We start from the raw sequence: 134,540 nt of genomic DNA, 5'->3' as shown, positions 1-134,540 counted from the left end.
AGAATCACACAGGTCAATTCGTTTTCGATGGTATCCTGTGAGCAGCTTTATTTTCAAGAGTGCCTTAAATCATGTCTTAGTTCAGTAACCTGTATATCACAATAATCGAAAAAGAATCGAGCCCTCTTCACCTGTTTTAAACCCTGCCAGGGCAAAGAACTGATTTGTTTTTCAGTAAAGGAGATACCAAAATGATGTTCTTATGTGGCTTTATCCTCAAATCTTACTTATTCATATTAAAGTATTTGCAGAAGAAAATATATTTATTTATATAGCCACTGATTAATCAGCAGTTTTGTTTTAGGTAATATGAGGATTCACACTGAATTTCCCCCCTCAATATAATAATCATAATAACCATCTAAACTCCGCCCCCCAGTGCGTTTTGCCGATATGCAGTCACATATGAACTTCTAAAAACAATTCATAGCACTGTCCAGATTCACTTTTCAAATAGGCAATATTGGGCCTATACGGTCAATATAAATGCTGAAACAGTGGTACAGAAATAACATCTAATGTAACTTCCAGTCTCTGCCATGCAAGGTTGACACTGTCAAAATGTCATCTGGGACTTGCCTTTAATTGGATGTTGCCCTGTGACATCACTCACCGCCATTATAGTAATCCCAATAGTCTTTCATGCCTTTGTAAAAAGCTTTGCTGCTTGGGTGAAACAGATATGTTCAGTTGACAGTCAACTTTTTTGTCTGTTTTTTTACCTCGACAAACAAGCCATGTCATGAAATGTCATTGTGTAAAATAATTAAACGAGCCTAGGCTGAACAGACACGCACATACGCACTTCTCAGTCATGATATACCTTGTCGATAACGAATATCGTGCTTTATAACTTTATCCTTATCATGTCTATTTTAAAATATTTGATTTTCCAGATTTTCTTAGAATAAACACAACAATATTCATTCTCCTCGTAATGTGTTATGAGCATCAGTTTTCTTTGTGAGCTTAATGATTGCTTTTGGTCTCTCCTTAAAATAATTCCCCAACAACTTGAAGCCGGTTGCTTATCTTCATCTTGTCAAAAGTTGCTTACATTTCATCTCCATCACTTATTATAATATTTTATTTTAACAACATATGACATTATCGAAGATGTCCAGACCTTATTACATCTAATGTTTAAAGTGTATGTAAATGGATGTCACTTGTAATACCATATGCATTTAAATTGGATATTAAGCTTGCCAATGAAATTAAACTTATCGCTCAGGTGCAAAATAACCCACTTAAACAAAGTTTATGACAGGTCAATGTCGCAATAGTTCCACATCACTGATTTATTCATCCGAAGGAAGACAGTGCACCGATTTTCTAATGTTTATCTTTATGGATGGGTCTCATGAGAGAATACGTGATACTTCAACCTTTTAGTGAGAATATAAAATAAAAGTCTGAACAAGACGAGACAAGTTCTCAACGAAGAAATGCATGTAGCCTGCATCACAATTGTACATTCGGATCTATTGCTGGCTCTTCCAGTTAATTTGATTTACTTTATTGAATGCTTATATATATAAAGAAAGTAAACAGATGTAATAGTTTTGCACAAAAGAAAATATTATAAAAGTTAATTTTGGTTGCCTAATTATCGTGATTAGATAGCGGAACTTCAGTGACTTGAGCATGATATTTGCCAGCTGCAGAGAAACGCATCAGCGGTGCGTCGACTTCATTTCTCTTTGTTTTAAGATGACATTATGCATTTAGGGATGTAGCATGTTCATTGGTGGTTCACGACCATATGGGTCGATGTTCTCATCTGTAAAACCCCAATTCTCAAATTACTACGTTATGAATCTGGTTCTTTTTGTCTGATGGGCGAAAAAAGTCAGAAAGCCTTAGGTCATTTATTTAAACGCGCTTTATGTAATCTGCATGACTGTTGCAATCGTCACAAGAGGTCATGTCACTTAAAAGATTTAAATAATTTCAAAACAGATTATCCGTGCCAACAAGCAACATTAACTTGTTGAAGGTGATTTAATGCAAATATATAGTGTGAGTTCGGGTATGTTTTGAACATTCTTTTGACAGTGAGATTATGCCAACAAAAAACACCTCAACCCCCTGAAAATTCATCCTATATTTCCCAACATCTCAGTTGTACATGTACGGAGGAATATTTAAGTTTTTTTAAGTGGGTTTTTACTCGCGGTAGCGGCATTTGCACAAGGCATGGCTGAAACGTAAGTGGTGCAGAGAGGGACAGGGATGCATCTCACTTATTAAAGGCTCAGCGGAGCCGAACGCTTCTCTTTAAACTGCTCTCTTATGTGAAGGAAGGCCCTTAAGCTCCTTAAAAAGCTTCTCAATTGGGGATTTGGGTAATGGCCCTCTGCAAAACGTTTTACTGACAAAAAGCGTTCCCTGCTGTCCTTATTGTTATCTGTAAACGATTTCTAAAAGTTGTTGGTTTGTGCTGCGTATTTTTTAACCTGTTACACGTATTTGTTGAACTGCAGATAAAATGCTCTTTTTTGAATGGAGTTTGAATGAGTGTGGAAAATGTTTTTCAAATTGACAGTTCCTGTAGGTGACGATCCTCGACCTTGACTTTACAGAAGTCGCTTTTTTAGGTCAAACCACCTTGCACTCTGTATGATAATCTCACTCATCAACTCGAAACAATGTTGTTCTTAGAGATGACTGTCCTAATTAAAAACCTTGCTCCGTTTTTCATTTAACTCTACTTATTAGCTCCCGGTTTAAGTACTACTGTAAATCAACCCAAGGGGCATTTTTTGTAAGAGACACTGCTGAGGAAAGTGTGTTCCAGCAGGTCACTCTTTGGTTTTCAATTAATGTTATATTATTAAAGTATAATAGTCCTAATGATACGATCTCAATTTCTTTGGGGAGTAAGCCCTTAATTTAATTTTCTAAAATTATTGAATTTACAGGCCCTGTATAGTGTTCCCCTGCTAAGTTTGTAATATGATGTTTCATTTCATTTAATTTCATGAGAAATAAATAAATGTGGAATACAAATAAAAAAAAATACTTTCCAGGGCCTCAGTTGACATTATTTTGTTTGTATCTGTGCGCAGAGGTGTAGTTTGGGTGAAAATACGGTGAGAAATTTAATTTCAATGCTTTGACATTTTTTTATGTAAATACAATATCAAGTCTATGAGAAAAAGACTCTTACCCGTTCAGGTCAATTGATATGTTGCTTTATTGTAAGTGATATGCTGTCGATTTATTTAAACAATGTCTTGTCCATGTAAAACAAAATTGGATGCTGAGGCTTAAAATAATGGCTGACATGGCCTCATTGGTTTAGACATGGGCTTATGACATAAAACTCCTTAATGAAATATTCTTGTTCAGTTTAATGGCTTATTATTATTACACTCTTGGAAGAGATTGAACTTTTAGAGTTAGAAAAATAACTTTAAAGTTCAAATAGGAACTTCTAATAATCAAAAAGGTTCAAAGTTGAACTTATAAGTTCGATAAGTAACCCCTGTTCTTTGGTATACTGTTAGAAGTTCTTTTTAGAACGTCTATTGTGGCAAAACGGTTCGAATTAGAACCTGGCCTGTTACCAAGATTGACTAGGACTATATTGACAATTTTCTGATGTTTTGTTGTTGCTGTTATTCTAATTCTTATTAATATAATTTTATTATCATAATTTTAGACTACTTTAGTTTTCATTTACATATATATCAAGATGAATATATACAACATTTGAACTATTTGAGAAAGATTTGAAGAGCCAGTGCTACGGTCAAGCCATCTCGGAATGCTTCTTCCCATGTACTACTTGGAAATACCATCTGAAACTGCGCTCATAGTCGGACATACGACCCATTAACTCAAGGCAGATCGATCAAGCCCGAGCGCAGGGAGACGTCACATCCAAAATGCTTGCAGTCATGCAGTGAGATTAGCGCGAGCTGATTCACGCGAAACGTTAAGAAACTGTAAAGTATTTGACTGGAACGCTGTCAGGTCGGAAGTGGGATATTTCACGTCTTGTATTCAAATGTCTCTCGCAGGAACTGAGAGGAAATACTCGATTATCGGGGTTAAGACTTAGCAAAACTACTAAGACCTTTATTAAACCAATAAAATCAAACAAATTAAATGTAAGATTAAAGTTTAGACGTGGTTACTGTTCGTTAAAAAATTCTATTGTACCAAAGTTATTAAGACTTAAGATGTACAGGGCTACAAAGGCAACATTATGTCAATTATTTCACCCCTTACTTTCTTTTAAGTAGAGAAAACGATAAACATATAGCACTGAAAGATGCTCAAAGAGGCAGGTGACAACGCACCTGCAAAATGGATGAACTGCATTTCTAGCAACACAATATGGACAACAATCAGATAGGTAAGTATGAAAATTAAGATTTATGTGTTTAACGTTAAAAACGTTGTGCTCCTTATTGAACAAACATACATCTGTTCTATCAGAAATAAACAGTGTTTATTTAGGTAAACTATTTGTTGATTTAGTGACTATTATAATTGATTCTGTCCAGTAGGCTACATGAACTAAACTTCACAACATATTAACATGTCAATACATTCTGTGTCTGTCAGCTGCATTAAGTCAGCAGTAGTCTATTGTTTTAAGGGATAACCCAAGAAAATGAAAATTCTGTCATCGTTTAATCCCATTTAGATTATTCCAAATATGTGTACATTTCTTTGTTTTGCTGAACATACAGGAAGATATTTGGAAGAAAGTCAGATTTCATCCCCAATTTACTGCCATTGGGAAAATAAATACTATGGGAGTCACTAGGGGACGAGAACTGACAAAAATTTAAAGTTTGTTTAATCTTAATTAAGATCATTTACATAACAAGACTGAATATTTAACTAAAACAAATCTATTGATTTCAAATTTACTTTTGTATATTACTGTATAGCTTTTTATCCTTCCATGTGTTTTCTGTTGAATTTATGGTTTTACAGATATGTCTCTCTACTGTCACGTTGCCATTAATGTGGAACCCACAACATGTACAAAGAATCAAAAGCCTACACAATTTGAATGAACAGATAATCCTTGATCTTTCTAACCACATCCACAAGGAACACGCTACAGGTAATGTCTGATCTAAATTGATAAATGCATAATCTGTGAATAATAAATTTGATTGAGACAGGATTATGGCCTGAATGAGTACTGCACAGGAGGACACGAACGAGTTTCACTGATCTGTGGTGCTCTGTTTCCAGAGCTGTGTCCACACATGTTATGCATGTGTGCCTTTTCCTGCTCTGCACATTTAAAGCCCACTGTACGGTATGTAAACATCATGTCTATGATAGTGAACTTGTGAAGAGATCTGAGTAAAGTGGTTTGCTATTCTGTATTAGTATAAAGGTATATTTAAATTAAAAAGTCACTAGGGTTTGGCTGTGCTGCAGAATTTGTCTGTGGCAGATGCTGAGCAAGTTTTCCTCAATGATCTGGATTACCATCATAGGTAAATAACATTATTTATATTCAGGTTTCTTGCCTCACTCTCTACACAGCAAAACCCCCAGAGTTAAATTAACTCTGCTGGGAGTTTATTTGAGTCCACACTTTTAGAGAGTTAAAGTAACTGAAGCACAGGTAAAGTTAATGAGCTAATTAAGGTGAGAAATGAAGTGATGATTGATCATCAACGATGATAACAATCGCTGAAGAAACCATGAACAATAAGAAGTCACCCTAATAGTGTTTAGTGTTTCCTTTCGTTATGCTCTTATCCTTGATTTAGATATTTTATTTATATTTGATTAGCTCTGTGTTAATGATGCACATTTATAACAGCAAAACAAAGCTAAATATTATTGTCCACTTGGTATTTGATACAGTTATGACTTTCTTAAGATGAGTGTAGGTGTTTTTTATCAGACTTAATTTTGCATTGCTGACTTTGCTATACAGCACTACAGTGGTATATTCTATAATGTAAGTACACTCTCAATAGTTTAAAAACCTACTGCTTGAATCAATTAGACATGAATCTCAATAATGTTGACAGTCAACAAAAGAACGCTTCATGCTGCAATGCGTGCTAGGTAACATCATAGTAAAAAACTCATTCACGACTCCCAGCATGCATTGCAGCTTAAATAAAAGATAAAACTTTTTTTTACCGTATTCGAGATTCATAAACTAATTCTTGATGTATGATCATTTTAGTTTTTTAAATCTGTGAAAACATGTGCCTTTCTTAAAAGCTAGACAACTGTGAGACATATTAAATTAAGAAAAATACCAACATTAAGTCCAAACATTGTCAAGTCTCATATAAACTTCACAAATTTGAGCCAAGATAATTAGCTTTTGTTCAGCTGTTTGAAATGTGCCTCTAAAACACACTTTTACATTAAACATTCATCTCAAGGTTAAGAGCCTAACAAAAGGAAACACTAAACACTCTTAGGGGGACTTCTCATTGTTCAGGCTTTCTTCTGCGATTGTGTTTGTAATCAGCAGGTGTTCATCATTAATGATCAATCATCACTTCATTAATCGCATTAATTATCTCATTAACTTCAACACTGTTTCAGTGTTACTTTTTGACACTGAGTGATAAATATATAAACACTAAAAGTGTTAATTTAACACTGAAGGATTTGCTGTGTATTCAGTATTTTTGGGATTTACACAGCTCCGCACTGCATACATCGGTTTATGGATGTTCTCGCTGTTTATGGCTGATGTTAAGAAGAATTTTACTGACTGACAAAGTCAAAATTCACTTACATACAAAAACACTAAAAAGCTAAACATTTTCTCTTGTGCTCTGCTAAGGAAAGAAAGTCAGGAGGGTTTGGAATATGATGCTGAGCAAATTATCACATATTACAAATTAAAATAGGCATTTTTGTTTGTTTAAATACATGTATAGGCCTATATGCAGTAAGGTGGGGTTGCTTTATTTCATAATTATTATTATTATGTATAACATTATTATGTTATACATATCACAATCAGATGTTAAAAAATGTAATGTAATTTTTTGTTTTGTCTGAAATCTTTGCATGTACGCAATAAATGTTTTATGGAGAATCATGGTGTTGTGTCCGTGTTATAAATGTTATATAATGTGTAATATAATAATAATAATAATAGTAATAATAATGCTACTGAAATGGTGACTAGAAAAGGGTTCCGAAAGGAACTCTGCTGGTTCTTTAATGCACCTTTAAGAGAGGGCTTTCAAAACCTTTAAGGTTCCCCCACAGTTGCAATCTCCAGGAACCTCAAAGTTTCATTTATGACATTTTCTTCTTAGAGTGTATGAACAGTAATCTTTTAAAATGCTTTCCATGTATTATTTAGTCATTCATGCTATGTTTCTTGTTTGTAGTAAGGCCATTCTAAAAGCATTAGTAACTAGTACAGATTTATCATGCTGTGTATTGTCACTTTGAATTGTGCTTTTTCTAACAATATCACATGATTGTATTTTATCTTTATTTTAATATTTTAACATCTAGCATTGAGCATGTGTTGGTTTTTTCTCATCATTTTCTCATTATATTACATTATGTTCCATTATATTGTATTGTGTTGCACGCAGATTCACATTCACATTCAATGTTAAAATCTTAATCAAATTGTTTGCTATTGCTATCTGCCCAATCTAACTTTTTCTGGCCCCGTAAATCAGTTAGACAGTGCCGGATTTGCACATGAGCGTAATGACGCATCCTGACTTCTGGCATGTCAGTAGAGGCGGCCTGGTCTCCTGGTGAGGTGTCTGTCTCTCTCTCTCTCTGTGATCTGCTGCGCTCCCCGCAGTGACTCGTGAACCCCTACCATCACCCCTGCTGTGCCCATCCTGGCGCTCGCCCCACTTAATTACCAGATTTGGTGAGAGGCACCCATACTGTACCCCAGTCTCCCTGCATCAATCCACCATTGTTCACTTAGTCTTTGGGCTGAACAATAGATCTATCAAGACCAGAGAAGAAATCTTCAGAGATGTTTTATGATGTGCCATGCTGATGTATGACAGGATATTCATTCATGTGTCCTTTACAGATCAATGCTATTGTGCTGATGTTGTGTACAGGGAAAAAAGAAATCCCGCACTTCAGTGTTGAGGTTGCATTTAATGTATTTGTTTGTTATGATAATTCCATTTAGTTGAGTAACTTTTATGCAACTGGTAAATGGTGAATGCTGTACATAACAGCAAAATAGGATGGGAGGTGATCATTGTTTCCAGAATGGTATAGTAGAAGATAGTAGAGTTGCTGTATACACATCTTAAGGCCATGTGATTATTTTGGAAAGTGTTGTCTTCGCAACAAACTCAGGAGGGGGCGGGGTAATCTGGCGAATCTCCCAGAAATCTCTGAGCGAAAGGTTAACTGTCAGTATCCCAGCATGCAGAAAGGGCTGCCTCTCAGGAGGGCCTTGCCTATGAGGTGAAGAGAGGGCCACTTGCTTTTGAGACTGACAGTGTGCAAACAGATAGAACAGTGTCTAGTCTTTGAGGGGTGGGACGGGAGGGATGTGGGTAATGGCAATACAGTGCCATGACATCTAGACCCACATGCCATTTCTAAAAATCACGGACACCTTGACTTATACATTTACCATATTCATATACTTGTATAATATTCTTTATGTTTCTATTATAAATATACTAGTTTTATAAAACATACTAAAGTACATTCTAATATGTGACAAACAAAAAAACACATTTTCACAAATGGCACTTATTCTAATTCTCTGCATTCTAATTCTAATACATTCCTTTAAATAGTTTAATTTAAATATAAATTAATATTACACTTTGCATCCAGTGCTTATTACTATTGGTTAACAAAAAAAAGTGGATTACTGAATATTACCATTTTGCTGACACTATGTACAATACAATATTTCTTGGTCGGAGTTTCTTACTAGGTCGGATCTACATCTGTTCAAAGCAAATCAACAGGCACAAATCTGAACCAGAGGTGATAAGCATCACATGATATTTTCATCAGTTTTTAATTAAAGTAATTTGATGTAATTGTTGTCTGTCAGATCCCCCGAATCCCCTGATTTTATTGCTTTATGTCTAGTTATTCATAGTAATATCACATGAATGCCAAGTAATGAATATTTGATGCACAAATGCTTTAGGGAAGAAAGCGGGTTCGTTCCAAGTCCAATTTTCTTGGACTTGGATAAGCCTTTCTGATTTAAATGATGTCAGAATGTCATAAATCTCTCTTCGGTTGTGCAGTTGGTGGTGCCACAAGCAAAGTAATTAAACAAAACAGAATGTTAGTAAAGATTCCAAAATGTTAATGATGAAAGATGACTCTTTCCTTAATTAAGAATCCTGATGGGGACTTTTATGTCGCCTGTTAGCTTTACAGGGACTAAATCAAACATATTAAATAGACATTTTGTTTTTTATGTAACTCGTTTTTCTCATTTTCAGACATACTCATGTGTCAACATATCATTTATGTTACCACATCAACGGTTTAAATCAACATTCAGTGAGTGTTCTGCTCAGGCCGAGATAATTTCAGTAGAGGAAGTGAAAGGCAGAATATTGAATGTGGCCTCCTGGTGCGAGCGTGCCAATGTCCTCATCCTCAGAGATCGCAGTGCCTCTTTTCTACCCCCTGGTTTTGTTTTCTCTCATAATTGGTTGGTTGTGGGAGGAGGCACAGATGCAAGGGGTACTGGGAGTTCCCATGATGCTGCTGGATGGGCACCTCCGTATTCTGTCTGCAGACAGAGGCGCGGAGTCCGGCCAATGACATCGGAATACATTTCCTTGAAGGTTACATCCCAGCAGCAGTCTGGGCACAATGAGAGAGCTGGATGTGTGCCAACGTTTCTGCCGTGGACTAACAAGATAGAATTGGGAAAGAGAGAGAGAGATATTTGTGTATAAGACAGGAGAGAGAATGTACAAAAGCAATATGTGTATTGATCACACAGTTTATGATTGAAAAGGACAAACTTCAAAAAGCAAGTGACAAGGTGAAATGTAGTCAGACCCTTGTCTACACTGTTTCATCATCTTTAGAGGAACTGTGGAGACAACAATATAGTTTTGATTTGTCAAAAAAGTATACCTGTAACTACAAAAATAAATAAACAAACAAGTTTTAAAGGTCCAGTTTAGGAAATGTAGCGGCATCTAGCGGTAAGGTTGGGAATTGCAACAAATGGTCCACCCCTCTTTTTCGCTCCTTTGCTGAAGGAGTTAACATGCGAAACGCTCTCTGTAGAGCAGTACTGTAGAAACAACATGGTGAATTCCATGCAAGTAGACCCGCTGTGTATTTAGATAGAAATAACTCAAAGTGTTAGGGATGGCACTCGCGATGGGAGGCATAATGAGACCATGGCGACAGGAAATTCCAGTGGAGGTGAATTTATTGTGCGGATAGTGTGGCTCCCACAGCAAAGCAACACAAACAACCTGACCCTCATCCATGCCAAGTGATGAGCACATGTACAACTCTGGCAGCCATTTTAAAGTTTAGGCCACACCCCAGAATGTATGGTGTACATGCATACAGTCTATTTATGATCACGGGGTTGCTCCGTGACGCTAAGGTAATGTAAACATAATACTTCATAATACGTCTTTATACATCTCTGAAGACAAAGTTTTGTATATTAAATTGCATTTCTGTCAATAGATCCTCCAAATTAAATGACACATGGGACCTTTAACAAAGTGTGGATGCAGGACACTGATACCCTCAATATTAAATGAGTTGTACTCAATAAACAAACTCAATGTGAGTAATTGTATGAAGCTGTAAACGGCATAATATGACTTTTATATTTCTTTGACAAAGTGGATTTGTTCTGGGCAAGGGTTTTACTTTACAAACTTAAATGAACAACAATATTTTTTGTTAATAAAGATATATAGTTAAATTAATATAATTCTTACGCCAAAACAGATAGAAAAAGAAAGTGTGAACTACATAGTAGACAAATGCTTTGCGGCAGTAATGAATTCATCATATACCATTAAGCTCAAAATGTCAGAGCTGTAGTACAACACGTCCAATCTCAATCAGAATGAATTCATCATGTCATATTCTGCTGCGCTGCCAAGCGATTTGATCTGTCCTTCATTAGCTGTTAACCTTTAATCATGACTAATCTGGACTGATGGAGGCTCTGGAGTCCATGTATACACTGCAATTTCCCAGGATCGAGTTTTAGTAGAATATGACATCAACCGCTCATTTCGTGATGGAAAACGAAGGATTCGGAGTCTTTCTCAGGATGCTTGCCTATAAATTAATGAAAACCTTCACACCAATTGTTTCATACTGACTATTCAACAGAAATTAAAGCTTGTACACAGATGTGATGGATGCACCTGGAAAGCAAGTGGCAAATGTGACCACATGGGTAAAATTGGTCTTAATCAATCCTTCACGCTGTGTCAGACAGTCAGGTAAAGGGATGTCAAAACCTAATTCTCTCGGGTCACAAGGTCCCATCCCCGCACTGAATCTAGCTGTCAATTCAATGATCCAATTATGCTTCCGATTGGATGCGTTTCAGAGTTTGTCAAGGTCTTTTAATGTTGATGTATTTGACCATGTGTCGTATAGGCCCTAATTGCAGGTTTATAGCTACTAGACTCTTAGTTCTTGTATAAACAAGAACTATTCAAATATACGATGAATGGCTCATGCTTTTCAAGGTTGATGTAAGTCATAAGTGCACTTCTACATCTTTGGCAGGTGTTTAATTTGTGAGATTTTATAGAAGATCTGTGTGTTGTTTTGTTGTCTAGTGTGCCCTCACCAGGACAGAAAGCACACAACAGGTGATTACTACATAGAAACGGGCAACACAGTGTTTGCATCTGCTGGGTACAGAGACAATGTGGCATGTTGATTATTTCAAGTTCACGTTTCAAGCTAAAATAGCAAAATAAAAAAATTGCATCTTATATTTCACACAAACGGAGTCGACTAGCTCAAAACGTCAGATTGCAGGGTCGTAGCCAATGAATACATTTTAATATGAATTTAACTAACTACAGTGAACTGGGACCAATTGTTGGTTTGTGGATATAGATAAACCTAAATTTACCAAAGATTTGAAATGAACACATGTAAACTGTGTAAAAATAAATATTTAATATTAAATAAAGAACCGTCCTTTTTAACTCATATTAATGCTCTGTCTTTATTTTTTTTGACCATTAAAGCAGTTTTTCCCTAAGGCAATGTGCTTCCCGTGTATGTACACCAGGTGGCAGGTTTGCATAACACAACAGCAAAGTTTATAGACCTTCCATAAATAACGTAATTCATGATGCAAAAATGTAATATAATTGGAGAAAATAATAAATAAAATAGTTCATTATACATGAACAATCCACCAGTCAATGTTGTGGGGCTGGAACTAGTGCACTTTATGATATTATAGGGTACATTGTTGGAAGCAATTTTGTGATTGTCATTGTCAATTATATTGCATTTACTTATTGAAGTTCTGTGATGTAGTTAAAAATTCAATCAAGTAATAGTTGAACAAAGGATAGAAGATGGGAGTCAAAAATTATCAATTACAGTCTCTTTAAAAATTAAAAAATGAGAGAATGTTACTCATTAATCAAGCTATATAATATCAGAAATTATTGTGGAAGGATGCTTTGAAAATAATTGAAAAATTAATTGCCTGATATCTTGAGGGAAATAACACTTTGCGATACATTAATGACATTGCAATCAGTGCAAGAGCAAACTTCTTCAGCATTTCTGGATTCCTCTGCCTTGACCCCGTGCTTTTGTGCACTACACAAACTACACACTTTAATCTGGACATTTTCGTTTTGATTATCACATAGATTACTTAAGTATGTAATTATGTTCTTACATTAAATTAATTGCAGTTAATTGAGTTTACTCTTCATCAATGCATTACTTTCTTGATGTTTTAACACATAAGCATGTCTGAATCAAGATGTAAATCATAGATGCCAATCAAAGTTCAGAATCGTTGAACTATATTGTTGTTGCAATAAAGAATGTTGACTTTTAAATGAGACTTTTATAAAGGTGACTTGAATCTTATGTTAAAACAAATCTAATGGACCACAGTGGTGGTCTGTTTAACTTAATGTACCCAACAATCAATTTATTATGTTAGCAAACCAATACAGAAGAATTTATTGACTTTCGCTTAAAAGCTGGATGCTGTAGAACTTTAGCTCCTGGCACCACAGACAAAGCAGTGACCCCGAAATCTTTAGTGAATGAATGTCAGATGTGATATTTCAACAGAATGTATCTGATCCCTGGTATATGTACATCGTTCAAAATAATTTGCTATGGAGCAACGTATATCCCAGGTTAGCGTGCACAATGGCTTTTTATCCTCTTTATTTGTAAAGCTTGAAGATAGACATTATGAAGTTTCAGAAACCCATAGTCCCCTCTCTAATGTGACATCAGGATAAGGATAATACTTTTGTCTTTTTTAAATGACATGTTGTAGGTGCACCAGTGGGAAAGTCTTCATTTGCCATTTAATATTGTCTCGAGGCACTGCTTTATTTATTTACAGCTCCTTTCAATCTCTATTGCCTGTTATTTGTCCTCAGGTACAAAATAAGAATTTGCATATTTGAGCCAGGCACTGAAATCTACAAAACTGTATCTGTTTCGACTTGCACATATCGTATTTCACACACAACATGTAATGTGTGCGAGTATCTGCAAAAGAAAAGATTGTTTTGAGTGTATTTGCTTTTATAAGTGAATCTGATCCTTGTTGTTTTTCTGTCTCGGCTACAGGGGTAGATGCCATTTAGGCAGGTGTCACATCCATTATTCATGTCTCCATTCCAGCAGCAAATTTCTTACCTGACACTTCATGATCCAATTAGTCCTTTAAAAATCTATTTTTGTAACTGTGTGTTGAAAACGCAAAAAACATTCTACAACACTCCGTTTGCAACCAACCGAGCCTTTGGTCTGTCAGTCTTTTGTGTGTATTCAGGTCTTTCAAAAGGGTTTCTTTAATGCCTGAATGCTCACATGCGTGATCGAATAAACAGCTATGTAAAATAAGTTGCAGTTTACAGTTTATTAGGGGCGACATCTTGATTTGACTCCAAGCCTCATGAAGCCTGAAGATCAAAGCATCCTCATTGAAAGAAAATGAGAGCTGAGTGTTATTAAATAGAGATGAATGCTTTCAATTGTTGAACCCCTTTCTTTAAAGCCCCAATATTAGAAAATATGTCTACAGCCCTTAATCAGTTGCAAGCATTTTGCTCAAGATTGCTTCTAATATTAGTGCTATTTCCGCCACTTGATCATATGCCAGTATGAGAGAAACAGAATGAATGGAATTCAATGGCCTCTAAAGATGACAAGCCGCATGATTTAATTTACTATCACATCGGGGAGTTAATGAACACTGCTGATCAATCATTTTAAATGAGATGACTTCAGTCCAAATGAAAATTATATACATTGCATACTTGCAGCTGGAATTTACAGCTCTTTCTGTACAGAAAAAACTATAAACAGCTATAACAGCCTCATGCAAAGCATTCTGGGAACAAAAAAAAAACAGAAAAAGGTTGATGAGGATTTTCTAGTTTTTAGTTATTTGTTGCCAATAAATTTGATAAATAAAAAACAACAGTAAGTTACTGCCAGCTAGCTGCATTATTACAGCAATTTTTTAACCTATTTTGTGCACATTCTCGCGGTCGGTCTCCAAGGTCATCTGACCTGGACATTGTAACCATTCCTAGGACACGTTTTAAGACAAATCATGCTTTTTGTGCCGTGGCTCCCATAGGCTCTCTCCATCTAACACTGAGAACTATGAGTTCTGTCGATTCATTTAAAAGACATCTTAAGACAAACCTTTTCGGGCAAGCTTTCGACGAACAGTACTGCTAGGTGTTTTTTAATCGTTGGGATATTTTTATACTTAATTTGTCCTGATTGTACATTTTATTGTATGTTTGACTGTTTGAGTTGTTTTATGTTTGCCGTGTTCATTGTAAAGCACTTTGTGACTTTTATCTGTGAAAGGTGCTCTATAAATACTGTTTTTTACTTACTCATTTGTGTCTGTCTGCATTTGAATGAGGACCAATCGTGATCATAATGATCGTGCAAATGAATGAAATGATCTGCCGACATGAAACGTATTTTGCATATGCTCCTCAAAATGTCATCACATTCCAAAACAGTGCCACTAGTAAAACATCCTAAACAATATATTGCCAAAAAGCTGTCGTCTAAAATATAGAATGTGCAAGCGACACTGGCTCTTTTTTGGTTTTTTATCTACTAATCAAGATCAAACTTCCACTTAATTTAAAATTTTAAAGAACAATAGGGATAAAGAAAACACACAAAATGTGTATTTATGAGAACTAATTCATACAATAATTTGAAACTTGTGACCTACTCTACCATTTCTAAGCAATTTAAGATTTCATTTTGAAGACCCATTGAAGTGTCTTGATACGTGCAGGTCAATGCGTTACATAATTTCCATCTAAGCAGGAAGTAGCGGCAGGACTTCTGCCCCCTTTTAAAATAACTGGTGTAGCAATTAATTCCCCCACAGACAGACTTACATATTCACACTAAAAGCCAAATAAAACCCTCATAGGGACTATAACATTAACTCCTGTCACCCCTTTCCTTTCTCTCTTTACTTAACTATATCAAATGGTTCATTAATGTAACAGAGGAACATTCTTAAAGTCATTCAGTTAAGACAACCCTCAGATGACAAATATAAAGTGATATAAACTGACCACCTTAATGCAGCGGACAGACTGACATTTTGAAAACTCCGGATCAAATCATCCCTTTGCTTTCCAATGAAATACTCAGACATGGTTTCTTCAATGCCTTTGTATTTTGTCTGTGTGAACCTTTGATTACTGAAGCGTTCAGATAAACACACTTCCCAAATCCTAAGGGTGGTTCGAAATGGCATTTGTGATGAAGCAGAGCTGTCTGCTATCTCTCAAGTGGCAGGGCTTAGCGCTGTCGCGAGAAGAGATTCCTGAACGCGTTATTGTAGTTCTTGTTGAAGGCTGTGTAAATGAGAGGGTTGAAGAATGAGTTGGAGTAACCCAGCCAGAGAAAGACGCTCTTCCATATTGGTGGTATGTTGCAGGAGCACAGCGGCGTGATGAGCTCGGTGAGAAAGAAGGGGATCCAGCAGAGGACGAACACTCCGATGAGGATGCCCACCATCAGAGCCGCTCGTTTCTCTTTCTGTTCTCGCCACGTCTCACTGTCGGTCTGGAAAGTCACCGTGGCATGACGCACTGTGAACACCATCTGAGGCTGTTGTCTAGAGGCCTCTTTTACCTGAGGGGACATAAGAAGCACACCATGAGTCTCGAATGTTACTGCTTTTAAAAACATAAAATCATATAAAAGCATCTTTTAATCAACTTTGTTTAATCTTAAAGCTGCAATTCGTAACGTTCGTGCGCAATTCGTAACTTGGGTTTAAAAATAAAAGTCATTGACCAAGTACATAATAAATCAGTGACGGTAAAAAACTGTAATTTTACAGGATTAATATATTTTTAATGTATTTTTTTAAATACGATAAAAATATGTTTTTTGACAGGATTTTTTATAGCAGGATATATAACGGTAAAAGGCATACTTCAACCAAAAATGACGTAATCATTTACTCATCTTCGAGTTGTTCCGAATCTGTATATATATCTTTGTTCTGTAGATTCACATTTGCATAATTTGCTGGCAACAGATAAATTAACATTAAACATTAACAAGTCTTGTATCTGTACAGAAAAACTATAAACAGCTAAAACAGCCTCATGCAAAGCATTCTGGGAACAAAAAAAACTGAAAAAGGTTAATGAGGATTTTCTAGTTTTTAGTTATTTGTTGCCAATAAATTTGATAAATATAAAGCTACAGTAAGTTACTGGCAACTAGCTGCATTATTACAGCAATTCTTTTACCTATTTTGTGCACATTCTCCCGGTCGGTCTCCAAGGTCATCTGACCTGGACATTGTAACCATTCCTAGGACACGTTTTAAGACAAATCATGCTTTTTGTGCCGTGGCTCCCATAGGCTCTCTCCATCTAACACTGAGAACTATGAGTTCTGTCGATTCATTTAAAAGACATCTTAAGACACACCTTTTTGGGCAAGCTTTCGACTAAATACGGTAAAAATATGTTTTTTGACAGGATTTTTTACAGTTCACATTATTTACAATGGTAGGCTCATAATAACTTATTTAGCTAGTAACTCATTTCAATTTTAAGTGCTCGGGTCTCATTTAGCAGTGTGGTTACCTCGTGCCTGTAAACGGAAAGAAGAGCCAGCTGTCAGACTATTGGCTAGTCTGCGTTTTTAGAGCTACTTTTGAATAACCATAAAGCTGGTTATGGTACACAGATCAGGCAACCCAGCTTCATTCACCCAGATGGGCAGTGCCAAAGCACAACCACTTAATTGAAACTCTGCAAGTTTCAGAAAGGCCAACACAATCCCATTGAAATTGGTAACTATTTTACAAGGTGGCTTGCAAATTCTTATAAACTTGTTTGATCTTATTTGTACATTTTAGTACAATTTTCCTTCATGCAAGTTACGTTGGGTTTAGGGGAGGGGCTTCAGCATTGTGTTTTTCCTAATAACCGTATACGTTTTCATTTGAGTGGTACAAATTAGCCACCTTATAAAATAGTTACGAAATCCCGTGAGATCAGGTAAAACATGGCACATGAGCAAAAGTAACAGACTGCAGCTTTAGGGTAACATTATGGTGACAAAACAAAATGTCAATGTTCATAGAACTTGAGCAGTGATATTATGCGATGATATCTATTGGAATGGCCATGAAAAAGGCTTAAAGCATTAGCTTTGAAACCTTGGAGGTTTTTCCATCAATTCTGTCAGAACCATACTTTGCCAATCACTCCCAAACCCACTGAAGTAGAACAGGGTTGTAAATAAAGTGAAAATAATGTGAAACTAATAAGGACGGTGTCAGGATTACTATTCACTAAAGCATTGTAACTTTTTAAAGCATTAAAAGTTAATGGAGAATGTTAAGTTTCAACTGGCTATCAGTTTGCTGTCTAATAATGTTTGGTGGAAAAATGGCAGAAAAGGAAGAGACGGATGTAAACAGTTTCGTCATTTCAAAGTATTTTGTTGCTCAAGAAATTCTCTGCGCATTCAGAATACGGCTTTATCTAAAGTGCTCTGAAGTTAACGTATAAAATATCAAAACATGACTAGTACCTCTCCAGCCTCTGCAACTGGAGTGATGGAGTTGGTCTTCCTTGATCCAATACGGAACTTGGCAGCTTTGTATATCTTCCAGTAGACAAACAGAACAACACAGAGAGGCAGGTAGAAGGCTCCAAATGTGGAAAAGACGGTGTAAGATGGCTCCTGGCTAACCTGGCACTCCATGTCCTCTTCCGAATACGTCTGACCCCAGCCAAACAGCGGGGAGAGGGAGATAACGGAAGAGAGCATCCACGTCAGGCCCATCATCACATTGGAGATCTTCTTGCGGGTCTTCAGGGTATACTCCAGGTGCCGTGTTATGGACCAGTAACGGTCAAGGGCTATTGCAGTCACGTTCCAAATGCTGGCCGTACAGCACAGGACATCGAAAGATATCCAGACCTGGCACAGAGCCCGGCCCAGCTTCCAGAGCCGACCGTTGAGCTCATGGACCAGACTGAGAGGCATCACCAGAGCGGCCACCATAACATCAGATATGGCCATGGAGGCCACCAGATTGTGGGGCACACGGTGAAATGATCTGACTCTGAGAATGGTGACCAGGACAAGCATGTTCCAAATAAACGTGGCGACCACAAGCATGGCGAGCAGGGTAAACGTCAGGACGCTGAACACAGTCTGAGGCCTGAAGACGTTTTCATGTTCTGAGCTTAGATTGAAGGAGCTGTTCTGGCTGACATCGGCCATGTTATTGAGAGAGCTTTCTTTCTGAGACCGAGACACCTGCTAAAGCTGTAAAAAAATGAGTTACAAAGTTTAAAAACAAAGGATTCATGAATATATATTTAATATAGTTGTAAAACACAATGTTGTCAATGGAAAAAAGAGTGACACTGTATATAATCATGAAAACCTGTGCTGGTTTGTGGATGTACTGTACAATAAAATGTTACAAATTCATACCACCTTGAGAAATTGTTGGTGGTTTTGTCATATGTCGTGCCACATCTAGGGAACAATTTTACAACATTTATCACATTTTTTACATTCGGTAATAAAAACATATCCTAAACTAAACCGACATGAAAGAGAAAATATGTCAATTATCATCTTCTTGAAACGGAAGACTAGAGTGGAAACACGTCTGAGTGTTTTATGTGAGGATGCCTTGACACCATCCTTCATCTTGTTAAAATGTTATATTGGCAAATAAATAATAATTATGAAATAATTACTCTCAAAGATGAAGTATAATTGCCATCTAACCCGCTGACCAAAAAATCCATAGATAAATGAATAATCCAAATGTCATTTACTTTGTAACTTTAAGAAAATGTTTGGGTTGCCGTTTAAGTTTTGGAATTCAAACGTAAAATACAGCATTATAGTCTTCTTCATAAATTGGCTTGTACGTACATGTGGATGCTTAATTGCTCCTAACATCACCTGCTCTATATATATGATCAAAGTGTCTGTATTCTGATGTGCATCTTGCTGCGAGCAGAATGTGATGAAGTCTTTGAAAATCTGAAATCTATAATTTAGACCAGGTATTCCTATATTACCATTAAATTCATTACAGAGTCTCAAAAACATGATGGAATATATTCCATCGTTCTTTGTGACTACATAATGAATCTGCCGTCGAAATCCATTTGGGCTGTGTCTGTTCAAAAACGTAATAGTGTTTCAGAACAATTTCAGTGTGAACACTGGCCAGGCCGATTTAGCATTCGAATATCATTTACTCGAAAAGACCAGGGACGTAGACAGTTACAACACCTCAAACATGAACACACAATATTTTTAGTCTATGGTCAAAATCAAACATCGGTTCCACTTATATGACAGTGTGTGCTCTTCCAGTGTACCAAACCAGCAAAATACTGGTAACTTACATGTATTTAATATGGTGTAATTTCACAGTTATGCGGTATATTCAGTTATAACATCACTGTTCAACTGAAAAGTGCTTCCAATTGTTCAACTAGAGACAGTCTTTTATCAGTTTTATGCATGTGTGGGAGGTTTTGATTTTTATAAATCGTATAATTTCTTTTGATCAAACTTGAGGTTTTTAAAAGACTGTCATCTACTCTGACACAACCCCCAGTCTTGACTCATTACTTTAATGACGGTTAAAAGAGTGCAGCAGCTAAGGGCTCATCCTAATCACACATACATCACTTGTTCTCTCTTCACAGCAGAATCCTTTAAACATGAGGCACCATTAACAATGAAATACTTAAACCCTCCTTAATATTCAGATGATTCCCCCATCACTATGTTTTTTTGCAATGACAGATTTAACTTATGAGATAATTTGATAGCATCCTGGATGACTATTTCACGTCAGTGGCTCAGACATGCTAAAATACATCCTCCATAAGCTCTTAAACCATTTAGAAACCCTTAGTTTAACCACGATATTAGTATTAAAACTATAAAGTTAATAACACGGCAACAATCCACCAAAAACATGGTTATTACACTACACTTACACAACATTACAATGGTTTGAGCCATGATTTGACCACGGTACATTTTTAAAGGGACAGTTCACCCAAAAATGAAAATTCTGTCATCATTGACTCCCCCTCTTGTCACTTCAAGCCTGTGTGACTTCCTTCCTTCCGCCGAACACAAAAGAAGATATTTAGAAAAATGATGTTTGACCGAAAAGCGATGGCAGCCGTTCCCTTGCGTTGGTTTTGTGTCCATACAATGTTTGTCAGCTGTTCGGTTATCAACATTCTTCCAAATATCTTAAAAAAGTCATACAGGTTCGAAATGATAAGAGGGTGAGTAATGACAGAATTTGCATTTTTGGGTGAACTTTCCCTATACAGACCTGTAGGCTGCTTGAAGGAATTGCACTGATTTCCATAACCTGGGCATTGTTTCTTGTCAAGCTCTGCTAGTGAAGTAAAGTGCACGCATGCATTTAAAACTCGTTGCACACCGCGTGTCTATTGTTTACATCAATTTATAGACATCCTCTCTGGCACCGAGACACCAGACACAGAATAACAATCGAGTCGCCCAAAGTAAACGAAAGTGAGGGACGAGAAAATACTAGAGAGCACGACAAAGGTTTTGCACAGTTCCATGCAACATCGATACTGTACAAAATATGTCATAAAACTGTTAACATCTGTTCCAATACAGTATCGTTCACTATGCGCACAACGTTGCTGCGCATCGCAAGACAGAGAATGCATTCACGCACAATCTCATGTCCGTATCTCCACAAACTTACCTTTGAGATGTAAGAAATGTTCGCCTCGGTGAACACAGGTTGAGTCCGCCAGGCTGTTTCTCTCAGGAGGGCAGCAGGAGGAGTGATGATCTACTGCGGCTTTCTCGAGAGCAGATCACACTGTGATAGAAGGAACATGGTGTTTTATTATCAAATCCTGGGAGGTGTTTGCGGTGAACGGTGTGTTGTGTTCCCGTTTTATGTTTTTCTTAATCGTCATGAGTTAAACTAGGATAAGTCCTTTCATTTATATAGATCGTTTCTAGATACGTGCGTTAAATGAACTGTGCAAATAGCCTCCACACATTTACATTTATGCATTTGGCAGACGCTTTAGCGACTTGCATTATACTATACATTTTTATATCTAAGTATGTATATGACAAACAAATACACATTCAATGAAGACACCCGAAGACATGTGTGATGGGGTTTAAACGCATAACTCTTGAGAACTAGGAGGAAGATTCAAAGAGATGCTCTGTGCTTATTGACTCCGCGCATGCAGGATAACTTCACAACAGGATAATGTTGCGCATTTGCTTACCTCGGAATAGAAATAAAGGCAAAATGTGTACAATTAAATCAATTAATTTGTTTGTATAAAAACAAAGATTCATGTTAAGGTTTATTCAGGGTCATGATTCGGGAATATGCTCGGTGGACCGGTGACATTTGCAAACACACGCAAATCGAAAACTGCCGCAAATCAAATCAAAGTGCTGCTAAAAATTACATTTCTGCCTAATAAAACATTTTCATTGTCGAAACTCTCAAAATACAAATTGGCGCTTCATATTTGGCGCGTTTCTTGATGTAAATAAACGCGAAGACGACTTTACTCCGCCCACAAAAGCGGCGTGTTGCGCAAATATAGGGGTATCAGTAAATACGCGGTGCACTTTTAATGTGACAAATCAAAAATCAATTAAACCTGCCAAACTATCTGTGAGATATAACGCATCATGAAAACAAAAATGTATACTTGTTCTTGTACTTTACATATGTGCGACAAATGTTTCTTTATTTCAAGGAATCAGTCTCCCCCCGTGTAAGACATGAACGCGTCCAGAGCGCCGAATCCGCTTTGGCGCTTCGCTTCTGTGCCCCTTTGCTAGCAGCCGATTCTGTGAGGGGCCGGTTGAATGCTAGTGTGACAGCCGCATAATGCTTACTTTTTGCTGTACGTTTATTTAAAGCAGGCAAAACAATGTCGGAGGACGATTTGAAAGTACCGGACGAGCTTTTCAAGGATGTGAAGTTCTACGTGGTGGGAGACATTGATCAGAAGGTAAAACTGACAAAGTGTAAGCTGTTCGTTTAGCCTGTTGGCTAATAGTAGCTGAATGACTTCTGTTAGCATGAAAGCTAAAAGACAGTCCGCGCATTGCCTAAATTTGAGGGTTGTGCACTTTAGGCAAAATACATCTGGGGACAGATCGGAGTATATTTTGCTATATTTGTTCAGGTCGCTCCTCTTGTTGCATATTTTCTGTCTAATTACCAACTGCTAGCAAACGTCCTGCCTTTAGCCTGTTAGCCCAGCTTCTCCCATCACTGACAACAGTGCGTCTGTTATCATCTTTAGCACCTTTTTCTTTTATATACCCCTAACCCTTTGTTGTCTTATCTGGGTTGTCAAATATTTCTTTACATTGTTTAAATTAACAGTATAACCCAGTGATCTTGATATAGACCAAGATCAGGCAACAACACTCTTATAGTAGTTCCATTAAGCTGTGTTTTCTATGAATGAATACTGGTATTGTGACAAGGCGAGGATAACCTGTTGACATTCCCGGTTAGGTTGTGCGACTCCTGAAAGCGGGGAAAGGAAAAGAAGTGTCATACAATGCACTCGCCACCCACATTATAGCAGAAGATGGAGATAATCCTGAGGTTGGAGAGTCCAGAGAGGTCTTTGACTTGCCTGTTGTGAAGGTAAACATATAAAACTGCACTGAAGGGTTTACACATTTATACATGGGCACATGAAAGTGAGTAGCGTGTGAGCACTTAATGTTACTAATAAAAGTTTGGAGTTGTAAATGTGTGTATTGACATTTTCTTCTTCTTCTTCTTCTTAAGCCAAGTTGGGTGATACTGTCCGTAAAATGTGGAGACCTGCTACCGTATCCTCTTATGATTTGGTTGTGTGAAAACATCTACGCTTAGAAAATAAACTCATAATAATTCACAATGAACCCCTGGGAATTGATCCCTAGCAAAAGTATTTAGTGACACGTTTGTTTCATTGTTTTAACCTTGACCAATAGTGAATCAGAGTTACAGGATTTTCCCCAGAGTCTGGACAGGTATTCTTTGGTGTTACAGCTTGTCTTCCACATGTAAGTCTCTACTTCATATTCTAGCTAATCTATATGTTGTTGTGTATTGGGTGACGCAGTTTTGATCTTTTGTTATTCTTTTTATAGCTTTCAGGGGATCTGAATGCATTTTGGGCCTTGATAACATTTCACGGAGGAGACTGTCAGCTTCATTTCAACAAGAAATGCACCCATCTGGTTGTTCCTGAACCAAAAGGGGTAAGTGCATGAAGTCTTTATGTACACAATCAGTGATTGCTATTGGTACTTGTGGTGAAAATGATCTCGGCTGATCCGTGATCCGTACGGATCATGCTCTACGGTTTTAAGTTTACTCATCATAGAGTAAAAGATAGTTTGAGTGCGCCCTCTCTCTATCTGGACGAGTACAAGCGCATTCTTGTGTATATCCTAACTTTAACTGCTGCGTAAAGCATGTGACCTGCAGATGAACTGTAAGTTTATTCATCATAGAGTAAAGTGATGGCCTCTGACCCTGTGTCCAGTTTAAGCGCTTTAGCCAGTATCTGTTCGGGTACAATATTAAAGCGCATTCTTGCAATCATATTTGGCAAGTCAAAGCGCTAATGACGCGATTCACGCGTACAAACACGTACCACTTCACAACCTTGGTTCAGGAACACATTTAAGAAGACAAAAGTCGGTCGAGATACTTCATGATCGCCACCTCATAACACCGGTCACATTTACAATCTGATATCTAGAGATTCAGTTGTGAGCTACTCGAATGGATGTTTATTTTATGTCTTTTTTTAAATGGGAGATTTTCTTTCTACCTTTACACAAATGTAATATAATTCTTAGGGGTCCACAGAATGTGTCTGTGAAGTTTCAGCTGAAAAGAAGGGTCACACAAAACGAATGAGAAGCTCTGTCTCTCATCTTTCACAATGGGCATATTTTCAAACCATACCCACTGCATTCTATATGTGAAAGTACCCGTCACAAATAGGGATGCTCCGATCCACCTTTTTTGCTTCCGATACCGATTCCGATACCTGAGATTCAGTATCGGCCGATACCGAGTACCGATCCGATACTAAGGTAAAAAATGTAAAGTGCACAATTACTTAATAAACTATGTGCATTGCAGTACAAGACATCAGGCTCGACTTAACATAAATTTCCTGATCCCGTAAAACAAAATAACAAACTAATGATTCAAAAATGTAGTAAATAGTTTATTAAACCAGCACCGGTGCAAAACAAATGAAAAATAAAACAAAAGTGTTCACTATCTTTGGACAAAAGACATTCAAAATTAAAGTGCAAATTAAGCAGCTGAATAAAACAACAGCTTCACTAGCTTGATAAACGGGTATAAATAAATGGAAACAAAATCTCTTAATAATTTTTAAGAAAGTGCAAAAATAATTTAAAAATCAATTCGCAATAAAGCAGCTGAAATTGAGCAAAAAAGTAATAGCTTTAATGCTTTAGATATATTTAAAATAACATGAATCAGATCTTTTTAATGCTTTAGTCACTAAAGCAAAGTCCACTTAACTAAACTAAAGTTTTAGTTTAACATCCAACACAGAAACAGATGAATAAAACACTAGCTTCCCTAGCTGAGTAAAACTGCTCATGTTTGTTGCATTTAACGTGGCATTTTGTGGCACAAAATTCTCATCCAACCAGTGTGCGGTTAAACTTAAAAGCGACACGGGGGACACGTCGCAGCTCCAGATATCTGTTGTAAAACTCACCGCATTGACATCTTTAATTTTTTCGGATATGTGTTTGCAGACTTTTCGGTACAGTTCAGGTAGAGATATTTATCAGATAAATATTTACGCTTCGGCGTGTCGTACTGCGGCTCCAGGTGGTTTATAAGGAGTCTGAAGCCATTATTCGCAACGAAGGACAGCGGTTGCCTATCCATAACAATGAAAGCGGTGGAACTTATTGGCGTAGCTGTTGTAAAATAACTCCAAATGACAGATATTTTGGCTCGCTCCATGCTGTTCGCTGCTATATGTTCACGTGCACTACGTACAGAGCACGTTGCTAGCGTATGATGTCGCACGTGCTAGCGTATGATGTCACACGTTGCGCAATGCACAGCCGCCCACGAGAGAGTTTAAGCGCCGCTGTCTCCATGAACTTTTACATCGTCTAGCACAAATTTTATTTCAGATCGGGTATCGGTGACAAATTGCACCGATACCCGATCTAGAATTTTATTACGTATCGACGCCGATACCCGATACGAATATCGGATCGGAGCATCCCTAGTCACAAACCATGCACACTGCTTTCTTTAAGTGAAGGTACTTAAGACAAACGCGGTTTCTCTTGAAAAGTAACGTTAAACAAGTGAAAGTAATGTTACACAGAACAATCCCACGTGTTTACAAGCCATACACATTGCTTTCTATGAGTGAACGGACAAATGTTTCACAATGACATTTTATCTACTTTTAAGTTGCCACAGGCCCCTGGGGTCTTACTTTGTACCTACTGGTACTGCAATATCTTTATCTGCAGCTTTGTGTCGTTCAGTCTGGAGGATTTCCATTGAAAATAAAATAAATATATCGCTCTTTTATCTCCTGTGAGGCTGAGAACAGTGTTCTGTGCAGCCAACAACAGAACAGTTAGCATGCTTACTTTTGCCATATGGTGTTGGAACTAATTCACGGCAGCGCCATGGGTGGACACATGAAGGGGCGGTAATATTATAATAAGAACCACTACTTGCGTCAGAAGGAGAGCGAAGTCTGATCGGCTCGTTTTCTCACTGGCTTGCAGAGAGTAACCCGATTATAGCACTTAAACATGGAAAAAGTGAAATTCTCATGACATGACCCCTTTAAATCATGTTGTTAAATAATCTGTTTAATGAATGTGTTGATATCTTCAGGGTACTTTCACACCTTTATTTTTATAAAATTCTTTAACGCCTTATATAAGCGCCCGTATTTGAGCATTTTATTGACTGCAAAAACAAATTATTATTATGATATATAATAACAAAACTATGATGATCATTTACATTAGCTAATCTGAAAAGTGATCCGTGAAATGATCCGAACCACGAGTTTTGTGGTCAGTTGCACCACTAGTAATTGGATGTCAATTAAGTTATATTAATGGATTGTGTTGTGTCATTCGGAATCAACACATCTGTGTTTACGTGGACACATCGGATTGGATTTATTCAGTGTCGTCTTTGCACATGCGCACAACTTCCTCATTCGTTTATTTATCTGATCAAGTGTTTACATGGCCTGTCAAGCGGATTAAAAACGGCATAAGCCACCTTTTCAATATGACTGAAATTTCAATCGGTTTGCGTATTTTTAATCTCATTGACGTATTTATATGGAGTGTTTTCACTTTTAATCGGATAATATTGGTCCATGTAATCGTAGCTAATGTCTAGTCGTCTCCATTTCTTTCCAAAGTGAAGTGAGGGAGGTGTGTGAGAAGCAACAGCTCAGTTTAAATTTATGGCTAATGGAGTTCCTTTAACAGGTGCTAGCTGTTTGTAGGTTTACGTCTGTGTGTAGTTGCTGTCGGATCAATTGAGGGATCCGGCTGGTATGTTTTATTGGACTTGGTTTTGAGGCCTTTGGTGCTGCGTTAAAAAAAAGGTTCAGTTTAATAGCCCTTAGCTTCACCGTCTCTGTTTTTAAAGCCTGCTGTTATAGGATGCTTAGGCCACTGGTAATCAAACTAATGTAATTGGTAACATCTGGGCACCATGATAAAATGTTTCTGATCAAATAGGGATTGGCATTTTTGATCATATTTCATTTAAGAATACTGGAACAAGTACTTGATTTATTGAGGGCGTGTCAATTACAACACTGATACGAAAATGTATGTTGATAAGTGAGAAGATTGAGTAAATCACTAAATCAACACCGTTAGACCCCTGTCGCATTTCTTTCTGTCAGTGTCTGATGGTTAAGTCTCTTGTGCTCGTCTGACTTGTCTGTCTGACAGTAGTGGTCTCATCTGACATTTTTTCTGACATCTGCTCATCTGTGACAAAATGGATATTAGATTAGATTAGATTAGATTCAACTTTATTGTCTATTACAGGGATACTTCTCCCAAAAATGAACATTCTGTCATCATTTACTCACCCTTTTGTCATTTCAAACCTGTACAACTTTTTTCTGCACGACACAAAAGGAGATATTTAGAAGAATGTTGGTAACTGAACGACAACAGTACCCGTTCAATTATATTGAACAGACACAAAGCCAATGCAAGTCAATGGCTACTGCCGTTGTTCGCTTACCAACATTCTTCAAAATATCTTCTTTTGTGTTCTGCAGAAGAAAGTAAGTCACTAGACGGATGTCTATATATCATGCAGACACAATTGAGAAATAGTCAGTGTCCTTTAATTCAAATCTACATATTGCCTCTGCAGAGATCTTTGTGTTTCTTAATTTTTTTAGTGTAAGCATAAATCTAATATGTCAGATAGAAATTATGGAAGTAGTATTACTCCTTAACGTGTCCTGTGTTTGGGTATTTCTGTCTGTTTTAGGCAAAGTATGAGTGTGCTTTGCGGCATAGCAACATTAAGATTGTAACCCCAGAATGGATTTTGGACTCTGTAAAAGACAAAAACAGGAAGGACGAGGCTCTATATCATCCACGCCTTACAGTATACGAGGCACCTGAAGAAGAGGGTAGCGAATATGAAAATGAGAGGAGTTCTGATGGGAGCTACAGCGACAGACGGTCACCTCGCAGCCGGCGGTCCAGCCCTACATCATCCCGCGACGGTTCCCCAGCAGGCAGGCGTAGCCGTTCACCCTCACCCAAACAGCGGAAACCTGAATTGATGTTTGACGACTCAGACGACTCGTCCCCAGAAAAGGAGGATCGCAACCTGAACTGGACCCCAGCTGAGGTGCCACAGCCTGGTCCCGCCAAGCGCCGTCTTCAGCCCGGCAAAGAAACGGGTTTGATCAATCTCTGTGCCAGTGTTCCACCTGTACCTGGAGGCTTTGGTGTGCCAGATGCTCGGATGGGCGGCCCAGGTGTATCTCTTGGGGTGGAGAGACCGGAGGCAATGGGTGGATGGAATCCAGCTGCCAGGACGCTTAGGAATATTACTAACAACACAGACACACAACAGACCTCACGACCCTCCAATGTGGCACATGTAAGGATATTACATTTCCTATAGCAAGTTTTTTATTAAGCTCACAGGGCTGGGGAGTATGAAAACGTATGTATATATGTTGGGGTCATAATAACCCACCCCTGTTAATATATAAAACAAAGAGTAAATTCTTGAGGGGTTTTTCCCTGTAATTTGAGAGTCTTGCAGTATGAATTTTGTATAAATTTGACTTTTTTCTTGAATTTAGATCCTTCAGAGTCTTTCGGCCTCCTCTAAAGGTGTGGAGCACATCGGAAATCAAGGTCAGCCTGGTGTTCCCAACCAGATTCTGTTTAATCCAGTCAAGACTCCGCATCAACTCCCAGCCGAAGCACAGCAGCAGTTATTGCAACAGCAACAACAGCAGTCACATCAGCTACCACCACAACAACAACAACAGCAGCAACAACAACAACATCCACAACAGATGGCACAACAGCATCCCATGATGCATCTTCAGACGCAGCTGCACCATCAGCAGCAGCAGCAACAGCAGCAGCAACAACAGCAGCAGCAGCAACAGCAGCAACAACAGCAACAACAACAACAACAACAACAACAGCAGCAGCAACAGCAGCAGCAACAACAGCAGCAGCAACAACAACCACCACAACAGCCACAGCAAAGCTTCCCTCAAATGCCTCAGCAATCTCATCAGTTCCTACAGCAGCAGATGCATCAGCAGATGTATACGCAACAGCCCACATTCCAGCAGCAACAAATGCGACCACAGCAGCTCCCTAGGCCGCCCTTGCAGCAGCATGCGTTGCAGCAACACTTGCAGCAGTTACAGCAGCATAGGCTTCAGTTGCAGTTACAACAACAACAGCAGCAACAGCAGCAGCAGCAACAGCAAAACCAGCAACACATGCACCAGCAGCATTTGCAGCAGCAACAGCATTTCCTGCAACAGCAGCTTCAGCAGCAGCAACACATGCAGCAACTGCAGCAGCAGCAACACATGCAGCAGCAACTGCAGAACCAACAAGGTCCTCAGCATCAGACCCAGACCGCACCTCAACCTCCAATGATGACTGCACAGTCACACCAACTGTTTGGCCATGAACCAGGCCAAGAGAGTAAGTGCAATGGCTGCTTCTCGGTGATAATACTTAGATGAGTATGAGTACAATGCATATTGTTTGACAACCTTGGACGCCTTTTTATGAAGATTTTAACAGTGTGTTCTGCTGGAGCACAGATTGCTCTTGACTGAAACAATGCTAGTGGATTATTAATATTATGGCTTTTTCTTCCCATTTAGTTCCTGAGGATGGCTTTCTGGCTGGCTGTGTGTTTGCCATTGCTGACTATCCAGAGCAGATGCCAGATAAACAGTTACTGGCCACGTGGAAAAGAGTAAGTGCATTTAGCACAACTAAGTTGACAGTATGACAGCTGCTGAAATATGACAGTAATTGTACTTTTTTCACAATTCATGTCCTTTTACAAACATTTGTTTGTGGTTTCTAAAAGCTGGGTTAAATGTGTCATTTGTAAAGTGTTTTGGTCTAATAATGCATGTGTTTACATAGTAACTTATCCGTAATAATAGTTTGACTTTAATCACAGTAGGGCTATTAACACTTGAAATGGTTAACCCGTGGTTATTCTAAACCCTGGGTAAACAGAATCCTGGGTTATCTGTTCCACATTTCGCACTGCTTATAATTTACCAGGGGTTCAGAAATAGCCCTGGGTATTCATAACTTGATGTTTCACACTGTACATCACTAAACCCTGGGTTAACATTCATATTTGCATATTTGTGGTGTCAACAGTCATGATTGGATAAATACTGCAGCGTCAAACTGACTGAATAAAATAGTGCGTGGTCCCTTTAAATGACCGAAAACCTAGTTGATTTTCAGCCGTTAAGTAAATTATGCAAATCATTTTTAGCTGTTTTAAGCCTCCTATGATATTACTCATAAATAAACAAACAAATAAAATACTGAAACCATTGTTTCTGTCCCTGTGAACAGCTTGTGATATGAGGTTGAGCTGTTCAATTGTTGATTGGGTGTCCGTTGCTAACTGTTTCAACAGCTGGTCGTATCATTCTACCCCCGCTCAGTTTTACACTGCGTTTGTTGCACTGCTTCCTTTGGGGATGCAATTTCCGTATATAATAGGTTCTATGGTCTTTTGTCACGTCGAATTGTGCCGCTAGTGTGCGGTGTAAACAAGGTTGTTTCGGAAGATATGCTCCAGAGACCCGCGCTTCTTTGATAACGACAGTACAGATGTTTTTAAACATGTCGATCGTGCGCACAACTTTAAACAGGAGTCCATGTTCAAAAATATATGAAAAAGTGCTTTATTTACAGTGCATGCATCTTCCTGCGCACACACACTCATCTGACGTGATATCTGCAGTATGAAAGATGTATTTATATGCTTTTTGTCAAAAGCGACGTTTAAAAGAAGATGAGACATAATAACATCAAAACATTATTTACAATAAAACTGTAACCACTGGCGCATCAGATGTTTAATTGCATATTTTAGTAATCGATTATTTGTTTTATGCATTGAAACCGCAATCGTTCACATCTGCATCGAGATGCATCGTAAAAACAATGATTTTCAACAGCCCTTGTATTGTTTCGGTATTACATTTAGTTATAAAAACTGGTTAAAAACCTCATGATAACAAGTTGAAAAACTTCAACTTTAATATATAAATTAAAAAGTAAAAATATAAACAAACATGTATAAAGTGCACTGCACAAGAACACAACTGTAAAGAACAATAATACAAATCTGATTTGATCTGAAATCCAGAATTAAAATATAATATTAAACTTCTGTTTTACTAGAACAAAATATTTATTTTCACTAAATCAAAAACAAGCTTTTGTTATGGTTTAGTCACTCCCCAAGCATTCACGTTGAAGCGGTTGATGTAAAAGAAGCAAATGTGCAAATTTAAACAATTCAGATTTTAATGTATTACTAGTAATTCACTTTATATTTATAGGTGTGAATGATAACATTATTTTTACTACAAATATTATATTATTGAACACCATGTGCAATTGTAATACTTACTCCTATAAAATGAATCTCTTTGGTATTTTCTCTAGTTTTGCCAATGGTCCTTTTCTTTTGTACACAGATCATTCAGGCATATGGAGGGAGTGTGGACTCCACTCTCAGTCGCTGTACTCATTTACTTTGTGAGAGTCAAGTCAGCAATACGTATGTCCAGGTAAGCCAATAATAAAATCTCATTTAAATAATGGAAACTGAATGATTTACAGCAGTTTTATTTGTTGTAAATTACCACACAGTCTATTTCATGATAAGCAAGTGAATAATTCAATATGAAGTGGCACGTACGCTATCCCCATCGACTCACCGTCCAGTGTACAGCATAGTTGTTTAATTAGTGGAAAAAGGCCTGAATGTAATGTGTCTTTTTTAAGGTTACTCTGTCGTGACATTTACTAATGATCCATCATTAAGCGAACTGTTTTCCTGTGCCAGGCACTGAGAGAGGGAAAGCGCTGTGTGACGGCTCACTGGCTTAACACTGTTCTCAAGAAGAAAAGAATGGTCCCCCCTCACAGGACCCTTCATCTTCCCTTCAATTTCCCTCCGGGGGCAAAGCCCAGCTCGCAGCATGTAAGAACCAACGCTTTCCTGGTGTCTGAGAGTACATCATAACAGTAGAGTATTTATATATGTGCATGGTGACTTATTTAAATAATAGAGACATGTCTGATCGTCGTTTTTTGTTGTACTTTAGATTATTTCTGTGACTGGATTCGTGGAAAGTGACCGTGATGATCTGAAGCTAATGGCCTATCTTACAGGAGCCAGATACACGGGCTATCTGTGTCGAAGCAACACTGTGCTCATCTGTAAAGAGTAAGAACAAGTTTAGTGTCTTTAAGTTTGAGGCTCACTTCTTGAAAAACTGTTGAAATGAAGAATTCAATTGGACAGATTTGGCAGAGCCTTTTTTATTAAACTCAAAATGGCAGTAAAATTGGTGTAATAATAACAATTGTTCCGTGCCGTCAGTACTGCCGTGAGGTTAGATAAAAGGAAAAAAGGTTATTGCAGCCTATAGGAACATTGTAAACCATATTCCACTACTTCAATGAGCTGGAATACGTAAGTGATGGAGACCCATTATTGTTTAAAGCTTTTCTCTGCTGTTGATTGTCAGGACTCTTTGTTACATTCTCTCATTCAAAGACACATTCAACCTAAATTCCCTTCCAAGGATTTTTAACTTGTCAGCTTTGCGAAAGACTTAAAAAATGCTTCACATTAGTTTCACAATGCACTGTAGTTGGTTTTGCATTTCTCTGGAGGGCATGCGTGACTGTTTTTAGTAAGAATTGGTAAAATAGGACTGTGCGGCAGCATTTTTAACCATTGCAAACAACATGCTGTAAATAGAAAAGTTTGATGTAGTTGCAATACTGTAACTGACACCTGTAAGTTATAAATGCCGCTCAAAATTGTAATTGTGATTTGGTATGCACTTCTTGTTTAATGTCCATTTGCTAATATGCTATGCTTTTATCGCACTGTCATCAGACCAAGTGGGCTGAAATATGAAAAGGCGAAGGAGTGGAGGATCCCATGTGTTAACGCCCAATGGCTGTGCGACATTTTACTGGGAAACTTCGAAGCTCTGCGACAAATCCAGCACAGCAGATACTCTCAGTTCAATTTGCCTGAACCGTTGGCACCCAACTCGCATCTTGTGCACAATCTTCTGAGTAAGTTAATACCTCCAAAGTCAACAAAGGAGCTTTGAGACGTATAGTTGAGTTATGATGCTGGCATTTTTCCAAGCTGTTAAGGAGGTAGGTCATAATGTGCTGTTTTTCGCTCAGGTGCTTGGCACGTTCCTGTGAAGATCTCACCGGAAGTGTTGGCGGTGAGTGGGTGCCCACACAGACTCTGATTGCTTTCTGTTATGTGTAATGCTCGAGTGGGGCAGTGGGTTTTTTACATTTAATAGCAGATCTCGGTGAGTGGAGATTTACGCAGTCATTTCTCTCTTGTTGCCTCACGCAGAGCTTACGTCTGCAGCAGAAACAGAAGCAGACGGATGCTAGCCTGCAGCCGCCCAGCAAGAAGCCCAAGTGAGTTTGAGATTGCTGAAGACATTTCCGCACTTTAACAGCCGACAGCTAATATTGTTACTCTCTTCATTTACAGACTTGAAGAGTTGCCAACACCTACTAAAAAGCTTCCCCCCGAGTCCACGCCCTACGTGTTCTTCACAGGCTTTGAACCACTACAGGCTCAGCAGTACATAAAGGTAACCAAACACACACAAACACATTTTTTAATGAAAAGTTGAAGGTAGTACCAGTCACCAAGGAACCGATTCATCTGAAAGCACAAATGGGCTTTTGCTGCACATCTACGTGCACTCTCTGCTCCTGCCCTCGAGGCTGATGGGACATGTTTCGAAATGGTTCATTTCCTCTGAACCATTCGAGAGCGCGGTGAAATATATTGCTCATCTCAGACAAGATTCAGTTTGTAACCCTCACGGTGTTCTGCTCACCCTCCCCTACATGTCTTCATCCTCTGTCTCTTTCTCCGCCGTAGAAATTGTATGATCTTGGAGGTGAAGTGGCCGACAGCACTCAGAAGTGCACTCATCTAGTTGCCAACAAAGTGACAAGAACGGTGAAGTTCCTCACTGCAATATCTGTAGTCAAGCACATAGTCACTCCCGAGTGGCTGGAGGAAAGCTGGAAAAGCCAGAAATTTTTGGGTGAGTCGTGTGTAGTGCGAACGTGAGGTCTGATTTATATTTTAATCAATTTCGACGGATCTGAACAGCCTTGCTTCATATCTAAGAGCAGATGTTTTGTAATAAATTAAATATTTATATTATGTGATGAAACCATGGAATGGAATATAGTTGGTTCCTGAGGAGTCGGGTAGTCTAAAAAAATGATCAAACAATGCTGACAAGACTTGTAGTCATTTGTGCCCACTCGAAATTCACTGATAAAGAAATTGTATTCGATACGATGATTGATTTTCCATGCCGCTGGCTGATTGTAATATCTCGCATGAAAACCTATCATCTTTAACACATAAAATTATAGATTCAAGCGTGCATTTGCAAAGACCGATGCTAATATACATGCATGTCTTCCAGATGAGCAAAGCTATATGCTTCGAGATGCAGAGGCAGAGGTGCTGTTCTGTTTCAATTTGGAGGAGTCACTGAAGAGAGCTCACGCAACACAGCTCTTCAAGGTTAGCATCACAGAGGACATTCAGTCCCTCCACTTCATCACTTCCCCACTTTACTGTGCATGTCGGCGTCCACGTTAGGGCCTGTGATCTCAGAACAATAGGCCACACAACCAGCCTTCAGCGTATCTCAGCCTTGACACGCGGCCTAATTGGATGTCACAGAGAAGAGGCTCACTGATGGGTGTGTGTTCAGTCATATCACTCTTCTTTTAACAGGGGAAGTATTTCTATATAACACCAGGAATCTGTCCGAGCCTCAGCACAATGAAAGTAATAGTGGAGAGCGCCGGTGGGAAAGTGCTCTCGAAGCAGCCCACCTACCGCAAGATCATGGAGCACAAGCAAAACAAGGTACGCTAATCAAATCCCTGATGGGGGTTGCGTGGGGCTGTTACATTGATGAGGATGCTGTGCCAGACTCGGCGCTCTCACCTAATGAACATCTATTTGCAGCCGGCAAACACTGTCGTTTTGTTCTGTGGTTGGGATAATAACAGTCGTGAATGTGAGTTCAGGAAGCATGAGGAATCATCCAAAATAATGGTGCGTTAAAGAAAACAAATGGTGCATTGAAAAAAAATCCTGAAATATTTCTAGAAAACATTTCTAATTCATAAACCCTTAAATAAAATACAAGGGTGATTTTTATCATAAAAATATTGAATTTAATTAAAAATATGATTACTCATTATTATATGTTATATAATTGTTTGCATGTCCAGAGTTTATTAACCTCTCAATTTTATGAAATGTTTTTATTTGAATATAGGCTACATTTTATATTCTATTAATATGACACAAAAGTTTGTAGCACACTAATGTATCAAATAAGAGGTAATGTGCAGTCAGCCAGCCAGTGAAATAAACAGGGTTGAGGTTTATATCTCTTACCAGATGTATTTTAAGATATGTATGAAAATTCCAATGTTATCCATAAACTATTCCTAAACACCTTCAATGCACTCTCACTGCAGTAACTTGCAAAATAGTGATTATTAAATAGAAAAATGTAGCGCTAGTATGAGATCAGACGGGAGCTCAATTATTAAATGTGGCTATTTGCAGTGTTCATTATTCAGAAATATCTGAATCTCAAGGTTTGTTTCTTCATCTGCACTGATCGTATTCGAGTAAAACCGTTTTGCAAAATGTAAACACAGGTCGAGAAGCACATCCGGTCTTGTATATATGGTGAAATCTTTGGTGAAAAGATATTCGTTTTTAGTTTGGTTATAAATGCTGTGTTGCTTGTACTTTGTTCAGAGGTTTGTGTAGTGTTAAAAAACTGAAACAAGAGAGTGCTTTTGGACCAGAACTCTTTACAGTGTATGTCTTCTGAAGTGGTCTATAATTCTTTCTATTGGTTGATGTAAAATTGTACTCCTAACTAATATACTGATGTCATTTATCCATGTTTGTTCTAGAATTTGCCCGAGATCATTCTAATATCCTGTGACAACGACCTGCATTTGTGCAGAGAGTATTTCCTGAAAAACATCGGTAAGAAAACCAATAAAACTGTACATTAAAAAGTATATATAGGTCTGAGTTTTCAGGTATTTCATAACTGATCTTATTAATTCCCTTTATTTATCTTTTTTTATTTTTTAGATGTGCACAACGCTGAGCTGATATTAACAGGAGTGCTGACGCAGTCTTTGGACTACGAATCATATCCTTTTAAAATGCACACAGGTTTTCACAAATAACAATAATTTTTCTGCTTCTGTGCCATGATCGGCGTAATATGCTTTTAGATCTTTAGTGGATTTCTTTAACTGCACAAATGAACAGCTGTACAAATATAATGCCTCAACAACTGAATTCTGTAAATTATGATGTATTTTGCTGGATTGTCCTCCTTAACAATCTCACATATAAATTTACATGATGTCCTTGTAAAGATATCAGTATTTTATGACTATGGCTGGTTCCCTGTTCCAGAAGAATGCTTCTTATTACATTTTAGTGTACAGTAATGTTAAGTTTTAATGTTTGTATTTTAATACCTAAATAATAAATAATTTGTTACCAGTTTTGTAAACAAAGTAACAGTGAGCCTAAATAAAGTGATGTTATTTGTAATGATTGTTCAAATGAAGACAAAGCTACGTTTTTACTGTGATAAATGTTTGCCCCTTTTATGGCTTTCAAATAAAATCTGATTGTGATTTAAATCTAGAGTGTGAACCGCACACTAAGTTACTGAATGAGTATTATTGTATGTCAGGTAAAAGATAATCTCAGTTTCCTAAATGACAAAAATGGAGTAACCAATGTTGAAAATGAATAGCAGCTTTGACAGGTCACGATACATGTTTACGCAATGGCTCCTAATCATCTCTTCTCACTGATGCTTCAGGGAGTACACAGGGTACTCTGTTCTCATTGAAGCATTCTTCTTTAAAAAGCATTATTCCTGATAGACAAAATTCAATTAAATGCTAATGAAGTGTTAGAGTACTTACCGGTGGAAGGCAATTGTGTGCTGTCAGACAGTTCGCCTGGGGCGATCCCCTGGCTCCTGAGCTGGGTGGCAGAGAGGAGCTGCCAGTAATGCCCTCTAAAATTGGATAAATTAAAACTTGCACAGCCAAGGTCATGTGCCAAAAATGCAAGGGGGGAACGAAAGGCTCGTATTCGACCTCAGAGTCTGGACTCGAGTGCGGAAAGGAGTAAATGTGCTCGCTCATGTGTTTTTTGAAGCTTATCTTTCATACCGCTTTAGAGAGAGCTTACAACTATTCCTTTGCATACGCTGCAAAATAGCCCCATATGCAGGTCAGTCAACCTCGCATGCAATACCACAGAAATAAGAATGAGCTGTTATATCTGTTTGCTTTAACATTGCAGCTCAGATTTTCATCCCAACGCTTTTCAGTTGTGGTTATCAAAGCACTGAATATGTTCAGTTGAGCTCGTAGAATTGCTTGACAAGCGTGAACTTGAGTTTGAAGGGTGTGTTTAAAGCTCCTTTTGTTCTAATGGTCAAATAAACAGGATCATTGAAACAAATTGCAGTAGCTTGAATGGATATCGCAGCTTTCCTAATTTCCCATCTAATTGACGCTCTTGTTAATTGCAACGAATTAAAAATGCAAATTAGTGACCAGATCTTTGATTAACTTAAACAAGTTCCTTGTTGGTTTGTTAATGTCCTCAAAGATTTACAATGTTGACGCTTTTGCACCATAAAACATCAGGAGACAATAATTAATCTTAAATGCTAAAAGGACTTGCGATTTAATTACTCTTCTTCTCCTCTGTGTAGCATTGTAGCGTTTGGACTTCTCACTTCTTAATAGTAAATGTATTATATTACACAAATTACATGCTAATTAGATGGTGCAAAGCTTAGGGATTCAGCCTTCTCAAATTTGCATATGAGCTAATTATCTTTCATTAAAGCTAATTATACATTTGAAGGGGACCTAGAATTGAACATGGAGCTGTGCGCCTTTGTCCGGACTCTCATTAATGTAGATTTATCAGGAAACGCTGACGAAATGACTTGGGATTTGAAACAGCGGAGTAAGAGTGCCTGTGCATTTGTAAAAACAGTGATAAAATATTTTTCAGATTGTATCAAAACATTCAAATGAATAAATGACACTGCAAAGTACTTGTTATAGTGGTTGGCAAGTCAATGGTAACAATACAACGTTGTCACAGGAAGATTAAATCTGACTGATGACACCGTGTCTTAACAGGTGCGGTAAATGAATTTTTTAAAACTGAATTGAACTTGGCATTCAAAGTAATACATATCTAAGCACAGAGGAAGAGTCCAAATTAATAGATGTGCCAATCATTCGTCTCCGAGGAGTTTTTGCTGTCCACATAACAGATATGACTTATACATCAATCAGATATTAATTGCTTTCATGTCTCATATGATGAAAAGACCGCTGAGGGCCACAGACACAGTTCTTAAATGGCTTTTGAAACCCATTTTTAAAGACTTATGTTTAAGACACCCAATTCGGTTCATCTCTGATATCTCAATATAACCATTGTTAAATGGTTACTTAAATGATAACACGATGACGGAATGATTTCCCAAAGTGTTTGTTCACAGTGAGAGGAATTGTGTATTATATGCTTTTATTTCAACTCAAATCGAGCGAGAATGTATATAACTAAAACAGCAAAAAACTTGATAATTGGTTTTCTAATTCAAAGTCTAGGCGTTGAAGGGCATTTACTCTTGTCATTTCAAACTTGTATGAAAAGTAAATATATTTTGAAGAATGTTAACTGAACAATAGTGGTAGACATTCACTTCTATTGTACGGACACAACTACACCAATGCAAGTGAATAGGTGTCGCCTCTGTTCAGTTATCAACATTCTTCTTTTGTGTTCTGCAGAAGAAAGAAAGTTTTGAAATGACAAGAGTAAATGATGATTTTTGGATGAAAGATGAAAATGATGTATCATCACTTTATAGTACTTGCTTTCAAACTTGAGAGATGCAATTGTTACGAGGGAATACCTCTGAAAAACCTTTGGTCCTGCTTTTCTGAAATTAAATTGAAAGGGATTCTGCAAAAATGTAAATTATGTTTCTATTTACTCACCTTCGAGCTGTTCCAGATGTGTATACATTTCTTTGTTCTGATGGACATAGAGAAAGATATTTGGAAGAACGCTTAAAACCGAACAGATCTCAACACCCAACGACTCCCATCGTAGGAAAAAACAATGGTAGTCAAACGTGCCCCAGAACCGTTTGCTGTCCTACATTCTTCAAAATGTCTTCTGTGTTCACCAGAACAAAAAAAATTATAAAGCAATTTTTCCTACTATATATGGGTGTCGTGATCAGTTTGGTTACTAGCATTCTTCCAAATATCTTTGTCCATCAGAACAAAGAAATGTATACTTGTATAAATGTTTCACTTTAATTCTGCTCACTCCACACTAGAACGTTGGCCTGGTTTCATGGACAAGGCTTAGCCTAAACCAGGACTATGCCTTAGTTAATTTAGGCTATTTAAGTTTGTTTTAATAAAATGCCATAGAAAAAACATTACTGATGTGCATCTTGAAACAATACAATGGCACTGACATATTTTAATGTCAGGGCAAGATATTTTTCTTAAGCCTTGTCTGTGAAACCCGGCTGAATGTGTTGTTTCTATGGAGAATGCTTAAAGGATCATTGCTTGTCATTGAAGATCATTGAAGATCTGGATGTGTTTCACATTTTTGCGACACATCCAAAAATGGAGGACACCACAAAAAACGCGTTGTTTCAAGAAAAAAAAAAAGAAGCAAGAATCCACTGGCAGCCCTTTATTTCATAAACATCTGGCAAGCTTTCGTTTCACACATTTTTGTACAAGTTATACAAAATCAGAGATCATATTTACAGCAATATAGCTTTGCATTATTCTCTGAATAAATGTATGGGAAGCATGCATAGGAGTCAAGTTTGGCACAAAGTTAAAACACCTTTTACATCCAATATGTAATCAATACTTAATACGTAAACAACTTTTATTTTTGGCATTTTCAAAGGAGTGTAAGAATGGCACAACACAAAGCTACAGAATTACTATGATTGTACGTCATCCACTCACACTATATACACGTTGTTCGTCGCGTAGAGCCTTTAATGAACAATAAGTTCATGTGGTGGTATGGCAAAACAACCAATAAAACAGGTCATAGGCTGCATATTGTTAGTTTAAACTGGCAGTGCACTGGAGTTGAAGAGGAATTAACACAAATTCGGTTAGATCCCTTTCTATTAAATCATTCACCACAGGCTTGTTGAACTGCATGATATATATACAGTGGGCTTCCAAAATGTGAGAACTGTCGTTTCTATTTGAGAAATAATGTTGTATTTATTTTCAGTTTGTGTACAATGTGATCAATGATATCTGAGAGCGCTCCAACACGAGCAATTTCACAAATCTGTTTCGTGTCCTCGTAATTCTACAGAATATCACAATACATATTATATATTATGCCATTATTTCCTTTACTCTTAATTCTAAAACTTGCTCACACTTTTGAACGCACACATTGTATATGGCTAATTAAACCAAAAGTCTTTATTCATCCATTTTTCTATCTCCAAAATAGCATATTTAACATAGTTCATGTAAATAAACAATAATTTTTCGAATGCACTGTAAAATATAAAGCCAACACTGTCATTTATAATCATGCGTATCAATAAAAAAACAAGTGTTTCAGAAGCACTGCCATAAGTGACTAGATCTATTTGGTTGAATTCTTAAGAGTTCCGAAGTAGACCGTAATACCACCTTAAAAACGCAGCATCAAATCAAGACCAACCTGTCGTCATTACAGAAGAACTCAAATCCCCCAACAAGAAATAAAGAGAGCAATTTAAAGCTCACGCCGTGTCTCCGCGTGAGGATGCTGGCGTGCCGATGCCGTCCGTGTGTGCAGTTCGGCGACCGTTAAAAGAGAGGAAGGGGAAGAAGTTGGAGATACAGAGGAAGAAGAGGAGCTAGAGGATGAATAGCAATAAGAGCAGTACTGGATATTTTGAGCGTGTGGACAAAGCGCAAGGTTTTGATCTTTAGATCGACGAGAGCACAGGGGAGTTTGGATAGAGTCCTCTGAGGTCAAGGCGTGTCCGCAGCTGGGCCAGCTCAGACTGAGAGACGGGATAAAGGATTTAGAGGAAGAGGTTCGATTAGTCTTAGAAGCAGGCAAAGCAAGGGAAGCGTGTTTACGATCCCCATCAGCTTTCATAGCGCTGCCGTTAGCCTGCGAACAAAGATGTCGGAAGACACGGAAAGTCAAGGAGGATAACATATACAGTACGAAAAATACAGATTTCTATTTCCATAAAAATACTCGACAGCGAAGCACCGACAAAAATATTGCTCTAGTAACAAAAAGGTGTGATGTGGGGTTTTCTCTTAGTTTGTTTCGCACATGAAACAATAAAGGGGGAAAGGAGGGATAAGAGGATTTTGGATACGCAGGTCTCTTCATAATCCAACCAAAATAAAAGTATTTTACGGTCCTTTTGGTGACGGTGGTTATGACAAGAATGCGTAAGCAGGGGGTTGTGATGAAGTACAAGGGATCCACGTGTGTCCACAATAAAATGACGGATTCACAGTTTACGGAGCATTCTTGCTCATTTGTCTTGACCTCCCTGGTCGCCCTACAGTAAAACTACCTGTCGGAATTGCCTCTGGGGATCCTGGAGCTTCTGGGGCTTTCCGGGTTTTTCCGGGCGAGATTTGGGCGATGAAATCCTACTCGAAGCAGGCGAGTCGCCGGTGTTCTGTAAAGAGTCACAAAAAAACAATGTCAAACAGATGAAGATACCTGGCAGATGCACGGAAACGCAATAAACAACAAAACATTATCATTTTTAGACATGATTGCGGACCGAAAAATTCAAGTGAACCACAGCACCAAGTTCCCGACCACCACTACATGCGTTTTATTGACCCAGTAACAGATGAGAGCATTTAGACGGAGAAAAAGTTCAAGGCTTCAACCTGAATGAAAGTCTGAACAGTGAAAGTAGAGTGAAAGGGAGACGATCCAAAACCAAGTCCATAATCACGTGCACTAAAATCACACACCCCAGCGTTCCCGAGGGTACTTCACAGCTGACAACTACAAAACACATTCGGTGTTGATTATTGGAGTCGGCGGATAGATAGTGAGGCCCTAGAACAAACCCAAGCCACCGGGAGAAGAGGGAAGATGAACTGAGACCTGTTTACTGCTGGAGCTGGAGGAACTGGGGGACCCCGACGTGCTAGTGGAGGAACTGGGGGACCCCGACGTGCTAGTGGAGGAATGTGACTGCGCTTTCGATCTCTTATGTTGAGAGGACTTGTGTGGTTTTGGTTTCAGAGGTGGTGGTTGTTTTTTGGGACTGCCGTCCTCTGTTTCTTTTTGACTTGGGATTCTTTTAAGCTTTGAGTCTTTGTGGGAGACTTCAGTCGACAGTCCAATGTCACTTATGGTGTTTTCCAGCTGTTTGATAGTTTGCTCGAGACTGTTTAACGTTTGGTATGTCGTCTTGCGGATTTCCTCTGTCCTGTCTCTGGCGGTCTGGGGTGAGGCGGTTGAGCTTTGGGATACAGTCTGGGGGATGGGTGAATCAGGGTCTGCGAGGGTTTGGACCTCAAACCTCTTGGCTTCTTTGAGCTCGCTCACGGTTCCATCCGCTTCCTCTTCGTCCTCGTACACGACCACCTGCAGCGTCTTCTTCCCAGTTTTAGTCCCCGTGCGTAGGGCCTGACCGATGGCGGCGAGCTGCTTCTTGGGAAACCTAAACTTGAATTTCTTTTTCACATCTTTAGGCAATCCCGTTTTGTCTCCGTCCTCGACGTCGGGAGAGGAGCTCTCGCAGGAACTCGATCTCTGTGAAGGCAACGCACTACCGACGCTACTACTTCTCTGATTGTTTACCTTGTCTACGATGTTATTTCTGGTCATTATCTGTTCATCGTGACTCTTCGAGGTCATTTCCAATTCTTCTTCGGTCTCTTCGTCGATCCGTTCCTCGGACAGAACTCTCTCCAGCTCTTCTTCACACTCAAAGATGGTGGATAGGCGTTTGTATGCCTGTTGGATATCCATGGGCTCATCGAAAATGATAATCACTGGCTTCTTGTCATATCCGCAGTCCTCAGGGGCAAAAAGAGTCGGTTCCGTGCCCACTCTAAGAGTCTGGACGTCCTCACCTTTGCTGTTTACCAGCTGTTGGTATTCTCCTGTGGACAAAGCCTGTACTTTGGAGTTAGTGATCCTAAAGGCGATGTTATTTGGTGGAGGCGGGGCTTCTTCTCCGGGGAGGTCTGGACTCAAACTGGCATCCTCTGTGTAACGGAACTGACTATTGGATGATCGCATTATTACTTGCTGCTCAATGTCGTTCTGCTGTGATGACCATGTGCCACTGCTTGGTTGACTGACAGGTGAGTGAACCTGAGGATCAGCATTGTGAGAGCTCGTGCTAACAAGGGTAACTTCGACAGTGGTCGTTCTAGGTTTTACTGACCTGTCTTGCTCATTGGATGTATATGCTATCTGCTGCTCTGATGTCTCAACCGGTTTGATTTTCTCTGAGGTCGTTGGGACTTCCTGCTTTAGTGACTTCAGAACTGATTCAGCCTTCATCTCTATGGGGCTTATGAGTGATCGTTCTTTTACAGCCATAGCAAACGAGTTTACAGGACCGGATGACACCTGCTGAGCATCGCTCAGCTTGCTTTGGGTCTCCTTGACTGAAATTTTAGACACATCATCTGATGTTAACAGGTTTGGTAGGTGGAAAAGGTCAGAAGCGTTCTCAGATGCAACCTTGGATGAAGGGAAAGTTGCTTCTGTGGGCTCTTGCAGGTCAGCTGCTCCACTTTCACTCGACGACTTTGCGGTTGTCCCGGTGAAGTAATATAGGACCTGACAAAGAAATTAAGAATTCTTTGGATTTAAAGCAACACATTCAAGGCAAAGTGAATATGATATGTATATGTAAACATACAGCTGCAGAAAAATGAAGAGACCGTTTCTCTAAAAAAATTATTTAATCAGTATTTCTAGATGTATCGTGGTCATTGCATCCAGTGTCTGCTGAATTTCAACAAAATCAAACCTCAGGAGTGACATGACGTAATCCAACAGTAATGTAAAAGACTGACAGCATGACAAGACACATGAAAACTGATAAAAAAAGGTCTTATTTGAGGTATTAAAAAATACGGAGCAATTATTTTAGTTATTTTCACTCGTTTCTCCAGTTTTCATTTTTGCAAACAAATGCAAATAGATTTTTTGCATTAAAAACATAAATTTTTATTAGAAATTCAAAAGAAATATTGCTTGTAGTTCACGGATAATAAAATAATAATTTCACCTATACACGTCGCTAGAAATAGCAAATTCAGAAAAACTGAAAATAGATTTTAATGATCTCTTAATTGTTTCCCGTAGCTGTTTATGTTCTTAACCAAAAGAAAAGATATTTACCCTAGGTGAGCCAGGTGTTATGCTATCTTCTGTCATTTCAGATAGTTTTCCTTCCTGTGCCTGATGAGGGATTTTCTGCTAGGACAGTTTGTTAGCACAGAGTCATTACATTGAAGTGATTGTCTGCTTAGACTTTACCTGAGCTGATTCAAATAAAACTCAACTACACAAAGAAATGCAGACAAACGTCACAAAGTAAAACAGATCAATGGCGCCATCTAGAGTTGTTTAACCATTTGTCATATTAAAGAAACATAAGACTGTTAATGTAACTCATAGGTGGAAACCATGCAACAAACATGCATTTATTCTTATTGAAAATTAGATATTTTAGCATTTTCCATGCAAAGATGTTTCACAGTGAGGAGATGCCTGTGGACAAAACATGCTTTATGGTCAGATCATTTTTAAAACAAAGTATGTTGGTGGAAAAAAGTAAGTTGGATTCAGTAGAGACGCTGAAAAATTGCTCTCGGTTTTAATCTTTAAAGTAGGGTCTGAGGACACCTGGTGGTCTGCAATCCATAGCCAGGGTGTCTGCACAATAATGTTCTATGAATGATCAAATTGTGCTTTATTATAAGAAGACTTAAAATCTTAAACCTGTCATTTCAGTGTTTGGGTTTATTAACACTATGGCTGTCTTGCTGCTGTTGATTTCATAAAGGGTTTTAAGAAAACCTGATAAGTATTAATGTCAAAAGATATTTGAACAAAATGACAACGAAGCACATGTGGTATTAACATAATGTAAGATTAAATGTGCTTTTATTTATCACTGTAAAATGAGTCTGAAGTATTTATATGAAGAAGAAAACCCACATCCAATACAAATAGTTCAACTTGTGGTAAGGACGTGTTTGAACTATGGGGCCCTTGGAAAATGTCTTCTTGGTAAGGGCTTCCTGACCCCCAAAAGTTTGAAAATCCCTGATGTATACACTTGTAATCTGATTATTAGAGTATAATTCTGAAACTCATGTTTAATGTGTATCCGTAAAACAGAAATATAATCTTTAAAAAAGAAAACAATGAGACACGAAACATCAGTCAGTCATTGGTCAAAAATGTCCTTGGAGTCGACATCCGTCCTCGTTTTTAAAAAAGTGAACTCTGACTGTTGAAAAGGAAAAAGGTCAAAAGTCAGATTGAACTGAATGACCCTCCAACCGCCCGGTGACTCGGTCCCACCCCTCTTATCCGGCTGCATCTATTAGCATTCAGAAAGAGAGCTGAGTGACAGACACACATTGGAATGGGTTGTTCCTCTTTTACTGAGGGGTTATGGTCAGACGTCAGCGTGCATCGGTGTGAATGTTACGTATTAGTGTCAGTAGAACAGGAGGTTATGGGACATGACTGCCGTGTGAGACTTATGAATTGGTGGTTAAGTACACGTCACATTCGTTACTTTGTTTGGTAAGCCCCGGTTCCCTCACACTGTCTAAGGGCTCATGGGTTGTGAGATTGACAATGTATCTGGGCTGTAAATCTTTAACTGTGCACTTCTGAAACACCTGGGGGGATGAGGGTTGGACATAAGGTGCTGTTGTATTTAATACATGCGATGAATGCAAAACATGACCTTTTTTGCAGTACTTGGATCAGTGTTTCTCAAGTGGTGGGTCAAAATACCTTTCTAAGTGCGTCCCGAAATGTGTACGGTCTAAGAAACAACATCGACAACAGCAAAACGTTTCGGAACGTATTTTGAAAGACGAGCGTGAAAGCTTTTGGCAGATGCCTGAGCGAGTGTCCCAATTCAAGATGTTGTCAGGCTGAATGTCAGTGTCATTGTTCTATCGGTTTTTAAAATAAAAAGTCTTTCACCTTTTGACTTTGGTGAAATTGCTATACCTTAAGTGAATAAAATGATTTTGATCATTACAAATAAAGTAAGTGGTCTTGAAGAGGATTCTTTTTTCTGTCTTTGTCTTGACCGTCTCATTTAGACTCGGTCTTGACTTGGACTCGCACCTCTTTAGACTCGGTCTTGACTAGTCCTGGTCCTGGACTCGACAAAGGTGGACATGATTATAGCCCTGCGAACTATCCTGTCCTGTCAGACGTTACAGTGCTATACTCACACAAATACGGAGCCACGGGCTGACTTCACTGTACTTTGAGTTCAATGTACTTTTAGTTTGTTACTGAAAATAACAAAGATGAACAACATTTTTTATTAATTAAACATGGAGCAAGTTTTTACAATGGTAGCAGAACATATAAAGAGAACATTGTTAGCTAGGCTACGTTTGGAAACCATAAAGTACCCAAACATTATAGTCATTTTTGAACAATATATTTATTTGTTATAATTAAAACGCGTCTTTATTTTAGTTAAACAATTTGATTGAAGAAATGTTTTATAGATTTTTCCGACCTGTGTTGATTAAAATTCAAAACAGTGTCCTCAGCCAAATCCTATTTCATATAGTAAGCACATGTTCTTTTCTACTTTTTCTCATTTTTAAATCCAAAGTTTAGGTTCACTTGACTGAAATGTTCTTCATGATTAAAAAAACATTTCATCTAAAGGCATATGCTTAAATGTTTTTTGAAAAGGATGACTTCAATAATGACAAGAAACAGCCAAAAGGAGCCAAAAGGAGGAAAATCCTTCAAAACGGTTTAAAAAGTTTCACACCTTAAGATTATAAAATGCCACGGCAACATTTTTGCAAATTCTCTGCAACTTCATTTGTGTCATCCAGACTTTCAATAAGTTTACTGTTGTTCTAAAGCGTGTCCTGTAAATATAGTGTATATTTATTCGTACAAATTATACATTTATGTTTGTAATATGCACTATTGTATTCTATTATTTTCCTTTCTTATGTGTCCAGGTTTTGGGGTGTTGCGTACTGTATGATGTATTTTTATTTTTGTGTAAGCTGGACCTGGATTCATGCTGACGTCACAGTCATAGATGAAGTTACCTATTCTGAACTACAGAGGGCAGCACAAGTTAGACTTCTGGGAAATCCGATATGCCCCGCATTATCCCTTAAAGTGCCATATTTAAAGTGTACATGGTTACATTGATGTGGCTGTTTGATGTTCATATCAGCTCGATGTTTGTCACCTAACCCCTATTTTTCAGCCAACTGCGTTTCCTACTTCCACTTTTTTCTTATTAGCCACAGGTTAACCTCCACATGTGTGAAATAATAAATGTGCAAAAAGGATAATCGTGTTCTGCTGACCTGTAGCTCAGCCAAAATCGTATCTCCTTCATCTTCTTCATCTTGTAAGGTGGAGGTGTTGACAGGGGGAGGGGTGCACGGCTTGGGCTTGACCTTTGGGGGCACACGCAAGGGTTTGGGCTGTGGAGCTTCTTCCTCAGCCTCCTAGAGCCAAAACAATCAGCCAAGTGTGACCGACCCTCACCCTCTATTATTTCTTTCATAACAACAAGAGCAGCTGGAACCCACACTGTGGCTTTCATTATTATTCACAAAAACAGGACACAATATGGCACACCCAGGCCAAAGATAGCACAATACAATTGCAACAAATATCAACCACAACTGCAGGAATCCACTGAGAGAAGATGTCTGGGAATGCAGTTCAGCAAGGCCTGAGTGACTTCTTCTAATGAGGATCACAACAACATTATTTGGAGTTGAAACAGCACAACACACACACCTGAGCGCTAGTTGACTCTTTCCGGGGGGCGTAGAGCACCTCTCCTGACCGACCGGTGGTGAGCCTAGCTCCGGAGGGGTAGAATCTGCGTGGAGGGGGAGGAGGAGGCGATTTGCTGGTGGTCTCAGGGTTGGGCTTTCCTCTGTCAACACTAGCCCTGTGGGGCTTTTCTATGGTGGCCTTCGGGGGTCTCTCTAAACTGGTCTGGACTGGTTTGTCTGCTTTGAGTCCATCTTGTAGTGTAGCTTCTGTTTAAACAAAAAGCCAAATAAAATCAAATATTTGTGCAATGCATATTTTGTAACATAAACAAATGATTTAGTTGTATATGCAGATTAGAGTGGATGGACATGCCAGGAAGTGGAGACACGGGAAGTGAAAATGCCATCATATCTAGCCTGCTGGGTGGTTGGGAGGAGATTTTGTCCGCCCGGTCGCTCAACTCCAGGTCAGGTATGGAGTTCAAAAGGCTGGCCTGGGTCTGCTGAAGGACTCTATCCATTTCTTTCTCCGTTTCTGGTTCAGCAGAGTGAAGCGTGCTGTTTGTGTGCTTTTCCTCCAGGCCTCTTTCTGAAACCTGTGAGGAGTGACACAGATATCTGAAGTTACTCTTTAGTGATATCAGCTCTCCTGCAGCCCAAAACGAAATGCCAAGGTCATGGGTCTATTCCCAGGAAACTCAAAAACGGATACATTTTGGCCGTGTTTAAGATAGGGCTTATGATATCAGCGAATGTATGAATGAATGAAATCGTCTGCCTAATAGTAAATAAATAGTTTTATTGCTTAACATTTTTTGACTTAAAAATCCAAGGCCCAGTTTCACAGACAGGGTTTATTTTAAACCAGGACTAGGCCTTATTTAAATTAGGATATTAAAGTAGCTTTTATAAAAATGCCTCAGTAAAAACTATGCTAGTGTGAATCTTGAGACAACAAAGCAATAGTACTGAAATGTTTTAGGATCTGCCATCGCAAGTGATTTTCATTTAAGACAGATCAAACTTGCATTTTTGTCTGAGACTAGGCTTAAGCCTTGTTTGTGAAACCGGGCACAAGAGTTGTGGTTACATTAATGCAACCATTTTTTTAATAGATTCAGGTTACTTTCAATTAATACGTTTCATAGATTCAGTCTAGAAAAAGTTGAATATTTAGTTATTTTTTCCTGTAAAAATAATCATTTCTTCATTTCCTAAAATAGCTTTAATATAATTCTACACCCTTGCTTCATTTATTATATGCTCTATATGCTAATTATTCCAATTTGGTCAACCGTGTTACGTGTTAACTTTGGTTAACTGCAGTTTAAGGAAAATTACATTTTCACCCCAGGGAAACTACGTAGATAATCACACAACACCATGACGTTTTTGTACTAGTTGCAACTCAATCAAAAGTGAAAGACACGGTTGAGATTCACCTCTTGAAACACGCTCGTGTTTGTATTAAAGGTGATCTCCTCCACGATCTGTGAAGATGTGAAAGATCCAGTTCTCACAGCAGTGCCTGACAGCTGAGCTTCCTGGCCCTGTTGAGCGGCTCTCTGTTTGAGATCAGGACTGTTTTCTCTGCTCCTGGGTATGACCATTGCCACAGTGGGCGAGTCCCGTCCGTGGGAGGGATTGAGCAGGGGGCCGGTGTGGTGTGTGCTGATGGGAGTGTTCCGAATCCGGTGCACTGTGTAGGGGGATGAGGTTGTGGGCTCTGAACTGCTGACTTTTGAGGGTGATCTTGGCTGTGGAGTGGGAGAATCCTGCACAGGTTTTGGAGATCTGCAGCCCTCAGCATAGACAACTGAATAATCAGTAACTGTCTTTGCGGTTTCAGATGCATGATTCTGGCTATCAGTAGCATATCTACAGAAAACAAATGGTTATCTTCAGAGATGATTTATAAAACACAGATTTCTTAAACATTTTAAAGCCATTTCTACTTTAAAAGCATATCCTATCTAATGATCAGGGCTGCGTTTCCCGATAACGTTAGAGTGTCTACGAATGAACACCTTTACTACAGTTATACCTTTTCTAGGCGCGTTTCCCAAAGACGGTCACTTTCTTACATCCCACGTTACCAGGTGCTGTCCAATGGTGGTGGTGCTGAATTAATGGATATCGAGCGTTCGATAATCAATTATTCACCCTATATAGGGACTGCTTCACAGCGTTATGTCAGGTATCGGCGTTCTTTATAAAATAAGGAATTTAGAAATAGTAGGACAGGATAAAAATAAACCAAATTGCAAACAAAATCCAACCTTGGATATAATTTAATTGTGAAATGAGTGTGGGAACCTCGCAATCTCATGCCCAAATGTATCAACCCACTACACTAACCGGCAGTATGATCATCAAAGTTTCTCAAACTTTGGGTCATGAAGAGGGTCATGCAAAGCCACTTGATTTTCTCGTTTAGTTTGTCTCGACAAAGTTAGACCAACAAGATCCAAAAGCAACTGAATTTGCTGCTGATGCAGGTTCAATTTTCTATGATTATAATTGCAGCATAAATTGTAGGTAGGTTTTCACAGATTAAGTACACAAGAACGCTCCGTCTTTGATGAAAGAAAGAAATTTGCTGTATCGCGGCAGTTTGAACATACTTCCTAGCACAATCTTTCTCTTTAAATGTACTCGATATTCTTTGGTTTTCACTTTTACATAATGTCATTAAAAAGCTAAAAATCATCAGTGTAAAGACAATTTATTCTTTGCATGAAAAAACTTGTGTTTTCTAGCCCCCCGTTAAAGTCCATTATATGGAGAAGAACCCTGGACAGCTTTCCTCATAAGCCTCAATTTGGTTTTCGACAAAGGAAATAAACACATGGACTGCATTTAGATGAGTGAATAATCATGACATCATCATTTTTAAGGGGACTACTCCTTTAATGCAGATGCTTCTATCCAGAGCAACATAGAGTACAGTGTACAATTTTTGTTTTTACATGGAAATCATATCCATATTACCATTGTGAAACATGTCTTTACAATTTTTTCAGCAATATTAAAAATGTACCACTGATGGTCAACGGGCTTTAATATTGCTAACAGTACATGGTTTCCTACCTTCTCAATCCACTGAGAGTGTCAGTCAGGGCTTTGACTCTCTTCAGCATGTTGTCCATCTTATGCGGCTCCTCCTTCAAGAAACGCACAGCCTCCACCTCCACCCTCAAAACCGTTCGCATTTTTATCTGCAGCGCCGGGAACTCTCCTGAAGAGATGCACCAGCCATTTCACCAAATAATTACACACATTTTATATTTTATAAATATAAAAATGACATGATTCTACAGGCAAGAAAATAGAAATCCTGTGTACCTTTAAGTGCGGCCAAAGCTTCTCCCACTTTTCGTAGATTGACCGCCCCTTCCTCCACATCTTTCAGGGTGACTGCTTGATGGCTCGTGCCAGAGGTAGATTCTCTCTTGAGCTTCTCGACATAGTTCTCCAGCTCTCTGTACCATTATCAGACAGACAATTAGATTACAGAATATAAAGTCTAAAGGGTCTAGTTTCATCAAGTCTTCATATTTTGAGTGAGAGGTTTGGTACGCCTTCAATTTTGACACTTAGTCTGACAGCATTGGAACAGGCGTTGACTGCCCAAGTTTGTGCAAAACCTGATCTGTGTTTACCCAGCATAATTTGAGAATGTTGTCCAAGAAGAGGATCTTGTGCTTCACTGAAAACGTGGAAATCGGATCTCTTGTTTAAAGGAATTACCAATGGCCCATGTCACCAATTTGCTTACATTTGACTAGTGACCTAGAATAAGTGTTGAATCTAAAATAGCGTTTATTTCTCTATAATAACATATTGCCCAATAAACGACTAAGAAAAGAACTGCCCAATAAAGGGCAAGTTGACCATGTCAAGCATTGTGCAGAAGTCAGAATGCATGAAACACCATTGCACATCCCCTTTAAATAGAAAATCTGTTCAGAATCGCCAATGTGTTTTTTGGCTCTTTTGTATGTACTGTATTTGTTTAAAATGCATTTATTGCAGCATGTTCCGCATTTAGTGACACCTAACACTGTGTAATGAGAAAGATGTGACTTTGAGAACTGCTGAAGGTTGAAACCTGTTAGACATGCTTGAAGCTTGTTTGTTGACTGACAGTTGAAATACAGAGAAGTTTTGGGGCAGAAGATTGCAACAAAAACTCAGCCCTCAGCCAAATACCTTCAGAGGATCATAATAACCTCATTGTTTCTCAGTGTCTCAGACTCGTTTCTGTTCATATGATTAAAAACTGTAAATCGCTGAAGCAGGTCATCATGACATTAGAGTTATACCCAGTTATTAAACCTACACAGAAACCTGCACATGCTCCAAGACCACAGTCCTGGTGCTGCGTCTGTGGGAAATGGTTCTTGATTTCTGTGATTTACCTGAAGGGTTTTCCCATGCAAGATGTCAAGTCCCGCTTTTGTAAATCAATCTCACGATCTCAAAGCTGGTTACAACATGAATTTGACTTGTTTTTGTGTTGGGTAATAATTGACAGATGATTGTCAATGGAATAAAGTGCTTTGATATTTGGTGCTACCCGTACCTTTTGAAGTAACCTAACTTATATTTCCTAACTTATAACACACAGAGTTCATTGTGACAGGAAACACAGACGAACATTCACAATCCTTATTCATCGGAGACAGGTTTGGACAGTGGCTTATTCGATACGTCATTTCATTCTCTCTTACTCCACCCAAGGAAGGCATGATAGCTTTTTTTCCATCAAGGTTTACACTTCTAAATGGGCCTCTGAAGAAAACCCAGTATAACACTAATGATGTAAGTATTCCCCCTGTTCGATGTTTATTAAAGCTGATGTTAAGCACTGTCATGGGACTGTAATTAATTGCTGTGGGAGATGGGGGAATTTAGCTTTGATCAGACGTGAGAAGTTAATCGGCATCAAATCTGGCTCATTTGCAGAAACTAATCACTGCTTTGCTTCCCCTTTAGACGGCAACATGCTGCTCTGTTCATCTACAGCTGTCTCCGGCATTCAAGACGGATGACCAATCCGTAATAGATTCTTTGCGGGTAGTCAACGTCAAACAGTAGTGCCACAATAAAGGGAGACTTTTACTTCTGTGTCCGCAAGCGCTGTGATTGGTCTGCTTGAACCCCCTCCCTTCAGGTAAAAAAACTCAGCGATAGCGTTGGGTTACTCATACGCATTTCCGAACGAATCATAAACAGTAAATAAATGACATGCGCTTCTTCATGTCACAACTCAGGCTGCAAAATTGACTGTTTACTTGCCGCTATCACTGCTAAATGCTTCAGACAGCGTACACAACGAAGTGTGCCATTGTCGACGCAGACAACAATGACAAGTATAAACAAAAACCCGGCACATTGCCTACAGTGTAGAGGCTACGGCGTAGGTCCGATCCAGAAAGTAAAAATCCCCCTTAACATGTATGATGCCCTGTTCTCTTACCCAAGGTGAAGGAGAACGTTCTCCTCCATGCACAGGTACTTGTGTCTTTCTTCATCCACCTGGACTCTTTGTCTTTGCACAGGGTCCTCTGGGCGCAGCGGAGTTTCTGAAAGGTTGCCAGAGATCTCCTGTTCAGCTTGTCGCAGCATCATCTTCACGGTTTCCTGGTTTTGCAGCTGCATACGCAAAGCAAAGCTCGGTTAACACAGGTTATAATGACCTGCTGCATACAGGTGTGACATTGAGATTATACCTGCAGTTGTTTGAGCTGGTAGAGCTGCAGTCTGAGGTCAGATACGTTTCTTTTGAAAGTGAAGAGCAGTGAGCATACAGCAGGATCTCTGACAGGAGGTTGAGTCCGTGCTGGAGCAGAGTCTGTATTCACAGCTGGGTCTTTATAGGATGCTAAAACTGAGAAAACACCAGGCTTTTATTCAATTTTACAGTCCCTGTTCAGATAAACAAGGGGAGATGTCATTGAAGACATTAAATTGTAATATATGTAAGGGATTATGCACAGCTAGCCGTGGCCAAGAACCACGCGAAGCAGAGAGTGGTCGCTCCACGCAGTGCATTGAAATCCTTTGATGCATGGCTAGCCGTGGATTATCCCGCATATACCAAAGTTATTTGCCAAATGAAAGCTGTTATTGATGTTTACAGTGTAATTTTTTATCAGACAGGTAAAAAAAGTTCGTCAGTTAATTTCAAATGTTGATCAATTTTTGATCAACTGTTTTTAATGCACACCTTCCAGCCAATCAGAATTGAGTATTCAAACAGATAACGGCATAAAACAGCATACATAGTAATTCAATAGCCTTTGTTTGTTTGAATATTAAAGAAAACAAATATCTGAATGTTTACTGACCACCATTTTTTATGTTATGAGCTGGAGAGGTCCTCAATGTTTTTTCACTGTAGTAAAAGATAGAAAATGGTCAAAATCCATGCAAATGATTATAAAATTCACATTATAGGCCAACTAATAAAGTTTAGATTTTACAATAATAGAATACATTCCATAACACAGTTAATATAAAGCTTCAAAAAGTTTAATTGAACATTTACCTGGTGGTCTCTTTGGCACTTGTATTCGGGCCTTTGAAAAGAGCATGCTGAACAAGTCCTGTCAGACTGGCTATCTGTTGCTCCATAGCCTTTATTCTTACACTAAAAACATAAGCCACAGGTCAATAACACAATAAAGACAACATTAAATATTATGTTAGACTATAATGTTAGATTATTTTTGTGACAGATTATAATGTTTGCAGGTCACCCAGATCTAAAGGGCAATGGTCTTAAACATGGTGTCCAACTGAGGATTGAGTTGGCGCCAATTAATTTTTTTATTGGGCCACAAGCCTGGATTCGAACTCAAGTCGCCCGCTGCTCTTCCGAAGTCCACTGACATTTGTAATATTACATTTTCTTTAAATCATTTTTTCAAAGTTCTTCCATAAAAAAGCTTGTAATATTTCATATCAAATTAAAACATTAAAATAAAATAATCATTTGAAACAAACAGAACGTCATGTTGGGAATCAAGTTAAAATAAATCAATAAATATCGCTGTTGAAGATCCATTATTTAAAAATGGGGGATGATGAATAATATTTATTTTTACTTTTTCTTTATAATGTTATTTTTACAATCGCCAATATCAGATATGAACCTCTGCAAATGTGCAGTATGGACTTTAATTAAATTTATATTGACTCTCACCTCTGAGGATCTCCGGCTGAGACACCCTGAAATGGTCTCTCTCCATGACCAGGCGGAAAATCTGCAAAAACCGGCGAAGTCATGTTGGCTCTCACCCTGGTAACCTCCATTACTCCGTTTCCATTACTGTCCTTGCGCAAAGATCTTCTGAGAGTTGATGCCCTTTCCATCGCTACACCTTGTGATTGCATGTCAATCATTCTGACCTCATTGACCCTGTGGGGGGAAGCAGGCGGAGTTTTGGAGCCCAACTGACTCTCGCTGTACTTGCGGGACTTCTGTCTGTAGAGGGTGTGCTGGTCCTGGCCGTCTGGGACGTCTCCAGTGTGGCTGCCTTGAGAAGAGGCGATGCTAAGCCTGGCCTCGACCTGAGCGTACGGGTCAGCAAACACAGGAACGCTCTTACTGCTCAGGTCTTCATCTGGTTTCACGTCCCGTCGCTCTAGGATGGCACTAGGGCAGGGTGTGTTGGAGCGACTGGGGGGCACGCTCGACAGGCGCTCCCTTGGTAAAGTAGCGCCACCAGACATAGAACCAGAATGGCTGTAGGAAATCCTGGAGGGGGAAGAGGGCACAGAGCGAGGTGTAGGAGGAGACAAGGAGCCCTGGACTGAGTGAAGAGGACTGTGGGGTCCTGGAAGAGTATGCACGGGGCTGAGGGGTCCATGCTGCTGTCTGTTACTGTATAGCCTCTCTCTTGTGATCTGGGGATAGACCAAAAACACATTAAAGGGAATTGCCAGACAAAAGATAACGTCTTTATAAAGCAGGTGGTATGTTTGGCAACACTGCAAATGTGGAACGTAAAACACTTTTGCTGATGCAAATCATCAGTGGATCACAACCCCAGGATCCATATTTTCAAAATAGATCAATTCACATAAAAATTTATACAATTCCTTAAATCACAATGTATAATCAAATATTTGTTAATTATTAGTATATATTTAACCATTTTGTACCAAATCATGGCACACACAAGTTATGTTTATTCTTTTCGTGACTTTTAATGTAGTTATGCATTTTATGTAGCCTTGTGTCTTCTACTTGGTGTAGTTTAGTCCATGTTGGCATCTACCGAATGTGACAGACAACTTTATCCCAAAATAGCAGTTTAACTGAGAAGACATGGCATGCATTTCGTCTGCAAACGTTAATAAAACGATTTATTTTGCTATGCTTAATATACACATACTGTCTATACAGAATGCATTTTCCCCCCAGTTAAGAATCATAAGTGAAGACAACTCAATGACGTCATTAGTAGTGAAAAGCTTTTATCAGATATTTAACATGAAAAAGAAGATTGAACAATGTTTATTGGCAGGAGAAATGAGAAAACTTTCCTAAAGGTCAGGAAAGCAAAAACAGATTTGCATTGTGTTTTCTGTCGATATGATTAATGTTTAGGAAGCCACATAGATCTGAACAAAAGATGGAACCTTCAATAGCCCTGCCCAGACCTGTCTGTGTACAGTGGCAGTGCTTAAGCGTGCAGCAATAAAGCCCACAGACAAAATGTGCGTGCATGTGAATAATCCCTCATTTAAAGCGCACCAACACCCTCTGAATGAGCCCAAGGAGAAACAGCATTCACCAAACCTGTCCTCACAACCTTAAGTTTTCAGACCGGATTTAGAAGAGTAACCTATAAAAGTATGATTGCACTTAATATTGTTGTCTGATAATTTGGCTAAAATGCTTGATTAACGTAACGTTCTAAAACCGGAATGACATGACGAAACATGTTGCAACGAATAAACCGAACTGCAGTTTCTATCAATTCAGGGATCTGCCAGTAAGAATAGAGAGGTTCTCAAGTAGGATCTCCAAAAGCCAGGCATGTTTAAACAGGTGTAGCCCATGGTTTCATTATTGTATTATCTAGGAACAAAAAAAGGACCTCCATCAAAATGTAGTGCTTTTGTGGTCGCACGACAAAATAAAGCCCTTCACGCATCTTTAAAGGTAAAAGCTCGCAAGTCTGTTAGCCCATCACCATGTCAGGAATGATGCAAAGCATCAGACAATCCACAGAGGTCCACTGTAATGTGTAGTCTATAAATTACGTGAATGAAGGACAAGCTTCAACTCTCAAGAGATTTAAAGCACTGAGAAATGGCTTAATGAAAGGCCAATTCATCATAAAGCCCAAACTGTTAAAAAAAAGCCCTTCAAAACAAGTGCATCACATCAACAAACACGCCTGTGCATGTTTGTTTTCTCACACTCTCGGACGACCTGTTTTACACATCCACTTGTTTTTCTAGCTCATATCATGTCACCCAACTGTACATTCGGTTGGGTGGGGACAGGGTTTCTCAACAAAAAACATGTGAGAGTGATTTCGGGATTTCGGGATTCTCAGCTGTGCAATTAGAACTTCCGTGTGGTCACACAGGTGTTGCTTCTGTGGGAGACATGTGCTAATAAACTGTGTTTAGATTTCATGGTAGGCAGGCTACCAGCTGCGCAAAACAGGAGGAAGAAAACAAGAAAACATACATACTTAAATTAGAATAAAGTTCTATTAGATGTTGTTAATTTTATATTTATTGTACTTTGTTGACCTCAACTGTATGCACCCTATTTAGCTTTTATCATCTGGCAACTTTCATCCACACCAGAGCTGACTATAATGGATACAGAAAGCCCAGTAAACAGCTGAATGTATGCGGTGTGGTGATACAGACAGGTACTCTCAGTCAGACGCATCCGGCTGTCGTGCTCTCCAGAGAGCCACTGTCTCATAATTTGACCTCAATGCATCCCCACAACCGGCCCAGGGCTCTAAACTAGGAATCTTATTCTGTTGCTAAAGCATTAAAGGAACTTAATAACCTATTTGGATAGCTTGTTATGGCCAAAGTGTGAGAGTGCACCGCATGTCACCTTTTCGGTGAAGACAATCCCAGAAGGCATTGCAACAGTGCACAAGGAAATTCAACTAGGGGACACAACATTGGTGTATGTTGTATAATTTTACTCTTATATAACTAAATTTGTAGTCAACTGCCAGAAGTGAAATTTATATATTCATAACACAATTCATAAAAGGCATTTCCACAAAACACTATTGCAGATGAGTTAGACTGAAGCACGGCTCCAATTAAACCTGTTAACCAAATACAGATGCCATGTGTTACGTAATGAGACAAGGAACTGCCACTGTTTGGCCTGTTTTTTGGCCATTTCCGGAGCACCAGCATCATTCCAGCTCGCATTTAGGAAAAAAATAACTATTTCATTAAGCCTATAGATAAGACGTAATAAAGTTCACCAAGGAGCCAACCTGAGGAAGGGCTCGGTTGAAGGTGAACAGCTATTTATATAACTGCACAACAGTACTTTGTATTATTAGTCGATATAATAGCACAACAGTAATTTTATCTTGTCAGGGGTGGTGCAAAACCCTCAGTAGGCCTCTGTCCAACACTGATGGGTGCGGCAAGTATTCTATTTAAACAGCATATTTATTTGCACTGCTGCATACAGTTTGGAAAAGAAACTGGGGGTTTTTGCCGAGAGAGGATTTTGACAGTGAGACTGCTTTGTGTGACTGTGGACATACTCCTTTACTCACCCTAATATCTCCATTATTGGCTCTGGGGTTGTGATTGAAGGCCTGAGTTGGATCCTTGTGATAAACCTTCAGGCAAGAGTGTGGTGTGATGTTCCTGTAAAGTGAAACGAAATGACATCGTGTCAGCTGGGTTAAAGAAAAGTACATCCCAAACTTTAGGCTCGCCTTGGTTTAGTAAGGGTATATTCAAGACATTGTAATGGAAAATATTTCAAAGTGTGATGGTTTGCACAGTGCAAATGTCAAAACAGCATTGTTACAAATCTGCCACTCATAGAAACAAACCGTTAGAAGCAAGTCAACACAAGCTCCCTAAAGTGTGTTAAAAAGGCAGTCCAACCTGTACACACATTGATCCTGCTGACTCTTTAGGGAGCCGCGGGCCTGTGCAGAGTGGGGTGTGGACAGGGCGTTACCCACCAGTCTGTGCACACTCAAACTCAAGCACTCCCTGCAATTTTCTGCACTTAGAAACCAACACGAGCGAGCCAACCACACTGTATCCACGCACATAAAGGTTTGTGTTTTTCAAAATAACTCATGTCCAGTATGGTCACAAGCACCACAAGGTCTGGTTAACATTGCACTGCAAAACACTATGACGCATACTTGAAATATTATTAGTGACTTGCGATTGTCCAAGACTGTTCAAACACACACCTGACATCATTTAACTCATAGTACATGTTCCTCATGTCATCCTTGATGTATATAGCCACACTGGGTGACTCCAGTATCTTCATAGAGAGGTGTTGAGGGAACGCACTGACAAACAGAGCTTTGATAGTGTCTGCACTTGTCACCTCATTGGGCATTCGGATCGGTTTGGTTTCCTCTCCATACTGCAGGTAGAGTGCGCCTAAGAATAAACCAAACATCACATTAGCAGAGCATACTGCGGATAAATATAGATAAATATTGGTATATGATGCATTTTTTTCTTGTGTCTGTGAATGAAACGAATCTCTTAAGACCATCCAAACGAGTTTTTGTAGGAATGCATAGTAAGCATTTTCATGTCACATGAATTATGGAATGTACAGAAGTAAAATAACTATTTGGTCCTGAGCTCTAACCTCAACCAGACGTTGAAACATATATGAGAAGATTAAGATGTTTTATTATAAATAAAGTTTATTAAAAAAATAATCGTTGTGCCTGAAATAAAGCATGATATTAGCTTATTTTAAAATATACAAATGTGTGGTTTATATCTGCAACTGTTTATTTAAAAAGGCATTTTGGTAAATGGAAATATAAACATTTTAAAAAGGCAAAAAGGAGTGCCTTTAAAAATCCTGGAAGTGATCGATGCATTTAACAGATGTGGTGAATTGGTCAGTAGAGGAAAGATGACTGTTTAATGTTTCCTTTAGCTGCAACATTTGTCTGATTTGTACACTGCACTGTTTTTATCTGGTTTTCATGACATTGCATGGTTTTCTCTGCAGTAAAAGAACAGTGTAAATGTACAGCTCGCCAAACAACAAGGAATTTGAAAGATCTATAAACAATTGGTTTGGCTTTTCCTTCCAATACATTATTAATATTAATATACCAATACAAATTATGTTAACTATAAAATTAAGTCAGAGATTGTCCATGATATTAAATCCCTGCCAAACAACTATAATTATAGTAATAAGTCAATCACAAATGAAACAAACACAGCCAAAAATATAATAATAATAATAAATGTATATTTAACTTAATTTAAATATATATTAATATTTTACAGAATAATAACAGTATTAAATATAGTGATGTAACGATATCAAAATCTCACGTGAGGGTAATACCTCGGTGTGGTGTCTGCGATAAAATATTTATTGTAATATTTCAAAAATATAACAATCAAACAATGATTGAATTTGCAATGATGTACAAATTAAGCATCCACTTTTATTTATCTTCTAATCATAACTGTTGCTTTGAGGCATGAGGTATAGATCAAATGACTCCCTATTATTAAATAAAAAAATTGCACCAGCTGGACCTTGACAGAGGTAATATCCATGATATTGTTTAACATTAGGGCCCGGAAGACCTATCGTTTTAAACAGTCTTGTGACCACGATAATATTGAGACAAATTTGCTATTGCGATAACACTATATCAATAACATTGTTACATCGCTAATTACACAAAAACATTTGAATTTTACTGTATGTGTTAATTTAAATTAAATAAACTATTTGTTGAATGGATCGTATCGTATAACATTGTCGCATTTAAGTTTAGGCAAGTCATTTCTTATACTGGTCACCCAAATAATTCTGTTTTGACATACTTTTAACTTGCTAGCTAATGTAATTTACTTGTTATTTATTTTCTTGTAATCAGAAATAATCTATAGGAACTCTATTCTTTGCGGATGTGTAGCAAAAGTAAAGTCTGGGCCACAAAAGCGTGCATTCGGAGTAATGTTTGTTTATATTGTTGCTTTGAAACCGTCTACCTTACAAAAGCACTAAGATGATACAGTACCTAATGACCTGTCCTTGGTCTGGTTAGTCGACTTGACTACAGGCAGACTTGCTCTGGTGCGGCTGCCGCGGGTGAAGGCGGAGGGGGCGTCTCCCTCCGACATGGCCTCCGAAGAGTCGAGGCAAGCCAAAGAGAGATGCTCCCCTGACTCCCCTGGAGCACACTGAGGAGTCACACTGCGCACAGAGCTCCTGACCTACAAGACAACAAAGAAGCGATGAGCTTGAACGAATACTTCACAAATCACAATATTGTAACGTAAACATTTTGTAGTATCTAAACTGCACATTTGGAGTTTTTTGTTTATGAACTGTGCTGAGCAGCGGAAATATGAATGTCAAGATGTCTCATCGTAAAGGTTACCGCTTAATAAAGGACGAAAGATCAGAGAGGAAAGTGGAGACTTTAAATGCTTTTTTATAATGGCACAAAGACGTGGACCAGATTCAGTAAACAGAAATCAAAACAGCATCATCTGAAAGAGCGGAATCATAAAATGTTATAACTTTGCATTTTCTCAACAAAAGAGAATAAATGAAAACAATTACCTACTAATAAAAACAACCAAAAAGCAGGTTAGGCATCAGTCTGCTGTACTTTACTGTCTCATGACACGCAAATAGACAACTGTCAACACGTCTTAAAGTCAATTACAGCTCAGTCCTGTAATTTAGCACACATTAAAAAAATTAAAATGGAGAGATTTATATCCAGTGACACAAAAGCAGTAAACTCTCAAGCATTGTGTGTTCTCGCGGTTTTAGAGAAATGGCCTTTTGGCTTCTATTCATATTCTCACAGTGCATATGCATGGCTCTTCCACTATATCCCCCTTATGTGCCGAGTTCACGGAACAAGTGTTCTCACTCTGAGGCGTTAGGTCTATGACAATAAGAAAAACCAACAGGCATACGACCACATCTTCTGATTTGAAGTGCGTCTCAACACAACAGCATTACGCACATTGACCTGCTCTGACATGCACGCCTGCTGGATTATCACCCTGCATGACCCGAAGGAACTTAATCCTTCTATACCGTGCTGCCTCAATTTCGTCTGTGGTTTGGGTGACACCACAATTATGAGGTCAGCACACAATTACACCTTACGCTCCGAGTCTGAGACAATCCTTTCCCTAAGAGTCTCATACTATATCTGTGTCACAAACCTTTATATTCCCGAACCTATCATGACAGAATTTAAATCAAAGTATTCCTTGGTACGCTTTTACAAAGGTTTCGTGCATCTCTGAATATAAGCTCAAGCTCCAAGTTCGGACCAAACAATGGTCCATTGTGTCATGCTGTTTACCATATGAAGAAGGACGTCTGATGTCATCCAAATCTAAAAGTTAATAAGCCTCTGCTTTGACAACAGATTTCTACCCCTTCTTCACCCTTGCATTAAGACACAGGGAATTCACCAACTCTTTCCATTGACTTTATACAATGAGTGCTTGAATTTGCCCATTACGAAAGCGACACGAGGCTAAACGTCTTTTCAAAGTCAAAGACTGTGCTGTCTGATGGAAAACAGGGCTCACACGATTCAGTCCACATCCCAAAGGCCTCCGCTAAAAAAGGTCCAGGCTAAGACTTGACAGTGATGAATAGGAGTAAGATGTTATCTTTGCACAGGTGTTGCATTGTGAGCCGTCTAACAACCGCTCAGGTGTTCACAGACGCGGCCTTTCAACACCACTCGAAAAAACAGCATAATGCAATACATTTTTTAAGTTTACTTAGGAATAAAGATCACATGCTATATATGTCTACATTATATATGACACACTAGTTTTCAAAGCAAGCAAAAACACATATATACAAAAGAGATAAAACATTCTTTTGCACTAGAAAAAGTGTCACTTGCAGAAAAAAAAGAGAGAGGCCTGAATAAAGAAGGTTAAGGCGTAAGGGTCAGCTTGAAGGGAGCAGTCTGCACCTTTCTCTTATCAAAGGCAGATGAATGGCCATAGACCGTGCTTCATGTGATCTGGTCTGATGCCAGGCCTTTGAAAGCACTGGCAGGGTCAGATAAATCACCTTCATTTCTCTGCGACTGGAGAGTATTGAAGAAAGAAATGAGGCTGAAAGACACACTCCCTATTTACGGGATGGCCATGAGAATTACTCGGTGCCAGGGGTCTGATGATAACTAAGGAAAACTAACAAGAAATGTAATGAAAAATGCAAGATTGCACATTACACACAAACACATTCAACTAAAACCAGGTGTGTGGTTGATACTTGAGAGCTAAAGGAAAGGTGGTACAGTATTGAAAATAACTGTTTACTTCTCACCACTTTTATGTTATTGGAGACAGACATCGAGTATCAGCAGTGCTTTTGTCACTATAATTTAAAATTGTGTAACTCGTACATTTTCGAAATAGATTCTCATAAAACCAAAGAAAAACCGGTGTGACGACTTCTTTGTTTACAACTTCAGTCTATACATAAATCACTCAGTTCATGCAGTTGAAATTGCTTCACAATGTAAACACCTGCACATCGTTCAGTTTAACAGTCGTATTAAACGAGTTGCTAAATCATTTAAAAGCCACACAGAAAAAGTCTAAAACTCATTGGAACTAAATACAAGCATGTTAAAAGAGAAGCAACCCGATCTGACAAAACCACTTTTATAATACCTGGATAGGAAACGTCCACCGCGATTCCTCATAAAAGCATCAGGACATTTCCCCAATAATTCACAAGAAGAGCAAACCGGTCCAGGAAACTGTATGAAAATCCAACTTCTCCCTGTTCAGACGGACCGCAGCAGAGGTGCGTGAGTGCGTGCGTGCGTGCGCGTCTCCTTAGAGTCGTGACATCAGCATCTTCACAGAGACGCGCCCACCTGTGTGGACTTACCTGAAAGACTTGTTGGGCTGCAACAGATCTGTTGCGAAATGTGTTTTTAACTTTAACTTGTTTACTACAACGGAGATCATTTTTGAAAAATATTCGGAGGTAACATTTTATCTGCCTTTTTATTGAAAAATAAATAAATAAATGACCATCACAAAAGGCCTACCACTATAAACCATCAACTGTATATCATTAAAACCATTACATCAATCATTTATGTAATGCGTTTTGGGTTTTATGTTCCAGCCAAATTCAATGATGTTCCCATCAACCATAAAGTGTCCCACCAACAGAGCCCAACAGATTACCACCCGAAACCAGATCAGTTCCTTTTAAAACCAATACAAATTTTATAACTAATAATTTCATTAAAATTAATGTGATTTATATTATTTAATAAATAAAATTGACACACGTTGCAACATGCCTCCCGGCTCCCGCACATTATAAGGCCGATTGATATGACGTAACAGCGGTACTTGAGCGCATTCATCTGGAGATGTTGTGGTATTACATTGTCTCTCTTAAATCAAAACTTAAATCAATTATCTCATATACTTTCGAAATCTGTTGACATCAAAAACTAAAAATATGTAAAAAACTAATAAAAATGTATACACAAAACACAAGCTTTATCACGTATCATCATTTAATCTAACATGCTGTATATTTAAAAAGCTTCAGGCGGTATACAATTAAAACCTCCAACCAACAAAGACGCAGTAAAAATGGCAAGCGGAAACCAAGAGCAATAAATAACCAAGAATCAGGTGATACGTGGGAAGATCTTAGAGAGGAAACTCAATTTGCTGCAGAAATATGTGTGGACATGGGCCCAAACAAGTTCCTTATGTGAAGCTTATTATGTTACATGACTTAATGTAACATGTTTATTGAATTATCTAATGAATTACACAGAACATCGGGTCTGTTTTTGTTTGCAGCTATGACACATCCCCAATGCATTCATCTCTTTCTGTTGTGCTTTTGTAAAATCAACATTTTAAAGGGGTCATATGACACGGCTAAAACGAATATTATCGTTTGTTTTAGATGTGATGCAATGTGTATACACGATGTAAGGTTAAAACGCTGTATTTTCCACATGCCGTGCATGTTTGTATCTCCGCTTTGCCCCACTTTTCTGAAACGCATGGATTTTTTACTAAGGTCATCGCTCTAAAAAGCGTGGTGTGCTATGATTGGCCAGTCAACCAGCGTGTAGTGATTCATCGAATACTGCAAGCGTGTGACGGAAATGCAACGTCTCTTACCATATTTAGAACATCAGGTATTCATGCCATATGACCCCTTTAAATGGGAAGTACACCCAAAAATCTACTTAAGACCTTAAACATGTTTAGAGAACGTCCAGCATCTTCGGGGCACAAATAAGGATATTAAGGTGACATCCGAGAGATTTCCAGGCCTCATCATAGACATCATGGTGTCAGTTTTTGTTTAATGTCATGTGGGTGAGTAAAAAATCACAGAAAGTAGATTTTTGGGTGAACTTCCTCTGTAATATATAAACATATTAAAGCAGTTAGGACCGTAATAAATAAGCAGAAAACCAAATCTAGCCTCTAGTGGCGCTTAAAGGCCAAGAGAACCATACAATGTCATTGAAAACAAATAATAGCCTTTACCAATATAACCAACTCCAGTTTTTCATAACCTGTGCCATCAGAGGACCCAAAAGAAATGAATGATGTGGAGCTCATCTCACCTGTTCTCTGAGTCTTTCCTGGTGACCCATAATGATAGAGGCATGATTAGGATACTTCTGTTTTAGATGCTCGAGAAAAGCTTCTTTCTTGTGGTCGATGCTGTAGGACTGCATGACGATCACGTCCCCAGCTGTGCTAGGCCCTCCTACTGTGTGTCTTCTTGGCACTGTGCGTGGAGACCAGGGGTCTGAGCGATCGATCTCATCTGCGCTGCTTTGCTTTCTGCCTTCCGCCTCCTCGTGGGAGATCAGCCTCTGGTTGCGTTTTGCTGGCTCTTTGATTAAAGGCAGAGGAAAATATACAAAGGAATAAAGATTAGATAGGGACACTCAGTGGGCGGCTGCACTTGGCTTGAAATCCGCAATTAATTAGAGTGATAACTGACAGAGTCAAGGCAATGACCGGCTTAGAGTCCGTCTGCTGCCGGCCAAGAGAGCAATTATTGAGCAGAGCTACAAACGGGTCATTTGTTTCGTTTAACAGCTTGCACCTTGCCAAAAGAAGTCCCAGAGCACTTGATGTGATGGCTTATTATTGGCCTAGGCTGTCTGTACGACCCACCAGTGGGAAGAAGCAGGGGTCATTTCTACACGACAATGTGTCAGAAAGCTCATTAAACATAAGAATTCAGTGAAAAATTTGAACTATGTGCTTCTTTAATATTTATAACATTTAAAAAATATTGGGGCTGTTAATCTGAGTGGTGTTTCTATTGTGTATCCAAATGTAAAACATTACATATACATGTATGCAAATAAAGCTTACTAATACATTTAGGTATACTGCCCTGTGTTATTTGAAAAACTGCAAGCACTGCAGAAAAACTTCAGAAAGTTTACTTCTGGAAATTACATTTCCATTTTACACAGAACCTGCTGGAATGAGAAATAGCACATAGCACAAGACAGGCATCTGCTGACTCCCCTAAAACTTCAGAACATCTTTAACCCACAGCTCTCAAATGATTATTTCCAGGGTCTTAAATATTACATTTTTGGCCTCATTATTGGCTTCGACAGATGCATTCCATCACAGGAAGCTAATGAGAGACAAGCGTTTATCACATTCATTTTCCTTCTCGTGCTGGTCATTTCAGATAGAGTCGGTCACAGAGTCTCAGGCTGCTTGTTAGAGGAAGACTCTAATGCTCATTGTATCTGAAAAACTGTCATCAGGAGATAGCAGATACTTAAATGTGCTGGAAATTCTTCTTTGCTGGGCAACTATATCTTTCCATTTTACTGAGAAAAAAAGGGAAACCTTGTAGAGTATGCTGCCAAAGGTGACATGGGTTGAAGCAAGGTCTTGTCCAGCAAGCAGATCATTATATAGATTGCACAGAAAAAAATTGTGTGGTCCTCTAAAGTGTCAGTTAACTGTCTGACTGTCATATCAGGGAAAATCTCTTTGGTCGGACTTGGCTCAGGCCCTGATCCGCTGTCCAATGACTTTCCTTGATCTGAGCTCCTTTCAGCCTATTGGTCAATCATAGAGAAATGAAAGAAATTTTGGACGACTCCTCATACACTCTTAAAAATAAAGGTGCTTCATGATGGTTCCACAAAGAACCTTGTAACAGATTGTAAAAAGTAAGAAAAGGGTGGTATAGAAAACTGTTATATGTAAAACATGTTAAACATGATATTTTTGTAAATGTTATATATGTTATATATTTCATAGAAGTGGATATAGTTTGTAAAATACTGCAGAGTTGGCCATTTTAGTATGTTGCAAATATATACGTATACTGTAGGGTCTATATTTTTGTGAACAACTTGAATTCATATCTCAAAATATGAATGAATAAATAAATATAATATGCACGCATAATAGATTGTGTAGAAAACCATGTCCTTTGCTTTATGTTTTCACACATGCAATCTTAAACAAAACAAAAATTCATAATATTCATTTATGTCCACGTATTTTAAATAAACTTTCATTTTATAATAGACTCAGATTTGTAATAGGGCATCATGAAAGAAAAACACATTGTCATTGAGACCGAAGAGGGTCAGACAGCTGTACATGACAATGTTTCCAGTCTACATGCCTTTGCACTTATTCTCCATAAAATATAAAGCACCAGAGAAAATCAATCATTTTGTGCAGAAAGTGTCACACATTATAAATGAGATCTGTTGGGCAAGAGCAACTTGCATCTCTGTTATAGAAGAAACATTTCTTCAGGACATCATCCTCAAGCCATCACGAAAGATGTTTCCAACATTTGAACCACTGATTTGTGAAAGAAAACCCTTGCGCGGTGTGTGACCATCATCAGACATCTGGACGGCCCAGAGAGGAAGACATTAGTTAATGCTGTTGAGTGGTCATAGATATCTGTTGATGGCCAGCTGTTCATCTGGTGATTATGTATGAATGCTTGATTGTTGTCTCCATTGCTTCAGCCAAACAATCTTAATCCTCTGAATGCTATCAGCAATGCTACACACACAGACATATTGTCGTGAACATGGAGGGTGGACGTGGTGGAAGAACCCAAGTGCAGGCAGACACAGGGATGAAGGGGTTAAATATACTTTAATTATAAGAAGAACAAAAACACCCACGATGGGGGAAAACACTACTCAAACTAAATACAAAAACTGAAACCAAACACTTCCCACATGGGGGACAAAAACAAAACTACTAGGAATCTTAAACATGAGTTTACATACAACACAACGGGAACTCTGCACATGACCAAGGGAACAAGTACAACGAACAAGCACAAGACAATAGACACGAGGGCATCTTATAGGAAAACTAACAAAGTAGATAACAATGGGCAGGTGTGGGTAATGAGACACAGGAGGAAAGCAATACTAGGAACGAGAGGGGCGGGGCCAATGACGAGACTGGAGAGAACGCATATTATGTCCTGATTGACAATAATATGTTTCTCTCCACATAAAACACGTGGGTCTGTCATGATTCTGCCCCTAGACCAGAAAATCAAGACAAGAGTAGGCAGAATCATAACACATAAAGCCTACCAATGATATTGCATATTATGACTTACAGGAATCAAGACTACCGAGAGCAGGGACAGCAATGTCGTATACTTTTAGAATTTTTTAAGCAAATTATTTTTTATTTTCCAGACAGATATCTGATTTGACCTTAAATGTGAAACATAGCGCCATCTAGAGCTGAGGCTGGGAATTGCAACCAATGGCTCACCTCACCCCTCCTTATCGAAGCACTACTGCGGCTGACACAACATGGTGAATTACATGCAAGGGACCTGTGTTGTATAGAAAAAGCTCATTAAAAGATAATAAAAACATAACGATTCATTATGTAAGGTCTACTTCTAAAGACGTAATTATGTATATTACATTGCATTTCTGTCAATAGACCCTCCAGAAAATTACACACCGCCTCTTTAAAACTTTTGTTAAATCTTTAGTCAGTGCAACTATTATTAACATTACATTATCATTATTTAAACATCAAACATTGAAAATCTATTGATGCGTGCATTTATGCCTTCATCATCTCTATATAATATTTATATTTTATTGTCAGTTAATGACTTTAGCTGAATAAAAGATGAACTAACATTAACTCCAGTGGCTTTGAACAGCCCCTCAGGAAATTTAGTGTTTACATGCAATTTCCCACAAAGACTGTGTGCGAGACCCTCTTGTTAATGTTCTTCTAATGTGATCTGGCTATATGTGCTATATTTTATTGATTTAAAAAACATATCCTTCCACTTCCTTGGAAAACCAAGCACGACATTTTCCAGGCATTTGAGGTCATTTTATGGAGAGGATATCCTCTATTCCACCGACAGATGCTGCTTATACAGTCCACGTGGGCCAAACCTGTTTTATACAGATACATCTCAGATGCATTAGAAGCTTGCTGAGGCTACACCATAAAGTTTTAGCCATATGTCATTTGCATGATTCCAGCATTAAGCATTTTAAAGTCCTTTAATAAGAAGTTTCACTTTATGATGAGTTCAAACTTGCCCGTGTCAGACTCATGTCTCGTCATTCAATGTTAAGCTACAAGCGTAGACAATTTTAAGAGGCCGAAGGATTTACAGGCCCAGCTTTAAGAACATTGGCTTTCCATTCAATGAAATGTTGACTGCTGTTTCGTGAGAGGTATGCTAGACCTTCAGTACGTGTACAAGCCTCTATTTTCATTAAGAATACTGCAGTTACAAAGCCAGGTACACAGAAACTTAATCCACCATTGATAGGGTCATTAGAAGGCCATACAAGAGACTCATTGTGTGCCGCTTCCTGAGAAAACAATCCGCCATAGATGTATAGAGCTTGTTACTGTATACAGTACGATGAAAGAGAGGGAATTCCCTGATACACAGTATGAGAAGTTAACTGGCCATTTATTGCAAGCACGATAAGAGATTTACCCTATATAAATGCAACAAAAAACAAGTTTCGGTTCAGTGAGTTTAGTGAAGATTTCCTCAAACTGTGTTACTGACGGATTAAGAAGAAATTCACAGGCTTTGAGAGACATACAGTCAGAGAACAGGGTTAGCCATAAGACCCAAAGTGAGACAAGGCCCTCTCTAAAAAGACCAGTATGTGTCCCAGACTGAGGGGAAAGGTATTTTTATGTGACAAGAAAGTGAAGTGACAAGCTGCACTTCAGCTTGGCACTAACTGGCATTATAACCATCCTAATGATGTCATTTGAAATAGCTGGCATGGTTAGAGTAGTGGCTGCCATCTGCCGTGGTTTGACAGCGGTGCATTGTGATTAGTATTCAGAATGATGTCTTCAGTTGAGAATCCTTAGGTATTATATAAAACCCTTTTAGAATACTAATATAACGCGAGACATTTTCATGACTTGCTTTCAATCAGTTTTGCATTATTGGTGTCAGCGCCTGTGCTCACCATGATAAGCAGCTTTGCATACTTGGGTCTCCCCCCACATGGGAAAATTTCTTCAAATTCCTAAATTGTGTTTGTCCTTCATTCATATTCCAGCAGCGAATGCTACGTAATCTGTATGATGCAGCGTGAATGAAATAAAATCAACCCATTCATCATTCCTGTCAAATGACTTTAACTCCTTGATGTACTAAAATGCTATTTTTTTATTTGTATAGTTTTATTTGTGACACAATTAAGCATTTCAAATAATAAAGCTAAAACAATTTGTTTAGTTACTCAAAATGATTCCGATATATGAGTGCCCTCTAGTGTTTAACAAGACAAGAAAAAAATTATAAAAGGAAATATAGTTTTTTTATATCATGAAGTATACAATGTTTTACTGTATTTTGTGAGAGTAAAGAAAAATGATTAGGAATACATTTGATTATGCAATGCCTATACAAACAACTACATTTCTTTAGGTGGTTGAAATGTTATTCGGCTGTCTTGAATTAGGAGAAAACTACCCCCTCTGTAAAGCTTTTTTCTGACCTTGCTATTATTATTAGACAGTATTTATGGAAACCTATTGGCATATTTAAACCACACTGTTCAAGCACACAGAGCTTACCATTTAAAGAAAGTCAAAAACTTGCAACCAACTTTGTAACTCTGTGTCCTGCCATGTACAGTATGTATCATTAACATGAGCATGGAAATTCGATGCTTAAAGTCTGATTGCAGTAATACTATTGGGTTTACAGGTCCAATTTGTAATTTTTTGGAGGATCTATGGACAGATATGCAAAGTAATACACATCACTATGTCTTCAGACGTGCATAAAGACCTTACATAATGAAGCATTATGTTTTTATTACCTTAGAATTAGCTATTTTATCTACATACACTGCGGGTCACCTTACATGGAATTCACCATGGTGTTGGCTTTATCATTATGAAGTACGCGGGGCTGATTTAAAAGCATACTGAGCCGCTTACTCTCATATCGCTATGATATCATAAGAAGATTGTTCAGCGCCAGCGCGTGAAGTTAAACACGGATATGACGTTTATGTGGGCGTTCCCAGTAATGCAGACGGTCATCCACACCCACTGATTAACATGTCATTTGCATGCAGGTTGACTTTTGAAAATGAAGACGAAAATTATATAAAAGAGAAAATAAAATGAAAATCTAACTTTACATTTTAATTTGAATTGTGTCAGTATTATTGCCTATAACATTAATTCAAACCTTTGTAAAAACATTTTTGCAATTACTTTTTCACATTTGTCTGTTCATTTTCATATTGGGAGTCTTACCTCGAGATTTTTGTGAAAATGAAATGTCAAATCACAAATTGCATTTTCTTTTTTAATTTGACAGGGACAACGCATTGTCAGTGTAAAAATGAAAATAAAAGTCTTTTCGTTTTATATTTCATTCTGCGCGCAGTTGTGTATAATGAAATTGTTTATCTGGTTTTCATCGTTTAATTTATTTATTTAAATTTGGCAGGATTTACCTTCCTTAGATGGGCGGGGGTGTGTACTTACAAAGTTTAGTTACAGCCTCTTAGAGGCTGCTCAGGTATCAGTAGAATTTGTCCTATACAGAGTTGTTCTACCACTGAAATCATTTTTGAGACATTGTTTTAAGGTTGAAAAACCACTAAGTGTAGCTTTAATACATGCTGAAAATCTATCTACTGTAGTGTATATGCTCGTATAGTTCATATTAGCTAATGTATTTACTAACAGTAACAAATACAACCTTACTGTAAAGTGTTAGCATTTTAGTTTTATCTCTTGTTTTCAAAATATAAAAAAGAACACGAGCACATGGATTTATTTGGTCATGGTTTGAACATTTTGTTATAAACAAAATAATCTTGTTTACACATTTGGCACCTATCCTCCTTTCCTGCTATTCTATGAGTGGATAGCACTGGAATCTTTCATTGTACATTCAGCAGATCAGGACAACAACATCAACACCAGCAGTCAGGAAATATCACCCAGCCTAGCCCCAACTCTTTCCATTTATTTGTCCTTGACTGCTATTTGCACAGGCCATGTATTATTCCTTAACATATTTGTAATAGTTGTTTTATCAAATGTGCAGCTCAGAAATGACATTAGAAATCAGTTAAGAAGAATAAATGACAACAAAAAAAGCTGCTGATATTACAGTAAACTGGAACTCCACATGGATGACTTTAGACCATTTCGGGAAGCTCATCAGTTTAGTATCCTTCCTTGTGCTGTGCTAAAGGGACTTCAGACTTTTAAAAACATTCGATCTTGTTTCCTCTGAGTTCTAAACAAATCGCAGTGTCGTTCCCGTTCAGTAAAGTTAATTCAGGATTCCGGAGCACAAGAGAGTATGGGCATGTGCACAGAGATCTGTATACATCACGCACTCAGAATGAGTAAGCAATGTGAGCAGCATCTGCATGTGATGCACTGGATGAAATTATTCTGCACCTTATTTAGGTTTAATCAAGAATTCAGATCACATTGTTTAATGGGCTTGAACTTTACCTTTAGACCAATAGACTGATATCAAAAGCATGAAGTAAATAGCCCACACACTCTGAAAGCAAAAGCAGATGTCGTGCAAGTAAATTCTTCCATCGCAAAGGCAATTGTAACATCAAAATGTAAAATGTAAACTATTTGCAAATACTGTTTATGCCCCAAAAATCGGACAATTCTAGAATAAGCCAGTTATAGCATGCATACCATAATACACCAGTTGCTCTTTATTGTGCAATCCAAAATTACTTTGTAAATTGTAAATTAACTGAATTCACAAAGCTGTCACATCAAATCCGCTCCCTCACCCGTCCGTTCATTCTAAACCCCCACACCTGTTGTTGGTCATATCGAATGTCCATGCTCTCTAACTCAGCGCTGGCACATTCACGTCCAACACAAATCCCCCCAAAGTCAGCAAAGTGGTGGAATGCAACCCATCCACTCGCACAAATGCCTCGGCTCAAAGGATTTGGGCTGACGCACGGCCGTCAGCATTTCAGCAAATCTCAACAGCAATTAAGCCTCATCAACCAATGCTATTTTATAGACCATTGAGCTGGCCCACAGTCAAGCCCTCTATTCTACACCATCACGACAAATGGGACTCAAATCGCTCTTGATGTATCACAAACGTCTCATTAGAACAAAATGGCTGAGCCTTGATTTCAAAACTATGACAGTGTGTGTGTGGTTTACTCCTGAATGCCGAGCTCACTACTGACACTTATAATAATTCACCTGGAACAGCTCGATCATTTTCAAGCTCATATAATATATTGTAGGCTATGTTGGTTATAACAGTCATACACTTTACATTAAAGTATGCATCTGATGGTAATGATGACATTTATAATGTGGTTATAGTGTTATTTACCTCAAAGTAACTATTTTTTGTTTTTGACAGAGATAATGAAGGTCATTTCAGGCAAGAGTACAGCGCAGGTATTTTTGACATGTTGATAACAGGGGCATTGCTAGACCTAAAGCACTACTGGGGCACATGGACCCCATTACTTTTTCTATCACTTGCGACACAATGCACTATACAAACTTTCCTTGCTTAAACCACTATTCCTACAGTTTAACAATACTAGGGAACGTAAACATTTAAACATTTAACATCCTTGACCAACTATATTAACATGTTTGCATGCACATTATGGATATAATGAAAGCAGAGAGACATGTTTGTTGCACATCTGCATTCAAAACACAATGATAACGATGGATAATTACATCTTTCCAAGAATTTACAATTACAATATTTCAAGAAAAAAGTCGTTTTATGGCTCCAACTAATATAAATAACGTATGTTACCTTTAAAAAAACCAATATTTTCCAAACAAAGTCCAAACAAACGTTCATTTTTTAAACTGTACTGCATTAAGTAAACAATACTTACTGCCAACTTTTAAGTAATGTCCTCAACTAGTAAATTAAATATGAATTTCATTTCTGAAAGTACATAACACAAACGTTTTTCTAAGCAACCATGCAATTTTACAGACTTGACAAACGTTGAGACAAGAGACATTTTCCTCTAATGTCTGGTGCCTGACAGGCTGGGATGTACAGTAGTTTGTTTATCAAGTCTTGCCTCCCTGAAACTCATCATCTCTCCTTTCTGCTTCCATTTCACTGCTTTGCACAAGCACAAATTTGTGTTTTCGGACTGGTTAAAATGCACGACTTTGTCGCTATTACAATCTTGAATTAGGTTACTACGTTGCATACAGTTCCGTTTTTTTGCCACAACTATCAATGTAAATCATTACACTGACAAATAAACTAAATTGTTCAAACTTAAACTTGAAATTTATACTGGGGCAAAGCAGATTTAAAGGGTTGATAAGCCTAAAAAATAGCCCTATCCAAGCTGATATCACTGGAAATCATAACTATTTTAGGTCTTAGATAATTCCTATTCGTACTATGTAAATTGTACAACAACGTACAAAAGCCTCTCCCCTAACCCCACCCCTAAACCTAACATCAATGCTGCAAAAAGAAAATCGTACTAAAACATACAAATAAAATTTTACCAATTCATACAAATTAGCCACCTCGCAAAGTTTAGATTGTGCTGTGACTATGTGATTTGCAAAGCGTGTCCACCAACATCCAACCAAACATTACTCTTGAAATTTTGTTTTCAAAGTGAAATTTCCATCCCCTAAAGTTTATTATTTTTACCTCAGCTCACCTTTGTAAAAGTTGCAAAACAAACAAAACTCTTTAAAGGGATAGTATGCTGAGGACTAAAACTATTACAACACAGCCTGTTTTCCATTTCACAGGCAATATGTTTAATTAAACTGCTGAACCGACACAACCTTCCAATTCATAGCTCTTTTTTATTGAAGGGTTGTTTATATGATGTCACCTACTTCATAAAGCCGGGTGTTAAATCACTCTTCTGTTTTACTTTACAGATTGACAGGTATAGAGAAATAAAGTACAAAAGTATATCATCTGGATATACATCATGTCATTGAGCCAAGAAAACATCAGCTATATATGACAGTACACAGATTCAGAAATACCCCATTCTTTACAGTTGTTCAGCAATAGCAGCACAACTGAATTTTCTGCGTGTTAAAGCATGCAATATAAGTCACGTCACAAAATTTCTGTTTCTACAAAATAGTTCTGAAGCAGCCATATAAACCCTTAAGAAATAAGTGTCCCAACTATTTATGAAAAGTGTGCTCATAAATTACTTGAGGAAGGAGTCAGTTCATCCCTACAAACACTCACCAGCTCTTAATGTCCTCTGAGTCAGTTTGCATGTGTATCCTGATCGGTGTGAAGTTGCCACTACCTCACTCAGTATTAAATATACGAGTGTCTCGCCCACTGCTCAGTCCATTGTATCTACTCTCTGTACCACACAGCTGAAGTTTATGTGAGTAAGTGTGTGTGAATCTGAGGTGCAGTAAAGAGGAGGGTCTATTGAATGACCAATAACATCTGTATTCCAGAATCTTTCACCTATGGCAAGAGTTCAAAGAGGGATAACTGACTAAAAAGGAAACTTATGTTTATGTTTGTGGTTCCAAAGTGTGTTTTGGTTAGGGCATCAGGCCTTTAAGACAAAGAACGCAGAGAAGCTGGGAGAGGTTTCCATCAGCAAGAGGCTAGTTTTTCAGCAACAAACCCTGCCATTGACCCCGAACAGACAACAACGGAGGTTTCAACAGCACGTTTGACAATGCTTAATGCTGCAGGTCAGATTGTGTTACATCTCCCCCCAACCCCTCCTTAAGGAAGAGGAACAACTAGATGTTTGTTAGAAGATGTAAAAAATTCAACGCCTCTTTGTTTTTCATATAATGTTTCCAACACCCGCCCATTGTTTGCCGGAATTGGATGTGACAGCATGGTTCTTGCTTGCTGGGGTTAATCACCAATTTCCTCAGCTGGTTCCTCCAGCCTCTCATCTCTTCCTGTCCATCCCCACACAGAGTGACTGAGAAATAAATCAATAGTATAATACTGGTAACACAATAAGACTGAACAACATAATTGATTCCAATTTTAGAGACAAATATACCAGTTAAAGGTTAAAAGTTTGATCGAAATCTTTCTATTAAAAAATCTCAAGGTGTATGCCTATGTTTGACATTCCCTTTGTAGACAAAAACATGCGTGTGCCAACATACCAAAATTATATTATTTTTAGAAATGGATCACTTGGACCAAATAATAATTGAATGCAAATACTAGTCATAGGGTGGAAACTTTGAAGATTCTAAAATATAGTTGCTCTCATTTGCAACCAAAGTTTTCCCTCAGTCCACACATCTCACAGCAAAAACGTAACGTATGTGGTTAATTTAGGCTAAATCATATGAATTTGATCTAATTCGTACATTTAAGTGCAAATCCCAGGGGATTGCAGATACCTATGTATAATTGTATAGGATAATGCAATGCAAGTGGCTTTGGATAAAAGCGACTTGCATAAATGCATAACTGTTAAATTTGATACTATTAAACTTTCAAATTTTTACTTGTAAAAACAACACCAGAAGCTTAGAAAGCCGAGTATTATTCTAACACAAACTTTGAAACCAATAAATGTTTTTTCAAAGACCGGGCTAAGAGTCTGAATCTCCGCAAATATTTTCACAGCACCCAGAGAGGCAGACACACTGGCCCCTTATGACATCATATGGCGTCTTTGTGCTGCTGCTGCTGTCAGAAGACCCAAAAAATAAGCTGCCTGCAATAGGTAAACACCCCCAAAATCTAAATATCTAAATAAACAACTTTATTTATACATGACGATGATATGAAGTGTTTCTCATATAACATGTTACCACAAGCCTTAAAAGGTGTCGTTTCTCTCACAAGTTCAAAGTTTTCTCATCAAATGAGGTTCTCTTCTTAATCAGGTTCACATTTCTCCAACCACATTTAACATTTAAAAGAAAAACTGCTGATATAACAAAAGTTCAAATGAACACTCCAATGAGCCAGACTGACATTTACATGGGCTGCCCAGAGGACATTATATTTTTAGTTATTCCTCTTTCTGCACCATTAGATAGACAGCATAACAGATAAAAATCTCTGAGCTGTTCAGAGCCAGTGCCAAGTTTACACCTCTGAGCCCATCACTAATGTTTTTCTTTTCCATGGAAACCATTGAAGCTTTAAAATACATCAGGGTTTCTAAGATACAAAGAAATGCTCAGCAAACTCTTCCAGACTTGGTTTGGTTTCATGCGAATTGACTGCAAATTAGTGTAATTCGTCTCTGTATTTGTTTCTTGTAAAGGAAACCCATTTGTCAGTAGACTTCAGCAAGGGTCTTCATATTGTTTCATTTAATCAAATTTATTCCTAAAATATTAAAAAGGCATTTTCTCTGGGTTATACTATCATGGTGTTTAAAATAAGCCCTTTTTAATGCAAATAAGTCAAACCCTGAATTTTCTGAGACCTAAAGGACACTGCCACAATGATGCGACACCTAAACAGGACTTTATGAAGAGCGGCAAAGTGCACAGAAGGACACAGATATAGCGAGGGCGGTGGAGGATTCTCCTGGGTTGACAAAACCAAGCTGATTGATCTAGTTCACTTGTGCCCCGGAGCAGGATCCTCTAGACCGCTGCGCTGCGATGCGATGCTTCACTAAACACACTCAGTGAACGCGTACAGCACACATCACAAATAGCAAAGCACAGAGCAGGAGAAATTCATTATGGTCTTCACCCAAACCCCTGTTCGCAGACTCCGACAGGATAAAACAAGCACAGAGATGCGGAATGGGGTTGTGTGAGATGAGGTGGTGGTTAATAAAGGCGGCAGGAGGGCACCTAGCCAAGACGTGACATCATACCCATCAGCTTGTTGACTAAAGGCACCGTACCAAATTACCAGCCGTTCTGGGCAGTCTATTAAGCAAGGGACAATTCTCATGATTAAAAAGCTGAGAAGCATAATTTATCCCCAGCCGAAAATGCTCATGATTATAGCCTTTGGCCCATGTGTCTACAGTGAAGACATTCTTTTACAAGGGATGTATTTAGCATCACAATTAAATGACCTTTACAAAGACTTAACCGTATGATTCAGAGCTAGGAGAAACATTACAAGGAAACAAGACACGGGTTTAAACATGAAGAAACCATACATCTTACTAAAGAGAACAGCGACAGATCTAACTTTAGATCAAGTTTGCTTGCCAGGAGTTAAATCAATTTAGTGATGCCCTTCTGGGACAACTACGAGACGTCTGTGATTTGACAGTTTTGTGAAACAGTATAATCTCACAGTACAGATTCAGTTAATGACACATTACACCTCTGTTTACTTCTGTGAAATGAAACACAGACACACACACACACACATGCTCGTATATTCACACACACATACACACAAAAACACGTACACAGACACAAGCATACACACAAACGCTTTAAACCATGCCTTTGTTTTGGTTATTAGTTGAAGGCATATAAGAAAAACAGACCACCGTATAAAGACAATATAATGAATATTGTTGTATCCTTTATTTTAAAAGCAAAACTCTGCTTTAATTCTTGTTACTGCGAATGAATGCAATATTTTACTCTTGGCTACTCATATTCAATTGATACTTCATGGCATCTAAAAAATCATTAATCATGTTTTTCTCTAACTGCATATTACCAAAGTCAATAAACTGCTTAGAAGAACTACTAACAACGTAGGACTCAATTCTCAACAGAATTACTATACAAACATGTCTGTGTTCCTTCCCGACTATAATGAGGTGGAAATAACTTTCCTGCTCTCTCCAGATGTCCTCATTAGTCTCATTGCAGCCGGTTTGGTTGTTGATGTGGGTGTGTGTGTGGATCTGGAACTTCTGGATTTTTAAGCAATCTTGCTTCTGACAACAGCAAGCATTAACGTATAGCTGGGCTCAGCCACCACACAGTAACTGGAAAGCCTCGACGAGATTAAAGATTAGAGTGAATGCATGCCAAGCAGCAATTGCTTTAAACTTCAGAAAATTGCAAACAGAAGAGAACCTGCACAAGTCCAAGTTCTTCCATGCAGAACATGCCACTGAACATGGTATTACATACTGATGTAAATGGAAATGTGATCCACCTAAAAAGGTGTTATCAATTCATGTATGCTCTTTGGGTGGTTGTTGTGTGTTTTCTGGACTGTGGCAGAAATATTCTGTAAAATAACAGTTTTTGTGTTAATGACATGGCTTTCTCTGTTTATCTTGTAAATTTGAGGTATTTTTCTGTAAATGAAAAATGATTAACCGTATTTCAAGAAAACGTAAAAAATCTGTTAATAAAACAGTAACTTAATCGTTTTTTTGGACATTATCTGAAAAAATAACAGCGATTTTGCTTCAAAGATGAGGAGACACTGCTGAGCTGAGGAAGGGGACATAGATTAAGTTGGACAGGGCAGTAGAGGGGAATGGGACAAGACAAGCGCACGTCCTGATCACACTGATGTCAGAACATAAAGCTTCCTGCAGATCACGTTGACGTAATGGCACACGAAGATCTGGTTAATTCTTGCATTAAATTAGGGATAGAGACAGATTCAGAGGGGTTATATAAACTACAGAGAATAACAACTCTAAAGTAGACTTGAAAGATGAAAAGGCCTTGAAACTCAACCAGCAGTCATGTAAGTTCAGGAGCTTTGACATTAAAACCTAAACTACACAGTTTGGAATGCTTTTTAAGACTAAGGCCATCCACTCTCAAAGTCCCTGTGAACCGTAAATTGAGAGTTTTTACTTCTGTATTCTGACACATTTCGGAGTGAAAAGGAATTTCAAAGGAGAAAACGAGTGGGTGTGGCTTGCGTTTTTCACTGCGAATTGATTGGTTGTGTAAAAACAGCTGTTGCATTGATTTTGAAATGAAACTGGCAGCAGACTGACTGTTGAAAGGGAGGAGTTAACGGATGCTTCGGCCAAGCCGTCTAATTGACATCATTCGAGATGGATAGTCATTTCAGGGCGGAAGTGCATTTTCAGATTTTAACTATAGATTATGAGTGAATTTAAAAAAGAAAATGACACACATTGATAAGCTATTTACTATAAATGCTACAATATTTCATGAAAAAATAAGAATTGTCATTTTTTATTCACTGGGACTTTAATCATTAAAGACATCTCTTAAAGGAACGCATCACCCCTCAAACAGCCTGTTTCTGTCATGGGCTTTAATGAGTGTCAACGCAGCAGAAAAGAACAAAGTGAAAGAATTCATTGTAGTGTGAGATTTTCTGAGAAATTTTAATAGAAGACATTTTCCTGTGCAGCCACAGAGCAGGCCAGTGTAATAACACGGTTTAAAATATAATCTCTAACCCATCAGAGCATTTCTCCACCGCTTCTCCATCCCCGGCAAATTATGATTAATATCACTGGCTTTTTAAATATATTTCTCATTTCTTTCACGAATCTATCACAACATCAAAGATGATTTTATAGGCTGTATTTTGTTATAGTCAAACAGCACAACACACAGGTGCAGCAAAATTCTCATTTTCAAAAAAGCAGTTTAACCTATAAAGATGCAGTTTGGGACAACATTTACTCTGTTCTTCTTGCCCTTGACAAGTGTGATGTCAGGACACGTATTTCAATAATAGAAGGCAGATAGTAGTGTTTGGTATAAAAAAAGCATACATTTACCCAACATGGGTGATAGCTCGGCGCCAGTGGAGTTGCTAGGCCCTTTTTAGGGGAGCTAAAGTCCCCCTAAAGTTCTATATTAGCCCCCCTAAAATATTGTGAGTAATTATGTAATCTGTACAAGAATTCGAGATCTAGTCCCCCTTTAAAACTTTTGTAATGAAAACGGCCGCCAGGCTGCGTTATTTAGCGCATTCTTCAGTTCACAACAGCACAGAATGGAGTGAACATCATAAGCAGAGTGTGCTGTTTTTTTTCATCATATCAAGTTATTCCTTCCAGAAAATAATGATTCTGCAGTTGATTGTGACATTTATTATATGGATTTGTGGCTGTTGTTGTCATTTTGAATTATAAATGTTGCTTGTTAATTTGAATAACAAGAACTTGTCTTTATTCTGCATATTCTTTATTTATTATGCATTTTAGTAATGTATACAGTATGTGGTGCTAAGAGTGTCTATGTATTATATAATTTTATACATCCTCATTGGAGGCTGAGACCCCCTGATATTTCAAACCTAGAATCCCCCCTGCTCGGCGCACCGCTAAAAATGGAATTTGAACTGCGGTTCAGTGCGTATAGCCAAAGGAAAATAGGCTTTAAAATGACTCTGGGGCAGCTCGAGTCTTGTGGTGCTGCTGGGTTTTTAGAAAAATCTCTTTCAGCACGGTTGGAGCCTCTGAGGGTAGAGAGGAGTCCACGCTGTGTTGTGATCTTTGCTTATAGAAATGTCATGTATCTTCAATCTGAGACACTAAATTTGTCTCTCATAAGTCTCAAAGCAGAGTGAGAGAAAATAATTCAAGCAGTGAAATTGACATCAATGTTTGAAAGTCACCGGAGATTGATAATATGAATGAGCCATGTGCAAAATTTAAAGAATCAAAAATTAGTGCAAATGAAACACTGATACAACAGCACTGCACATGTGATTCCAATTATTAGGGACTTTTTTTGTGCCGCAATCTGCCTCAATATTGCTATCTATTTGTAAAACCTAAAATTGCAGGCTATTTTATTTATCTTAGGGGTTAAAAGTGCTGTGTGTCATTTTTTGGAGGATCTACAGACAGAAATGCAATTTAATTATAGTAGTAATTATGTATGTCTTCGGAGGTGTATAAAGAAAGACCTCACATAATAAAGAATTATGTTTTTATTACCTCAGAATGAATTATTTCTACATTCACTTCTGGTGCCTTTACATGCATGTTGTTTCTACAGTAGCCAAGATACTTTATCTTCTTCAGCAAAGGAGGAAAAACATGTCGACATATGTGTCAGCCACCATTGTGCTTCGAAAGGGGGGGGGGGGGGGGTAGAGTAAGTTGTTGTTTGCAATTCTCGCAACCTTATCACTAGATCTCCGCTATATTTCTTACACTGGACCTTTAAGGTCAAACTTTAAATAGATTCTATATGACATGATGTTCTGCGTGCAGTGACCCGCAGCACGAGACAAAGTCATTCTCAGATTTGATGTGAACTGACACAAGAAGTCTGAACTAGAGCTCCTTGTACCCATTAGCAACCATGTGGTTTCTAAAGTGACCCAATTAGATTGTTGACAGTTCCTGTAAACTTTTGCCCAAACGCACTGTCAAAACTTGTAAGTCAACTGCTGCAACAATGTACGTCTCTCTGAGCATCACACACTTGCAAACTTTTTAAAGCCATCTTGAGGCATGTTTATTTAGATAATATAAAATGCAAATAAGTACATTAATACTATCGTTCGGACATGCTAATTTATTAAACTACTCGCTAAAAATGTTGGATTTTCAACCCAGCATTGGGTCAAAAGGGACCCACCCAGCCATCGAGTTGTTTTCGTTCCAAACGCTGAATTGTCTGGGTCCAATAAGCTGTTTCTGGGTTAATTTAATCCAACAGTGGGGTCCGTCCCTCTTTGATGGGATGTTTATATTCAACTTAATTGTGAAGGTGATGCAAGACGTTGATAATACAATTCTAATAAAAAATGTATATAAAAGTAATATTTAGCCTTGAGAACAGCATTCAAAAATACATTTCCAATTTAACATCAATATGTTGAGGTTGCATTACTTTTTATATGAACGGTGCCAGTGAAATGTCCAATTGGGCTGCCAGTTGAATATGCCAGCACTACAGTATGTTAGATTAGATTAGATTAGATTCAACTTTATTGTCATTACACATATACAAGTACAGTGTAACGAAACGTAGTTTAGGTCTAACCAGAAGTGCAGTTAGCAAGTGCAGGATATACAGTTAGAATAAATACAGAATACAATATGAAAAATATAATACAGTGGGCATGGACTATAAAAATATTTTGCAGTAGGTGTGTTCTATGAAAATATGACAGTAACTATGAACAATATATACAGATGACTATATACTATGAGCATTAATGTACAGGTGGATATGAACAGATAATAATTTAGACTAAAATAGTGCAAGTGACTTAGGTATGCATAAATTATTGACATTAGCTATTAAAGTTGCAGTGCAATAGGTGAGTTAATGCAGTTGTAGAAGTTGATGCAGTTATTAAAGTTACGGTGCAGTATACGAATTAATGTAGTTAATAGGTTGCAGTCCAGAAGATGAGTTAATGCAGTTAATAAGGTTACAGAGCAGTAGATTAGTTAATGCAGTTATTGAAGTTACAGTGCAATTGATGACTAGATGCAGTTAATAGAATTACCGTGCAGTTGATTAGTTAATGCAGTTATTGAAGTTACAGTGCAATTGATGACTAGATGCAGTAAATAGAATTACCGTGCAGTTGATTAGTTAATGCAGTTATTGAAGTTACAGTGCAATTGATGGCTAGATGCAGTTAATAGAATTACCGTGCAGTTGATTAGTTAATGCAGTTATTGAAGTTACAGTGCAATAGATGACTAGATGCAGTTAATAGAATTACAGTGCAGTATATAGGTTAATGCAGTTATGGAAGTGGTCCATTAGTGCAAATGAGCATTCAGTTAAATATTCCTGGTGTGCAAGTGAGCAGTATAGAGTGCAAATGGTGCTGTGTGTGTGTAAACAGTCCGGTAGAGCAGATACATAAGTACTGGTGTGTACAGTTCAGTCATGCATGCAGCCCTGTAGTGCAATGTAAACAATGTGAATCTGGCTGAGAGTTGCTTGTTTTATTAGAACAGATAAAATCAAGTGATTATGCAGACTGGATTTAATCCCCCCTTATAGAGAAGGTACCAGCCAAACCGCACAAGTTATGTGCTGTAGTATGGAACACCATTCAGTAGCCCACCACTCTTCTCGGATGGGCGAATCTAAACTCAGGACAGAGCTGTAAGCATTCTGTATGTGTGTCTGCAAGCATGTCAGGTCTGGGTCTAGGGGGGCGAGGGAGTTATTTCCTCCCCTAGATACTGTATAGCTGACAATTAAAACAATGTAACAGTATATACTTCCTAATTGTTTTATTGTATCTGTCAATTACAGAAAAAATGTATGCAAAACATTTATAAGACACGGTGTGTCATAGTAAAGATAATCTAAACCAATTAAGACAAAATATTTGTGAATCACCTGTTAGATTTAATAGACATGGAAGACAAAGCAAGAATTCTGAAACCACTCTTTTGTGAAACACGAAATAAGTCAAATGGTGATGGTTCTTCATACCTGTACCTGGATAGGAACCCAGTTTAGGTGACATCTGTTGGTGCTGCGGTGGTCTCACCAGGTTGCCCTCACTGCCAGCCCTCATCAATCTCTCTCCAACTACCAGCATGTGTGAGCGATTCCCTGCAGGTTCCTTTCGGGACTGCTTGGACGGTTTGACCAGACGTGAAGGTTTGGACATCTCTCCAAGTTCTCCTTAAGCGTTTTCCCAAAGTTCACACTCCAGCGCACACCTGGGCAAATTTCACACTACTGTTTTTCTCTAATGAAGTTCATTCTTTCTTGAATGCTGGCGTTCGAAGTGACCATTAAAGCGGTTCAGGATTTCTTGGATAGAAGCGTATGCACAGCTTGAGACACAATAATGAGACCAAAGATGAAGAAAGATCACGCCTCAAAAACACACATTACGCTGTTGCCGTGAGACAACACTGCAGAAAGGAAAGTTCTGTTGGACACACACCAATGAACTGTCTGGTCCTCTGCCTCTTTAATCACTTCTCACGCTTCGCAGAAATCGTCCTTCTAATAATCCAGTGCCAGGCGAGCATCAGGCTTTAATCTACTTGTGCAGTTGCTAGTAAAACAGTGCTCATGATGCAGGGGTAATCTCCACTGTTAAATCGGCATGCAGATTTAACCGGCGAAGCAGCAGAGATGATCGCTGTTTGACAGTTGCCCTGCTACTGCTGTGTATGCAGACCAGAGTCACAGCTAAGCCACACACTCGAGCAGAGAGAAAGAGAGATACAAGGCATGGAGAGGAGAGAGATTTACTCACATGTAATAGGCTACCCGTAGGAGCTCTCACACGTACCGTACTTGTGGTTGATAACATTTATATGACTGAAATCTGTCTGTCTGTCTGTCTTAAAGAGATTCATCTGCACACTATGTACAGCATATACACTAGTTTAAAGTTTGTACATGAGTATTAGTTATAACATTACCTGTTTAGAATTATGAACTGCAGCCAGATGTACCAAGCTAATTCAATTCATTAGTTACACTAATGATTTAAAATTGACTATTTGTTAGAACATAACAACAAAACCGGCAGTGTTCAAATATTTCCATGTCCCTGTAGAAGGACCCAAATACAAATGATCATATAATCCATCTATGATGTTTAATTTAGTCATATTAATTTGTGCACATAAATACAATATAAGCTTATGGGATACTCTGCTGTCCTCATGTCAAAACTCCATATTGGTTTTCTCTATTCCTTAAGGTCCCAGTGACATAAAATGTTACGCTAGTTATCTGGTAAACAGTTTATTTACAAGGTCAATCCACAAAAAAACGTCTTTAATCTTAAATCAAAATCTGAAAATGAACCTCTCCTCTGAGGATATCTTCCTCTGATGACATCACGAGGGCTTGGGCAGAACAACAGTCAGCGGTAGTTTCTGAATCAAACACCTATTTTACTAAATCAAATCAATTTGCAGTGGAGAAAACAAACAACACCCTTTATTTTTGTCAAATAATATTCAGTTTCTTTTTTTAAATATGCCACAATACTAAAGGGAAGTTGATCACAATGGGACTGTAAATGTGTCATGTTTCTCTTAGTGTAGTGGCAGGATAATGACAGAACCTCATGTTTAATGTGGAGAGAGGCAATTATTGTTGTCTTACATACACTCTCTCTGGTCTCGTCTTTGTTCCCATCCTCTCGTTACCCTCGTTATTGATTAATGCCCTTCACCTGTTCCCCTCTTGATTTGGTCCCTTGTTTAATGCCCTTGTATCTTCTGTCTTGTGCTGGTTCAATGTGGTTCGTTCATGTGTCCTGTTAGTTTAGTTATTTGTGGTTCATGTGTAAAATTTATTGTAGTCTTGTTTAAGTGTAGTTAGTTTTAGTCTTGTTATAGTACCCATGTCATGTTTTATGTTACCCCCACGTGGGTCTTTGTTTTATTATTTATTAAATCTATGTTAACCGCTGTTTGCACCTGGGTCCTCTGTCCTTGTCTCACCACTCGAGAATCATGACAAAATGTTTCTGTAAATATGTGGTTATCTTGACCAAGTTACTATACATTTTAAAAACAATTTATATTGATCAAATTTGTTTAAAATTTTTTTTAAACAATAACTATAACCATTTTTAAAGACACAATCCAATGCAATTGTCACTGAAGACTTCTTGCGTCAACAAATAAAATGTATAGGATAATGCTATGTAAGTCGCTTTGGATAAAAGCGTCTGCCAAATGCTTAAATGTAAAAATGTAAAGAGAACAAAGAGAAACTGCTCAGACGAAAAACATATCACTCATGCATTAAATGTCGGAGCAAAGCGTTTCACCCTCCACAGCTGATTTGGGACATTAGTCTTTTCCCTCCAGAATCACTCCAACGCAAACCAGAAGAAATGTTGGGAAGAGGGATGAGATTATTGGTCACGCCACAAATCCTCTGCGGACGGAGAGGATTCTATTTAACAAGCACTATCTGCTCTTAAGGGAGTTTACATGTCACTGCGCAGAACTCCGTCAATTTATAATCATGAAGAGAATGTGTACATATTTTGGACGACTTGAGATTTTTTTTTTAATTGGAATGGGTTATAGACTGAGGTCTGCTCACATTCCTATTTATAATCATTAGCATTCTGTGGGTTTGAACTCAAGATAATATTAATTAACATTAAAACAGGACTGAACCGAGTATCCGTAAATCAGTCATTTAACATCTTGTATGGTACTAGATTCCTTAAATAATAAATGAACTGCTTTTCAGCTCACAAATGACATTATTTGCATTACACAGGGGTGTACCAGTGATATTTTGAATGCTATGGTTTGATTCAGCCCAACCAATAGAGCAAGAATGATTATAATGCTCGGATCTGTGTGTCTTGAGCAATTTAGTGTCTTATTGAAAATCTTTGTGCTATAAAGTGGAACTTCTTGTCAAAGGAAAACAGTTTGTCTTGTTTCACAGTCTTGTTTCACAGATTAATGAAAAGTCAATCCACATCCTCATCCTCAGAAAAAGCACATGCAGTTTTTCTTATCGCCACAACAATTGGGTGATGCACATGTCTCCCTACCCCCTCCAGCAAATGAATGTGTCTGTCATAGGTTAGTGTGCTCTAATCTGTTCCAAAAATATCCCACCAGTACACGTTCCAGGCAGTTTATGCTGTCATGGTTCTCTGAAGAACAAGAAATAAATGGCTTTAATAGGTGTTTATTTTCAGCCAGCCCTTGGTCTGCAGGCCCGAGGTCTGAGAATGAAAGCTAACAGACTTGCGGAAACACGGGATCCGGGATTTGAGGTATCTCATCTCGTGACAGGATTTGTCAGGCTGTCGACAGAGCCTGGCATGATGCGAAGATTATTTTATTCAAAAGTTCACATTCAGCAATCCTGTCAGATCAGACTACCCGTCAATTTTGTCAGCCTTGTTGGAGTCTGATTTTTTTTTACTTACTATGAGGTTATATAAAGGGCACAGAGACACTGACTAGTGACAACACTGTATTTTTCTCCTTATAACATTTGACTTGATCTCACTCTGTGTTGCCCCGTTTTGACCAAAAGCTGAACAGACACTTGGGGTGGTTTCCTGCAGGGGTGGAAGCCAGGACTTGGCCTTAGCTTACTTGTGCATCTTCAGACAAAACAATGGCACTGCTGTATTTTAAATTGTGTCAGTTCAAGCAGTTTTCAGTTTAGACAGCTACATTACTGGGGTTACTAGTACACATTGCTGATCCTCCCTTTACGCATACTACCACCAGAGGGCCCCCTTGAGGACCGAATCAAAAACACTATACGCTATTTTTATTACTTGCAGACTCAATTTAACAGGAATCATTTGGAAACTTCTTAATCCTTCATTTATTTAATTACTCTCACATACTCGCTCTCGGACATCGTGAAGGTGATGAGATGCGCGTGATGTGAAGATGCACGTTTAGTCCTATTTATAAATAAGACTCTAGTCTTATTTAGTTTTGCCAAATTTTGCAAGTACAGATTTACAAATTCTGTATTTTTCCACTGGCATAAAGTTGGTTTGATGTTGGTCGTTGGATAGTCTGAATTTAGGAACAAAAAGTTTATATACATTGTTTAATGAAGATACTATCTTCAATAGCATTTAAGGGAATGACTTAGTCACAAAACAAGCTGTACAGTGCACATGTGGGTGTCACCGCTGCAATCCACTGTATTTCGTATATCCACAATATGTCATTTTTGTATAATCACATTTAGAGAATTATTGATGTGTTTTCGTATGCTTCACTTTCTTGAGTAAAGTATATTTATCATGTTTTATTTTTGTTAATCACTTATTTGGTTAGTTAACGTTTTTGGGTTGACAGCTAGATGGTTCCAGAGCTACGCTTTGGTTAAAGGATTATTTACACGTCAATTAAATTGTAAACTTAATTGTTTTAACTGTCAGTTTAATGTTTTTGTCTTTCAGTTTTTATTCATTTATGTGTGTCAATTGATTAAATATTTGTATTTCTTATAGTTAATAGTTATATGTTTATCTAAATGTAACCATATATGCCAATGCATATTCAGAAACCACTTATTTCCTGTCACTAAATCTAAGTCTTCCATGATGACTAAGCTTTTTTTACCATGAGATTTCTTCTTTAGAGCACAGGCAATACTCTATCTCTGATTGTCTAAGTAAGTTATCAGGAAATGAGTTTTCCTCCTCTTAATTTACCTTGCCTTTGATGGAAGCCAAAGAGAATACACACACAAACACACACCTGACTGATCTTTGTACTCAAATGATGTGTGTGATGTTGAACAGAAGTAAGTGACTATGGCCTCACCAGAGCTGCTTATGGGTTATTGATTTTTTTCTAGGCTCAGAGACAGATAGTTAGTCCAGCTAGAGTCCAGCTCTGAGGAAGAGAAGGACACAGCGGCTCAACAGTGTCTTCCCTGTGTTTCTTCTCCATTAGCCCCGATAATATAAATGTCAGCTTCTTACCCACAGACAGGATGAAATAGACACCTCATTATCTTCTGGGGATGAAATGGTGTAGCTGTGTTTCACGGTCAAAAAGAGGCCACTCCGGCTTCCCTAAGTAAGTGTGAGAGTGTACATTATTGGTTTAGTAATGTACTGCATATTTTCCCTACAAAGCTTTTCATATTGTGGCATCAGGGAAAAGACACAGACCAGTACCTGTCTCTTTAGGTCAGTGTTTCTCAAACTTTTTCTGCCATTCCCCACTTTGAAGATATGGAAGGGTTCCGAGCCCCACTCGTCCCCAATCGCCTCAACAAAATGGTAAACTTGAGGTCCACTGTCTGTCTTCGTTTCATCTGCTGTGAATCTTTCTTTTCATTCCATGTCACAAACGTATCCATTGCAAATTTGTATACACAGTACCGACTCTCCACAATAAAGTTTTTGTTCTGCTTCAATTAACATTCCGACGTGAAATCATTCCCCTAGGCCATTATGGTTCCATGGGACATTTACTTTGCAGTCCGATGTTGTTTTAAGTTAGACTTACCAGTGAATGTGTCAATGATTGTATGGTCAATAAATAAAGGAATCAATAGAGAAATTACCATATTTCCATACCATATTTTTGAGAAACGCTTCTTTAGGTATACAGACATTAAGTCTTCAATTTATTTAATTTACAAAAAACAAAACAAATCAAGAAAAGAGCCTAGATTGTGAGTTGAACAAATTTCAAATTTCAGGATCATTTTAAGAATCATCCATCCAAGGTTTACAGCACTTGTAATGCAATATTAATTCTGAAGCAAACCATTTTAGGTAGTTAGCCGGTCATAACATTAAGCAAAAATTATAATAATTGAGGGGAAAAAATCACTTGACCAGCTACATTTTACAATTGAAGAAAATAAAGTATAGTCACACAGAAGTATGACTCACCAACACTGAAGATGCTAGAAATCTCAGAGACGATGCAGAGAGGTGAATATAGGAGCTGGATTTCTAGGTGGTCTGTTAGTGACTTGATCCTTGTGTGCTGCAGAAAGCCTTTTTAGAATTTTATAGTCCTATTTAATTAACACTGCATATGAATTTATAGTGTGTCTGATATTTGACCTGTGTTTTGACTTGCATAACCTTTTATGTTTTGCTTAGTCAATGTTTTCTTGACAATGAAAATTGTAAAAAGCGCTATATAAATAAAGCTGACTTGACTTGACTTGACTTGACTGATCTAAACAAAGACAGTGACTCTCTAACTCTCAATTCTGTTAGAGAAACAAGATGGAAAGGGGCAAAATGACAAAGAATATCTTAACAGGGACTTTAAAAGACGTTTTTGAAGACATGCACTTTAAAAAAGGTTAGTGTGCAAACTTGAGTAAACATTTTAAAACATTATTAGTTGTTCAATTACGACATTTCACCGCCTCTTGGCACATTGTTTTCATAATCAGTCACTGCAGAGAAGAAAATACCTATTTTGTCCTTAAAAGCAATTAGCCTTATAAGATCTCAGCTCATTGGGCAGGTTCTTGGCACAGTTTGATGTAAGAGCATTAACAGGATTATAAAATCCCAGAGGGATGATGAGAAACATCCGAACTTGGACCTTCCAGCTGGAAAACAGTTTGACAAGACAATGTTAAATTACCAAAAATATTTTACAAGTTCTTTATTCCTAATGGAACTTGATAGATTTTAAGACTTTAGAGTCAGAGAAACATCTGATGGTCCGACAGTCTCTTGACATTGTCATGAACAGTAATCTTATATTCGTATTTGTGATAAATTTCCCCATTTTTTTCGTGTCAGTCAGCATGACTTTCGGTCTTACATATTTAATATGCGGTAATGATTTGACTTAGCCCCTGCCCTGTGACGTTAGGTTATCATGGCTTTGCCACCTCCTAGAACTCGCCTTTTAGCAAGATTAGCCTTTGCGGCTGTGATTTTAAGGTTTGAGGAAAGGTGTTGGTAGCCACCACCTTTAAATATGTACAACTTCTTGGAAACACTTTATAACATGGTGCTATTTGTTAAAAATTAGTTAATGCATTAGCTAACATGAATTAACAATGAACAATACTTCTACAGAATTTATTGTTATGTTAATTTCAGCATTTATTACATTATCAAAATCAAATGTTGTCACTGTTAACATTAGTTAATTCACCATTAAATAACATAAATTGACAGTAACTGACATTAACAAAAAACTTAATTGTTCATTGTTAGCTAAAGCATGTTACTAATGTTAACTTATAGCACCTTATTGTTAATAGCATCTTAAGTGTTAGCAACTTCTTTTTATATCAGGTTATATGTATATGTATATATATATCACCCAAAAGGGGAAATTTGTGGCCATTAAGACGAATCAATAGATAATATAAATGTCTTTGTGTGTCTGATGTGACTTTATGAAAGTCACAACAACAGAAACAAGATTTTTATTAAGTTACAGAGTGACTGTAGTCTTAGGGCAATGTTTCATGTGCTCTCTATTTTGAACAGTATTTTAAAACAGGCAGTTGGAGGTCATATGAATGAATGTACTCTTCATTTAAGTCATGACACGTCTGGTCAGCTACTGCCCTCTATAGAAAACTACAAGACATGACCAAGCTTGTCAAATCTACACATTTTATACACTGACTATCAAGATCATAAAATAAAACCCTGTTTGACAGATTTTTTGTTCAATTTATTTCTGTGGACACTGGATATTCACACTTTCTCCAGGGTAACCAAAACGCACCCATAATCAAACTGCCATATGCCATATAAGCCTCTGTCATCTGCTGCCAACTGTTACTAATGAATTTATCTGATTATTCAGAAGGGAAGCTTTATGTTATGTCACCAGAGGCCATTTGTTTGTAATAGTGTGTTCCCCCTCCCAATGATGTGTTCTCTGGGGGCTGCCATGTCTTGTTTTTCCTTACCAGTTTTCCCATTGCGCTTCATCTGATGTCTGTGTCTCACTTTGCTTTGGATAACTTACTCATTTATGTATTGTTTCTTTACATTTTCAAGTAATTGTGATTGTGAACAGCAAAATATGGAATAATAATGCAAATGGAATATTTTGAATAATGTTGCGAATAATGGAAATTAAAATAGCAAGACTATGTAAACATAATAATAAAAAACAATGTAATATTTAATTTTTTTTGAAGTATGTTAAATAAAAAATCCATCTTCTTAAAGTGTTATTTATTTATTGTATTAGTCGGGTCCATAAGCCATTTAAAAGTTAAAATATATTTGTTATACAATTTGTTATTTGGTTAGTTTTAATTACATTTTAAAGAATTCATAATAAGCTTTTTACCACTTTATAACATGTATATCTGAGGGGATAAATTGGCAGCCTGCAAAAAATCCGGCTAGTCTGCTGATCCATTTTCACAGTGTGGTAAATATGAGGATTAGGAAAAATGAAAACTATACAGCATATTAATACAGCATGATATATATATATATATATATATATATAAAACCAGAAATACATAGTGAAAAAATAGATGAAGCATTTTATAAAAATCAAACAAATTACACCTGCATTGTGAAGACTAAATGCTTGCAGGTTGAGACGTTTGGTACCCAGTAGAGGGCAGCAAAAGGCGTATTGTAATAGTCCTTAGCTTTTGGGCAGGGTTTGCCAGACGTCTGATCAGCCCGTTGATAATGAGCTCAAAGGGGTTTTAAAAATTGAATTTGCGGTGTCACTGTCATGGCAAGTACTCTATTAGAAGTCCACATGAAACCGAACCCTTAATTGCATAGCCTACTAAGAGCCTGTAGCTTATCTATCTATTTATGTTCTAGGGTGTCATGCTGACATCAATAAATGTGCAATGCACAAATACATATGTGAAGCATTTCGGTAATCTGCATAAATTAGTGTCAAAACACTAAACATAATGATCTTGTTTTTCTATCCAAGAGCACCCTTTACCCAATGATTCCATTAGATTAGTGTGATTCCTTCATATGAATCTCTATGAATGAAGTGCACAATGTGATGACATGCACCCCTTTCACTGTGAAGTTCTACCCAGGCCAGCACTGGGGCCCCAAGGCTTCTGCGAAGTGCTGAATCAGACTAAATGAATTAAGGCTGATTTCCATTGTCAGCTGGTGGGCCGTGTCTTATGGAATCTGTTGCTTGACTTGACTCCAAAAATATACCCTTCATTTTCCGTACAGTTACGCCCGCCTGATGATTGTGATGCTGTGTGATTACAAAAGCTGCTAACAGGTGCAACTACTGGACGGTGTAATAATAAAAGTTCACCCGTAAGCAACTAAATGCTTAAAATAAAATAAAATCAAACTTGAATATTGTATTCTATTTGTCAATTCGTCACACGTACAAATTGAAAAAATGATCAAATTATTGGTCGTTCTATATATTACCTATTGCATTTGGAAATATCATAGTTTGCGTGTTTTGTTGTTGTAACAGAGAACGGCATGTTTATTCTAAATAATCTGAAATACTGAGTATAGGTGTACTAAAGTGAAGAACAAGACAATAAACTAAAAACAAGGTTTCTTTATTAAGAGGTGCACGACTGTTTTCACGCCTGACTGATGCATAAGTTATTTCTTGTTATGGCCTCTGAATTTCTCTGATGGAACCACAAAAACAAACCCATTTAGACAGCACACAAAATGTTCAGAAATGTCCATGTTGTGAAAACAAAACTAAAAACACACTTTTAGTTTAGACTGTCCTCTACTGAAAAAAGCTGAACTGATTAATTAAAGGGCCATATTGCCTTGCCCCAGGGCAGACTCTTACAGTAGAAGCAACGCTGTCTGCGAGGGGGGGGGGACATACCTAGAGTCTGCTGTTGTGACTGCTTCTCTGGGTGAGTGGATGGCCACTGAACCATGTAGGGGAGTATATTTCAGTGTTGGGGATTATTGTGTTTGAGCAGACTCGAACAGATTATGCCAACTAGACAGACTAATCTATTTTAATACTTTCCTTGTATGAAAATGAAGAGTAGGCTTTGTGATTAGCGAAATCAAAGTGCAAAACAACCCCCTAAACTGTTTTAAGGAGCTAAACCCAGTTCACTTGAAAACCATTGTCCTGTCTTTAGTCTGAGATTTGACCTTCTTTGTCTTAAAATTGCTTACAGAACCCGATCATCTGTTTTCGTTGGTGATCAAATTAAGAAAGCTGTGTGGGTCTAATAAAGCCAAGGGTAATAGGCTTCACTTCTTATTCCATTTGTCAATATCGTTCAAACAGTACGGCAGGATAATAACCATAAAGCAATTTACTAAACATTAAAAACAGCAAACAAGTACATTTAAATAAATACAAATTAATACAAAATGTAAATTGATTTTACACATCGACAACGATAACGTGACAAGTTGAAAATCCCGGTTGTGTACATCTATTATAAGAAATAGGCTTATATAACATTTTAAACATTCCAATGGTTTACAAATTAAAACACGTACCAGTTGTGTAGTTATTGTTTTAAACGTCTTTAATTTGGTCACAGGTGTCAAACGCATACTCCAGCTCCGGTGACGCACTCGTTCACTTCCTGTTTCCGATGCTATGGCAACCCCTTCAAGCTGCCGGTGCGCCGTAGCGTTTCTCGCAGTCCATAAGCTACTTTGGAAGAATGGACGACATTCAAAAGAGAATAAACAGCATCACGGATGAAGCTGAAGATGCGCTTGTTTTAAAAGAGATTGAAGAAATAAATCGGTAAGACAGGTTTCTCACTGCGGTAAAAGTTGAGCTCAGTCGTATATATCTGTAATACAGTTATAATCTGTAAACAATTCATAGTGCAACAAGATAACTCAACCCACCTGACATTAAACATTAGACTCGCACTATGAGTTCATTTTAACAGGATTGTCTGATTTGGGAACTGAACTTTCACCTCACCATTTCCCCCCTTTTCAAGGTATGCGGTATCAAACCAATTGAGGTCAGGGTTTTTTGGACAAGATGCCAGTGTCCAAACCGAGGAGTCAGACCTGCCAGATGTAAAGCTTCTCGCTGCTAACACTGCAGAGCTAATGAAGGTGTGTGTAACCCGCAGTCATTGTGACTGAAAGCACTGCATTAGCAATGCAGAGGGTATGGGTTTGATCCAAGGGATCTCTCACACGCTTGAATGCACTGCAAAAGTCACTTTGGATTTAAGCATCTACCGAGTGCATAAATGTGCGCGAGTCTAACCAATGGGGTCGGTTTTTGAGTCTGATCATTGCACTTGATTTATTTCGCCACATAACAGGAAGCAGTATGTCAGCTTTCGATCAATCAATGTGCAGCTTTTAATGATGCGGATCTGTGCAGTTCTGCACATAAAGCTTATACTTTGTCGGTGCATTCCACTAGATTTGCCTTGTGAATTCATTCATGCTGCTGTCTTTTCATCTTATTAGTTCAAGATTCTTCTGACTTTAGCTCTGAGTGGCTTCACAGTTGGAGTCCGGGTGACCCGCTGAGAGGGCATATGGTGTCTTTATGCTAAAGAACAGTGCCTTCACAAGGAGCGCTCATGACTCTTTTAGCTTGCAGAGTTAAACGTATTGATTCGCCGGCCAGCAGTTAAATAAATACTCTCCTAAATGCATGAAGCCAAATTACTAGGGCTGCGCAATATATCAACCAATCCCATGTATGCATATTGCGACAGTTTGCTATTACTGAATTAATATAATTCTTCCCAAAATGATGTATAGCCAAAACTTTGTCAGTGCAGATAGCAGAGAGACTGGCATGCAAATGTTAGTTGGGATATGTGTGCATACAGAGAAGCACACAGAGTTATTTTTATTAACTGCAACAGCAAATGGTTGTTTTCTTTCAGAAGTTATAGCAATGCTTTCTTTTGCAAAAATAAATTGTTGCATGTTGGTTATATTATTTTCAGTTGACATAAATTGATTTTACAAAACTAAAACATCATTATAGCGCATAATGCATGTCACATTTTTCTTCAATATCATATTTACCCATCTATTCAGGATGGTCTTTGTTTACATTTCAGCTTGTTTTGTTACGCAGATGCTTTTATTCAAATGACACAGTGCATTAGATCAAGATGTACAGTACATTAACCCACATTTCCCATCGCTCTTTCCATTTCTGTAACAGGAACTATAGTACGATGTTGTTGCGTTTTGTGTTTGTTTTAAAATATTGAATTCAACTCAGGAAGTGCAGGTTCTGAGGGAAGACACTGAAAAGAAACTGAAAATCATACGTGTTCGCTATGAGACCAAAATGCAGCAAGAGGCCGATGCCCTGTACACAAGAATGAATGAAAAAATGACGACTTTGGAAGACTGTCACAAAGAGGTTTGTATACTGTGCTGCTCGTGTTCTCGTCAGTCAAACATGTTTCTATTCTGATAAGGATTAATGGTTTAGTTTGTGTCTTTTATTGAAAGAAATTATCTGTTCTTCGGAGAAGCTATCAGCAGCAGCTATCTGATGCAGTGCAGGTGGTCAAATCCAGCTATAAGGTAACACTGAATGATTGTAGAAAAGGTATCAACTTTATATATATATATATATATATATATACACTCACCTAAAGGATTATTAGGAACACCATACTAATACTGTGTTTGACCCCCTTTCGCCTTCAGAACTGCCTTAATTCTACGTGGCATTGATTCAACAAGGTGCTGAAAGCATTCTTTAGAAATGTTGGCCCGTATTGATAGGATAGCATCTTGCAGTTGATGGAGATTTGTGGGATGCACATCCAGGGCACGAAGCTCCCGTTCCACCACATCCCAAAGATGCTCTAATGGGTTGAGATCTGGTGACTGTGGGGGCCATTTTAGTACAGTGAACTCATTGTTATGTTCAAGAAACCAATTTGAAATTATTCGAGCTTTGTGACATGGTGCATTATCCTGCTGGAAGTAGCCATCAGAGGATGGGTACATGGTGGTCATAAAGGGATGGACATGGTCAGAAACAATGCTCAGGTAGGCCGTGCCATTTAAATGATGCCCAATTTGCACTAAGGGGCCTAAAGTGTGCCGAGAAAACATCCCCCACACCATTACACCACCACCAGCCTGCACAGTGGTAACAAGGCATGATGGATCCATGTTCTCATTCTGTTTACGCCATATTCTGACTCTACCATCTGAATGTCTCAACACAAATTGAGACTCATCAGACCAGGCAACATTTTTCCAGTCTTCAACTGTCCAATTTTGGTGAGCTCGTGCAAATTGTAGCCTCTTTTTCCTATTTGAAGTGAAGATGAGTGGGGTCTTCTGCTGCTGTAGGCCATCCACCTCAAGGTTGTGCGTGTTGTGGCTTCACAAATGCTTTGCTGCATACCTCGGTTGTAACGAGTGGATATTTCAGTCAAAGTTGCTCTTTTATCAGCTTGAATCAGTCGGCCCATTCTCCTCTGACCTCTAGCATAGACAAGGCATTTTCGCCCACAGGACTGCCGCATACTGGATGTTTTTCCCTTTTCACACCATTCTTTGTAAACCCATAATAGGTTTTGCGTGAAAATCCCAGTAATTGAGCAGATTGTGAAATTCTCAGACCGGCCCGTCTGGCACCAACAACCATGCCACGCTCAAAATTGCTTAAATCACTGTTCTTTCCCATTCTGACATTCAGTTTGGAGTTCAGGAGATTGTCTTGACCATAACCACACCCCTAAATGCATGGAAAGCAACTGCCATGTGATTGGTTGATTAGATAATTGCATGAATGAGAAATTGAACAGGTCTTCCTAATAATCCTTTAGGTGAGTGTATATATGTATATATAGATTTATTTGTGATCATTTGTTAATGTGTATTATCACACCATTTACATGAACTCATTGTGGTGTGGCAGAACAGTAACAGAAATCTGGAAGAGACAGATTTGTTTTCCGACTCTTCTGATGGACGAGTAAAGGAACTTTTGGAAGAGCTTGAGGAGAAGAACCTAAAAATTGAATGTATGACTGAACAGCTAAAGAAATACGAGGTACAAAATCACTGCTATTTGTCATAAAAAGACTACAGTATCTTTTTCAATGTGTTTAAAAATAAATAACTAGTACTTTGTTTTCTAAAGGTATTTTTCTGTTTAATGGTAGTCTGTGCACTGCCGTGCATTTGCAATGAAATATGTCAATATGTTTATTTCCTCTTGATTGCTTAAATGTCATCCAGCTTGTGTTATTATTAACCAGCAAAACGGTAATTCATATTTAGTGGCTTGCTCTATTGTGGCCTAAAGTGCTCTAGGGAGTGGCATGGCCCTATGGCAATACACTAATAAGCTGGTTCTTGCTTTCCACAAAGTGAAATCAATTACTTACCTTTATGCTCTTGTGAATAGGGTGACATGCTACATGAATGAGCTATAAGGTGCCAATAAGTGAGGTGTCTATCATTATTGGCCTTTTTAATAGGCTGCCCCTCTCACTCTGCCTGACTTATCTCTCACCCATAGCGTAGCGGCTCTGTCCAACCAAACGGCTGCTCGCGTAGGCAGATGGCATGATGAACGGCCATACAAAACCTGCCACTCAAAGTGTAACAAATGAGTGCGGCCCGGTGGAGTTCGAGCTTTATTCATTGTACTAATGAGAGCTCTCAGGCCCACAGGAGAGATGCATGGCTAATCACCTGTAGTTCTGTTACTGCAGCAGATGGTGGAGCCAGAGTTTAAGTTTGGGGTGAAAGAGCAGAAAAGAAAACATCTTTTATTATATTTCTGTCAGAGTTGCACGATTATCAAATTCGGATGACATTTTCTGGATTTAGCCAAATGGGAGAGGAGGATGGATGGAGGGTGGGTGAGTAATGTTTGGGCAGCGACATTTGGGTTATGGAGGTGACCGCTGCGCATCACTCTAAGTCGCACAGTGTGTCGACGTCCCATTTTTTGCTATGCTCTGATGCCCATTCTTATTAGTGATCCTCCGATCCGTGACATGTACATCATCATCATCACTGGACCGTCACACTCTGAGAGTCACATTCATCACACGTCACTTTATTTTGGGATTAATCTGTAGTAAACAAGCCAGCCATATGCAAGCCGTCAGGTCTCAGAACATTAAAACATTTGTTTATCCTGTTTAACGTGCTATGATATGCATGTCGTGTGGGCTCTTTTGAGACGTCCTTATGTGTCATCGGACATCAAACAAACGTATAGCAATCAAAACTTCTTTATGATTCTTGCGATTAACTTTCTCCTTATGAATGAAAGAGAGAGAGAGAGAGACGGAGCGAAGAAAGTGAAAAAGCTTTGAAAGCCTTTGAACGCCTGCATAATCTTAAGTGTGACAGGCATGCAAAAGCTCTGTTAATGTTCAGAGAATGAATGGTTGCTGCGGCACAAAGTAGAGAGCCAACTGCGTGGATATCACAGGAACCTGATGGGCTCCATGTGGCTCCCAGTCTGCGAACTTCAGAGTACTGACATGTGATGTGATCCTGGTGACACTGGCAGCGCTGCTACTGAGGGACTGCACAAAGGCAACAAGCCCCCCCGGGAAACCGTGCTCTCTGTGAACCCCCTGGGGCCGCTCAGCCATCCTTCGATTCCCCCCCACACCCCAGCACCTCCCAGCCGGGCTCTACTGGGCTTGTTAGAAAGCTGAGCCCAGACTGTGGGTGGATAGGCCCCAGCTGCCTTCCTTGACTTCCAGAATAAATTGACCTGAATGACAGGGGCACACAAACAGTATGATATGTATTATTCCTGTCAATAAAAATGTCCCCATGAATTATGGTCTTTGTATGTAATGTACTGCCGTCTTTCTTCCGGGCAAGAAGAAAAGACAAGGAGGAAGGGAAAAAAGATGGCCCTCTTCGAAGTGTGTTTGCGGTTATTGTTTCTCACTTTTTATTATGCAGGGGGAAATGGTAGGAGGCAGAAAGTTGTACGATTGCTTTGTGCCTGAATGGCACTCATATTTGCCACGCAGCTTGAGCGGCGTGGCTTTTGTTTCGCGCTGTAAAGAGAAAGTTAAAAAGGACTTGTGTCATTTTTCAGATCGACCCGGAGGGAGCGGCGGACCCGGAGAAAAACAGACTCAAGTCAGAGAATGAAAAGCTTAAAGATAAGATCGACTCGCTGCACGTGGAACTGGAAGATATTCGACAGACCCTGGAATCCAAAGAACAGACGCTGGGTACTTTCACCACACGCACACACAAGTGTTCAAATGATTTTTTGGGACCAAAGATAAACATTTCGAATGAGTGATATATAGGCCGATACCCTTATCTGGCCCATTTGTGTGAGGTGGCTAGCATTTGGAGCGCAATGTTTGAGGACACTTGTTCGATCATAGCTATCATCTCACACTCTGTGGGAGTCTGTGAGGAGAAAGCAAACACAAGACAGGTGTATTCTCAAGGGTCAGCCCTTTATCTCTCATGTATGTTTGATGTTCATTCATTGCTTATGTAACTTAGGCAACCGCCTGAATATTTTCCGTCGGTTTTTGATTACACTCGTACACATCTATTTTTGATATGCCACTGATTAAATACTAAGTAACGCGTCATCCATTATAACACAACATAAACCCTTTTTAAACTACTCTATTCATAAAGTGAAGAACCACCTGCTAAAACGTTTTGCATTGGCTGTGACTAAATTTAAGAACTGCCCAGGTCTTGACCATCTAAATAGAAAGAAAAGCACTTGGGCACTAACACACACTTGGCCCTTGAACTTAGTGGTTTGTGTTTGGTCAGCGCATGTGAGTGGACATGTCAACAGCTATGAGCCAGGTCAGAAGCTTGTCAGGACCCTGAGCCAGAGCAGGTCATTCAGGCCAGAGCCGGCCTTCAGTCCATTGACCAGAGATGAACAAAGATGAGTGGATGTCCTGTCGTTGTGTTTCCAACATCAGCAATTGTTTCTCTTCACACAGTCTTCTCTACAGAATGGGAAAAGTTGTAGGAGATTTTCTTTAAACTCTCTTTGTTCCCTCCACAGCCGTGGAACTGGCAATGGTAAAATCAGAGGCTGAAAACTGCCAAAAGGCCCTTCAGAAGGTACACAATACACAAGGGTTTTCGGACACACATATGAATGCCAAATTATGTTAGATTTGTGTTTTAAGATACCCTAATTTCCATTGATTTCAGTTAACAAGTGAACACGAGCAAGTGAAAATGCAGTTAAGCTTAGAGAGAGAGAATGGCGTGAAAAAGGTGAGAATTTATGAACTTTTATTCAAATGGAATGATCATACAATATCATATTTAGATCTATGAATATTTGGTCCAGGTTCAAAGTCTAAATATTGTTCTTTACAACAAAATCAGCTGCAACATGCCCGTTCTTTGTCCTTTTGTTACATTTTTACGTAACAATAAGGTTATATTTATTTACATATTAGTTAAAGTATTAACCAACACGAACTAACAATGAGAAATATATATTTTTTATATCGTTTTTAATATATAAAATGATTACATAAAATATTGAAATATTTTTTTATGCGTCTCAATGCTAGATAATACAAACAGAGTTGTTCATCGTTTGATCATGTAAGTTCGATGTGTATTAACTAATGTTAACAGATACAACGTATGATTTAACAATTGCGTTAGTTTAAGGTTTATAAAGGGGTATTGTTCATAACTTCAACTCTTGAAGTTAACATCATATTGTAAAATTTTCCAGATATTTCTCTGATCTTTACTGCCCCAGGTAATAATTATCTTTACCAGAAACGGCTACTGTGTGACATCTAAGATTTATATGGTGGCATATATCAAGTTTGTGTTTTTTCCTTATAATGTATGCTGTACTCAGCTTTATGAGCAGACAGACGCATGCCAATGGAGAGAGAACTGTAAATGAGTTTATGATATTTGATATCCAGCATTGAGGCCTGACACTGTAACTTATTGATTTTGGTATAACATTTGGCGAATAGATCTATTGATATAGCATTGTTTATTTAGGGTTTTATCTTTTGTGCAGTAAAACTGAAGTGTGTGTGTGCGTGTGTGTGTAAAATAGCACTGCGTGGTGTTAAAATTGGGGCAATGCCAGAGTTTATATTATGCACTACAGTAAGAAACCATGTGGCCAGAGGGCTTTGTTTTGCATTTTGAATAAACGCTAACTTGGACTGTTGCCTTGAATTCATAAATCACAAGCACACATTTTAGCCTCTTTTTGTCATCTTTGAAAGGCTAAACATGATTTCACTTGATTTGAAAAGGATGAAAATGCAGAATCATTTATTGAAACTAGAAGGTTTTACAAACAAAATATATTGAAGTAGTGGCTAGCAAGAAACTCTTTACTGCGGTTTATTGCAAGGGACAATATGCACCGAGTTTGCCGAACAATGGCTAAAATTAAAATATGAACACAGCGGACAATGTAAAAGGAGTGTGAAAGACTCTATGGTACTCAGCCATTGAATTCGGCCACACAGAATCCAGAAGGTTAAAAGTCTCCCTCTGGCCTGGCAAGGTTGCTGGGATACAAGCAGCAAGGGTCCTGTCAAAGCTGCCATAATTTAGCCTGCAATCAAACGCTCATATTAGCACAGCTCTTCTGTAGGATAAAGAAGGAAACACATACTGATATTTACTGTTGCCACTTGTTGCCCGAAGAGTTTTTATGTATCCAGGCATTTAGTTATTTACTTATTTGCTTGTTATATAGGTTTGTGGCATGCTGTGTCAATAAAGACGTAAACATTTGAGTGCTTACAACTGACAGTGAAAGCGATAACACAAACCAAATTTAGGTTTTTCTTATAAATAAAGAAATATTCAGTCATTTTAATATATTTATTTGATATTCTCCCATAAGATACAGTTTACTGTAGATTTTATTGTAATATTTAACCTAACTGAAGTGTGATTCAATCATAATAGATCATGTGCTTGACTTTAATACAAATTTAGTAAAACCGGTAAATTAGATAAAACATTGTTTTTTATTTATTTACACAGTTTTGTTTTCTATTTAACAAAAAGTTGTATTAGTTTCAGATCAATAATGTTCATCCGGCTATTCATGTAGCACTGAGTGGACACAAAACTTGGTAGGTCCATCAAGACGCTGAAGTAGCAGGTGGTGGCGGAACATACTTTATGCAGAAGCCCTGGTTAAAACACTAATAAAGACCTCCTAAATGTTGTTTCGACCACCGGGAGAAAGGATTATCCATATTTAGTGCAGCAGCTTAGATTGGCCTCTTTTCAGTCCTGCATCCTTTGTTTAGTTGGCCTTTGTGCGATGACTGACAAACTCAATGTTAAGGTCTAGCATGGTGGCTATGCATAAAAATGTAAAGTGAAAAAATGACGTTTCGAAAAAACGAGGTTATTCTTCACTTTATTTTGGTGACTTTGATCAATGGAGCAGAAAATTTGTTTCCATAGCCAGAGGGCCGCAGGGAGACCTATAATGAGAGGCTGAAGGCCCAGGCCAGAGTGGAGTGTGAAGCTCAGCTGGGTGTAAGCTTTGCCTCTGTGAAAAGACACCCAAATGAACAGCCCCTGAACCAAACCGGTCAACAGCACCGCTGACCCACCGCTTTTGATGTTTCACAACATTTTTTCATGATACATTGTGTCCAATTGTTATAAGAAAGGAACCTTATGTGGTACCTTCTAAATTAGGGTTTATTCAACTCAGACATATAAGTCATGCTGAATATATTGGTTAATACCAATTATTTGTAATTATTAGGTCAGGTATTAGTAATAATGTTTACACCTTATAATACACGCTAAAAATGCTTGGTTGCTTTAAGAAAATCCATGGTTAGCTCTAATATGGATCATTTAAGGATAAGTTGAGTTTGTCCATATTTGAGCTATTAGTTGAAAACAAGTAAAGTGTTTAGTGTGAAGTTCCTTTTAATTACATTATTTAACATGAACAATACATACTACAGCATTTATGAATCTTGGTAATTTTACAACAATTTTCGAACAATTTTATAACAAAATACAACAAAAGTACGCACATCAACTTGAAATGGGTGCTTGACCAAAACAAATCATTTAAGAAAAATGCATTAAGTCGGCACACCAAACCTCCAAAAAATATCTATTTTTTCAGCGTTCCACAAAAAGTCTGATGACAAGCCTCTGTGCTAAATCGATAAAAAATATTATTTTGGGAGATTTGGTGTGCCAGCTTGTCATTCATTTTTCTAATATGATTTAATAAAATCAAATGTTGCATTACTTAAAATTTGTTAATGCACAATGAAGTTAAAATTTTGAATAATAGAAAAAAAATATTGTTAAAATTAACAAAGTTGAATAAATGACTACAAACGTCTTACTTGTTAGTTTATGCTATCTTAAGCAAGAGTTATTGTAAATGAATTGTATCTTGATGTGTAATGTTACCGTAAACAATAGTAAATCATAAATTTATATATTTTTTATTGTGTCACTTTTCAGTAACTTATATAAGCACAGTTCCTCTTGTTAAGTATTTTCAAAGGATTACATTTTTTATTTATTTATTTACATATATGTATGGCATGGGATATAAAAGATTTAAGAATGACTGTATATTACAAGAATACTTGCCAGTAACACCTTTACATTGATATTACTTTCATAAATGCTTCTGATGAGAACTTCCGTTTTTCATACTGGTAAACAACATCAGAATGGAGTTTTTAGGAAAGATGTGTAATTACTTAAAATGAGCTTAAATACGTAAGTCGGAATAGCCAAAACATTTGAGATAAATGCAATTACACAAGTGGAGCTCACAAAGGAGGTCTCACCCTATCTGTATTTTCATCTGCAGATGAAACAGTTAAAAGAGGAAATGGAGAAAGAACGTGAACAGGAACACATGAAGGAGGTGAGACACAGTGAAACACGGAAAACAAGCCGCAGATACGGCACAGACCTGATGCGTTATTTGCACGTCCTGGTGGCAAGCTATCTGTCTCAGGATGTTTGAAGGTCTTGAACTCTTGGCCAAAGAAAGGTCCCTTTTTCACCCCAGACATCAGTGTCCTAAAGCAAAGAAGAAGGATAAGGTGCACACGCAGCGTCTAAGTCGTATCGATTTTAGCCATGAGCCTGGGGTTAAAATACAACCCGGACCAACACTAAAGCGCATTCATTAACAACCATGTGTCATGAATGTGCCTGTCGCTTCTTTTGAAAAATACCATATGATGTGCAGGGCTCTTTCTCATCGAAAACACGTTTATGTGCCTTTCTTTAAAGCAAACAAACTACTAAATATTTTTACACCGATAGCAGCACATGCCATGAGTTTTACTTTTTTACACATACATTTCATATAAACGTACTATTTATATGACCTTCTCTGTTTAAACGTACCTTTAGATAAAATAAACTATTTGTTCAGTGGATTGTATTAAAAATCATTAAAGGCATAGTTCACCCAAAAATGAAAATTCTGTCATTTATTTTTTAAGAATGTTGGTCACCAAACAACTGCAGTACCCATTCACTTCTATTGTAAAGACACAAAACCAATGCAATTCGATTGGCACTGCTGTTGTTTGTTTTCCAGCATTCTTCAAAATATCTTCTTTTGTGTTCTGCAGAAGAAAGAAAGTCATAAAGCTTTGAAATGACACGAGGGTGAGTAAAGGATGACAGAAGTTCCATTTTTTGGGTGGTGAACTGTCCCTTTAAGGCTTCATAGTCCATTTATTCCTTTTTACATATTCATGGCTTGTCAAGGCCTCAGCCCTCATCCATCGGGACGATGACTCTGAGGTTGTGACCACATAGAGGCGGTGTCCGGTTTGAATCAGCTCAGAGCATAGGAGAGCGTGGAATGTGGCATGCAGCTGACACAACACACTGACAGGATAGAGTGGGTGAGGGGGTCCTGCTGAATAGAAGTGGACAATAGGTCCGGTTTAAAGTCCACTTCATAAAGGGTGCCCTTACAATGAGCTTGGCCACTGTAGTGGCTAGCTATTATGGTAATGTGTGGAACTCTTATCTGTTTTGTAATGCCCAAGCTTCCATCTTAACTGGCACGTGCCTGGCTCGGCATGGACAGCAACTCAAGCTTAGATACCATGTGCAAACGGGTTCGATTATTTACCATGACAAACAGTCTCTGCATAGACATGACTTTTGTCTGAAGGTTTTGAGCGCATTTTTGATATTTTTGTCAGATCAAAGTTTCATTTGCTTTCATTATTTGCTATTAAAATTAAGACATTCATCCTGGATTCATCAGACTGGACTGGATAGGAAGTGTAACTTGCCTTCATTAGTGTCCGGGCTCAATGTAGAGAACTTCATGTAGACCGACACAACTCAAAATCTTATTGTCACAAATCAACACCTACTCCTTTTTACACACAATGGGTCTTTGAACATTCTGGAAAAGAAACCTTTTTCTCCCATTCTCTTTTTTTTTCTTTGGGTCTGAAAGAAAAGGTTGGACTGACACCCTTTTTATGTTGGGTTAGACTAACAACACACTCGGCGCCCACTCATACTAAGAAAAACTTTAAAAGGGACTCCCACGTTCCGTTAGGCCTTTTGGGGGAACATGGGTGGAAAAGTGGATGTCCGAGCTGACCTGAGGTGACCTGACCTTCACACTGCTCTGAACGTACGCACTCAATCAGCCAACATGACGCTCCACAAAGCTGTGTCAGGCCTTGATTGGACATGGCACACAAAGTGGACATTTGGTGTTAAAATGACCCTTTGTGAGCAACGGATTGATATAATGACACACAGAATATGGCCGGCCATTTAAATCTCCATTGAGAAACAGACCAAAGACATTTTCTCCTTTGGAAAAGGTGGACATGCACCGAACATGTTGCTAGGTTCAGTGGCTGAATTCTTGGGACTTTGGAATAAAAACGCAAATACACGACTTTAATTTATTTTCTTTTATTGAGACACACAGTTGTTGCATTATTCAGATTTTTTAATGTGTCAGAGTATGACAGATGGTTTCCATATTTTCAGAAAGCAGAGATTGAAAGGAAATTTATGGAGGAGAAGTCAGCAGAACCCACAGGCACGGAGGTAGAACAACCATTCTCTTAATTGAAGATGTCTCAGTTGAACATGTAAAAGCTTATCTGAATCTTGATTGTTTTTCTTGCAGCTTGTTGGGAATACAGAGGTGGTTCAAAAACTAAAAGAACTAAGAAAGGCAGAGGAAGTGCAGAAAAAGGAGATTGAAAGGTACGGTAAAGGTTTGACAGAGATAAATGTCTTCTCTCACAACGGGGCACCGAATCACTTGGAAACACATTCACCTGCTTGGTTCCTTTCTGGTGGAATGAGCTGCCAGCCTTCACCCGATCTGCTGAAAACACCACCACCTGCAAAAAACTGAAGACAGACCTTTTTTTTGTATACTTAACAAATCCATAACCACCATTAACTTTCCTTTATTTGACATGGTTAACCAAATACTAAAATACTATTTCTGCTTGTAAACAAAGCTTTGTTGTTTCCCAAAGGAACAGTTCACCCAAAAAGACAAATTATGTCATTTATTGACCCTGCAGTTGATCCAAATCTGTATACATTTCTTTGATCCGACATATATTTGGAAGAATGCTTGAAACCAAACAGTTCTTGGCCACCATTAACTACTATTGTTTTTAAATACATTTCTTTGTTCTGTTTAACACAAAAGACGATATTTTGAAGAATGTAGGAAAGCAAATAGTTCTGGGGCACTTCTGACTACCATTACAATTTTTCCTACTATGGTAGTCAATGGTGCCCAAGAACTGTTTGGTTTCAAGCATTCTTCCAAATATCTTTCTCTGTGATCAACTGAACAAAGAAATGTATACAGATTTGGAACAACTCGAGGGTGAGTAAACGAAGACAGAATTTTCATTTTCTAAGGCAAAATGTCAAATGCTCCCTCATTTGTATGTGGCTTTGGATGAAAGTGTCTGCTAAATAAATGAGCGTAAAATCCAAACGCAGATAAATTGTACAACACATGTTCTCTGTTTTTCAATTTCTTACCGTTTTACGTTATCAGGCTCAATAAGCAGTTGTGCACTTCCAATCAGGTGTGGGAAAAGAAGTTTGAGATTTTAAGACAGAGGTACATTGCAAGGTGTAAGTCTTAGTTGTAGGTTGTTATGATAGATTGTATGAGCCATGCTTCACTGATCATTTCTTTTATAAGTTTTCACGCCATCAAGGACGAGATGTTCTTACGGCAGTCACTCCAGCGGCAGGAGGCTATACTTCACAACCCCTCAGTCAGTTTTGCGGTCAGTAGATTCCCTAAGAACACTTCATTTTGTCCTCCCACTATATGATCACTTTGAATAAACTCCCAGTCCCCATGATATTTACACTATTGGGTTAGACCAAAACATGTGTTTTCCTTCATCAAAGCTCCTGATCTTGTTGCAGAACCCTTAATCAAATCTGCACCTGTGGCCTGTCCCCCCCAAACACACAGAGGACATATACAGTAGAGGTTAACCCTTAACAGACTTTAACAGGTGCATGCCCACTAAGCCCCTCATCTCTGGCCTCAATTGGTGGAGGCTGATGAATATGTATAAGTTTGGGCTGGTTTTGTTTTTGTTTTGCTCTGCTCCCCACACCCCATTTAACCGGCAGACAAACGCAACTCCAAACACCTCGTTGAGGCCTGCCTGTGCCGGATGTCATTTATTACACAAATAATACACATGACAAACAGTTGAGAAGTAACTCTACATGTTTGAAATCTTTATTAAGTTACAGTTTGGAGACAAATGTGTCTTCAGAAGTGAGCTAAATCTGACAAAACCAGAAAAAAAGCTAAAAATATTGAGTACTCCAGTGTTGACTTTAAGAAGCATTTCTACATGTATTGTAATAATTCCAGTTCAATGTCTGTTGAATTTAAACAGAATCAAACCTCAGGAATGACAAAAAAATCACCCAACAGCAATGTGAAAGTTGTGAAATTCAGATAATCTTTTTTGAACTGATCCATGTAAAACAGTATTGCGTTATTTAAACATGAATATGAACTTGTTTTCTTAGCAGTATTCAAGATCTGCAAACATAGCATCTTTTTTGTTATTTTTACCAGTTACACAAAAATAAATAAAAATGCTCATTGTACCTCAAATAGTAAATTCAGAAAACATTTTCACAGCTGTACAGTCGGTTTCAGGACGCACACGCCTGGCCCGAAGTTAACTTCTGGTCTGTGTTTGACGATTGACCTGGCTAGTGGCTAATAATACAACTATTTTATTTATATTTATATGAATTCATACTAATATTTTAGTTTATAATAATTGTATTTAATAAACAGTTTGTTGACTTTTATTGTATATAGTTTCTTTAAATAAACTTTTTGTTGAATGGGTCTTGTAACTTTGTCGCTTTTAAGTTTAGCCAAATAACAGTTCTTCTACTGGTGGTAACCCAAAATAATACTGGCTAGACCTACTTTTAACTTGCTAGCTAATGTAATTTACTCGTTTTCTTTTGCTTGTTATCAGAAATAATCTGCAGGGATTCTTTGCGGATGTGTACAAGAAGTTAAATTCGCCCACAAATGTTTGTTTATGTTGTTGCTTTAAACCGTCTCTATATAACACTTATATGTTATATTATATTAATGTTAGGTCATGTCAATACAGTTATTTAAGTTATTTCAAGATGCATTAACTAACGTTAACAGTGACAACGTTTGATTTTAATTATGTATTCGCAAATGCTGAAATCAACGTGAATTAATATTAATAAATGCTTTAGAAGTATTGTTCGTTGTTATTTCATGTTAAATAATAAACTAATTGTTAACAAATAGCACCTTATTGTAAACTATTACCCAATACAAATTTATAGATGTTAAAAAAACAATTTCAAAGGTTAGGGTGTGGATTACGGTTAGTCGGTGGCATTTAAAATGAATCTATGTAATATCCTCATTTAGTACGCTACTGTATGTAAATGTGTGTGAGGGCATTAGAAAGATCTCAGATGTGTTTTTCCCACAGATGGATGCTCCTTGTGCACCACTACAAAAGAGCGACAGTAAATTAAAACGGCTGGGCTCTACTAGTGTAGCTCCATTGGTAAGGATCGTTCCAAATGAAACTGTTCTGTTCTACGTGTGATGTTTAAACTCTCAAGCTTAGATTCCCCTCTGCACTTATAGCCACGTATAGGTGCTGGAGGCCAGCAGAAAAAAAACAGGACGATTGGGACAATGGACCTCAGCCTGCAGACTGAGAGACAGGAACATGCTTTCACGACCTCAGGTTAGGAAATTATGCTCTCCACGTACACCTAAAAGAAATAACAGATACGGTTTTTATAACTAACAATGTCAAGAACTAAAACAAAACATGATGTTCAGAAAAACCATTAGCCCTGCCCCAAACTCGCACGACCCAACAGGTTGCAAATCTTCACCTTTGACTTGATTGCATTTTAGTATAACATTGTAATTCAGAAGCATATCACAAGGATATGTTAATTTGTTTATTAAGTCTTCGGAGATATTGATTTGCCCAAACATCACTCTGAAAGGCTGCCTTGTGAGGTAACATCATATTAGCACTGACACGTGAAGAATAGGAATGAGAAATGATGGAGAGAGTAGTCTCGTTTCAGCTACTTTTAATCTTTCTTTTGCCTATTATTGACTTTCTGTTGATTGGGATCTAGGCTAATGAGTTTAGCAGGCATGACATAGCTAGATAACCGAAAGACTTAATACCCTCTGTCAATATGGAAGCTCTCAGACCTGAAAATCTGATGCACGGAAGCTAACTAATCAATCGGACGGATTACACTGTTGCCGGTAATTATAGACAATAGATGTGCATCATTGGTTCTATAACTCACAGCATTTATTGCATTCATATAATCTTATGTTCAATCATGTTTGCAAAAATAACTGAATGCAAAACCTTTCTCACAACAATTATTTGGTAAGAAACATTATTTGAAGGAATCATCAACATAAATACCTATTTTTGTTAATTTAATGACCTATGCAGCGCAGACATAGATTTTTGCATCACCTTTAACCCCTGACACATTGTTCTCTGTATATTTGCTTAAGCCCTTGATAAAAGGCTGCTTGCAGCCTGGGCTACGGATGGAGACGTCTACAGGGAAACTAACGCAGTAGATTATAGTGGGTCTGCATGGACGGGGGTCACCGGTCCTCAGTCCAGAGGGCCTGGTCAGTGACCTCTACAACAGCTAGCCGGCCCCTGTTTAAACCATGGGAATCTGGTCCATACATCACCACTGACACCCATTAATTGAGACACTGGAGATAAGGCACCGGCTACTGCGGGTCTTGACACTTGGAAAGAGTCGGCAAACATTGTTGTCACACAGCAGATTATGTTTATTCAGTGGGTCACCGATCTAAGGTGGTGTGAATAATTTCAAGTGTGTATGGCAGACTCACTCTTACAAGCTCTTATTTAGACATCTGAGCTGTGGCTGTCTGTCTGGTTGAGGGGATGCTTGTGTGATTTTCATTTCACAACCTCATGACTGCTTAGTATAATTTCCGATTTCTTCATTTTAATGGCTAATATTTCAAGGGTAAAAAGTTTAAACAATTAATAATGAATATACAAGCAATAAATATTTTAAGTACGTTGCAAATACTGTAGCATCTCCTTTGCCCTTAAGCGGTCAGTTTTACTAGGAGATTTTAAGGGTTTCCCCCTTTTTTAAATGGAAAGGCTACAAAGTTACTCGGCGGATGATCAAAAGAAGGGGGACAAGACTGCTTGGATACACAACCATAATAAATTTTGTCTTTTTCTTCTTTTTCTTCGTGAATACGTCTGGGCCATATGCTTTGCTGCGTAACTATTTGAAAGAGGCATTTACAAACCCAGGCCCACCACATTAAACTCTATAACAATCTTTATTCATGGTAACTTATCAGACTCAATTAATCAACCTCAACAATGGCAATTCTGATGTGTTCAAGCAACCTGAAAGGCCTAGGTCACCTCTGGGGCAGTCCTGAGCTTGACTTTTCTCCACACTAAAACCCATATATTATTTAATCGTCCGTTACCAAGACTCATTTTACATCATATTCATTCTTGATGCAAAAAGACACACTGAAAATAAAGGCCACTTTTAGAGTTAAACGTGAGCTTTCTGTTTCTTTTCTGCTTTCAAAGCCCTTCGGTTGATAAAAAGCCTCTCAGTTAGTCTCAAAGGAGCATGTCTTCTCTGCTGCATTGTGAATGGTATTGTTATGGCTATTCCAGTGGGCTGAAAAGGGGTAACCACTGGTTTGATTCGGTTACACGGTGTGGTTAAGTTCTCCCTCCCACCGCCTTGGTGTCTATGGAGGGTCCGTGACCTGTTTAGAATCGGCCAGGGAAATGTCATGTTGCCCCTCCCATGGGCAGTACTCACATTCACTTGATTGGTACAAAAAATGACTTGGGATGGCAAAAACCACTCTTCCTGCATCACAATTTATAGACGCTATATAATATCAATGTCATTTTCGATTTACAAGTGATAATCTAGCATATGGTCAGGTGATTCATGTATATGAACAATGTTCATTATACCTATATTAGAATTTTCTTTGTTTTGTTTCTTGTTTTTCTGAATGTATTTTATATTTATATTTAATTATTATTTTATATATATATATATATATATATATATATATATATATATATATTATATTTTACTGCAATGTAAAATTTTCCTGAAACATATTTTCTATATTTCATTGCAGATTCCCAGTTGGTCAGTGCAGATGGAGAGAATGAAGAATAGACCCGGACCTTCCTCTTCCCTTTTAACCAGGCAACTGCTGCTTATATTTGTGCTGTCCTAACTTAATGACAATATCATGTCCTTCAGTATACTGTAACAAAATGCTTTTTTCTCTTTTAATCCGAAAAGAGTCTAAGGCCCGGTTTCAAAGACAAGGCACTGTAAACCTCTAATAATCAAACAGATTAAGTTTGTAAACTTAATTTTATGAAAAGTTCCTTGTTATTTTTTAGGTTTTGTCTACTTAAATATGAAATTAATCATTCTCATGAAATTAAGTCACACTTATTAAGAACTTTCATTTAACATTAATCAAAACGTAAAATTTCTGCTTCCTTAAACCATGAACCTCCAAAACTCAAAACATTTGAGGCAACAAGGTCCAGGATTTTATCCGGGTTTACATTGTGATTTAAACCAGGACTATGCCTTAGTTAAATGAGGATATTTTGGTCGCTTTTATTAAAATGCCTAGGAAAAACATTACTTGTGGGCATCTTGAGACAAAACAATGGCACTGACATATTTGAATATTTGAGCCTTAATCCTGGCATAAGAGTACTAGAAACAGTGAAAGAGTTATTATGATGTGGTGATTAAATTAGTTTCATACTGCATAATGATAAAATATTGACATAGAAATGTCAAATCTAATAAAGGAAAAACCTGTTAAGAACTATATTGATCTGCGTGTTACTATTTTATTATAATTTCTGAACTATAATCTGAACAAGAGGAAGTTCATTTTGTCAGTGAAGATATCACGGCTCACTATTTAGCCTGTTTGGCTTGGTTTCAAGCAATGAGAATAGAAAACTTCAAATGTGTTTAAGTAAATGCATTAGATTTCTCCCATAGTGAAGGCACACAGAGCTCCCATTAAGAAAAACAAAAGCTATCGTGACTTTAAATGACTGTAATTGACTGGGCTTTGAATGGACTCAGTCTACTGCGGCTCTTACGCCTGAATGCTGTTGGAGAGGTGGAGACATGAGTAACTGTAAGCATTCTTCTGCCACAGTAAAGAGTGCTCCAAGAATAGTCTCAAGCTTTCCGCATGCCGCATACGGCACAAAACCAGCGGAATGCAAAGCTTTGGAGGCGATCTCAATAGCTGTGCAGCTAAACAATAAGATCTTGGCTCTCAAACCCATTTCGGTCTTTAGTCTTGCTCTGCCCCCATCTCTTTCTTTAACTCACTGCCTTACACTGTACGGAAAAATCTTTGACAGAAATCGTCATTTGAATTTGGAAGAATGAGTTATATTTCGTTAAGAAAGTATGAATTTGTTATTGGAAGTAATATTAAAGTTCCAAATCTATATAGCGGAGCGATTCGGCTGTCGAGTTATCTTGAAACTATAGCACTCTGTATAAACGCCGTCCCTCTGTGAAAAACCCCTGCAGAGTTGTTCTCCAAACTCTGGTCTCCGCAGACCCCACTGACCCAAAGGGACAAGCTTAGAATCAATTACCAATTTCTCCTTTAACTATCTGTCATGTACAACCGACGGTTATTGGGTTATGACTTGATCAACTCGATCATTGTGCCGTGACCCTTTTCTCAGGGATTATGTGATTATGGCCTAATTCCTTGTAATCTTCGACTAACTGGTCCATTGCCAAGTCACAAAACAACTTTTCCGTACTGCTGTGCTTCTGAACAAACCAGCATGGTCCAAACTGCCGGCAGCCAGTAACCATAGAGACTACTATCAGATGTCAGATATATATCACCAGCTAAAACAAACACAGGAGGGGGTATCGCACTAAAGACGTTTGCTTTTTTCACAGGGTTTTAAGATCAGGTTGTAAAACAGCGAAGTGGAATTTTAGCTGTACTCCAGAAATTAATTAGTTTCATTAGTTAGAGGATAAATGGTGATGGCTGGTGTGTTGGATTCCAGCAGAGTTTCACCATAGAGGGTTAATGGGAGTCTGGCCTGGAAGCTTTCCCAGCTCTGGCCCAAGGCCATTTCAGCCTATCACTCTTAAATTCTGGTCAAGTTTTGCCGAGCTACTGTTTTTCACCTCTACCATATGCACAGGCAGTAGAACTGAAAATTGTACTGTGCTTGGGTTGTTAGGGGAAATATAAAAAAATATAAAATAACTATATGCAATATTGTATTATGAGAAATTTGTTTCAGATAGAAAAAACTCCTAAACTCTTTGCTTTAATTTATACTAGATAATATCTCTTTTTCATTCTTAGATGAAATCCATCCAATATGGTCTGTTCTTTTGTGTTGTGCAGAAATCATTTATTAATGGCATCAAGCTGGACATCTTTACTCACCATAAACTATTTCTGTGCAGAGTAACTTGCAGCTGCATTTGTGTTGCAAATACCTCCCTGCTGTGAAACGCTTATAATAGGAGAAATCAGTTGGACAGCGGTGAGGTTCATGCCAGCGAACAAGTGAAAGGTCTGTTTCATAGATTCTCTTTTGTGAATATTAAATCGGGACCTGGTGAAAAATGATGCATGCTTTTACACTTTAGAAACCTGGCAACTGGGGGAAAAGCCCTCTCAAGTCCATCCTGTCCGAACAAAAGGCAGTCGACGCATTGAGCTGGGATGCAACGAGTTCTGCGTCCCAGGCACATGAAGTGCATCATGGAAACATATTGTATCGAAATCGTTTGTGCGAGAATACCGGGGATGGAAAAGAATGGAGCGCTTTGATCCGCGCCCTGGGGTCCCGAGCTCCCCGAGTGCGCGCAGACTGACTGCAAGGCCTCATTCACTTCCAGATAGACACACTTACAACGCCACTGAAAGACATTTGCATATTTGTCATTTATCACATTTTAGCCCGAGTTTTCTGTCTCTTTGGGGAAGGTAAAGTTTGAATAATAGTGGATCAGCTATAAAATCGTTTATCATAGGTAGAAATCCAACGACTGCAAAAAATGCTGTGAGGAAAAAAAATGAAACAAATGAGACAAACCACCCATAAATCAGATAAGACATATTTTCGTTTACACAGTGCATGTTTAAAACATTGTCCTATTAAATTTATTGTAAAATAGGCTACTTTAATTAATACAAATATTATTTTGATTAAAATAAATTTAATACGATAAACGATTAATAAATACCATAAAAAGTTCACAGTTCTGTTGCAGATAAGACGAAGTGTATCGAAATTGTATCTGTTTTTGGATTTTTCATCAATGTTCGTGTATTAGCAACGCGTTTGAACAAAGTAAAAACAATCATAGTTAAAAAAAGCATCAATAAAAGTAACCAGGCATTGAAATAAAGTGACAGGCAGGGTCTGGATAGTTTAGCAATGACACAAAACCGCATACGGTAGCTACATGCCTGGCTTGAAATACGAGAGTTTGAATAAAGGAGTAGTAATATTTCATATGGGGCACGCAAAAGCTGGACACAATGCCTCTCATATTAAGAACAATATTCAGTCCATTCTGTTGCGAACAAAGATCATAGCAAGACGTCTTTGAGGCTAATTCAGTCAAAGGCACATTTTGGATTCCCCCGCGGTAAGGTCAGTGTCGTTGTGTATGGTCCACCAAGGGTGGTATGGGCTTCCATGGCCAAGCAAAGCCAGCTGTCCCTGGCGTAAAGCGGCCATTCTGAATTGTTATCATAACGCACCAAAGACATCTATTGTAGCTAGTCATGAACTTTGTGTTATGAATTTAAGGTTTAAATAACTTTTGTCAGCTTTTCTCCGCATTTTAACGAAATGTAAATGTTATACAGACAGCAATGACGACTAAAGCGAGACCATTGCACTCTTTTGCGCACAGCTTCATATTATTTTCTTTGACCGTGACACGGACCAAGACTACCACCATTCGTTAAATCGCCACATGAACCTGCATGTGAATGCGTTTATTTACCATCATGACAAAATATGTGAAAAGTCAGCATTCATTATAAGGGTTACTAATAATATTGATTTAAATATGTAATTGGCCGAACAGTGTTAAGTTATTATAGCCTAATGTGTTTTAATGTGTTGGTTTATATAGTTTAACTTTCATGATTCATGAATATTTAATAAGTCGTAATGGTTATCATTTTTAACAAACGTATATCATAATTTCTAACTTTTAGTAATCTATTGAGAACAGTTTTAAGAAAAAAATCCCCAAAATTAATTTGCTCATAATTTCACGAGAAGCGGGGCACTTTAATAGCCGCGTATCCAAATACGCCTGTATTTACATTGACATTTAAGAAACTATCTCTTATATTGTGTGCGTGAAATATAACAACGAAATGTAAATCAAGCTTGTCCTGGAGGTCTTTTGTGAAGTCAAGTTTTGGCGTGAAGAGAGAGAGGCCACCTTCAGACGAAGCAATCTCTGCCAGCTCCCCATTTTGCTCTTGTTACCCGGGCATCCCGTGCGCAAAAACTCAGCTTGCCTTGGTGATATGTTTTCCAAGGTCCAATGTCATGGCATAACAGTATTTTTTCTGGAAGTAACTGGCGTCTTTTGTTACGAGAGAGAATGGGGAGCTTCCTGAGGGGGTCAGTCTCTCTTTTAATGCTCAATTGAACAATATTTTCCTTTTTTCCTTAAAATCCTGCACGCGTGCGCGCTTTTGTGCACTCGTTTCCCTGGATCCTCTTTGGCCGCGAAGAAGTTAAATGATTCGCAATAGACACCGGTTGCAGTGTCGAGGGTTTCGTCAGTACAAAGGCTGCTACTTTCGCACCATATGCTTAATGGATACAGCCTTAAAGGCCATAATAAAGGTAAAACGTGGTCTTTTAAAAGTTGGAAAGGTTCCCTTTATTTGATTTAGATGGAGTAGACTACGTGCGCTCAAACCAAAGCGCGCCCGGGCATTGACTCGCTCTTTCTTTTCTTAGGCATTGCAGCCACCACGTAGCTAGTGTGTTTCATTACAACATAAGCTTTTCATCACCCGGCTTTGTTCTGATTGAAAGTAATGCTGTGAATTAAAGAAATGACAATATTTTCTATCAGCTTGAAGGTCTAAGAGAAGGGCTCTCAAGCTTGGCAAAAATCAGGCACATCATTCATCATGTCACCCCGCACCTGTGGTCCTGGCATTCAAAGTATACAAACCTATTCTTATTAACCTTAATTATTCAAAAACGACACAATGGCTGAAATAGAGCAGGTTGAAGTCTGTTTGGTCGTAAATGTCTCTCTGAAGATCTCCAAGGCTCTTTGTTATTCCCGCGCGGAGACCGCTCTTCTCCTTTCAGACATGAGTAGCCTTGGACTTTTCAGCGTTCAATCGTAACATCTGCTTAATCGTACGGATCAAAATATGGAGACACCAAACATGTGCAATGAAGGATTTGTTAAATCCGGGTAATGAGTTATTAACAAGAGAAAACAATAGATCTGGATGGTGAGGGCCTTATGTTAACTGGATCACTTTACGAAGCGTCTCATATTAGCCTCCTCTCTAAATTCAACTGTGTTCTAAACGCCAGGTGATGGCAAGCAAATCAACGTCATTAGGAGGCTGCGCTCCAGTCCCCTTTTTCTGTACGTGAAAAATTGGTGGACATAAATTTAATGGGTTGATCAAGGCACAGCAATGCGTCTTTTGCCTGTGGACTTGGGAGACAAAACAATACTGTTTACTGGCTCGCGCTGAAGCCCTAAATCCGGGCGCATAATTGAAAATGTGTTTTATTATAACACACGTCATGCTTTACTGTTCCCATATTGTGCAAAGACAAAAGGTAATGGTACATTAAAGACACGAAAACCATGCCAACACGTCTTGGAGACGTTGTAGACGGAGACGGGCCTCCCTCTTTGCTTGTTTTAAGCAGCTGCTGTCCAGGACCCAGACGCACAAAAAGAAGTTTGAAATACCAGGTGCATAGAGGGAAACATCGACAGGGACGGATATGTTCACGCTTAGGACATAGCCCTGGTAATAAAGATATCATTTCGATTGTCTGGAGCTTCAGCACCGTGTAAAACTAAGTGCGCCTGGACAGTCTGTACTTTGGCAACATAGCCCCCCCCCATTCCCGGGGTGCTTCGTGAGCCAGGCTTTTTCAACCAGATTCAAGCACCTGTTAGATTGTGCTCCGTTGTCCTCGCCAATTATTATGCTCGACAAATAATAAAATAATACATTTGACGCATTGAGGAGCATACTGTAGGCTGTACCCCCAGAGGCGATTTGGACATGGGGGATTTAGCAAGCTTTAAACAGTTTGGGTATCAGGGATTTGGTAACGAAGAATCAACTGGTGTTTGTTCACCCTGGCAGCTGGCACCCCAATGCCACTGTTACCATACACTAATGAAAATCCAAAGATTTTCAGTTTTATCCTCCATGTTTTTACAGGCGATAATCCTAATATGAGATTTAGATCTGTGAGAATCCTGATAAGCGTCGTTCCCAGTAGACTCTTATAGGCTTAATGCGGATTGTATATTAAAAGATGACATTGATAGTTATAAACCGAACGTAATCACTTAACTTTTCTTGGTAATCGGGTGTAGGCTACACATGGAACTCTAAATTGTTGATGATGGTGACGCGCAAAACCTAAATATGAATCTTTAAAATGTACTGAACAGGATAGCTGCGCTTTCTGCTTTAACGCACACATGCAAATAAATAAATTGTCTTGAAATGAGATTAAAACTATATAAAATGTAGTTGCTTATTTATTCACTAATTTAAGGATCTAACAGGAAAAACGACAGACAACTGACCTAAACGCGCATATTGCCTGGCTTGTAGTAAAACTATAAAATTGTTGTATTGCGCGATTAAAAGTCCACATTTAACATTCCAATTCACGAGTATCCACGGTAGCGGTCTGAATATACATCGCACATAATAATGGGTATAAACCTGACAACCAATAAATGGTTACCTTTTAAGCTTTGCCAAGCCAAAACCCCAAAGTGACAAAACAGAAACCTCAAAAGAATCCAGTGCATGAGCCGTTTTCTTCCGCTCCATCGACGCTCTTCCAAAAGATGCTTTAAAGGTTTTGTGCTGTGCCTGTTTTAAAAACACTCTTTCAGTAGCATGAGCATGTGCCAAAATACAAAGATTTTTTTCTCTGTCCTCCTCCCCTAATCAAATTGAAACGTTACCACGGCGAAAAGTTTAAATCGCCATAAGACGTTTGGGGTCTTTTATCTTAGTTAAGTCTGACTTGGTAACATTTGACTTTCTAATGAGTGTAATGAGATTACATGGTTTTAGTGCTGCACCGTGGATAGCAGAAACCAACTCGTTTAACGAGGCGCTAATACGTGGAAAGGTTGGATTATGTCGATCAGTTAAGATTTCATTTAATGAATTAGCGCGCGCACAATATAATGTGCGAAATATTATTGACACTAATTTTAAATTGATATTTCCACACAATAAATACACATGACAACTAAAAGCATGTTATTTTAGTGTTAACAGTAATTGTATCTTTGCGCACAATGTTATCAGTAATGCAATACTACAATCAAGTGAAAAAATTACACATATAAATTAAATATAACCGAGGCAGTCATCGATTAGAGTATTAAATAAATACCTGTGATCCCGTCCATCCATGATATTAGGCTCCAAGCGCTCTGGACGAGTTTACATTGGACATGTGGACATGGCCATGTGTTTGGGCTACCTCTTAATAACTGCGAGAGCTGACGTAGGGACAACTGGGTACATGGAGCACAAGTGGATACCACGGGAAAATTTTGCCTTGGAGCACCTGCAGTGTACCCAGGCCAACTGCCCAAGGCACAAGGAAACGTCATGCTTCTTTGAACAATTTAGAGACGCACGTTAAAATATATGCTACTCGTTCCTCTTCTATTTACTTATTTATTTTTTTCACACAGACTGTCAGTGTCACAGTGTGGGTCCGTCAGTTTTCTATAATGATGTATCGTGACATCGTTCAGCTGTTGCTCTATCGTTTATCAAAAGCTTCACACCTCTTATAGGACTATCTATTTAGATGTTAGGTTTTAGTTACAGTAAAACCATTTGACTCTGGTCCAGTCATTGTTAAGAAAGAAAGATGCAGATCCCATTTACGCATATCATTATATTGTAATATAATCTAATAACTGCCACAGTTCGCCTATAAATACATTTTATTGTAACGCAGAATTGTATCTAAACTAACCAAAATAAGATTACAACTGAAATAGCCGAGAGAATGACGTGGAACCAAACGGAGTAAACATAATCTGTAATGTATGCTAGCTGTAAATTTATTGGATTTTATGAATTGATTTATATCACCCACGGGAAAGAAACACATGAAAGTGAGTCATCATTAGACAGATTTATTGAGTCATCAATATAAATATAGACGATTTTACAGGTTTGGTTTGTATAAAAATATGTTTTGTTTGACAAAAAAAATCTAACGTTTTAAATTACAAAAAAATATATTACAGCAAAATTAAAACAATTAAATATATTCGACATAATATGATTGCCAATGGCTTTATGTTCAATTTCTCAATGAAGAGCTGAAGTACAGTCACAGAAATATATTACAAAGAAAGAAAATAAACATTATGGCATATGTCCATACAAATCATTTGTACACAACGTGTATACACAAATATGCTATTGTAGCACAATAATGGTAATGCTCTAAGATATCAAATTAAAAGGGGGTTCATTCTCTATGTTGTTTATGGATGATTTCAAGTGCAACTTTCGTGGGTCCTCTGGTGTCCAAACTTTCGCTGTTCTTATGATGTTCTGATCTTTTAACTGCTTCTCATCCGTCCATGAAAGAGAGTGACCGGCGAGAGGAGGCAACCCGTAGTCAGGATCATTTGGAGATGGGGATCCTATGAAAAACAGAGATGTGTTAATAACAATAATAACAACAGTGGTAATATCAATAATAAATCAATGGTTCCTAATGAATAAATGACAGTGATAATGTACATACTTGTCCCTCTGTGGCAAATGATGACTTTTTTGGGTTGGTTTAAAGTGTCACTGTTTGGGTTCCGAATTGGCATGTCGGACTGTACAAGTTCTGCGAGGAAGTTGATATAGCCGATAGCAAGCCGCAATGTGTCAACTTTTGAAAGTCTCTTCTCGTAAGGTAAAGTAGGGATGTGAGACCTCAATCCCTCGAAAGCGTCGTTAATGGATTGCATCCTCCGTCTTTCCCGGACGTTGGCAGCTTGACGCAACTGTTGCATCTCCATCTCGGATCTCATGCGCCTCCGCCTCTTCAACAAGGGACCGTCTCCTCTGTGAGGGGACAGCTCCGACGTGCTGTCTGCGCATCCGTACGAGAAAGTCGAGGAGGAGGAGGAAAAAGAGAAGTTGCCAACATCACAATAATCCCCGTCATGGGATATCCGACTGTCCTTGTAATACTCTTGGATTTGATTTGTGAGAAAATCGACATCGTCGTCTAGAAATTCGTCTGTGTCCAAGTGGTCTCTCGACGAATGGTCCGTGAAGAGGTCGTCGTCGTCAAAATAAGGGGAGGAGAAGGAATCTAAGCCTGTGAATGGATCCAACACAGTGTCCATTTTTTGTGTTGTGTTGGTGTTGCCCAGTAACAACAATCGCCGACTCTTCGATCTTTCCTCTTGTTGCTCAAGAGTTGGTGCAGTTTGAAAGGCGGCACGCGAGGACTCTTATAACTACATCCATAGTCGCGTGCCATTGACCGTAAGCGCCAACCAATCAGCGCCAAGCATCCCCCAGCGCCCGCATCTGAGACAGCTCACCTTAGTGCAAGGCATCTTTACAAGCCACCCCCAGTACACGCCCCTCAGCCCCAAATACTGAGACGTGACATGGTCTAGACTCTCGACAAAGCGTGGGGTGCTTTTACTGCCTATTTGACAACTGTATCAAAAAAATCATTCCGCCATCAGTGACCCAGTCAGACTTCAAAATGTAACCACAAAGTTGAATATGGTTGTTATAAAGTTCATTTCATAATGTGACTAGAGCGCATCGCCATCCAGATTTTGAACAGACACTTCATTATAGGTCATAATAGGAGACGCGCACTCTCAGCCTTAATGACTGACAAGCGTTGTCGTTATCTGTCCGTTTGTCTCCCCACCATTAACAACGATTGTACGAAGTGCACAGTTATCACTTGTAATTAGGGGGTCAGGAGGAAGGTCCTGTTGACCCTGCCACCTCGAGGCTCCTCTTTAAGCAGGTAACCATGTCTTCCATTCAATGCTCACCATTCGCGTGGGTCGCAGCCCCTTCCTGCGGTCTCTTAATTATGAAGACATGCAGCTATGGTAAAGCCCCATTGCCTGTCCACGAGGTCCACACAATACACAAACATTTGTGTATGAGTGATGTCAGTGAAAGGCGCTGTCATTTAAGAGGGAGAAAGGGTAAAGAATAGGTCTCTCATCAATCACGGCTTTAGGATGCCTGTCCGCACGTTTTTATCAAAGCAGTGGACACTCGCCTGTTCAGGAAACAATCGCAAGAAAAAAGACGAGAACTTCAGCGGTGAAGCGGGGGCGTTTTTAGCTTTCAATGAGAACATCCCATAGACGCCCTAAACGACTAGTCTGTGACAATACGTAAAACAGGAGGAAAGAAACACCTTGGTTAATGAATGAAGGAATAAATACAACTGAAAACAAAACCAAATGTAACTGGAAAAAGAATCTTAAGAAATGCAATAGACAGGCAGAGTAGGAAAGTATAAAACGGACTGCACTTTTGTAAACATTTTATTTTAACGTGTAACCGAGACATTACGTTTAATATGTCTATCGTAATGTTTTGCTAATATTTCTAAAAGGTGGCTTTACACACACTCGCAGACATTTTTGTATTCCAACAAACATTATGCTCTGAAAACAAAGGTGCCAACTTGGGGCATTGTTTTTTATTGTTTTAGCAGTTTAATTTCTAAATAACAGAGTGATATTTCAAAATATGTAATTTAATAAATTCTGACAATGTTGGTATCAAACCACGGCACAATCTAATTTATAATAGGCTTTAAATATCGTTAATATCCTCGAAAACGATACTTAGAAAATATTTAAAATGCCGTCCTGCTTAAATATTCTGTGCATTATTATTTTAACGACATTTGTCATCATGTATACCAATAATGTTTTGATTATTATTGTTATTATATGATACATTTAATAACTGTAGGTTTATATAAATAAATGATCAAATACTGTGGAATGATGTTGGAGGGCTGCACAGCTTGAAAAGGTTATTTTGAACACAAATCGTTATACACGTCCTTGAATAACAAACAAGAATTAATATACCAGTGTCAAAACGACAGGCAGCGGGTATGGGTTTATTATGTAGGGGGCTGGTACTGGCATTAAAAGCAGTGTGCCTCACAGTGGTCGCCAATAGGGAGTTTTGTAAGACACCTCACAACAAATTATGCTGGTACCTGAGATGCTAACTGGTTGGAGCCCATAAACAACCCTTATTCTCCGCTATTCAAATAGAGATGGAGGGGGTCACTTTGTTAGTAAAGGAGAGAAAGGGTCTGGTGAGTGTATGGTTGTTGCACCCTGCTGCAAGCTGCAACGCGAGGGACAATTCGTGGGAATCGCACCACTTGCGCGCTAAGCGCTCAAAGAGACCCACTGCCGGCAGTGAATGAGGAGAGCAGCCGTGCAGCTTGTATGCTAAAACACGCATTTACAAAATAAAAAAAAAGAAATGCGCTTAATGTGATAAATGTTTTTCTTTTTGCAAGAGGAGTGCTATTAAACGATTTATTACTGGGATGGGGAACGGGGAATCCCCGACAATGTCGTCTCCAAATTTAGTCAAATTCAAGATGTGCATGATCACAATGTTTGATGTCATCAATCAGATGACATCAAATTATTCACCAATATCCCTTCGAAGTTCACAATCAAGGTCATAAATGTATGAATTGAAATCCTGCACCTGTAGTCCACTGTGGCGAGTCACAGGTGGCGCCTGAGCACCCACCGGTGGTTCAGCAAAGTGGGTCATTTACCAATTAAGCACAGACAGGACTGTGACCGTCACCTTTGCGCTATCAATTAAGCAATGTCACATATCACAGAGGCCGCGGCCGATGCAGACCTCGAGCTGGCATGGGAATAGCAACACATGGATTTTCTGAAAAGACATTACAACCATGAGCATTATAAATGAGACGTCTTATTTCAGAGGTCATGGTGCATTACAGTTCGCGAGGCCAGTAGGATAAAAGCTAGAGGACGAACTGACACTTGAAAATGATTTACATATTAAACAGATTAAAAATATTAAACATAACGATATATTAAGAACACAAATGTATTATAACGTTACTTATTTTCTCGTGCATGAAAAGGAAATAATACTAATAATAACAGTGATGTTTTAAAAAGTTAATAGAAAACATTTGTGATTTGAAATGAAGAAAAAAATATCATATACAATTATATATTATAAAAATAATATATTCCGTTTTTCTTAGTGGACAAATGTTGGTAATCCGTAATCTCTAGGGTCAAACAGGATTAGAGGAAGGATTAGATAAAGAGATTAAACGAATTAATCAATGACAGTAATTGGGCTGCCTGACAACGTAATATGGGTTTGAGAGTTCCAAGGTGTTCAAAGCCTGTTTAGTGGCAAATGTTTTGGAGATGATTTTTCACTCGCCTTCCTGTTTGCAAAGCCACTATGTGAGTCATTAAAAAAGCTATTTTCCGGACATCAACAACAAAGTCAATAATTTTTGAAACAATAGCCACACAATGTTTACTATTGGCCCTCGTGTGTGTGAATAACATAAAACGATAAAAGGCACCACACTTTGTCGAGGCGCCTGTCAAGTGTCTTTCATTGTTGATACACTTACATTTATTGACCTGGCATTCAAAAAGGATGACTGGTAGACAACCATTGACGACAGGAGCCGTGCGTTTTCACGGCCTCTTTGAAGGGTCATAGATTGTTAGAAGCGCAAGCTGCCGAACACTGGGGATCCCTGGGAATCCAGCCACATGCGCCAGAGCAACAGGAGCAGCCAGCGCGCACTGCGCGCCCGTCCTCCAGCTTGCCAGACAAATTAGAAGAGTAGTCGTGGGGTATGGAGAGATTCCTGCGTTCAGAACAAACAAAGTGCTCACGTCCCACGAGGATACATTGTTCCGCAATGCTTAAGAAAGGTCAGCAAAAAATAAGACATGTCAGATTTGGCATATCAATACATCCACTGCGGAGTGACATCGAATTAAAATTGGGGTTTATCAGATAGGTCATTTCTACAGAGCACTTTTTACAACATTTATTAACAAATGTTGGTTTTGTGGATTTGGAACAGGGAACATGTTAAATAACGATTGTGATTCTTAATCCTCTCAAATGCGCAAACATCGCCTATTAAACTGTTATGGTTATTATTGCGTTTATCCTCTATGATATTAAAAAGATTATTGATTCATTACACAGACTAATTGATTTGTCCCGTGTTAATCTGAAAATGTGGCTGCCCCCAGGCGGTTACAGATCAGTGAGGTGTTTTGCGTCTAGCAAATAAACCTTTGGCAAAACGGAACGATGGGGGGGGGGGGGGGGTCATCAGTAGGCGCCCTATGCTCATAGACATTCATTAATCCTTTTCCCATTTTACTTTAATTCGTGCGGAATGCAAGGTATGAGTTTGCAAGGTATTTCGAACCAAAAATCTCTTCATTATATTGTTAAACATGTTTAATGGGACGGATTGTTTCCTCCACGAGATGGACAAATTATACCTAAAAGAAATAGCCTGTTGATCTGGTCAAGATAATAAACATTTGGGAATATAAATATTATTATCATTAATGATTAAACATTGTAAATATATAAAAATTATAAATAAAAACAAAAATATAATCATTGTTTTTGGAAAAGCTAATTTGGAAAAGTAATCGAGTGTCGAAGTGTATTCAAGTGTGAAGGCAGCAGAATCCCGCAGGTACACAGAAAGGAAAGCGTTACAGAACAATGAAGCATTCGTGTTTTAACACAATAATAGCAGAGTATCAGTGGACACAATAAATCAAATAAATGAATCAAATACTAATTGTTGATTTCCGTGCATATTCTCCACATAAACCACTCCAAATGAATATTTAGGCAGACTACATAGGCTATTGTACATTACAGACTTAGATGAACTCGTTTTTAAATACACGAAAAAATACATTTTGTTTGATGAATTTATTCGAAGTGACATTGTGCTGACACGCAGCATCGTCATATTGTAATTTAGTTAAGATCGGTTATTTAAATTTGTATGTCACAGATAATTCCTCGTTCGCATTTGTGTCATCTTTCTTAGCATTGCCCATCACTACGTGTTTTTGAATATGTTTCTATAGTGATATAAGTTGGGGCGCCACTGACAGAAGCCTCATTGTCAGAAAGTAAGAGGAGTGTGAGGAGGAAGATGTCATGGTGAAGAAAATCATGTAACCACTCCAGTTCATAAATTTGCCATCTGACACAATGCGCTCAGTTATGTCACGATGGTTTTTGGGAAAGAGCATGTCTAAGACACAGCATGTCTAAGGCAGTTTCTACTTCTGACACTTATGTAAGTATAATAGCATCTATATCTTTAAAAACTGTGAAGTAGAGGCCAAACATATTTGCATGTAATGCTTGCTTTTTATTCGCACTCAGGTAAGGTTAAGCCATCAATTTATTAAGAGTAAGGTTACAAAATGGAAAATATGTGAGGTTATGGTATTTCCTTGAAAAAACGCAAGATTTTCTGATGTAGCTAGTTTGCCTTTTGGCAAATAATGTTTATTTTTATTCATGAAAATGAATTGGTTTTTTTACTAAGACGGCCATACTTTTGCATCTTGACTCGGGAAATTTTTAGCATATGTAGTGTGTAATAGTTTCATTTCACAGTCCAAGTAAAACTATGCAACAGGCATTACTATATATAAACACAGATGTATGGGAAATGAGGTAGCCGCAAGCCAATGTGCATCAGAGTAACATAGTGCTCTGTGACAGGATCCTCAGAGACGCCTAGCGTTGGAAAAAGGTAGTGCTGTGTTACATTAACAAGTGGAATTACGTTGAAATATAATCTGACATTAACTCTAAAGTATTTCTTTCGTTGATTCGTTTATTTGACATCATCAGATTTATGGGTGAAACAAACCAACACCCTAGAACTGGGGACAAACAATGTTTCATGGTTTCGCAAAACACAACTTTTAGTCCCTCTGGTGGTTGACTGATAGTATTAGTAGACTAATGGAGTATTATATGGCCATTCGGTTCATTGTATGCCTTTTTTAAACGATGCTGACATGTTTGAACTAGAACACCCCAACCACAGTAACACTTCAAAAATGAAAAGCACAAACTTGTAGCCTATGACAAACAACAACAACAGTTTTGTTGTTTTGACCAAAAGGGAAGTCAGTCTGATTTCTATTCAGGTTATTGCTAAAATGCGAATTATTTCCACAATAGCAGATTTAAACACAGATTGCACCAATTCCATAAAATAAAAGGACAATAATTTAAGTATAAAAAATATAATAACATAAAAAAATCAATAATGCCCAGTATTTGTTCACATTTACAACTGATAAAGGTATTATTTTCCCTCATGATATTATACTGCTGTCAGATGTGCATCACTTAATCTATTTATCTTGAAAACGGTTGAGGTGTTGAATCAACATAAATTCTGTTATTTAAACACAAAAAAAGTTTTAAGAATTTATTCTTTGTTTATCGTATGTATGCACATATAATGTTTATACATACAGTACAACATATTCACAATATGAGGGTGGCATGACAGATCACTAAACATAATCGAAACCGTAAAAAATGAATCTTAAATAGTTAGACAAATAAATAAGTACATAAATAAAATAAATAATAGTATAAATCCGATATATCTATTGGACTCATATTGTGTCTGCATGCTTACAGGAACATCCTCATCATTGTTTTCTTGTACAAACAATATAGACCAAAGTAAGAACAAGGGGGGGGGTTGATACTGTACACAAGTTCATGAGGCTACTAAACTTCAAAAAAAAAATTCAAAGATTGTGTTAACCAAGGAAATTAGGAAGCACTTTTATAAACACACCCACATACAGTATGCACACAGGCTCACACACACACAAGCCACGCATACCTATTCACCACAGAGACCATACATCCTTCAAAACACAGCTGTGTGCACACGCAAACATGCTCACAAATACACGCATAAAACATTACAACTGGGAGACCCTGATTTTGCGGCACTCACTATTTCTCTGTCTTTTCCTGAGAGTTTAACGCTAGTTCAGCTCACCTGACATGATGGATCAGGCCGAGTCACATGGTCCTCTCAGAGTCACAACCCCTTTGAGCACAAAGCTTACAAAAAATGACTCCCCCTGTGCCCCAACACAGTATTAAAACACATTAAAATATAAGTCACTGAAATTGCTACTGGAAAGACATAATCGTGTGAACAATGATGAAAATCTTGCATTTTATTAGAATTCCCCTTTAAGTCTAGATTTATTTTTTGCAATCATCTCATTAGTGTTCCACTACTCGTCTACATAAAAATCCACAAAAGGCCCCAAATCTATATCATAAAAATTGATAAGGAGGTTTATTTGTATATTATACACTAAATAATGCCTTAATGTTCCACATAAAGAGATTTAAACCAAACAGAACAGGCTACAGGATAGCGAAGGCATCTTTTCATCATCAATGAATCAGTTAGAATCCCTACATTGAAAGAAATGCAGTTTAACATAATTTTTAAACGCGTATTGCTTTTAGCTCAAAATACCCTGTTACGTGGTAATATTTTCCAAATTGTGTTAAAGTTAAGAAAAAGAAGCAGAAAAGAGGGGGCAGGAATGGAAACAGAAATAAAAAGTCATTTTGCTCTACTAAAGGAAAAAATACAGAAATGACTACTGCAAACTTCATACAGTGTTTGCTAGATGGCACTACTGAGAAGGACCGACAGAGAGTTTTCTACTGAAGTGATACCTACTTCACATGTCTAGGAACATAATTCACTATGGTCACTTCAGATCGTAGCCTTAAGACAGAATGTGAGAGAGACAAATGGGAAAGACTGGTGAAGCGAGACATTAAACCTGCTATAACGCTCCTTTAAGGGAAAACAGATTATATTACAAACACCCAGTTCATCTCGTTCAGAGTGAATACGCGTGTTTGTTTGTCATAAGGGTTTGTCGAACTGTTCAATTATAACGTAGATATTTGTGTATATGCCCACGTGTATCGACATGGTGAACGAATGGCTCTTAGAGTGGTCAGTATACACACATGTGCATGTATAACAGTGTCTGTGTGTGTAGATTTCATATATATATATATATATATATATAGAGAGAGAGAGAGAGACAGAGATATTTGTGTGTTTACAAACAGTTTGTAAACTACACAAGAAAAAAGCAGTATACTGTATATAAAGTGACTGAGCTCCAAATAGCATATATGTGCGTGTCAATGATCTACTGCAATGATGGCTTGGGGTCATTAAAATATGATGTAGCATTATTCTTGAAGTCATTTTTTATAATGAAAGATCGAATTTATACTTCTGTGCTATCATGGTGCTGGTGTGTGTTGCTCCTACAGTGATCGAAGCAGTAGGCGAATACTGTATACATATCAGTGTGATGTGTTGTGCTTACGGTGTCATTTGTGTGTGGATGTGTGTTTATGTGTCTGGCAGTTTCATAGTCTGGTCTGGGCCTCAGGTATATAGATCTCGATGCTGTCTGCGCTCTCTGTTGCCGAGTTCTGTCGCACGGAAGCGGCCCGCTTGGCTGCCATCAAGCGTTTACGAGCTTCCTGACGCTGCTTCTCTGTGCTCTCCAGCGAGCGGTCCCTGGCCAGAGGAGGGTGGCCTTTTGGGGGTTTCTTTGGCACTGGGGGAGGCAGCCTTCTCTCCTGGACAGGGATGACAAACAGTCAGTTAGCCGCCGCAGCGGGCGGAGAAACAGGGCGGAGACAGCGATATGGCACACCTTCACACAGACAGCGCTAAAGCCAGCCGCGGTTTACGCTACAAAGCAGCACTAGCGCTTGCGCGGCCGACTGCGTGCGGTAAGAGAGCGGCCCGGCAGGGGTGAGAGGTTGGGGGCCGGTGCCCCCATGGTGCGTGCCAGATGGAATGACATCTGAAAACGGCTCACTGTCGAACAAACAAACAAAACAAACATGGAAAGGATGTCAGGAAATTAAGAATGATCGAGAGAAACGTTCACAATCTTGCACAATAGACCAACACAACAACAGCAGTACAACAAAAAGCACATGGAGGCCAAAGCGACGCTTCAGAGGACAAATTTACAACCTGTAGCTTTAGGGTTTTTTTGTAAGATTTGATGAGCTCTCGACATGATGAGCTGTTACTTTTCTAATATTTGACAATTTTGTGTTGCAAGTCCCCACCACTGAATGCAAAACATTACAGAAGCAACAGATCATGCAAATGAATGAAAAAGACAAGGTCCCCCTTGTACTGATGAAGGTTACCCCCGCTGCTTCTTCATATCAAAGTGATTCTGCAAGTTTGTTGTACCTTTCTCTCAGGGGGGTCGAGCGGTCTCCAGTTGTTGGCTTTGAGCTGGTGCAGCTCATCAAACTTCAGGCTGATATTCTCAATGGAGAGCTGGAGCATATCCCAGAACCCTGCAAGATCCTGAGCCACTGGCCGTGGGTGGGAGTTTGTGTTCTGTTGAGCCAAAATAGGTAAAAGAGCCAAAACAAGACGCAAGAGTGAAGAATTATACTGATGATCTTGTAGTTACATTATAATTGTACAGTCTGACTGGCTTTGACAGATATAAGGGTGTTGACCCTTTGAATCCTGATCTAAAATATCTTTTAATAATGAGTTTTGCTTTTTAGGAAAGTTGACCTTTTTAGGAAAGTATAGAGTTCTATTTTCATTTTCCCCACTCAGTCAATCATGTTTCAGAACTCTCAGTTGCTAACATTCATTCAACTACTTTCTTTATGTGTGTTCATCAGAACAGGTTTGGAACAACTGGAGGGTGAGTATTCATGACAGAATTTATATTTTAGGGTGGCGTACCCCTTCAAAACCAAATTTAAACAGCATTGTAAACTATATTTGTCAGTTTTGTGTGCTAGAATAGAGCTACCTACAATATATAGCTTTCTTGTATTAATGTCGCATTCTTCTGGATTCTTTACAAACCGACAAAACTTGAAGCCAGGGAGAAATCAGTTTATACATTATAGAAATGTCCTTAGTTCAACTACATAAGCTATTATTACTGGTCGACAAATGAATAGTGTAATGCTTTGGATAAAGGCGTCAGCCAAATGCATAAATGTAAATGGTCAACCATCATAGTCTTTCTGGGGTAGCTGGTTGAAGTGTATTATACTGACTGAACTGTATGCCAGTGCCCGGTTGCAAGAAAAACCCATAGTTATAGGTTTAAGAGAAATCTTTTCTTTTTGCGTATTTATCTAAAATAATAGCTTTAGTGTATTTTTTTCATGTACTGTTATTGTCTGGAAATGGAAGGTTAAACTTGTGGTCTATTAAAGTCAATATGTTCGATAGCGTAACTATGGTACGTTTACAGTGCCGTGTTTTGACAAAAACTATCACAGAATGATAAGCATAAACACTTATAAAGCGATTAAAGAAATCCCTTCCCTTTGAGATTTTTTCCACTTAGGGAAACCTTCACTTCAGTGTTTTCATGCAAACGGGCACAGTGTTCATAAAGTGCTTCCACATCTATGGTTGTGCACATAAATTACATCAAACTTGCAAACTCATAATAAATATTTTTTTTTTGCAATCAGACAATTTACTTTATTACATATATCAACTTT

The 134,540-nt window shown here is 38.3% G+C and overlaps 5 protein-coding genes across 6 annotated transcripts; 2 read left to right on the top strand and 3 right to left on the bottom strand.

Annotated features, from left to right (window-relative positions):
* Positions 1–16,008: 16,008 nt before the first annotated feature.
* htr5aa (5-hydroxytryptamine (serotonin) receptor 5A-a) lies at positions 16,009–18,969 on the bottom strand (the record flags this gene model as incomplete). Its single annotated transcript, XM_079451541.1, has 2 exons — positions 16,009–16,344; positions 18,271–18,969. 2 exons carry the CDS (start codon positions 18,967–18,969, stop codon positions 16,009–16,011), a joined length of 1,035 nt encoding a protein of 344 aa, XP_079307667.1.
* Positions 18,970–22,326: 3,357 nt separating this feature from the next.
* On the top strand, positions 22,327–37,420 carry paxip1 (PAX interacting (with transcription-activation domain) protein 1). 2 transcript variants are annotated; one of them, XM_079452394.1, is made up of 21 exons: positions 22,327–22,772; positions 23,288–23,422; positions 23,570–23,613; positions 23,766–23,829; positions 23,917–24,027; positions 28,340–28,963; positions 29,172–30,042; positions 30,228–30,322; positions 32,085–32,177; positions 32,456–32,593; positions 32,718–32,839; positions 33,521–33,705; positions 33,823–33,866; positions 34,007–34,074; positions 34,151–34,253; positions 34,550–34,718; positions 35,112–35,212; positions 35,429–35,563; positions 36,637–36,712; positions 36,824–36,884; positions 37,088–37,420. In XM_079452394.1, the coding sequence occupies exons 1-21, from the start codon at positions 22,692–22,694 to the stop codon at positions 37,101–37,103; spliced, it is 3,336 nt and encodes a 1,111-aa protein (XP_079308520.1). In that variant the 5' UTR covers positions 22,327–22,691; the 3' UTR covers positions 37,104–37,420. The 2 variants fall into 2 exon arrangements, with proteins under 2 accessions (XP_079308520.1, XP_079308521.1); XM_079452395.1 differs by having other exon boundaries at positions 22,574–22,772; positions 36,824–36,888; positions 37,092–37,246.
* A 3,082-nt stretch (positions 37,421–40,502) lies between these two features.
* On the bottom strand, positions 40,503–86,072 carry LOC306892184 (sickle tail protein homolog). Its single transcript, XM_079453072.1, has 20 exons — positions 85,945–86,072; positions 66,708–66,982; positions 62,109–62,304; positions 60,282–60,480; positions 59,622–59,715; positions 56,039–56,742; positions 55,382–55,483; positions 55,182–55,228; positions 54,564–54,721; positions 54,311–54,486; positions 52,174–52,310; positions 51,919–52,066; positions 50,271–50,706; positions 49,202–49,424; positions 48,848–49,095; positions 48,406–48,549; positions 45,200–45,274; positions 42,938–44,632; positions 42,387–42,494; positions 40,503–41,965 (listed from the first exon to the last, which is right to left on the bottom strand). The coding sequence occupies exons 1-20, from the start codon at positions 86,051–86,053 to the stop codon at positions 41,579–41,581; spliced, it is 5,661 nt and encodes a 1,886-aa protein (XP_079309198.1). The 5' UTR covers positions 86,054–86,072; the 3' UTR covers positions 40,503–41,578.
* A 9,635-nt stretch (positions 86,073–95,707) lies between these two features.
* On the top strand, positions 95,708–115,363 carry cUnh10orf67 (chromosome Un C10orf67 homolog). Its single transcript, XM_079453547.1, has 17 exons — positions 95,708–95,790; positions 96,442–96,653; positions 96,859–96,979; positions 98,121–98,264; positions 98,357–98,431; positions 99,786–99,920; positions 101,946–102,084; positions 102,900–102,958; positions 103,052–103,117; positions 106,710–106,766; positions 108,887–108,946; positions 109,029–109,108; positions 109,929–109,994; positions 110,079–110,166; positions 111,904–111,981; positions 112,065–112,167; positions 114,645–115,363. The coding sequence occupies exons 2-17, from the start codon at positions 96,568–96,570 to the stop codon at positions 114,683–114,685; spliced, it is 1,398 nt and encodes a 465-aa protein (XP_079309673.1). The 5' UTR covers positions 95,708–95,790; positions 96,442–96,567; the 3' UTR covers positions 114,686–115,363.
* Positions 115,364–122,962: 7,599 nt separating this feature from the next.
* On the bottom strand, positions 122,963–124,273 carry ptf1a (pancreas associated transcription factor 1a). Its single transcript, XM_079453862.1, has 2 exons — positions 123,601–124,273; positions 122,963–123,496 (listed from the first exon to the last, which is right to left on the bottom strand). Exons 1-2 carry the CDS (start codon positions 124,196–124,198, stop codon positions 123,294–123,296), a joined length of 801 nt encoding a protein of 266 aa, XP_079309988.1. The 5' UTR covers positions 124,199–124,273; the 3' UTR covers positions 122,963–123,293.
* Between the last annotated feature and the right edge of the window lie 10,267 nt (positions 124,274–134,540).

The sequence above is a fragment of the Barbatula barbatula genome (genome assembly GCF_947034865.1).
Source record: "Barbatula barbatula genome assembly, chromosome: 3".
Lineage (NCBI taxonomy): Eukaryota > Metazoa > Chordata > Actinopteri > Cypriniformes > Nemacheilidae > Barbatula > Barbatula barbatula.
This window is presented reverse-complemented; position numbering and strand designations above follow the sequence as displayed.

Excerpts from the sequence above, each read along its gene's own strand:
- paxip1 (XM_079452394.1), top strand. The coding sequence starts at position 22,692 with ATGTCGGAGGACGATTTGAAAGTACCGGACGAGCTTTTCAAGGATGTG. Across the intron at positions 33,706-33,822 it reads TCTTGTGCACAATCTTCTGA|GTGCTTGGCACGTTCCTGTG; the intron begins GTAAGTTAATAC and ends TTTTTCGCTCAG. Across the intron at positions 33,867-34,006 it reads TCTCACCGGAAGTGTTGGCG|AGCTTACGTCTGCAGCAGAA; the intron begins GTGAGTGGGTGC and ends TGCCTCACGCAG.
- LOC306892184 (XM_079453072.1), bottom strand. The coding sequence starts at position 86,053 with ATGCTGGTAGTTGGAGAGAGATTGATGAGGGCTGGCAGTGAGGGCAAC. Across the intron at positions 66,983-85,944 it reads GGGTTCCTATCCAGGTACAG|AGCCAGCAAAACGCAACCAG; the intron begins GTATGAAGAACC and ends CTTTAATCAAAG. Across the intron at positions 55,229-55,381 it reads AGTGCCAAAGAGACCACCAG|TGAAAAAACATTGAGGACCT; the intron begins GTAAATGTTCAA and ends CTTTTACTACAG.
- cUnh10orf67 (XM_079453547.1), top strand. The coding sequence starts at position 96,568 with ATGGACGACATTCAAAAGAGAATAAACAGCATCACGGATGAAGCTGAA. Across the intron at positions 109,109-109,928 it reads CAGAAAAAGGAGATTGAAAG|GCTCAATAAGCAGTTGTGCA; the intron begins GTACGGTAAAGG and ends TTACGTTATCAG. Across the intron at positions 110,167-111,903 it reads ACCCCTCAGTCAGTTTTGCG|ATGGATGCTCCTTGTGCACC; the intron begins GTCAGTAGATTC and ends TTTTTCCCACAG.
- ptf1a (XM_079453862.1), bottom strand. The coding sequence starts at position 124,198 with ATGGACACTGTGTTGGATCCATTCACAGGCTTAGATTCCTTCTCCTCC. Across the intron at positions 123,497-123,600 it reads CATTTGCCACAGAGGGACAA|GATCCCCATCTCCAAATGAT; the intron begins GTATGTACATTA and ends TGTTTTTCATAG.